At 32.1% G+C, this 144,179-nt stretch overlaps 2 protein-coding genes and 1 pseudogene across 6 annotated transcripts in view; all 3 read left to right on the top strand.

Moving 5' to 3' along the window:
* Nucleotides 1-651, top strand: part of LOC134685112 (glycoprotein 3-alpha-L-fucosyltransferase A-like) — a 13,739-nt gene extending 13,088 nt beyond the window's left edge. For 3 of the 4 annotated variants that reach the window (XM_063544558.1, XM_063544559.1, XM_063544560.1), the window contains exon 3: nt 1-651. This exon is cut by the window's left edge and continues 935 nt beyond it. The gene's annotated coding sequence lies outside the window, so the exon portion shown is untranslated. The other variant, XR_010101259.1, reaches the window with a different exon arrangement.
* Nucleotides 652-31,479: 30,828 nt separating this feature from the next.
* Nucleotides 31,480-141,939, top strand: LOC134684301 (putative ammonium transporter 1; annotated as a pseudogene).
* On the top strand, nt 60,213-111,711 carry LOC134685111 (uncharacterized). 2 transcript variants are annotated; one of them, XM_063544556.1, is made up of 24 exons: nt 60,213-60,348; nt 66,518-66,604; nt 67,334-67,864; nt 69,051-69,581; nt 70,768-71,298; nt 72,485-73,047; nt 73,766-73,853; nt 74,592-74,716; nt 74,950-75,088; nt 76,258-76,395; nt 79,086-79,190; nt 81,025-81,555; nt 83,086-83,490; nt 84,115-85,450; nt 93,416-93,560; nt 95,074-95,199; nt 97,520-97,715; nt 99,065-99,109; nt 99,633-99,704; nt 100,393-100,437; nt 102,950-103,021; nt 104,365-104,475; nt 106,669-106,755; nt 107,519-111,711. In XM_063544556.1, exons 2-24 carry the CDS (start codon nt 66,577-66,579, stop codon nt 107,743-107,745), a joined length of 6,177 nt encoding a protein of 2,058 aa, XP_063400626.1. In that variant the 5' UTR covers nt 60,213-60,348; nt 66,518-66,576; the 3' UTR covers nt 107,746-111,711. The 2 variants fall into 2 exon arrangements, with proteins under 2 accessions (XP_063400626.1, XP_063400627.1); XM_063544557.1 differs by lacking the exon at nt 100,393-100,437.
* Nucleotides 141,940-144,179: the final 2,240 nt, after the last annotated feature.

The raw sequence follows: 144,179 nt of genomic DNA, 5'->3' as shown, positions 1-144,179 counted from the left end.
GTTTCTGAACAAGAGAATTTGGTTTGTACAGGTTTCTGAACAAGAAAACAAGTTTGGAATGATTGTTTATAAGAATACTCATTTTATGTTGCAATGAGAAATCCCAGTTTCAAAAGTTCAATTTATTTTCATTATATTATTACTTTTTCCTTGTTTGTTTATTTGTTTGTTTGTTATGACTTTCTGATGAGAAGAAGTATGTTATTTTGTTTCTATATTTTAAGTGATTTAAGAATATTTACAAGAACTTGTTTATTTATTTTGTTTTTCTGTGTTATAATTTTCCATTTCAAGCAACTCAACTGAGATTTATTTTTGAAGTCAAGTAAAGTTGAGTAAAAATGAGATGACATCTTAACCCAATGTCATTGGTGTTGTAAAATACTTTAAAAGTAGTGACATACAGATTATCTGGGTGTTTTTCAAAGGTGAAAATGTATCTGAAGTACATATACCTTAACTTGTAGCCAACAACTTACCAAAAACTCTTGTTTTTCAGATCCATAGCCATAAAATAACCTTAAGGATATTCATTTAAGTGATTTATCAATGGCCACTTAATGCAAATTAATACTTTGCTAAGGTCTTTAAACCATGTTTTTTTAGGTGGGGAATTGTTTCACAATAATACATCTTTTGATCCTTTTCTTGTCTGTACATACCCAACTATATCAGTCATATTCAGGACCGGTAACTCTGTCGATAGATATTATCGGGAATCCAATATTGTTAAAACCAGATCAATCGTTCTGTTGGAATGTATACAATAACTCTTCTTTTTTTTTACACAATTTAAACTTATATCGATTCATTGCCTGGATTTGGCTTTAAATATTGAATTAAAAAATGAATAACAATAAAATCATGTTTAATAATCGAAATTCATTTAAATTAAAATTTGAATCAGAATATTTCTTTGAAATAATTATGATCAATTATAGAAACATATAAATATTTGAATGCCTTTTAAACAAAAAATATTTTTCGAAAGAAATTTTCATAATATTCATATTTTCCTTAAGTTCATTATGAAACATACGTCTTCTGATTTGACACGAGAAGGAGAAGATGTTTATTTGTACATTTATGAAAACTTTTGTATATCACAAAATTTAAACTCTGGTAATACATGTATACACACTGACAGGATGTTAGATGTCACCTGGTTGCTTTTGGTTTGCACGTCTACCTGACAATATATTATGATGTAACATTACAACCCAAGTTAGATTTCACCTGTTCGGTCAAGGAATGAAATTATAAAGGTAGAATATTTATCTATTATAATTGGACATTGTTTTTTTTCTCTTAGGATGAAAGCATTTATTTTTTGTTCTAAAAGGAATGTATAAATATATTTCTAAAGAAAGATAAAATATACAGGAAAATTGAAAAACACCTTTAAAAAAAGAAGAGATTTTTTTTATTATAGACAGAGACATATAATACAAATTGTATTATATGTCTCTGTTATAGATATTGTAAACTATTTTCTGGTAACAGTATCCCCTTGATGAATATCTGTCAAAATAAATGTTCCCGTGTCACACTTAAAATATTTTTTTTTATTAAGAAATTTTGAAATCTTGGATATCAAAATATCACTAAAGGAAAATAACAGAAACATAAGAGATTTTTTTTTATGAAAAATTAAATATAATGTAGGAACGTTCATTGATCAATGATTTGATGCAACATTTCCATATGATACATCAGCCGCCATTTTGAAAAATATCGGAAAATTCCCTTTTTTAAATCGATGTTTGACCGAATTTGTCCTGAAATTAAACTGTTTTAAGTAGTATTTTTCGACAGCTGTATGTTTGAATATACTTAATCGATTTGCAAAGTTTGTGTTTTATTTACGGAATTTCTTTATTTGTTTTAAAAGTAGACATGGGTATCGGTAATTTAGCATTGAGTCAACGGAGAAATGACGAGAAAAAGTGCATGTTTTACGATTCCGATTTGACCGAAATTAATCAAAAATTAAACTGTTAGGACCAACATTGTTTGATAGAAATATGTTTGAATATCAAGGATTGATTTGCAAAAGTAAGAAAACGCATCAGGTTTATGAGAAAATTAAACTTTATTGAGGCATATATGCATTTTATAGGGGGAAATATAATACAAAATGGCGGCTATTATACGTCACAAAAGTCACGTGATGTCTAACTTAATTGGATATGGAATATAATTCAATTTTAACAGAAATAATTCTCTACAAATGATAATAAATAAAATTATAATAATCCTAACTAAGGTTCAAAAGTTGAAATGAAAGCTCAATGTCTTGCATTTGTAATCAGCCCTCTAATCTGAATGCAAAAGAAATTGAATGAAAACTGTTGATTTTTTTTTAAAGAGATCTGAATAAAGACCAGTGATCTGAATTTCGAACCTAGAATTCTATATTAGTTGTTGATATTTTCTGATTTTAGAGAATACACTGAGTATTAAATGAGATAAATAGTCATTTTTTTCTGATTTTAGAGAATACACTGAGTATTAAATGGGATAAATAGTTATTTTTCTGACATAGAAGTCATATTTTTTTGTTGGACAATTTGTTTTTTCTGTAAATTGTCTTACAAACTGTATACGTCTTTGTACTTTGGTTATTAATGGATAGTAGAGATGTTTCATTGGCAATCATTATTTCACATCTCCTTATATTTAATTTAACAGTAAATGTTTAGTTTGGTTTTTCAGGTTTTTGTTGTATGCTTGCTTTGTGTTTTTTTCTTTCTATATTTAGAAATAATGATCATATGTCTTTGATTCATATGTGATTGTATGTTGTTTGTGTTGAATTCATACCTTCATATATTAAGTTTTCATTAGGTTCACATAAACTTCTTGAAAGTTTGGAGGTTGTGTTTTGTTAAATGCCTTTGATGGTATTTTTTTGCATTTACCTGTTCATATGACTTCTTTAATCAATAGTGCAATGTCCTAAGCATTACTTTTAATTGTGAATTTAGATTTTTTTGTTATAACCAAAATTGCACTTAGGTAGATTTGGCCAAAAATATAAACAGGCATTTTTTTATAGCATTATTTGTATACCATATTATTCAAACAATTGCAATAATAAACGCACACACAAATTTCTAAATTTATAGCACTGTTTTTTAATATGATCTTTGCATAGTTTTTGAATACCTTATATTACATGTTCCTGTACACATTCCATATTAATTTATTTCTATTATGAGTTTGATATTATACTTTATAAATTCCTTCTCAATGAATGATTAGAGAATATATTTGAAAATCTTATATATACAACCAAAGAAAAACCAATTTGAGAGTGCATTCCATTTTACACATTTATACATTATATACTTTGTTGTCTATATCTTTTATATTTATTCTTTGATATTTGTTTAACCACTTTTTCATTTTCTATTTCTGTCATTTTTTTAAAAGCATTTCAGTTGTTACATTTTTGTTGATTTTGCTTCACCTGTATATTTTTTCTTCATAACTGTACATTCCAGATTTATTGAAAAATAAGCAAACATTTTTTTTTTAAATTATATTAATGTAAGAATTAATATAAAAAATAATGTGAATATTTAAGTTTATGTTTGGTTTAAATTCAGTTTTCACTTTCATATTCATAAGTTTTCATTCAAATATTTAGTTACATTATTAGCATAACAAACATATCTGTTGTACATGGCATCATCCAATGTGTTTACTGGCAAAACATACTAACTGTTTATTCCAAGTTGTTTTGATGGATATAACTTATATAAAAAAAACTACAACAGACTGAATTTTTTGAAACACAAAAAGGTATATCATTGGGAGGTACAAACCCAAAGAGAAATGGAAGATGAAGGGCACTATAGTAGAGATTGTTGTATCAGATGGGACAGTTTTATCAGGTTTATAAATTAAAATTAGAATAATTAAATGGCTTTATGTGTTTGTGCTGGATTTATAATTTTTTAGGATTTTAAACAGATTTCCCACTAATTTGAAATGGTTTTCCTTGAATTGAAAAGTATTTTTTTCTTTCTGGAGGACAGAAGCTTATAAAGAGGTACTTTACCTTATTTTTTTTTTTACTAGCATTGCTTTAAACTTTGATTCTATAGTAACAAAGATATCCAAACAAACATCTGCAAAATAAAAACATAATTATGACTGTAATATTTTGTTTATGTCTATGAAGAAATAACATAAAAAATGTGGTGAACAGTGAATAACGATTATAGCGGGTTGTTTAACAGTGTGAACCACATTTTTAAAGTTTTTTAGAATAGACAGAAAAAAAATTACAGTCATTTCTTATAATTTAATTCTAAATTCCATTTAAACTGGCGTAAATCATGGAAAAACGTTCCTGACGTCATATGGTCACATGACAAAATAGTGTGTATGTGCTGATAACAAAACGACGTTTGCCAATCAGATCTGAATATCATATACGGCTGTCTGAGTATAGATTTACATACCATGTTAAAAAAACATTGAGTTTATTGCAGCACCCAATTTGTAATAAAAGCACCTTTTTCGTTTACTTTAAAAGTAACATGAAAATATATTTTTCAATTGATTGTTGTTATTGTGTGAATGTTTAAAACTGTTAACGGGTTAGTTGTCACTGTGTATATATGTAATTTGCAAAATTGAATCCTGTTGAAATCTTTAAGAGAATTTGTATTCTCATATTATCCATAACTTGTGCCTTTTTAATGAAAATAAACGTATTTTTGTTGACTTTGTGTTTCTTACTTATATGGTGTATTAAGTTCAGGCGATGGAAGGTCAGTAAATTACAAGTTAAAAACCAGGAATGGAATACAAGTAAAATGAAGGGAAATTAGACAAGTTTATATTTACCAAGAAGGTTATGTATTGTGTCAGGATTAGAAGAATATAACATTTAATTTTAAATCTGGGTTTCATGAACATTACAAACATAAGCTCTGTGGAGCTTTTTGTCGACACATCTTTGATTCCACCAATATATCTATAAAATAGCAGAACAAATGTGTATCAAAACTGTCCCCGAATGTCTGATGAAATAACAAATAATTGTAAGTTCACCGCTTATGGGAAAATAAAGAAATCTTCAATTTTTTAAAATATTTAATATGCTAGATTTTGAAGTTCACAAATAATCGATCATACATTACTTTCATGGCTCAGTTTTTGTGAACATTTCATTTTATAAAGTAGTTTCAGGTCAGGCACTTTGTAAAGTGCCTTTCAGTTGTTTAGGCATTTAACAAATGCCTGGAAAGATTAAAATGTGTCAATCTTAGTAGAGAGGCACTGAAGGAAAACAATTTTTCATATCAAACATTTTACGAAATGCCTAAATTTAGAAAATGAATGTAACATATTTAAGTTCATGGAGCAGATGCGTATAACCTACTTTTTCGTTTTAAGGTAAAGATGTCAAATTAACATACGGTCACCGACTTCGTTAATGGTGTATTAGACAATCTGTTGCCTTACTAGCAGTGCTTGAAGAATTTTATTAAAAGAACGTTTTATGGCTTTTATAACTCAATTGCATAACTATGTGCTTATTTCGACATTATATGGTATATTTTTCACCTTGAAAATAACTATCATGTGTTTCGTAAAAATAAAGGTGGTGACGCTGTTAACTTTTCTACACCAATGAAACTGAATATGATGTACCAACAGCATATCATAAGAAAAAGCTATGAATTTGAAATCTGAGACTTCATGTTTTTAAGCCAAATTTAAGAACTTTTTAAATTTTTTATTATCAGCCGAATCAGACGCAGTATGATTTAAGCCACAATTCGGTCATGAAATGACCAAACAAAATTTTTTACTTGTGTGCTTTTATGATTTATTTAATATTTGAAAGAAAATTTAATGATATATTGAAACCAATTGCATCGGTAGAGTGAACATCTCTTGTGACGCCTACATTACTCTTAACAACTCTTCGTGAAAGACTCAAATGTCTATTTAAAGTCTCCAAAAATACAAGGCTTTTTTATAATTTAGAACCCTAGATTCACATTTAATCACAACCAGACTGTGCGAGGCCTGAACAGCCAGTCAATGTTGTTAAAACTCCCTTCGTCAGGTGCCCTTTTCTTATGAAACAAATGTGCTTCATTTAATTGAATGATTCCTTCTTGTGTTTTTCTTTGTATTTTTTTTATAAGAAAAGAACCTTTCAAAATTTCATTCATCGGAAACGATTATTCACTATGGTCCTGATGTTTGATCGTGACCTTTTTCACTTCACAAATAAACAACGTAAAACATAAAGTTAAACCTCTTCCAGTATCCCCGAGCCCTATATTACACATATCTTGTATTATCAGGCCTATCACTATAAATACATTACAGTACACTCGTATATGTAAATTTCACTGAAACGTGTCTTTCCTTAAAATCTATATGTATCAGCAACAAACAAAAGAGTAAACTATTATGCTCTACGATAATTCTGTCCAGTTGTCGACATTTATGGTTTTCAGTAATTCTGAACTTCAATGATTTGATTTCCAACAACTTTATTTACTCATCCCATGCATAGATTGCTTTAGCCGTATTTGGCACAACTTTATTTACTCATCCCATGCATAGATTGCCTAAGCCATATTTGGCACAACTTTATTTACTCATCCCATGCATAGATTGCCTTAGCCATATTTGGCACAACTTTTTGGAACAGTGGGTCCTGAATGCTCTTCATCTTTCAACTTGTTTGGCTTTCTAACTGTTTTGATCTGAGCGTCACTGATGAGTCTTATATAGACGAAACGCGCGTCTGGCGTATCAAATTATAATCATGGTACCTTAGATAACTTTTATTTTGAATGCCACGAACGAGACGAATTCTAACGCGCATCTGATGTTTCAAACTATAAGACTGGTACCTTTGATCCGTTTATATTAACTGATACCTATCTAGCTAGGCACTTTCATCAGTAAACAGGAAAGCAACCCATTGGAATATATTATCAAACGTGTCCCATTGAATCTGGTAACTTATCAAAATCAGATTTTAAGAGGAAACAGTCAACTCATTGAGCTTTATTATCATACAGGTCGTACAAACTCGTAACGAAACGAAACCAATTGTTTCGATAAAGTAAAAATCTCTTGTGAAGCTTACATTACTGTTAACAAGTTAAATATCAAAGACACAAACTTAGAAAATTAGTTACTATCAGAATAACCATAGGTGGATTCGTGGAAGATTCAAATGTCTATTAAAAGGTTGTCAAAAAACTAGGCTTTTTTTATATAATTTAGAATCCTAGATTGCATTTCAATAAAACCAGGCTCATCAATGGCACTTGAACATGAGGGGCGAAATATGCTAAAGGGACATTCAAACTTACGAGATGAAAATAAACTGACAACGCCATGGCTAAAATTACCAACTGACAAGTACTAGAACACAAAACTCAACATAAAAACGTAACACTTAGCAACACGAACCCCAGCAAAATATAGGGATGCCATCGGATGCTCCGAAAGGGTAGGCAGATCCTGCTTTATATGTGTTGCGAAACTAAGAAGTTATAAAGGTATTTAATAACTAAAACAAGAAGCCTTCAATTTTTATAATTACATTTATGCTATAACATGGCACAAGTTAACTATGGTTTTCGTTTTCCCCTTATGTATTGCTGTTATCATTTAGTGCACATCCAGGCATGAGTGTTACAATTTATGATTGCCAATCAAAATTAACGATTCTATAGGAACATAAAGGTAATGTTATTGTAGTGCTGTACGATATTTTCTTTTTGTCTCAAGGAGGATTTACACAAATATATTATATTTTGCAATTAACTCTGAAAAAAATCATGTTATAGTCGTTGATAAATGTAAATTCTTTAGACCTGAAAAGATATTAAGAAATCTACTTGATCGACCTGCTATAAAAAAGCATCTGTTACAACTCTTATTACCGTTTATTAACTTTTATATAATCATGAATTAGTATCGGTGTAACAGGTTGCTGTAATAGAATAATACACGTATTTGGTAATCGTAAGAAAAGATCAAATATCCATTTTGAACATAAAAAAATGTTATCTTTACTTGATAAATAAGTTCATGTTTAATTTCATGTTTCAAGTCAAAAGGTCGTTTTCATGTCATAAACGTTACTTTTCATCTACATTGATAATAGGTATATTTTATATGTTATGTATGTTTATAAAGGTTTTTGATTTTCTGGTTTTATGACCGGTGTTTGAGTATCTTTTAGATGGATTCAGTTATTTTCGAACAATTTACTATTACATTAACTCTTTTGTTTTAATGTATTTAACTATAATATAAAAGTTTAAAAAGCTATAGGTGTACTACCACCATTGATTTTCCCCTATTAGTCTTTGTTAAATTTGCACTTTCCAAAAAAATGTGCAGAGTTTTTCTTTCTTTCAAATAAAGAAATACTTGGCATGAGTTAAGTTTTATCCTGTCCAGTTCTATAGAAAAAGTTTCACATAACATTTCATTGCATATAAGAAAATAACCATCATTGGAAGTTAACCAATCAAATTTCTCCCCTTATTCTATCTGTGTACAAGGTTTAATCACCATGTAACCTCAAGATTACAAAATTTTCTATAGAAATCACAAATAAAAAAATAATGGTGTTTTGAAATACCCAAGACATATGTTTATGACACAGAAATAGTTTTACTGCAATAAAATGTAGGATTAATTACCTACAACGGTCACATTCAAGGGAATATTTTTTTAGACCTACTTTCGTATGCAACCGGATGTGACGTACCATGATTTGGTGGTATTACACCTATATGGTTGCAATTTTTAAAGTTTTTTATATAGTATAAAATTGAGAATAGAAATGGGGAATGTGTCAAAGAGACTACAACCCGACCATAGAACATAGTGTTTTGGGGAATGTGTCAAAGAGACTACAACCCGTCCATAGAACCATAGTGTTTTGTAGACTATTTGTGTGTTCGTCGTTTTTACTTTGAACTATTACATTGTCTGACAATAGAAATTACATCACTTGACATTACAGTTAAGTTGAACTATATCAATTGCGCATGATAGTGTTTTTAATATCCAAATCAAGAGAAAATGCTATTACAATCAATAATACCAAGATCGTGGATTTAAAATATCTAGTATTTAATCAAAAGAAAGTTTATGTCTGATACTCATAACTTTTTGCATAACTACAAAATACTAAACGCCATAATTTTAAAAGTCCTTAATGTCCATTCGTTTGAAGTGTTTGTGCTTTTTTGTGACATTTGAATAGGGACTTTCCGCTTTGAATTTCATTCGGCGTTCAGTATTTTTGTTATTTTACTTTTTGCTACATCATATTGATACACGCTGTAGTATGATTTACCGTGCTGTTTGTTAGTGTTATATCATATATTATTTTCCTTTTATTTACATCTTTTTTACTTAACCTCCGCTTACACCATTGCCCTTTGGAGACATGTACATTTAAATCTTGTTTACCTTCGTTTTTTAATATTAATCGACGTTATTATATTAACTACACTAATACCATAGCTAGAAGACATTATGTGGTTATAGTAGTTCACACGTTTTGCTCGTAGGAGCACTGAACAAATTTAGTAGAAAAAAGAACACGTTATCAACAACTAATAAATATCTTTCATTAAGTGAGGCAAAACAAAACATTGATGTCTTTATAATCACAACTCGTGGCAATAAGCTAATGAAAAAACAAGCATATAAATTACAAAAGGGTGGAGGAAAAACTTGTTCAATTTAGATATAAATCTTAAATTAATTACTATCGCTGCTTTTTCATGTCATTTTCATCTAAAGAATGATGCAATATGCATCTCAAACGATGAATACACGATTCCATGATTTACTTATTATTATTTATACATAATAGAAAGTGCCATTTATATCTTTCTGTGTGATTCCCTGTTATAAACATAAACCTTCTTATAATTGCATTCTCTAAGCTGCATTTATAGTAAAGCCGTTTTAATCTATTCATCAACTGGACGACACTAATACATGTATCTCTATAGAAATCCTGATCATCCTGGTATCATTACATGGTCAAAGAGAGGATTTAGGGTCAGACTTACATAATAGAACATCAAAATCGGTTGGTGATTTGTACGCCAGACGCGTATTTCGTATAAAAAAGACCTGTGACTGAGTGACACCCGATCAAACAAGTTAAACGGCAAAATCGAAAACAAAGTTGAAAGATTGGAAAACACATATTTTTGAGAGGATTTGACAAAAATATTTAGAAGAATTCAAAGTTTTTTAAATTGCTTATAAATATGACCATCATAGTGAGGCAAAACAATATGCTGATGCTTTTATTACTGCAGCTCGTGGTAAATATGTTACTAAAAATCATGTATATGAATTTCAAAAGGGTGGAGAGAAAATATATATGTCTTCGATTTGATATCTCAGTATATGGTACTATCTTAAGAATATTTTGGAGTTCATTTAGTCTATAATTATATTCAAAATAAATAAATTTCATAATTTCTCCACATTTGTCGACAAAGGACTTGTATTTGTATTTATTAAAAAAGATATAAATATTCTATAGTTTCCAAACTTGTATGCTTCTAAGTTGCATTGAAGTTCGGTTTTCCGTTATATATTTTTTTGCCTTTTTACTGATACTGTTTCAACGGAAGATACGATGGTATTTAGATGTTAAACTTTAATCAGCAGAATTTCAAATTATTGCTTATTTAACAATTATTTCTTCCGCATGCTATCTGCATCCTCTTTAATTAATTGTATGTTTAAACATGCATAAAATTAGTTTTTCGAAACTATTATCAGTTAACATAATGTACTATACTCCATTAAAAATTCAGAGGGCAAATGTCAAAACAATTTTCAGCGATGATGAACAAATTCGAAAGATGTCCACTGAGACGATTTGTTAAAAACATGTCAACTCGACGAGTAGGCCTAAAACTACAAACAACAAATATCAACCCCAGGAGAAGCCCATGCTTATAAGAAATGAACAATAAAAAAGTCAAGCCCATGTTAAATTAACAATGCAAGAATGTCAACATCATGAGAAAATTAAACTAGAAAGTCCAGCAAAGAAGATATGCTGACTAGGGCTTATCCGATGGAAATTTGAAGGAATTGCCGGAAGCTTTCACATGTGTCAAATTCACACAACGCCACAATGATCAGCAGTTGTAATTAGTTGTGTGTATCAGGCAAGATGCAAACATGAAATGTTTCCACTTTTATTGTTATTTGTATTGTTCTTGTTTTTTAAAGGAGATTGAATTGCAATTCGTAAGTTGAATTGGATATTAAACATTGAAATAGATGACATAAATCTTTTTGGCACAACTGTTGAGTTTTAGGTTTTCAGCGCTCATCAGCTTTGTATTAGTTTTGGCAAGCTAGGGATGAATGATCTTAGGTATACGCATACTGGTATCTTGCTTGAGTTCACATTGAATTTACATAGGTGTTGGTTATTGAATGCATTTTATAATTATGTTGTTCACTGTTTAATCATTGACAGTGTCCTCCTGTGCCTACTTTAAAATACATATGGCTTTTGAAACACACAAAATGTGTGCTAATGTTTAGTGAAAAATGTCATAAAATGAAACTATTTTCAAAATTTGAAAAGTGAAATTTGTTAAATTTGACTTAGTTTTATGGTAATTATATGTGCATCTAATCGGTTCCTTACATACTGATATTGTGTCGTTAAGCTGATATTTTGCAGTTATATTTTGGTAAAAATCTGATAGTAATATATGTTTGCATTTCACATAGAACTATGTTAAATGATACAGACAAAGGATAAAAGGGAAGAACTATAATGCAAAAAAGAATGAGTGGAAATGTGGGATATGCGACTACATGTATGTCTCATGTAATGTTAAATACTACTTCACTGTGGTTGATACTTATGTACATATGGGATATACGACTACATATATGTCTCATGTAATGTTAAATACTACTTCATTGTGGTTGATACTTATGTACATGTTGGATATGTGACTACATATATGTCTCATGTTATGTTAAATACTACTTCACAGTGGTTGATACTTATGTACACATGAGATATACGACTACATATATGTCTCATGTAATGTTAAATACTACTTCACTGTGGTTGATACTTATGTACACATGGGATATACGACTACATATATGTCTCATGTAATGTTAAATACTACTTCATTGTGGTTGATACTTATGTACATGTGGGATATGCGACTACATATATGTCTCATGTAATGTTAAATACTACTTCACTGTGGTTGATACTTATGTACACATGGGATATACGACTACATATATGTCTCATGTAATGTTAAATACTACTTCATTGTGGTTGATACTTATGTACATGTGGGATATGCGACTACATATATGTCTCATGTAATGTTAAATACTACTTCACAGTGGTTGATACTTTTGTACTTATCAAATGATTTTATGTGTTATTGCTGATAAATGAAGGCAACAGTAGTATACCGGTGTTTCAAAGCCTCAAATAGATTGAGAGTAAACAAATCCGGGTTACTAACTAAAACCGAGGGAAACACATAAAATATAAAAGAAAAACAAAGGAACAACCGGAACATTGATTGCAAAACAAAACCGAACACCAGCATATCAACATACATAGAAACGAAATATTTGATAACAACTGCCATATTCCCGATTACAACACTACAGCACAAACACACGCAAGAACATTCATCACAGAAAAACGCAAAAACAAATATTATAATAGTCGACACGACATACAAACCGCAGAACAACAACGAAAATATTCCATCAACGACAGACACCACATGATATCATAAACAGTGACGCGCTTGCATAATCATCATGCAGTCTTGAACTTTTTATAAATATTTCCACAATACTCGTCCAAACAGTTTTATATAAACAATAATGTTATGGAAAAGTAATTTAATAATTTTTTGGACAACAAACGACCAGACAGATTATCAAACTAAAACTATAACTGAAACATCAAAAATAAATACATGGATGTTGGATACACGTCGTATAGCAATGATAGTTCACAATCGATATAACAGTAATATGGTACTGAAAGGCAATTTTATAATTATTTAGACAACAATCATAACACATTATTCAACAGCCTTTTATATACAGGCAATTTGTGTCTTAAGCAATGAAAGTTCACATTCGGTATAACAGTCATATTAGGTAGTATGACAATGATGGTACTGAAAGGCAATTTTATAATTATTCAGACAACAATCATAACACATTATTCAACAGCCTTTTATATACAGGCAATTTGTGTCTTAAGCAATGAAAGTTCACATTCGGTATAACAGTCATATTAGGTAGTATGACAATGATGGTACTGAAAGGCAATTTTATAATTATTTAGACAACAATCATAACACATTATTCAGTAGCCTATTATACACAGGCAATTTGTTTCTTAAAGGAATTTCAGATATACATTAATAATTGTATTATTAAGTGTACTGAGGCAAGTGAATGTACCCTACGCAAGAAATGTTCGGTAGCAGACCTCAGAGAAGTAGTGTTTTGTATAGAGTTATCCCGCTTTATACAAGTATCTTTTATTTGTCGGAATGACTGGACAATTTGTGAAAGATCTTCAATATCAACCTCAAGCATCACTGGCTAGACATTTATTGTCGAATGGTGCAGGTTGTGAAGAAAAATGTTACTTTAATTTTTTTACTAGATCTATTCGTCTTCATTATTACATCAAATAGTGATATATATTCTTTATCATTATCATGCGTTTTTTTTTAAGTCAGGCAAATATGAAAGATCGTGATTAATTTCCATAATAGTAATTATAAAGTCAAAAGTGTTTCTCTTATCTGTGAATGGTTTTGTAAAACTAAGATGTTTCCTATAAAACTTCCCCTGGTTCAAGTTAGAAAGTTGGAAGAGTTTTATTAAGTTTTGAAAGTTATTAACAATTATTTAAAGTTGTTCACATATTGTCTTTTATACTTAATCATTCTTTTAACTTTTGTAACTAAATTCTCTAGCTATTTCTACTTTCCATTGTAATTTGTGTGACGTATATAATTTTTCTGACTTCAGACACTCAAATCAATCCATGTGTTTGTAGATAGTAGATGTTTTTGTGTCCTGTTAAATTGTTCCTTTTAAAATTGTTATACGATGATGACTGATGTACCCATATTTTGACTATTTTATTAATTGTGACTGTTTATTTAACGCATCATGTAAATGTAGCGGAATTTGATGAGACTGTTATTAAAGTGAGAGGGTTAGCGCTATAGAACCAGGTTGAATCCACCATTTTCTACATTTGAAAATGCCTGTACCAAGTCAGGAATATGACAGTTCTTGTCCATTCGTTTTTGATGCGTTTTGTTATTTGATTTTGCCATGTGATTATGGACTTTCCAAATTGATTTTCCTCTGAGTTCAGTATTTTTGTGATTTTTTTTTTTTGGGTTCGTTCGCATAATAAAAAAAAGGTGAAAAAGGAAAATGAGTGCATGTAATCTAATTGAATTTGAAAATTTAAGAGTCTTTGTCTATAAGAAACAGTAACAATAAGAAACCAATATTGTATTTCAAGACAAAACAACGTCATATACTGGTCATGAACCTGTCTTCTGTCAAAGTTTGATCAAATTGTCCAAGGAAACTCCAAATGACTGTTCGTCCTAAAGAGTTGTTATGATATTCTACCGTACTGTTAAGCATCAGTTTACTCATAACTATTTTTATTGGAATGATGTGAATCCATATTGCGTAATTTCACGTCCGTATTGAGAAAACATTGCAATGACTGTTTGAATGTTTATCTAGGAGAGAAATGCATTAGGTTCCGAAAACAATTTCTCTGGTATTTTAAAATCTAACGCTATTAATTCTATTTTGGTAATTATAAGATAGTAAGGTAATATCAATCGGTTTTCAAATAACATTATTTTTTCACCATATATATATATGTGTGTGCACTTTTTCGACAAATGACGGCCATTTCTTTGTTTTGATTTTGATGGTTGGTTCTTGTTGTTGCGTCTTTCGTGGTAAAAACGTAATTGCACATCGATTAAATATAGTTTAAAATATATTGATGAATATATAAAAAAAACACATTTTTATTTGATTTCGATTCAATGGTCTATTACAAAAGTTCACCATTCAACAATGTTTTAATCCTAAGTATGCAACACGAAAGGGTAGAAATAGACCGATTACTGCACATAACAGCTTTCTGCATGCTTATACAATAGAAATGTCTCTGATTAAGATTATTTTAAATGTTGAAAAAGGCATACATTTTGCATATCGATAAATGATGAAGAGCAAATACCATGTTTTAATCTAAAATCGCTTAATATTGGATTTACTTACGAAAATATTCGAACAAATAAAAAGACGGTTACCCAATATAAACAGTTTGTTGTCGTCTGTCTTGGTCGCCATGCCTGTAGGGGTTAGTGTAACTGCTCCTTGATGATCTTTTAATAAGACTTTTATGTAAAATGTTTGATTTTTTTAAAGATAATATCTTTAAACTAAAGGTCATGCATTATATTGATGATTTGTATAGTTGATAGACAGTAATTTCAATCGAATAGCATATAGTTAATAAAGGAATGGCGAACTGACATGAGAGGTATCGAAATACGAATAGCATAATTGTTCTTCATATCCCGTTTTGTTAACTATGTCTTCAATGCAGGCAATTGCAAACCGAGTTTTGAAACTGGAGAAGCTACTGAATTCTTCTGGTGTCAGACTAGAACATACTTCAAACAAGTCTATACAATGGCAACAGAATACAGCAGAATATGCAGACATATTTTTCTTAATCATGATGGCAAATACTATTTTCTGTAACTATTGTTTTATTAGACATTTGATATATGTTAACAGTTCTGTATATGATAGTTGAATCTTTTCCTGTCGGATTGTTTGTATAAATAATTTGCATTACACGCGGAAAGATATTTTTAGAAAGTGATGAATAACGTTTCTTATACTTAAAAGGGACACTTTTTACTAAATAATAAAATATGATGTTATTTTCTTTAATCATTAGATAAAGGAATTATAAAGGGGATTTTTTTTTTTAGATTTTAGAAGCTAGTTTGGTTCAATTTTGTCAAAATAAGCTTAGAAACATCGCTGATGAGTTATTTACTTGCAAGTGTGATTCGACCTCATTGAATCCGTATTCGTTTAAACTTCAATTTAACACATTAGCTAGAAATTGATTACGCATGAATTAGGTGTGTCCAGTTATTACATGGAGAAAAATTGGTCAACTTGCAAGTACAAAAAGGGTAAATCATTTGATTGACTGAGTCGATTTAGAGTAAACTGTCCAAAAAGATGTTGGTTAAACAAATCAATCGACAAAAAATCAAACTTTAATCACAAAAGAAAACCAAGTTCCATCAATTATTTTAACTTCATATAATTTTCACATCTTTTAACGGGAAAATTTCGTTAATGAATACATTGAATAATTTTCATAGATGGTCAGTTGTCACATAAAAATATAAGCCACACAGAATGTAGAAAGAAAAGTCACAAAAATACTGAACTCCGAGGAAAATTCGAAACAGAAAGTCCCAAATCAAATGGCAAAATCAAATGATAAAACACATCAAAAGAATGGACAACAACTGTCATATTCCTGACTTGGTACAGGCATTTTCAAATGAAAAAAATGGTGGATTGAATATGGTTTTAAAGCGCTTAACCTCTCCTTTGTTCGACAGTCGGATTATCTTCCATTATAATGACATTGATCATCAATGCGTGAACAAAATGTCAAAAATAGGGGTACAAAAACAACACTAACCCTACCAAAACCACGGTGGGTATGGTTGTCCTGCGAGAGAACGTACTGTGCTGGTGATTTGGTCCTGACGGGTGCTGGTGGGTCCTGATTCTGTGCTGGTGGGTTTGTTTACATTGTATCAGAACGGCAATAAAACGACTGTTTTGTTGCTAAATTTTTCTCTGATGTGTCATAAGTACCATGCAAAGTATATTACAAAAATATTATATTGCAAAAGTCGTGCAAGTTCGTTAAACGGAATTGTCCTGACGCTGTGCTGGTGATAAGAAAAACGGTCCTGGTTCTGTGCTCCTATGTCCTGGTTCTGTACTTTTATATTTTAGTTAAAAGTGGCATATATTCAAGATCATTGATGCTGTACTTTTATTGACTTATTAGCTGTTGTCTGCTTTCTTGAAATTGACATTTTTGTGAATCTGTTTACTGTTATTATGAGAGAAAAAATACCCCTATTTTTTTTTATTTTTTTTAAACTAACTGTAATTTTATTTATTGGCTTGTTAATGGAACCCTTCTTCTTGCCCCCTTTGAAAATAAGAAAATATGTTTACGATTTTCGGGATTACGATCATTTTGCAAGATCATCAAAATACGTTGTAATTTATACAATACTTATATAAAGTAGATTATGTGGTATGTTTGTTGTCAATGGACAAATTTCCATAAGAAACCAAAGGAAGTATGTGTTAACAACCATACGTCATCGTACGACCTTCAACAATAACCCATGAAATAAAAATGTAAAAGGTTTTGCATAAAAATGGAGAACAAAAATATAGAACAAAGGACTTTCTGAGCGTTTGAATCATGTCTTTAGCAGCTTAAAACACATTTGTTTGTGAACAATTGAGTGCTGACTATAAGAATGACAATAGTATTGCGGGTTTGTTTGTTTGGTGTTTTTTTTTTTTGGGGGGGGGGGGGGGGGAGGGATGGGGATAAGTTAGAGCGAGGTTAAAGTGAAAGCTTGGAATAGTTTCCCGTAAGATTTAAAAGTTGTATTGTAAAAGAAAAATGTATCTTATAGCTTTTAAGAATCACTTGCTGTAAGATTTTTCCAACACATTTTTTTTGGTCTAAACGGTTATCAGGTTTTTTTTTTTTTTTCGAAAGTTCGATAGAACACTAAAAAAAAATCACTATTTTATGAAAAGGAAGGCTAGAATATGTCAGAGAATGAAGACCGTGGGCGAGATAACCTAGAGAACACTAATAAAATTAAGATTTCTTAGCCGCTTTTTCATTTCAAAATAAATATTTTTGATAACTGTTTGTTTATACTGTTTATTCAAAATACACTCAGACGCAGATTTCCTGCGTAACAGGAGCGACAAATACACATACATTTACAAATAACATAGAAGTGAAATGAGTAGAATACATACAATGAAACATTTTTACAAAGCTAAATGTATACTAAATCTATTGACCACATCACAAAAAGTCCGTGCAATATGTAAGCTTAAATAACCACGTGATCACATGAACACAATCAAATAATAATGGATAGTAACAGAAAGTGTAACATATATAAATATATTCACATGTGCTGATTTACAGAGAGAGCAGTAGTTTTTCAACCTTTTGTATGAAAATAGAAAGGTTAGTTAATACATGTACATTGCAATATTTCAGCATTCCATAAAGTTTATTGATATTTGGGTTGATTCTGTAGTATTTAGGAATATATGCATTTCTTATTTTAATAACATCAGCATTGTTACAAAGTGATATGTAATGATACTCATCTCCAAGACCAGTTTTACAAAGCTTACATTTCCTTTCAATTTCTGGAATTCTATTCCATCTCCCTGTTTCGATCGGAAATTTGATATTGCAAGTACGAAGTTTGCAAATATAAAGTCTAGGAACTTTTCTGAGTCTAATTAGATACGGTTCCATACAAAAGTCAGTCTTAAATTTTGAATAAAACTTCCCCCTTGATGAGTTATCGATATCCGAAAACCATTTTTGTATGAACTGGTCATGGAGTGTTTGTTTAACGTTAAATTTTAAAAAATTCAAATTAACGTTTCCTTGTACCTGCCATATTTCACTGTTACCAGTTTCATCAAATACAGATTTTACATAATTAATCCACTTAAAAGAATTATTTCCATTTTCACATAAATTAAACATAAGCTTGTAGAGTTTTCCAGACAGTTTATCAACATTTGTTACAAGCTTATACCAGAAACAAATCATTTTCATCTTGATACTAATTTCGATAGGAAATCGTCCAAGTTCACCATAGACCATGAAATTTGCGGTCGATGACCTCACCCCAAGAATTTTTTTACAGAACTGTAAATGTATCTTCTCAATATTCATCTTATTTTCATACCCCCAGATTTCGGAGGAATAAGTCAAAATTGGGGCTACCAAAGAATCAAATAGTTTTATCTGTAAATCTAAAGGGATACTAATATAATTAATTCTTTGGTACAGACTGTATAAAGCTTTTTGAGCTTGATCAACTAATTTGTTTCTGGCTTTACAAAAATTACCATTATAATTAAATAACAAGCCAAGATATGTATATGTATCTTGGATCTCAATTTCATCATTACATAGATTAAATTTGAATTTCTTGTTACAGTTACGTTTAGAAAAAAATACAATTTTTGTCTTTGAGACATTGACAGTAAGTTTCCAAGTATTACAATATTGTTCAAAGACATTTAAAGAATTTTGTAACTCTTCAGCAGTATCTGCAAAAATAACTGTATCATCTGCATATAGTAATATAAACATTTTCAAATAAATACCTATGCTATGTATACATTCTGAATCCAGATATTCTAAACCATGGCTCAAATTTTGTTCTAAAAAGTCTTCTAGATCATTCAAGTATAGTGCAAAAAGAAATGGAGATAATTTTTCTCCTTGTCTAACACCCGTTTCACATGAAAAAAATGCAGTTTTCAAATTGTCAAGTTTAACACAGGACTTAATATCAGTGTACATATTTTGAATCAATGTAAACATTTTCCCTCTGATGTTATTTTTTATAAGTTTTTGAAAAAGTCCAGCCCTCCAAACGGTATCAAACGCCCGTTTAAAATCCACAAATGCACAGAACAATTTCTTTCCGGCAGATAAATATAATGTAATAATAGAATGTAAAACAAACATGTTATCATGGACAGAGTATCCCTTGCGGAATCCACCCTGTGAGTCCGAAATAATCCCAATTTCATCAGATAATTTATTAAGTCTTGTGTTTAAAATTGATGTAAACACCTTGCCCAAATTTGAAGTCAAGCAAAGTGCTCGATAATTATCGAGATCATTTTTATTACCTTTATTTTTAAATACAGGTTTTATAATACCAATTAACCATGCATCAGGAATAATACCAGTATCTAATACAGTATTAAATATTTTGACATATATAGGCAATAACTTGTCAATAGTACTTTTCAAAAATTCATTTACAATTTCATCATCACCTGGTGCTTTATCATTTTTTAGACTTTTTATAGCTTTACATATTTCTTCACCAGTTATCTCACAATCTAATAACTCAATAATAACCTGATTATCTAAATTATTTACACTTTCATTAGGATCATCATAATCATCATCTTCACAATCATTTTTATTCAGACACTTGAAATATTCATACAGTTGTTCTATAGTTATATCAATATTTTTATTTGTTTCCCTTTTTTTAAAGCGATTCAAAATTTTCCAAAATTTTTTGCTGTCTCGTTTTGATGTGTTTCTGAGATCTTGTTCACAGCTATGTTGGAATTTATTGTAGCTAGCATTCATCTGGTTTTTGTATTGTTTGCTTGCTTTTCTCATAGAATCTCTATTTTCTCTGTTTTTTACAAAACTGTATCTATTACGTGCTTTGTGGAATATTTTCCTTGTTTCAAAACACTTGTTGTCAAACCAAATTTGAAACTTTTTATTTGTATTTGCTTTTCTTTTTCTGCCATTAGAGCCAAAAACTTTTTTTGCAGAATTTTTAAAGAGTTCGCCAACTTTGTTTACTACTAAGTTTATAGTGTTTTTTGTGTGTTGACCCTGACCTTGTTCATCTAGTTCATTCAATAGAAATTCTATTGTCGTGAACATTGTGACGTCATTATTAATAGACTCTATAAACTGGTTTTGTTTTGTGGGAATCCACCTAGGTGTGTGCGTGGGTGTGTTACTATCATCTATAGAGGAATTTATAGTAAAACTGTTTACTGTAGCGTGAAGTTTGAAACACAAACTGCTATGTACATCAGAAAACAATGGATTAAATTCACTCACATAAAAAGATTTAAATAACGAAAATACATGTGAAGAAAACAATACATAATCAATCAGTGACACATTTTTACATGTTTTTTCTCCAATCAAAAAATCTTTACCCGGTAATCGACCATTTCCTATATACAAATTATTTCTTTTACAAAAATCAATAAGTTTATGACCATAATTGTTTGGTACAGATATATCAGGTTCATTCAACCTATGCCAACATTTTGAAATTTAGGTATAAAATTGTATGAAAAAATGTTGGCATAGGTTGAATAATTTGTTACAGATTAAGTGTTATAAAAACAATAAATTAATCAGGGGATAATCAATTTACAACCAGTTTAAACCTACCGTTAAAGTATAAAGGTTTTACAAGTACAACACAAGTGAAAATGTAGTTATAATTGTGTGTGTTGAGGATCTCTTTTTCCATATAGGAACTAGTTAAAAATTAATATAATGAAATGATGAGGGAAAAAAAAAAGAATTTTATGGATTTTTATTAAAGAAGCAAGCATCTTGTCATATTAAATATATATCAGTGTCATTCTCATAACTACATGTAATATAAAATATATGATCAAATAAATATTAAATTTTATATAAAATATTTTTCTTCAAATACAATGGCATAATACACTATTGATACTCGTGTATTTAATAAGCACTGAATCATGTAAAATATCTATTAATGCTCACTATAAATTATAACATAATAGATAAAGGAAGATGTGGTGTGAGTGACAATGAGACATGATCTCTCCATCCAAATAACATTTATAAAAGTTCGCCGTGATATAGCCTTTTTGTGATAATGCGGCGTAAAGCAACAATCATTTATAAAAGTAAACCAGTATAGGTCAATGTACGGCCTTCAGTAGAGTATCTTTTCATTGGTACATCGTTTTGTAATAAATTTTCATAGTCATACACATAAGATAACACATCATCATCAACAATATCATCAAGTATTTCAAACAGTTTAATATCTGGTATTACAATATCACTTAATAATTTGGTTTTTGCGTTAAAGTCACCAACTAGAGAGACATAGCTATTTGTTTTTTTCAATCAATTCTGACATTTCAGTTTCAATGTCATTAAATGCATCATTCGAAGCATACTTAGTGTTTTCGGGAGGTATATAAATACAGCCGAGCAATACATTTTTGTCTATCATTAACATGTTTGAATTTATTACCAACCATTGTACATAATCTGATTTAGTTTTTGGAAAATTCAGGAACTTCTCGAAATTTTCCCTGTATATAATAACAATACCACCAGATTTTTTTTTGAATTTAGCACGATGCTTTGAAAAGTACAAATAACCCTTAGGTAATTCTAAAATGTCATGTTTATCTAATTTTGATTCCTGGAAGATTAATATGTCATTAGATTCTATAAGTTCAATAAATTCTGGGCATTGTAGTTTGTAGATAAAGAATTACGGGGCAGGAAGTTAACAATGTGTCCTTCTTTTCTATATATAAATATTTTTCATGAATAAAAATAAAATGTGCCTTGATTATAATTGAAAATGAGTAAATGGAAAAAATACCCAACTAAAATACACTTTTATTTTAATATTGATAATATCACTAAGCTTTTAAGTTTTGTGTGTCAAACACACCATCTCTGTAGTAATGACTCCTTACTAAGATATTTCACTTCATTCATTTTTTCTGCATTTTTTTATATTGTGAACTCATAGAATTATTATATTAAAATGGAGACAGGCCGATACGCACGACCGCAAATACCAGTTAATGAAAGAAGTTGTAAATTCTGTCCGAATGACGTCTTAGAAAACGAGAAACACTTTTTAATGAACTGCACTATGTATGATGACTTAAGATATAATTTATTTTCTCGAGCCAAAAACTTTATAGAAAACTTTGATACTCTTGATATTGACAGTCAATTTATCAGTCTTATGAAATGTAAAGAAATACAATCCTCATTATCATACGCACTTTTCAATTTTTATCAGAGAAGGAAGAAATTTATTTGAATATTAACATATATTTTTCATAGTTATATTTTTAAATTTTTTTTACTATCATTTTTATTATTGCTACTTTTAAGTACAGATATTTTTTAGCTAGATCACTTACTTATATCATCACATTTTAAATTATTTTTGTTTCCCTAGAAATATATATATATATTTTTTTTCTCTTTCTTTTTGTCAGTTTTTATTTAAATAAATGTATTCGGTATTTGGCAAAACCTTTTAAACATTGCTTATGTTTTTATCTGTAATCTTTTTATTAATATAGTCTATCTAATATTAATTGATACTTTTACTAGTAAAGATTTTTAAAAACAGCTTACTTATTGTGATAAATCAGTAATTATTTTTGAATTTTATAAAGAAATGCTCATTTTATTTTTTATATAAATGTACCGTTGTCTGTTGTGTTTTAAAGTGTCTCATAAGTCTATTCTAAGGCTGGATATTTGATCTTTGTTTGTATTATGAATTGTTGTATATATATATTGTCTGATCAAATATGTGACACTATAATAAACTAATTATTTATTTATTTATTACTTAATTTATATTTAAAAAAAATGAATCTAAAGCCAGATATATCAAACATTTTTGTTTCCATCTATCTGTTTCAGGACTTTAACAATCAACAATAACACGCCTGGAAAGTAAAATGCGTACTCGGCTGTCGGTAATCAACCATTTTTAGACACCCAAGGCTCCTAAAAAAATAAGCCGGGGTGGGGATTCAAAGATGCAAATTAAGTACTTATATCAATATTTTATCTTTTCGTGTACGGTTTATGACCCCTCCTGTGGCCTGTCAATTCCGAAATGTGCAAACTGCAAAAGTATCAAAACAGCACAGACAATGAATAATAGAGATATAATTGTGTACATATATCAAGGGGAAACTTCTTGCGAAGCATTATTATTTATAGTTCATTATTGTATTAAGTAGAAAAAGAGAATTTAGTGAAAATGAAATCACTATTTTTGTAGAAAATTCACAGACCTTTGTACAGAGATTTTTGTTATGTTAAGCATGCATGGGATCAACACAATGGTTCATTACCGAGTAAAAAAATCAAAATGTCTATCTACCTTGCACATTTCAGAAAATTCAGATCAGATAACGAAACTGGTTCCAGCAACATTTATTTAAGAATTGAGTGCTTCTTTTTGTAAATTTATTGAATTTGGGGTGTAAAAGCGTTGACCGAAGTACATTTTGTATGAAGCGTGGAAGCGCCTCATACTAAAAATGTGCGCACGGTCAACGCTTTTACAACCCTATAAAGTTACAAAAGAAGCATTCAATACTTATAATTACATTTTTTTGCTATGATCACGAAAATACGTATTTTATAATTTTTGTACTTTATTCACCAGTGCACTTTATTGTGGGACCACGTGTTATCATGAATGAAAAGTTTTATTGACTGATACAATTGCTTACCGAATAACAAATGATATGCAGTTAGCCAATCAAAATAAAGAAACGTCGCACGATACTGGTGTCACCTAACGTTACACACTCAAAGACGTAAGACAAAATAAAAACGTTGGAATGCATGTTGTTCAGGTGGCTTTTTAAAATAAATTTTAAAGGATGGAAAAAATTTCCTAAGAAAGGATTATTTATTTTTCTTAGATAAAAGATGTTAAGCTTTAGTTTTATTAACAAATTAAGAATAAAAAATAACTTGAATTGAAACCATTTAATTATATACATTTTTATTATAAACGCAATCGATTTCTTTTTTTTTATGGATAAACTATGCACTGCAAATGCATTCATTTTTGCACTCTAGAATGTCAAGGCGAAAGGACTATGGCAGTTCAGCACAAATATATGCAAGGGAATTAGCCGGAAAAATTATTATAGCTGGTTTTTTTTCAATTAATTTGTATTATAGTGGATCCGACTATTATAGTCCGGAAAACACTTCAGTTCCGCGAAAAAATCTCTCTCCCCACCCCTCCTTTATGAATCGGTAGAGCTTCAACATAAAACATTAATTTAAAAAGTTTTCTTAGCAAAACAATAAAATAGCCGTATTCCAAATCGTCTGTGAAACCCGCAAGCATGACAAATAGACGGAACGTTAGAAGCATATTTTATTAAATAACGTCAAAATCGTATGTGGGGACATTGTATCGGACATTTTAGTTTTATCTGATATCTCGTATATTAGATTTAATTTATGGGAATTTAATATCAAAATAGAGATAATTTTTTGTACTTTTATCCATTATAAAGTTTTTTTATGTAGCGAATGGCACTGTATTAAATAAACATCATGAAAAACAGAAAACGTAACCCTACGTTGAATTTAGTTCGAAGGGGACACAATGTCTGACATTGGTTATCAACTCCAATAAAAAGAATTTGTTAAAAAAAAATCCTGATTTTTGCACGAGGCGAAAGTGTGATCTTTGTACAAATTACTAGTATGAGAATTATATACTTTCGACATGGGGATTGCTATGGAATTCCCTTTTTGGGACAATTTAAAAAAAATTACGGCAACCTTTCGTGCATGGGACACATAATTTGTATCATCTTCATCCCTTTCTTTTTTAATATTTCCGTCTTTTCGAAAGAGAAAAATCGACATTACGTCATCGCCCACTTATAAATTGCTTGTTTTAGACAAACTTTTATATCGTTTGGTAAAAAAAATTATATAGTTTTTACGGTATTCAGAATTTCACAAAACTAAAAGTGTAACGCGGGACAAGGAAATCATATAGCAAACTAAAGGTTTTATTGAGTTTTAATTAATAAAAATGGTTTGTTACATATACAAAATTGCAATAATCTGAAAGAAGAGTTTTAAAGCTTTAAAATGATATACAACACTTTATAATATATTTTTTTATATTTAAAAATTAACAAGATGAATGTGTCTTGTCCGTGATTTCACCAAAGTAACACCAGTAGCGTGCGACGTTTCAATTTAGTATTATAATGAAACATACATCAAATGTAATTATAAGCAATTTAAGATTGTGACCCTCACAGTTTCCATTCACCACAAATATTCTCGTTACAACGAATCATTTTAAATACAAAATACGTGTTGCATGCAGCCTTTTGTTTATCTATTAATATATGTATACGGATAAAGTTATGAAAGGCTGCAGGGTCATCAGGGTGAGGAGTCCATGTCATCTGACATAAATGCTAAGCATAGATCTAGAAAGCGACATATTATCATGACATTGTAACATAAATTGGATTCTTTCCTTTGATGTTTTTATGAAATAATTTGCTTAAAAAGTGTGGTGAGGGAAACCATGGTATATTATATGCAAATTAATGTTGTACCATACTTTGCTTATTAAATATGCAACTCAACTAGAATTCAAAGGGAAAGAGGCGGAGCTTCAGCCATGGTATAACACATTCATGTTCATTTTATTCCATGGCTGAAGCTCCACCTTTTCAGTTTTAAATGTATCCGCCTCTTGAATATTTAGGAAACTGTTAAACATAAGGTCAAGATCTTCATTTGTTTTCATTTCATAACAAAAAGAAAAAAATTACGTGTACCCAAATCTTAAAGTCATAAGAAACCTCAAATCAAAAAAAATAATGCATATGTTTTTTATAACTCAATGGATAGTTTTCATTATAAAACTTATGTACATATACTTTTTTCTGAAGAAAATTCTTTAATTTATCCATATTTAGAAGAAGTTTACTTTATTTTAATTGCTTGCTTCCAGCAACCAATTCTCCCGACATATTTTCCGTATGCAAAGTGACCTCAGTGTGACCCATCTCGTAAAAATCCGGTGATCACAATAGGCATGGATGTCCTTAAAATAAACTATTATCTGAATTCACATGTGAAACACGTGCTCTCTTTCCATGCTTTTTTGTTTATTTTTTGTCGATTGTTGACAAACATGTGACCATCGTTAAACTTCGGCTTCAAAACACGAACTTTAATTACCTGCCATATTTACACAACAACACTGACCGATTGAAAAAAGAAATTGACGATTATACGAAATTTACACGAAAAAAATGAAATATTCGTGCACAGAAGACTAAGTTTATAATGTGTGTATGCATTGGTTCAAGAATTGGAAGAACATAATTTTTCACCGGTCACTCGTTTCTTATGACTTTAATTAATTAAGAAACCTTTTTCAAACTATATAGGATTGTTACGAATTCCCGTAATTTTGGAAACAATTACTATATGTTTCTTCTTTAAGTGGTGAAAAAAATGAAATGTGAAACTATCATTTCCTTTGCAAAGATCCAATTAAATTTCGATTTAAGAACCTATATAAAAGGGAATAAATATCGGCTACAAATATCTGAAAAAAACTTAAAACTGTGTTTTAATAAATAATCTAATAATCGAATTAATAAAATAACAGAAGAAAGCAGTTTGTACGAAAACTAGAAATGTATAAATATGCATTTTTCAATGAGATGAAAATTCTGTAAAATATGATTAATTTGTATGATACTTGAAAACAAACAAAAAACAATTCTTACCGCCATTAGAATAATTATTTAATCCTTGTCCGACACTGGAATCCGATATTTTTGTTACCTCAGTCTGATGACAGTATGAAGTTACTTGCGCAAACAACCATACATGGGGCGCAAAACGAAATAAAATCGGGAAAATCTGACATTTTCTTTCCTTTTTTGCAAATTCAAGGGTTCTATCACGTGAAATACACAAAAGATCATACACGAGGCGCAAAAGTAACTTGCGCGAGCTTCCATTTCATTGGATAAAACTGTAACGTGATCAATTTCCAATATTAGTTGAAGGTCTTGAAGCTGTCAATCATTTTATTTATATTACAAATTTTATATACCATGTGTCTTACTCATTCGCATATTTAAACAAACTCATCCTTCGGATTCGTTTGTTTAAATATGTTAACTCGTAAAAACCATGGTATATATAGTACTTAAAAAAAGTCTCTTCTTTTCGACTTTTTTCGAACAAATTGACACATAAAATGAATTATATAGTATTGTGGAATTTTTAACATATTTTAGATACTATATATTGTTATCTGATATTGGACGAAAGATGTTGCCCTTTTTTTGTTATTATGTAATACAAGTTCAGATCATTTAAAAACACATATTAAACAGCCAAATGGATGCACAAGAGCTAAAATAGGAGTCATAGATCCTGTTGGCAACAATTATCTGGCTAATTTTATTGATTTTGTAACATTTATTTCAAATATGACCAACTTCTTATCCAAAATCACCAGCACCGTATCAGGACCCACCAGCAAAATGACAGGACCCACCAGCACAGTATCAGGACATGAATAAATTGAGAAAATGCTAAATTTTAATAAATTGCAATGTTTTTTCACAAAAGTGTTTTTTCGTGTGGATTGCGGTATAGAAAGCGGACTCTATGAGCATTTTTGTTTTATTTTTTCAGTTTGAGATTTTCTGAAAATGAGCATTTTTGTGTTACGCTTACTGAAACAGTTTAGAGGGTCATTTTTTTAATGGTTTATATATGAACCCATAAGAAACGAAATTAAAAAATCTCAACTGTTTTCTTCCATTTTTTATGAGTGAAAACGTCAAAAAACATCATTTTCGTCTTTGTTTACATTTTTTCATTGATCACCAGCACCCGTCAGGACCGAATCACCAGCATAGTACCTTCTCTCGCAGGACAACCATACCCACCGTGAAAACCGAGGGTGATTGTAGGTGCTCTGGCAGGGGAAGCAGATCCTGCTCCACATGTGGCACTATTCGTTTTGCTCATGTTGTTACAAAGCCGGTAAATAGTCTAATTCGGTATAGTAGGTCACATTCGTGAAAAGGGAAGGGGATTGTAGTTACGACATAAGGAACACAGCCGATATCATCTGTATAACGTATATTCCATAACGGTCAACCAACTATTCCAGCAGAAACTAAATTGCTTTAAACAATAGTAATCTGAGTAGAATATTCAAAGTAGATTCAAAGTATGACAGAAAATAAACGAATATATGATATGATACCATTTGATTAAAAAGTAAATTTCGTCACTTTTGCCTTCAATTTCGAGTCATCGAAGAAAGCATTTCAATTGCTCGTGTGCTTTAAACATTTCCTTTAATTTTTTTCGTTCAAAATATTTTTCCCTTCGAAGTTCATGTGCCCGTCCGAGGCGTTTTGACGTAAATGAAGATAAGCGCCTGGAAATAGAATATACAAGGATATAGTTTTATTCTGATGCAGAGAATATTTCCTGTGAATATCAAAAGCGTAACGTCAGTAACTATATTTGACATTGTATTACTTTTCAGTGCATTACTCTTTATGACAATCAAAGTTGTTTCTATTTCAATCACATATTTGTCATTTTATCCCTTATTTGATATTTATTTATATATGATGTTTATATTTATTAAAATTATGTTTCGCCGGTTTACGGTTAAATCACATTTAGGTTTCTACGTTGCATCAATCTCAATATAAGGCCACTGAAATGTTATTCTATTTCTTGCTAGTTTTAAAGGGTCCTGAAACATTGCAGCAAATGAAGCCTACTGTCGAATCTGAATTATATCACTAAATCATTAACATTATCTTTTTTGTTTACCTTGGATATTCATTTTTTATTCCGGTTAAATAAGAAAGCTAAACAATCGGCCTTACAATTAAATTATTCTTTTTAAAGAAATAACTAAAAAAATAAATTAAACTATTTCTGTGTTAGTATTTCATTTCTATCGCCGACTCAGATATGGAAACAAAATTAGAAAAGTTAGAATCGGACCTGAATCTGACTAATTCGAAATTAGCAAGTGTGGAATTAATTCTAGAAAATGTTGGTAGTGCCGGGGCTGTTGATGAGTTCTTTTTTTTTTTTTTTTTTTTTTTTTTTTTTTAAAGGCTAAAGGAAATAATTCATCTGAAGGCTCCACAAGTGATAGTTCTTTGTTAACAAAAGGAAAGAAGAAAAAGTGTTCAGATGACATAAAGGGTAACGAAAACAAGGTATTATTAACAGATACACTAAGCGAGGCCTTCTCGTGTCTTTACAACAACTCACCTACTAATTACGATCAAAATACAAACATGAACAATTCGATTAATCAAGGATTTAGTCAATACACACCCATTCAATCAAGTACACCAAATTTCCAGTACCATGGCCAGCCCTACCAGTTTCAACAATACCCCAGTCCACCACCGCCACCCCCACCCCTACCGCCTCATCTAGCAACAAACGGAATTGAGAGGGTACTAAGTGAACTATGTAAAAAAGTTGATTCGATGGAAACAAAACTAAACAAGTTAGACTCTATTGAAGAGCGATTAAACAAATACGAATCGAAATTTAGTGCTGTTGATGTTGATATAAAAACCTGCAAAGACAGAATAAGCACGCTTGAACATAGTGCCCAATTCATGTCCGATATAAAGGATGAACACCAAGCTATTAAAAAGAAACTTGAAAAGGTGTCTGAAAGCATAGAAACCTCAAAAACAGTAAATTTAAATGTGAAAAATAGACTTGTCGACGTTGAAAAACAAAACTTTAGCAATAACCTTCTGTTCTTTGCTATCGATGAACAAATTGAAGTTACTGAAATGGATACCGGAATAAACGGGGCACAGGGTGATCACGAGGAGGCGAATGCGGCGGAAAAAAAAGTACCGGAAAATTGCATCAACATCATTACAGATTTTCTCGAGCAAAGGTTGAACATTAAAGACGCTAAAACGCACATAAAACTCGAAAAAGCCTATAGACTTGGTAGGAAAAAGACGAACGCCGAAAAACCGAGACCAATAGTGGTAAAGTTTGCTGAATTCGGTGATCGAGAAACGGTACGAAAAGCTTCGGGTCGCTTAAGACAGACACAATTTGGGATTAGTCCTCAGTATCCGACAGAAGTTTTATTAAAACGAAAAAAATTGATACCAGTGATGAAGGAAAAACGTAAAGAAAATAAAGAGGCATATCTAGTAGGAGATAAATTGTTCGTTGAAGGAAAGTTGTGGCAGGAATAGGAGTTTGCGGAGAATGGCTGTACTACTGTTGAAAGTGATAAATGTAATAAATGTTCATTAAATGTGTGCTCATGGAATATATCTAAAGGTCTGTTGCGGAAACTGAAAGATAAAGAATTTTTAATGGAAATAACAAATTGTGATATCGTATGCTTAAATGAGTGCTGGGTCAAATGCCCGACGGAATTCGAATTAAATGGCTATGATAAAAAGTTTGTTTATAGGGAAAAGTGCAACGGAGGAGGAGTTATTGTTTTCTATAGAAAGTGGTTAAATCCGTATATTGAAGTATTGAATTGTTGTGCTAATAGTATGATATGGTTAAAAATAAGCAATGTTATTATGGTTGATAGTAAAGATTTGTATATGTGTGCTATATATATGCCCCCTGATAATAATGTGTTTTACCGAAAGTATGACTTAGATGTCTTTGAAGTTTTGCAGGAACAAATAGAACATTATAGTGTATTGGGTAACATCGCAGTGATTGGTGATCTCAACGGAAGAATAGGTTTAGAAAATGACTTCATAATGCAAGACAATTTAAATGTATTTAATTGCAATGAAACTGATTTACTTAATTATGAACCTGATCTACCAAGTATAAGAACAACAGAGGACATAAAGCCGGCTAATTCATTTGGTCGTAAAATTTTGAACTTATGTAAATCTTCTGGTATAAGAGTATGTAATGGTCGTTTTGGGAAAAAAAGTGAAACTTTTACATTTCAAAATAAGAATGGATGTAGCGTAATTGATTATTTGCTTTTATCTTGTGATTCATTTTCTATTGTTAATGATTTTGTCATTGGTGATTTTACTACTTTTTCATGTCATGCACCGTTAAAAGTTGTTTTTAAACTTAAAGGATTAACTTTAAATGAAATATGTACTTGTAAAACTGTTAAATATGATTGTTATAAATGGAATGAAGGGTTAAAAGATGACGTTAAAAGGGACCTTGCGGCAAATTCCGATAAAGTTAATGAACTGATGAATAGTTTATCCGACGAGCCAAGGAATATCGACCAAATTGTGAACAATATTAATTCGTGTCTCTCAGATATTGTCAATAAATATACAAAAACAGAAGTGACTAAAGTTTTAAAATGTGATTATTGTAACAGCTTAAAGCGAACTTATAAACCTATAAATATACGACAAGATAAACCATGGATAAATGATGACTGCAAACAATTGTATATTGAATATAAACGCTCATTGAAACAATTTAACCAAAACAAGTGTGAAGAAAATAGACTAATTTTAAATCTTGCTAAACAAAGATTTAAACGAAGTGAGAATAGTTTAAAAAGACGATATAAAAAACAGAGAGGAAACATGTTGAGTTCTATGAGAAAAACGAATCCAAAGTACTTTTATCGAAAATTCAGGAAACGAAAAAAGGCCAAACAAAGCAACAAAAAATTAAACGATTTTGTGACTCATTTTAAAAACTTAGTTTCTAAAGAAGAAATTGACGACGGACCGGAAGAAGAAGTCAACAATGAAGTAATTTACGAAGAATTGGACCGACCTTTTATGGAGCAAGAAATTGATGTTTGCGTTAAAAAATTGAAAACTGAAAAAGCAACAGGCTATGACAATCTATTAAATGAATTTTTGAAGGAGTGTAAATTAGTCCTACTGCCATTGTTATGTAAACTTTTTAACGTAATACTTATTACCGGTTGGTTTCCAGAAATATGGGTCAAGAGTGTTTTAGTTCCGCTATTTAAAAAAGGTCAAGTTGATGATACAGGAAATTACAGAGGAATTTCGCTTGTGTCTCATGTTGGGAAATTGTTTACTTCTGTCATTAATACAAGACTATTGAAGTGGTGCAAAGAATACAGTATATTGACTGATGCGCAATTTGGATTTGTCCCTGGATATGGTACACACGACGCGATTTTTGCCCTTCATTCTATTGTATCAAAAAGTTTACGTAAAGGAAAGCGTCTCTATTGTTGTTTCATTGATTTTGTCAAAGCTTTCGACAGTGTGTCACATTATGTTTTATGGCAAAAAATGTTAAAATGCGGTATTAGTGGAAATTTACTGAATCTTATTAAATCAATGTATTCTAAGTTAAAAACTTGTGTTAAATTAGATGGTGAATTTTCAGATTTCTTTCATTGTAATGTTGGCCTAATGCAAGGCGAATCATTATCACCATTTTTATATGCAATTTATGTAAATGACATAGAAATTGAGTTAATTAAACAAGGAATAGAACCATATGAAGTAAAATTGTTAAATCTTTATCTTTTTATGTATGCTGATGATACAGTTCTCTTCAGCGAAAGTATTTCTGATTTACAAAAAATGATAGTCACTGTATATGATAGTTCATACAAGAATGGTCTTGATATTAATTTAAGAAAAACCAAAATAGTTGTTTTTCGTAACAAAGGTGTACTGAAAGAGAACGAAAAATGGTATTTGAATGGTAAAATGATAGAAATGTGTGATCAGTTTGTATATCTTGGTTTGTTATTAAACTATAACGGTACTTTTACTGTAACACAGAAAACACTATCTGAACAGGGTAGAAAGGCTACATTTTGTTTATTGAGTAAGATTTATGATGATTGTTATAACACTGAGACTTTGATGTCCCTTTTTGATACATATGTAACAAGTATTGTGAATTACGGTTGTGAAATATGGGGTTTCCATAAAGGAGCTGATATAGAAACGCTTCATTTGTATTACTTAAAAAGAATTTTGAAAGTGAGAAAAACGACTGTGAGCCATATGGTGTATTTTGAACTTGGTCGTTTACCATTGTATGTTAATAGATATGTAAGAATGGTACGTTATTGGTTGAAGCTATTAGCATCTAATAATTGTATATTGCATAGTATTTATGAAGATATGTACGAATCTAGTTTTGTCAAACCGAATGATAAACTCAATTGGAAGACATACTAAACAGGTATGGACAAAGTGTTGGAAATAGTCAATTATTTTTGCATGAATTTAAAAAAAGAATTGTTGATAATTATATAGCCGAAGCCTTGTCATTTTTTGAAAACACTTCAAAATGTTATTTATATCAATATATACATGATGGACATACTTTGCAATTTTATTTGAATCGATCATTGAACAGTTTATATCAGTCATATGTAACTAAATTATAGAATAAATTCACATTCACTTAATGTAGAAACTGGAAGATACTTTAATATTTCCAGAAATGAGCGTGTTTGTAATATGTGTAATAAGAAAGTCATCGAAGACGAATATCATTTTATATTAGAGTGTGATAAATATGTAAATGTCAGAAGTAAATATATTAAGATATATTATTACAGAAACCCATCTACCTTCAAATTAGTTCAATTACTATCTGTAAGAAATATTAAAGAATTAAATAATCTGGGTAAATATTTGTACGAGGCAGAGAAAATTCGTAACACTTGATTTTTGTTTTGTACCTTTATTACCAATGTAAATTATATGCCAAACTCCGCTATATAGTAATGCTGTATATGTTTATGTATATGTTTATGTAAACTGTATAATTTGTGTATGTATTTAAGCCTATGAGCTGTATATTTGCTTACGGAATAAAGAATTATTACTCATTATGGGAATGATTATATTTTGTTAAATATAAAATTAAGCCTTTGGTGGGGTTTGTATTGCTCAGTCTTTAGTTTTCTATGTTGTGTTGTGTGTACTTTTGCTTGTCTTTTTGGTGTTTTTTTTCCGACTTGTTTGGATGCCCCTTCGGTATCTTTTTCGCTTATTTTTTTAGGTCTTTTCTCATCGGTTGTTGCCGTTTCTTCCTGTTAGGTCTGGGAAAACTTTGAACTAGCTTTCAGTTATTGCGAGTAATCATAGTCAGGACGGTATTGTATGTCTCTTCGTTTGGGGTTTCTGTGAGTTAGATTTTCATATTGTTGTGCCTTGAAACTACTGTCCCAAGTTATAGAGAAAGTTTAAAGTTCATGAACATACACCTTTTTCATATAAAAAAAAACCTAGTGAATGATGTTCTATAATAATCCCTTATATTCAGTAATGCATTAAACGGAATGAATTTAGTTTCCTTGTAATTGTTTGAATAATTATTAGTTATTTTTATTTTTACAGTAATGCAGGGAGGTTTTGCCTTTTTGGAAGCTGATTCAGTGCGAAGTAAGAATACTACCAACATCCTCATAAAAAAAATAATTGGATGCCTGTGAGTATCTGTAATTTCAGTAATGTATTTATCACATGGTGATGTCAAAGCCAAATCAGATCATTGATTCACATGAAATTCTTGCAGATACAAATTTGAGGAAAACTGCCACAGTTAAAATCAAAGTTAAAATGGTAATTTCATATAGAAATTATCACATTCGGTCAGTTTTTTACTTACTCTTATCCAAACCAATGTTGCATATGAAATGTCAAATATTTCAGCTATTTATTTTTTTTATATATTTTAACAAGGTTTTGTAGTATTTCGGATCACGGTACAATTCTTTAGATGCTAAGGAGGTTAAAAGTAAAAAAAGAAAATATGGGGAATATTTTCGAAGTGGCAGATGTTTTGCGAATTTTGTTGTAAATATTGTCAAAAAAAGAATGAGAAGAACATTCTGAACATAAATTTCATCTACATAGATATCTTTGATAAGGGTTTTTTTCCAGTTATATCAGGAATATCTTACTGGATGGTCGGGTATGCGTTTGGATTTGGATATGGGAATGCTTTCATTGGTTACAGTGGATTTGCTTTGCCTGGAGTTGAAGGCAGTTCGTATGCTTATTGGTTTTTTCAAAACGTATTTGCCGCAACAGCAGCTATCATAGTTTCAGGAGCAGTCGCTGAGAGGTGTGACTTTGTAGCATACTTGATTTACAGTTCATGTATTACAGGTGCGAAGGTGATGAATGGATGTGTAAAAGTCCAATATAGTAAATATTACTTGCATATTGTAATTGAGAATACGTGTTAAAATGATTTGAAATTATCCTGCTTTGACTACTAGACATACCAATAGTGATGACTCTAAGAGGGCATCTTTACAAGATAACATTCCGCAGGAAAACATTTCACACTACTTCGAAAAATTATTCTGGTACTGCACCCGTGTACATTTTCCTGTCTTATTTTTCCGGTGTGTTTACTGATATTTTAATCTCAATCTGTTATTTCATAGTTTTTTATTTCATTGTTTACAATCCATGCGTAATTTCAATATATTATATAGGATTTATTTATCCTGTTTTAACACACTGGGGGGCATGGTCCTCTGGTGGCTGGTTAGCAGTTGGATTTACAGATGGGCCTTTTGAAATTACCTATAGTGTAAGTATGAATAATAACAAATGGTTGGTTATGCAATCCCATGGACTGTTCCAAAAAAAGACGCTAAAATGGCTGCATTTTTATTTGTATACAAAAATATATTTTTGAGTATGCATGCAACGAGCTAACAGTTATGTGAACAGTTTTTAAAAAGTTCAAGAAAAGAAACATGTAGGGCTAAATAGGAGAGTTAAATTGACAACAAACTTACTCTTTTGTAGTGATGTGTTTTTTGTTGCTTATTTTTGTTTTGTTTTGTAACGAAGAAAACAGGCAATTCCAATTTCTGGTCACGATCTACAGGTCTGTAATTGAATTTCAATTAACACTAATGAAGGCTGATTGAATAAAATGATTATTTGAAATTCTCTTAGTTTTTGTAAAAATAACTTCATTGCCATAACATAGAATTCGTTTTATTTATCATATTTAACCCTTGTGTATCGTTTCACGTTGATATTATTAGGGGTTAACCGAAAGCATTACCTACCATTTAAGTATGGAATCTTTTATGTCTTGTTTAATGTCGAAACTTTAAAATTAAGTCATACAAAAACCGAATAATAAACTGTTTTACATAGGATTTTGCTGGAAGTGGAATTGTTCACTGTGCAGGAGGTGTTGCAGCCTTCGTAGCTGCTGCTGTAATGGGGCCTCGTATTGGCAGATTTGATAAAGAGACCGGAAACCCGGTGGACATTAAAGGCCATTCAGTTCCTGTAAGGGTGCTATAAACAGTTTCGTATAAAAAACTAGGGGTTATTCCCTGACTAAAAATAACCATAGAGGGAAACCCCTGTTTATTAACTCAATTGGTGCAAAAGTATCATGTTTTTTGTGTTTGATTGTGAAAAATAGTTAATTAGCTTTCAATTAAAACAGGTTGAATGATTGAAATATTTTTAAAAATTAAATTAACTTTACATGTTTTGAGGGGAGACAACTTTGTAAACATCCTGTTTTTTTGGCAGTGAAAATTGAAAACTTATTTGCAGCCACTGTAGCTCTTTTCGGAGCAGGAAACCGTACCCTGAAACAAGATTTTTTCGAAAGGCCAGGTAAAAACCTACAAATTTCATACAGTTTTGATTATGAAAAATGTGCATGGATCATGTCTTCATGTCTGTGCACATGACCTGGTTTCAAGTTTTTTCTGTCAAAATTAGAGCTTTTTTCCCCCATGTTCATTGGATGGAATGTTTTTAATATATTAAAAGTACACATCATTTTTATTTCATTATAAACTAGAGAACATTCTGATTCCAGTGATATCAAGTTTTATACAAGTATCTTTATTAATCAGTCCACCACTAAGGGTCACTTATGCATGGTCCCTAAAAATGTGACGTCATAGAAAAAAACTGTTGATTGCACCCTAAGTAATTTGTTGGTGTCAATATATTTAAAGATTGAAAATAAAGTTTTAACATGAATGCCCATGAAGATATGCTCATTTGCTCACATTTTTTTTTAAAACACATTACTAATATCTTATTAGAGACGACTTTGAAATACTGATAAAAGATATTTAGTGGTTCAATTTTAATATTATTTTTTTTCTTTAAACTCTACTTTAAAACTCTTATCACAATAAACTATGACTTAAAACATGTATACTTTTGTCTGAAAAGCAGAGTAACTTTTTGTATCAAAACTAAAATAATTAAATTGAAATAGTTTGTTATTAACGCAGAGAAGAACAAATATCGTCTTTTAAAAAATAATTCATTATTTCTCGATATGTATATCAAGTATGTCATAAAACTCTTACCGAAGTGACCGTTCTCATTTTATGCGTTCGTCGAGACATGTTTGCTTGACTCTTATGCAATTTTCACTATCAAGAACAATAATATTTGTCACAATCAAACGTGTGTTAGATTTGTGAATGTATTCCACTAAAGTATTGCATTATACCGTAGTCAAACTGCTATTCTTTTGCTTCAGTTTGCAGCCTTGGGAGGATTTATTCTTTTATTTGGATTTCTTGCTTTCAACGGTTCTTCTCAAGGAGCGATCTCAAGTGCAGGCGATGGCGTGGCAGTAGCTACTGCTGTTAAGAGTACTGTATGGGCGGAACTGGTGGTGCCTTTCTCACACTTACACTCAATAGACTTAAGTGGATTGGAGACAGTACTTGGAGCTTCTTAACAACTCTTATTGGATGTAGCTGGAATAGTAGGTGCAAGATACGTTCATGGATCTATATTGAATGTTCATTCCAACGAACATGTGAAACGCTGTCTCATGTTATTATTTTTAATTTTGCAACAACTTGTTCCAGGCAAATTCTTAAGTTCTTATATAACGTATTTTAAAACGAATGAAAAAAAATTTATGAGGTTTAATGTTTCAAAAATGGGAATAACTACTGATACTAAAATAAACACTGTGCATCTGAACGATACGATTATCGAAAACCGGATTAGAACAATCGTTTAATAGCTTTGTACTGAATAAAAATGTACGATATGGCATATTCAGGTCAAAAGTCAGGTGTCCAAAAGCTGTGTCAAGCTATCAATCGTCCGAATCTAAACAAAAGTATGAACTAATTTAACAGATTAGTTTTTGTCAAAAGTCTGCCCTTAAAACCCAAATTCCGTCTTGATAACCAAAACCCCTATTAATACTTGTCACAAATCAGAAACCTGTTATTATTAAAAGTTGTCCATCATTTATATGTAGGTTGCTGTGTGCGCCTCGTGTAATCAGATAATAACATACGGGGCATGTATTATCGGTATAATAGGAGGTGTCATGTATATGATAACTACATGGACAGTCTTAAAGTTGAAGGTTGACGATCCACTTGATGCAACTGCAGGTAAATGATGATATTAAATACCTTTTAGAGAGAAAATCGCAATCACAGGCTAATTCTATTTTATGCAGGACACAAAAAATATTTTTGTCAACACAAAAAATTGACACTTGCAATAAAATTTGTGCCAAATAACATCTTTGAGTGCGGGAAATACAACCTTAGTGTTTAAACTAATTCTTACATCAACATTTAATAGAAGACTAAATACGAATGAAACATATCCAAAACGAAACAGGTTTATTGACACATATAAACGAACAATCTCATTAAAGCATAATGGTTTCGAGTTTATCTAAAACAAAAGTTAGTGTCACGGTTAAAAAAGTGATATGAAAGCGAGTGAATGAAAAGCATGGCAGTGCACTTTGAACATTTGGTCAACATTACAAATTGGTCTCCCAAAGTATTTGGGCTAATTGTACGTTTGTCATGTTTTATCTATATAAGAAGATGTGTAATGAGTACCAAGAGACAACTCACCATTCAAATGAAAAATTATAAAAAGTTAACAATTATATTCAAAGTACGGCCTTCAACACGAAACCTTAGTTCACATCAAACAGCAAGCAATAAAAATACCAAAATGACTAGTGTAAAACAATTAAACGGGAAGACGAACGGTCTAATATTTATATAAAAAATGAAAAAAGAGAAACACCCATTAAACGTTTATTACTCTGTAGAGTTAAATTCAATTTTCAAATTTCTTACTTCGCATTTATAAATTTGTAAATTCTTACAAAGTTAAGATTTAATTTTTCTTTAATGTGTTCCTTTGAGTCCTTTGTAGACATATTCGTTTGATTTTATAGTGATTTAACTTTCGAACTTTATTCAACAAATTCCGAAATTGACTGCTGTTCCCTTATTTGTGATATTTTTTACCTGTTATGTCTGTTTGTTTTATCAACACATCGTTGTCAATATTATAGAATGTGATGCAACTGTCTTACAAGTGAGTGGTTTAGCTAGCTACAAAACCAGGTTTTCTTCTCTATTTTCTACATAAGAAAATGCCAGTACCAGGCCAGAAATATGACAGTTGATATCCATTCGTTTCAATGATGCGTTTGGGCTTTTGATTTAGCCTTTTCCTAAAGGACTGTTCGTTTAGAATTTTCATCGATGTTCGGTATTTTTGTTATTTTACTTATTTCATATAACTCATTGATGATTTATGCATCCTTGGCTTTCAAACTTTCTGGTTTTAGTATTCTTGACAAAGGTTAGTCCAGGAAAGAACATCGACCTCACCAATTCTTTAAAGTGTTCGATTATAATCGTAGTTCATTTTGGTGGCGGAGTTTGGAGAGTTATAGCATGCTCCTTCTTTTCCACAGAATTTGGAGTTCTTTATCACTGTGGTAAAAGATTTGCATTGGTATGTAGAATAAGACAATTTCATGAAAAAAAATATCTGAATTTTTAGTATTGTAATTTAGTGATATCAGTGACATGAAATATGTTTCATTCTACAGTGCCCGCTTGTAAACAATAATAAAATAAACTGTTTTACATGGCAAATTTTTTGCACTTTGCATTATGTTTTCATTTACAGCGTTGGAATTATACGAGCCCTTATTACTAACAAATCACTAGCCTTTTGATATGTGCTTGTTTTAACCATACTTTATATCAAAACGTTTATTTTTCTTTTGAACAATGCATGTATTAAACATGTTATTTTCAATAATGCATGATTTCGTGTGCGATTCTCAAAGTAAAGTTAAGTAAATGTTTACGGATTGTTTGAGCATGATAACTACTGAAGTAATCGGAATGATATAGATTCTTAAAGTCAAAAGACAACTGTATCCTTTTACAAATATGATCTTTTTAACAGAACCTGGAAGTACCAGTTTAATAATTTTTCTTTTAATTTACCTTTCAGCAATTAGCTTGGCAGTTAGCAGGAATAGCTGCAATCATAGTATGGACAGCTACTTTAAGCTTCATAATGTTTTATACACTGAAAAAGGTTCACCTGCTTCGAGTTTCATTTGAATTTGAAATGAAAGGTGAGACAAAACAACAACAAAAATTCAATAGTTTAGTATACCTGTAATATCGTAAGATCGTTGTGGGTCTCATAGGTAAACTTCATAAGGAATCTCTGCCATTTTTGGCAGAAAATTTTAATTTGGTTTACAAATATAAAAAAAATGGTTTGTGATGAATTCTTTTTTTTAAGGAATGGATTGTTTTGAAGCAACAATACGCATATTTCCTTTTATTAAGAAGACATGATGTTATATTCAATACCACATTGATTACATTATAATGATATGATACACGTAATGTTTGTCTATGTGATTTAAACATTTATAAAACAGAGAGAGAGAGAGAGAGAGAGAGAGAGAGAGAGAGAGAGAGAGAGAGAGTACCATAACTCAAAAAGTCGAAGAAAGACAAAAAACACATGAAATATAAAGAAAAAAAACATCAGTCCATAAAACACAGTAAAAAGATTAGGAATATCATATCCAGCTCCACAGTTAGGTTCGTTGTGTTTCACTAAGAAATACTTTTTTTAAAGACATTTATGAATGTTTTTGGAGATGCATGAATAATTTATATTTAATAGGTCTCGATATACCGAAACATGTGCTAATTTTTACCATACAAATTTCAAGACGTTTATTTTTCTTTTGAACAATGCATGTATTAAAAATGTTCTTTTCAATCATGCATGATTTCGTGTGCGATTCTCTAAGTAGAGTTCAGTAAATGTATACGGATTGTTTGAGCATGATAACTACTGAAGTAATCGGGATGATATAGATTCGTAAAGTCAAAAGACAACCGTATCCTATTACAAGTATGATCTTTTCAACAGGACCTGGAGGTACCGGTTTATTAATTTTCTGTTAATTTACCTTTCAGCAATTAGCTTGGCAGTTAGCAGGAATAGCTGCAATCATAGCATGGACAGCTACTTTAAGCTTCATAATGTTTTATACACTGAAAAAGGTTCACCTGCTTCGAGTTTCATTTGAATTTGAAATGAAAGGTGAGACAAAACAACAACAAAAATTCAATAGTTTAGTATACCTGTAATATCGTAAGATCGTTGTGGGTCTCATAGGTAAACTTCATAAGGAATCTCTGCCATTTTTGGCAGAAAATTTTAATTTGGTTTACAAATATAAAAAAAATGGTTTGTGATGAATTCTTTTTTTTAAGGAATGGATTGTTTTGAAGCAACAATACGCATATTTCCTTTTATTAAGAAGACATGATGTTATATTCAATACCACATTGATTACATTATAATGATATGATACACGTAATGTTTGTCTATGTGATTTAAACATTTATAAAACAGAGAGAGAGAGAGAGAGAGAGAGAGAGATGATTTTCGCCGTAGCATGAGGACAATCGTTGACTCGTAGACCAACGTCGTGAGGACTGCCATGGAGATATGAGGACAAACATATGTCCTCACTTCAACATTCGTTTATTTTGATCTGCGCGTCTATCTCTACACATGCGCACGATTTTTTGGTTGTGAGGACAAGGGTCCTAACAAATGAACCTCTCACTCTCTTTGCCATGGAATGGATAAGTCTAATCGATAATTTCTTTTTCATAGACTGGTTTCCTCAGTAAATATTCAGTATGCCATCGGAATATTTATATGGGTACCAGATAGCTTTGCATTTGCATTGTAAAGTTCGAGGTGTTCCGAATGGATAGGGTTACTTTTTCTGTGCTTCAGATGGTCATTTAACGGGAAAACGGGGCTTTAATACATGCGGGAGGTGAGTATGCATTTTATGATATTGATATACATGGATCCACCTTCTTTCTCCAACACACAATATACTTCACATGGGTAGAGTAGGCGGATCTCCTGTAGTTGGTGATCGCAATACATGTATACCAGTATTGTCCACAATACTGGTATAAAATTGTTGTACCAGTATTGTATTCCAGTATTGTACCAGTATTGTGCTTTTTATTAAAAATAAACAGTATAGGTAATTAATCTTTTATTAAAAGTGTCACATATATGCATAATGAAATTAGCATATGACATGACAATTTTATTAGGAACGATTGTGTTTAACTGATTAATGCCATTGATGGTACACTGTGATTGTCATCAAATAAAGTTTCAAATCTTCTGATGTTTTTTTCTTAACCATTCTGACTCAGCATTTTAACAAACTCTTTACTTTCTTCTATGTTTTCTTCCATTTCTCTCTTTCCAAGACTCAATATTATATTTTAGTGAATTTTATATTGACACTAATTCTGTAATAGCTTCTGTATAAAAAAAAACTATTATCATCATTGGTATTGTCTATTTTTTCTTCTGATGTGATTTCTGCTATCCCTCCCCCTTCCTATATTGGCATTTAGGTATTCAGTCTCTGTGGACTTTCTCTAAAAGTATGTGACTTGACTTTAAATCAACACAGAAACATTATAAATATATGATAACAGATTTGTAATATAATTGTGTCTGGGTAGGATCTCACTGTGTAAATAGTCTCAGCACTGCAACATATTTGGTGGAGGCATCACTGTATATAAGAAAGATCACAAGTTATACATACTAGCGTATGGTTCCTCTACAAAGGGGGTTAAACTTACAGAGGTAAGGTAAGGTAAGGATTATAACCAGGTTCCCCGTATACAGCAACTAATTTTATAATTGATATCTTTTGTTGTGAGAGATTAATAAGAAAATAAAGACAACTGAAAGAAATGCACAATATGACCTTAGTACACAAAAAAATGTATACATGTATTAAATATCTGTCAAAATATTTGATGGCCAGGCATACATGTAAATGCTGAATTTACAGTGTTTAATATAAGAGTGTAATAATTTGCTTGAATTTATTAAATATTTACTCAGATAATTAATAAGCGTTTCTTCTATTTTATCTATATCATGTATATTGAATTAAATAAAGTAAAGAAATATGATAAATTATTAGCAATTGTTTAAATAATAATGATGATATTAATTGAGTTTATTTCAATAATCCTTTGTTTATTTGTGCCAGTATATTAATGACTTTTAACAGGTTGTTTATTGATTTCACAATTATCCTCTATAATCTTTTTGAGTTCATTTAATCTCCCTTTGATCTTCAATATAGTCTAGTCAACAATACAACTACAATACTGGTATATCAGTAATGTACCAGTATTGCTGTTTTTTTAATAAAAAGTTACAATACTGGTACAAAATTTTTATACCAGTATTGTGGACAATACTGGTATACCAGTATTGCGATCACCAACTACAGGAGATCCGAGTAGGCTTTATTAAAATGTTATTTAAAATGAAGAAACTACAAACGTATGCGCACGTATCCTAACTATTTTTAGTTCCTACTGTCGTGCTGACAGAAGTTTGTCGGGAAACTTTATTTATACAAACAATGCATATCATATGATATAATATCTATTCCTTTTGGAACAAATATTCTATACACTTTATTCCGTCTGAACAAAAACTAATATTTAGCATGTTTAGTCCAGTGGGAAACACAGGCACTTGTCTGAAAAAAAAATTACAATGTTAAAGTAAAGGCTATTTACCTTTAATACACCTTATCACTATTTGTCCGCCATTACTGGGTATCACACAGGTTCTGTAAAATTTTGACGTCATAATACAAAATATCTGACGCCACAATGGAAAAGTGATTGTTGTATGCATCAAAAGTTCAAGCGGCCGTGTCAGCCGGGATTAGCGATAAGGTGTATTTTGTTTAGAGACCATGCAGTGTTCCAGAATATTTGTTCCATTTTAAAAGTAATAATATGAGTAAGTATAACCTATGTGGAAAGGGAAGATAACTTAGCCATGAACAATTTTCTCATCATGTTAATACTTTTAGAAATACCCGAGTCATATATATTGGCATGACCATGATGACACGGGTTATGTTCTTCTCATTTATTTTATGATAGTATTATACTAAACCCCTAACGGGAGGGGTTAATTGTGCCTGATATTCATATGATGAAGACATAATCTTTCAATCAGTAATTGAGGTCTGGAGCTGGCATGCTGAGTATGTTGTTATAATATTGTTTCAGAAAAGGGAGAGGGTTTGGTACAATTAAAACATTTACTCCCGCTGCAAATGCTTGCACCTGTCCTAAGTCAGGAATCTGATGTACAGTAGTTTTCGTCTGTTTATGTAGTTCATACGTGTTTCTCGTTTTTACATAGATAAAACTGTTGGGTTTCCCGTTTGAATGGTTTTAAACTAGTAATTTATGGGGCCCTTTATAGCTTGCTGTTCGGTGTGAGCCAGGCTCAGTGTTGAAATCGTACCTTGACCTATAATGGTTTACTTTTATAAACTGTGACTTAAATAGAGAGTTGTCGCACAGGCACTCATACCACATCTTCCTATATCTACCAACAGGCCCGGTTGAATCTAGGGTATCTCCGGGATCTGTACTGGGTCATGTGTTAAGTTATATCAATGATATCTTGAATAATCAGGTGTTTGTCCAGTAGAAACATCAAATGAGCAGATGCGTAGTGTAAAATAAAGTATCATTTCAGTCATAAACAAGAATGTGTCCATAGTACACGGATGCCCCACTGGCACTATCCTTTTCTATGTTTAGTGGACCGTGGAATTGGGGTAAAAACTCTAATTTGTCATTAACATTAGAAAGATCATATCACAGGGCATATCTATAATACTAAAATTACGAGGTCCAATTTGTCAGCCGTCATCACGTGAAAACGACGAATCAAAGAATTCAACTTTATATACAACTTATATAGTACAAAGGTGTAGATTAAAAATTACACGACTCCAGGACAATTTGTTTTCCACGTAATTAATATTGCCAATAATTATTAAAGAAGTTCCGGGTCGAGTCCGACACCGATACCAATAGTATAATCACCTGTTACTTATTACCTTATCTGTACGTTCCGCATCTGACAGGGGCACCACCAAACAGTGTATGCAGGATTAATATGCTATATACACGGGTCATATTCACAGGGTTGACACTACTAAATTGTTACCTATTGTAGTATTTTAATCAGTTAGACTTTCCAAGATAACAATACGAATACTAAAAATATGGACTAACAATAAGGCGTATAGGTACAGTTTTCAATTTGTTACCGGGCATGAGTGACGTAAAACAGCGAATCTAAGAATTCAACTTAATTTATAACTAATATAGGACAATGCTGTTGATTAAAAAATACTCCATTCCAGGACATTTTGTTTTCCAAATAATTAGTATTTATCATGATCAATAATTGATAAGTTCCAGTTCGACGGGTTCAAACAGAAAGATTTGAAAGCAGAGAAAACTGTGTATCTTATAATCGGCATGATTTTATCAGATGACAATACTAAAACTAAAGTAAGGCTTGCGCATAGTTATATACTTTAATTCAGTCACGAGTGTGTTCTAGTGTGTACTAAGTTTCAAGTTGATTGGACTTCAACTTCATCAAAATCTACCTTGACCAAAAACTCTAACCTCAAGTAGGACATACTGACGAACGGACTAGGAAGTGTAATGTTTTTCCGACTTTATTACCAAACTGCGTACTTCAGTATTGTAATTAGGTGAGAAAGGCTTTGTAAAGTAAGTGATTTTTTCAATTTTTACATAAAAAATAAAGTGTATTCAAGTTTCTACTCTTAAAAGAGTTCTCTCGTTTTCTGATCAGTTGTTGTCCATACAGCATTGATGAGCATTGTCCTGGCATTAGGTCTCCTTTAGGCAGCAACTATTTGATTTTCTGGGGTGGCTATGGATTTTTTTTCAGGACAAACTTTTTTTTTCGCCTATGGTAATCAAATAATCATAAACTAAAAATACAGTCCTAGGTAATCAAATAATCATGAAATATTTGGCTTAATAATCAAATAATCATTAAAAAAACGGACAAGTAATCACATAATCAAAAACCCCATGAGGGCCCTCATTCTGCTGATTAATGTGCTTTAAGAAAATAATGCCCCAACTTGTTGAGAGACAGGACATCTTAAAAAATGAAAAGAGAGAATTCTTTTAAGGACAACAGTCACAATAAGCTCAAGGTCACAGGAAGTGCATAACAGAAGAAGTCTGCATACACAGATCTACAAGCATGCTTTGAAATTTTTTTTTGTAAAATTCTATATTTTGAGAATGACATCTTCAGAATTTACAAAATCTATTGGCTTTGTTTTAACCAAATATTATCTTATATATGATGAAGTAAATGCATTCTGTTACAAAAAACAATTTGATTATGGACCAAGTTATGACTGCCAAAATGAGGATTTTAGAGTGTACTTGTTTTCATACAAAGAAGCTACAAAAGTTTATAACTATATCAAGAGAAATGATTTAAAGGCTTTATATGTAAATTTGATTTTGTAAAAATACAAATCACAAAAGTAGATAAAAGGTGAGTTTGAGTTTTCTGACATTTAACCCTTTTAAAACTTTGCTTTAGGCAGCAACCATTTGATTTTCGGGGGGGGGGGGGGGCTATGTTTTTTTTTGGAAAAAAAAGTTTGTTCCCAGTTTTTGGAGAAAAAAATAATTTGTTTTTGATTTTGAGAATAAAAAATTGTTTGTTTCACCCTCAGCTGCCACTATATGTAATGCTAAAATTGAAAGAAAATTGTTTTCGAGTGTCGCGAAATTTTTTTATTGTTTTTCGCCACAGGCGAAAAAAAAAGTTTGCACAGAGAAAAAAAACCATAGCCCCCCCCAGAAAATCAAATGGTTGCTGCCTAACAAAGATATTTATTGGTGCAATTTTCTCTGAGTTTACATACATGTACTTAACTTCTAATACAGACTATTCAACAGAATGGTATCAGCATATCAAGTAAGCTATAGATACCTTCTGGCTGTGGCACTTGTCAGGCTGTATTTTTACAAACTGGAAACAGGATGAATGATACTTTTAATTTCTCATGTGGCTACATTATGATTTTTTCCTGTTTTATTGCTCATAGACAACATATTTTGAATGAATAGACTGTACATGCATCTATATGTTTTTATGTAATTTGATGAGAAAACATGAAAAACAGTCAAGTATTTATAAAGCATGTAAAGTGTTATACAAATTCTCTTTCTTTACACTGCATTATACAATGTAAAGAAAGAGAAAGTGAAAGTGATTAAAGAGAGAGGAAAATTTGTTAGGACATCATTTATGAGGACTTACAACAGGAAGTTGCTGTTGAGCATGTTCCAATATTCATTTAAATTTGGCAGCCATGAATATGATGGATGCTGCTGTAATTATATTATGTTTGTTAATCATTATTTGTCTCGTTTTGGTTCACCTATTAGTGGCAGTTATAGTGTTTGCTAGAAGATTTACAACATTACTTACAAGATTGAATGCTATTTTACAACAATAGGTATTTAGAAATATATCTTTTTATGTTCTACCTTGCTTTGCTTGTCCCAATTACATAAATTATTTCTGGTTCTAAATTAAGAAACAACAAAGACTAATATGGCAGGAGATACACACCAAACAGTTTTAATTTAACATATTAATATTCTTTCAAAATAATGTTTATATATCTCTTTGACATTAGGACATGTCCTCATAAGATTTTCCCCTCAATATTAAATATGAAACCATATTTATATATATGCTAGAAATCTTTTCCCCAATGGATTATCATCATTATGACAATGTATTATATATGTGTATGTCTTGGCTCTGACATATAAAGGTCTTCTGTCTTTAGAACTTCTAGATTCATTTATATCTCTTTGATATTAGGACATGTCCTCATAAGGTTTTCCCTCAACATTAGATATCCCATAATTCCACAGTCAAAATGGAGAATGGATTCTTAATCACATGAGAATGGCATGGCTTTGTTATTTTTTGTGAGATACTCTGGGCATGTGCAGCAGGAAGTATATTTTTGACAGGACCATGTGACTCGAACTGCACTTTTTTTAGATGGCATCAAGACTTTGTATTTATGATATTCCTGCTGGATTTTTGATTTTGATTTCTCATGATCATTTTTTGCAAGTGTATAATTTTTGTGTCTCTAGTGGCTATAACTTTCGTTATACATCTTTTGATGACATTTATATTTTGCTCCACTATTCTGAGCCTGAACTGACAGAAACCATCACATTTTGTGCTGATCATCATGTCTTTGTATATTTTTATCCATTGCAAATTATAAATCCAGGATCCTGAATTTAGGTAAGTCAATGGTTAATGCTAACATTTTCTGTAGTTGCTTAAACACAGAGCCAAGAGGCTACTTTAAGGTAGTTCTGATTACCCGATGGGCCATAATTTAAACCCAAGTTCCTAAGTTAATTTTTTTCTTATATGGAAATTTATTGCACTGACATATAACATGTATAAAGGTCTTCTGTCTTTAGAACTTCTAGATTCATTTATATCTCTTTGATATTAGGACATGTCCTCATAAGGTTTTCCCTCAACATTAGATATCCCATAATTCCACAGTCAAAATGGAGAAGGGATTCTTAATCACATGAGAATGGCACAGCTTTAGAACAAGTAATTGTAAATAGGAATCCATGATAATTGGTATGCAGATGTATTACCATTGCCACATCTCATTGCCATGGAGATTATTTGGCTCCGCCCCTCAGTCATGGTCTATTGACTTTGAATGGTTTGCTTACTTTACATGTATTAGTTTGTGATTAGATCAGTTTATGGGGAACCACTAGTGGTAGGTCAATGATATTTAGTATGCAGGTGTATAAGCATTGGCATATCTCATTTCCATGGAGAATATTTGGCCCTGCCCCCTCAGTCAGGGTTTATTGACTTGGAAACGTTTGCTTAGTTTACATGTATTAGTTTGTGGTTAGGTCAGTTCAAGATGAACAGCTAATGTTAAGTCAATGATATTTGGTATGCAAATTTATTGACATTTGCAAATCTCGTTTCCATGGAGATTATATAGCCCCACCCCCTCATCATGATTCATTGACTTTGACACTTTTACATAGTTTACAAGTTAATATTTGTGTTTAGGTTTGTTTAAAAGGAACGACTTATGATAAGTCAATGCATTATGGTATTTGGTATGCAGTTGTATTAGAATTGGCACACCTCATTTCCATGGAGATTGTTTAGCCATGTACCTTCAGTCATGGTTCATTGACTTTGAATATTTGCATAACTTACATGTTAAAGTATTACTATTTTAATTTCAAAATTTGCATTAATTATTAAAATTACAAAAAGGCAAGACATATCTCTGTGTTAACAGTTTATTATGAATGTATGTATGTACTATTTATTGGCTCAGTTTTTTTTATGCATTACCAAAAAAAAACTTGGCTATAATTGGTCCTGGCCCAGTAATAATTTTTTTTTTATTGGTTAAAAGAAATGATGGTCTGTCAGTTGACCTGGTGGTTTTGGGGTAAACCATTTTTTTTTTCCTTTGATGAACTACAAATCAGCCTATGACATGGTCCAAGTTTTTATGTGATGGCTAAATTTTTCAAAGATCTGCATGAACACAAAAATATAACATAAGCTATGTGACATGCATTGACTTCTAGTTCAAGATGGAGGATAACATGGATATGACTGTTCTTGTTCTGCTTATGCTGATTACAGGAATTGCTGTTCTTTTCACTATAATGTATTTCATACGTTGGAATAGACTGAAGGACTTTAATGAATCCTTGTTCATAGGAATAAACTGTCTGTTTTTAGATGTTTTTTTTTATTTTCTTATTTATTCATCATCCTTCTGTCTTTTCATTTTGCGTTTATCTTTTCTTTTTTTATAGGCAGCCAAGGAGACTAAAGACGTTGATGGCATCTTTATTTTTGAATAATTTTCCTTGTTCTTTCATAGCTTTTTATTCTGATTTTGAGTTTAGCCAAGCGGCAGCATTTTGTACAGACTTGCGTTTTGATATATTAGAATTTTCAGTTAATGGTTTTCCTTACATTGCATTTTTTTCTTTTCATCAGTTAAGAGTTTTTTTGATTTTATGCCAGATGAATAATTTCGAAATTTACAGGTTTATGTTGAGAGCTTAAGTAGTCTATTCTTCTTTTGATTATTTGAATTATTTGTAATGGAAAAACACATTTTTTTGACAGTTTTTTTTCATTTTCTTGCACAACTATTGCTTAAAGCTTTTATATATTTTTTCCCTGCTCATCTTTTTTTGTTTTTAGTTTGTTCTTTCTTTTTCAATGTTTTGTTAGTTATTTTATTTTTGATCTATGTCGGTTGTGATTTCAGTCGTGAATAAAGGGTAAGTTAACAATCATTTAGCATTTCAGTTCAATATTCTTATCTACATTTGTACATTGTTTCTGCCATCACTATAAAATGTATTGGTTATACACAAGAGTAAGGGTTTGGTTAGCGTTAAGGTTAGAGCTATGACCATAAGTCCAGCTATAGTTTGATTATATTAATTGTTGGACATGAATGAAAGTTTAAATGATTTTCCCTGCCTTTCCTCTCCTTTATTCCTGTAGCTTTTTTTATGTTGCTCAGAATTTGCATGAGCAAGTACTAGTACAGAATCTAATTTAAAACTTAAGATCAAGTTACAAAAATACTTTTTTTTATCAAGGTTTGTCACTGCAGATTTTGCACATGTTGTACTATTCATAACATTGCGATCGACGATATTATTGAGCCATTGACGATCTTTCCCAGGACTTTTGATATTTTTATTTTCTTTTGTCAATTGTCATATTATACTTTATTTCTATCCTCCTTTTCTTTGTCATTATATTTTAATTATTTTTTTTCGGCGGTTTAACCGCTTCCAATAAATTTCACATTTTTTGTTGTTATGAGGACGCTCACTCGAGATATTGATGAATTTAATCAATTGTAATACCCCCAGTACCAATACCGCGTAATTGATTTCTCAGGTAATTTGTTTTGTAAACAAACTGACATTGCGATGCAATCAGAGATTTTTATTGACAAATTTCAACTGGTCAGCCGGACCACCAGCTGACAAAATCTACTGGTCCGACGTAAATTCTACTGGTACCGGACCAGCGCTTATTTCAACCCCTGTTATGGTATGATGCTGTCGTCGGCATTGTAGTTGTTGAGCGCTCACAAACATGCACCCCACCACACACTTTATGTGCCTGTCCCAAGTCAGGAGCCTGAAGTCCAATGGTTGTTGTTGTCTTTTTGTTTTAATTGTTATTTGTTTTGCGTTTTTTTTTAAAATAGGCTGTTTATCGTCTCTTGTGAATAGTTTCACATTTTATTTTATTTTGGGGCCTTTTACAAAGCTTGGTTTACGGTATGGGGGTTTCCCATTGTAGATGATAAATCAATTGTAATTTTGACTTTGGTGGATGACTGTCTAATTGACAATCATACCACATCCTCTGTCTTTATATGTACATAAGGTAATTATGTAATACTCAGTACATGTACTTACAATGATGCAAAATAAACATACACCGATACATATTTATGTATTTACAAATTCTGTGTTGTAGACCATCATGGGAGATTTTGCAAAGGAACAGGAGAAGTTTGCTACAGAGAAGAAGGAACAAGGCAAGAGATCCAAAACAGCTGTACCACCCTGGGTTGGTTATAATGAAGAGGAGACTATGAAAAAACAAATCCTTGCATTGTCTACAGTATGTGTTACTTCTTATCTTTAATTGGACCAAGAAAAAAATACCCTCTGTTTCCGCTAACATGCTCTAAAAAACTAGGGTTGCAAGGTACATGTAGGCAAACTTTTTTATTTTTTCAAAAGTTTTTGACTGGTTTGTGTTGAAGACATATACAGACTTAAATAGTACTTGTAAAAAAATTGGCAAAAAAACTTTAAGGCAGGCACAAAAATTAAGGTCCGTAGGGTAGGCGGAAACAGGTAAAAAAAATTTAGGCCTTGTCATTAGTTTAGGCTTTTTTCTTCGATGTTAAAGTCATAATTATTTCAGTATGCTGATATGAAAAATCATTGTTGTTTGACATCATAAGTTGGATACATGTAAATGCCATCATCACTGATGTTGCATTGCAAAAATACAAACAGGTATAAAAATTATCAGCGGTCAACTCAATATATCTAATTTCAATCTTAACACAAGCATATCAATGTATGGTTATAAAGATCTCCAATGATAATCTATACTTTTCCTAATATAAATAAAGGATGCATGTGATATGATTAGATAGATTTTAAATAATCAGATAGATATTCACGGAAGTTCATTAAACATTGTTATTGCTTGTGTGTGTGTTTCTCTATGATCTTATTCTTTTACTGCCATAATAATTCCAGTGTCAAAAAGTTGTGCTGGTATAAACAATATTATTGATCCAATTACCTTAAATTCAGAAATTGCAAAAAAATGTTATGTCGCCACAGACGAAAGTCTTTTTTTCATCGTGCTTGAAGATATTGATTTGATATTTCGTATATAGTTTTATCATGACCAGAAACAGATCAAGTTCAAATTTTGTTCAGGTCAGATGATTTATTGGCAGAGTTATGGTCCTTGGACCTTAAAAATTCACGCAAATAATCGGTTTTCTGCACTTTTTTTTCGTGATACTTGAAGACATTGATTTGATATTCAGTATATAATTTCATCATGACCAGTTACCTATCAAGTTCCATTTTGGTTCTGGTCTGATATTTTGCAGAGTTATGGGTCCTTGGACTTGGAATATTCACGCACATAATCAGTTTTAAGAACTTTTTTTCATGTTGCTTATAGATATTGATTTGATATACAGATTTTTGATGATTCATGTGTTTTTAAATATTAGTCTGACAAAGAGTCCATACTTGCCCCTACTGTTTAGGATTCGACCTTTGCCGTCATATCAAGCTGCGCCCAAGCTTGTAGGGGACTATGTATTGTTTTTTATACGCTCAGAATGCTTGTTTAAATTAAATAGATAATGACTCTCATTTACAATATATCCACAATACATGCTGTACATAGTTTTTTGGAATTTCTTTAGCTGAAACATGCTATTTTTATAGAAATAAAGATTACAAGTCAATGCATGTCTGCATGTTCATTTTGTACATGTATGGTGTCTTCAACTGTCTTGACAGTTTTTCAAAGAAATATTTTTAATTATCTTTCTTAACATGTATTGATGTGTTGATTTGTTTGTCTCCGATGTTTTTAAACCTAAATCTGATTAAAATTCATAAAAAAAAATTGCAGGTATGGTGTACATGGTGTAGTAGAACTCGTGTACAGGTTATTGTTTGGCCCTCAACAATGATTTATAATAAATGTAAATGTACAAGGAGGCTCAACATAAACTTTTGATATTTCTTTTTCATATCAGTCTGTTTTTCTAATTTTTATTACGATTCTATTGAAGTTGTGGATTGTTGTCTTTTAGAATATATTCCATGTATTCTTAAAAAGCGAGCTGAATTTTTTTTTGATGAATCAGTCTTCTGTTCTTGTTTTATTGTAGGACAAAAGAAACTTTGTGAGAAATCCCCCTGCTGGTGTCCAGTTTCAGTTTGACTTTGATGCTTCCTTTCCAGTTGCTATGGCAACATCACAGGAAGATCCTAATTTACGAAAAATGAGATTTGAACTTGTTCCCAAACAGTAAGTTTATTTCATCGTACAGTACGGGTAGGGACTTATTTTTATGGATGCCTTAATCCGTCTAGTTGGATATGAATAATCGGACATTTTTTATGGTAGGTAGTATGGTCATTAATCAACAGATCCAGGTGTGAATGGTAATACATTTGTCCTTTCATCTTAATCGTGCTGCTAGAATTACGGTTCACTGATTTCAGAAACAGGTTACCTGTAATTTTAACCTTAGTCACTTTATTGATTATATTAGTTCTACATCCTATTTGACATAAATATTTTTACAGGTGAATTACTGGAGAGAACTTTGTTTTAATCAAAATAGCCTATTTTTTTTTAATTATATTTTTTTATATTTCAACTGCTATTTATTTTCTTTGTTCCTCAAAATTATTTTTTATTTTATGTTCCTTTTCGTTGTTTTTTTTGTGTATCTTTTTCTTATTTGTTGGCATAAAATTTTAAACATATTTATTTTTACATGTATTCCTATTTCTTGAAGCTGAAGGTTATTTTTGTTTTACTGATTTATTTTCCACGTAAATCCATTGTTTAGCAGAATGCTGTCTCAAGTGATGCTGCATACGTTTTAGTTTCACGAGGTCACATGCAAAATATTTCTATAATTTGTATTTAATATTCAGTCTGCGTTGGGTCAGTTACGAGATAAAAATAATTACAGTGAGCATTACTTAATTGTATATTAGGGAGCTACCATTTGATTTTTATGGGGGGGGGGGGGCTAGGATGAAATTTGAAAAAAATAGGCAGGACAGGAGTTTTGAGTAAAAAAAAAAGGCAGGATGAGACACTTGCAAAAAAAAAAAAGTCAGGACGACAATTGAGGTAAAAAAAAGTCAGGAAAAACTAATAATAAAAGGCAGGACCGAACAGAGTAAAAAAAAAAAAGGCAGGACAGAGATTACAGCTAAACAAAATTTTTCATCCTAGCCCCCCATAAAAATCAAATAGTAGCTCCCTTATTAGTGGCTTGATGATTCTTTGTAGTTTTTACTTTTTATTGCAAACAAATATTGTCCGAAAGTTGGAGATGTATAACTAAAATACGGAACGCAAATAATAAAACTAGAAGAAGATATTGATTCTTCCCGGGCATATACAGTTTATTTTAATATTTCCGTGTTTGTTCATTATGCTAAATCAATATAATGGAGCTGCATTTGGTGGGGGTAGGACGGGTCCAGTTCTCGAAATCCCTGCATTAAAAACACGGTCTGAAGGTCCCAAATTTAAATAAATTAAAATCCTGACTTCCCGACATCTTGAAAAAAGAATTCACAGATCCCGAATTCCTGAACTTAATTGCATAATATTCATTTACGGACAATCCATGTAAACTTGGAAACTTGTATTTTATATATTTTATTTACAGCAATCTAAAAAAATATTTGCCGTGTAAAGACAATTCCATGATACACATATTCGTGATCAACAGCGGGTGCACGTGGTTGAACTTTAATTTGACTTCACTCACAATAATATTGAATGCCAATATAAAAAGATATTAAAGATAGATTTTGTCCAATGCACAAGATTTTTATTTGGCCGGAAATATCGTATAAACAGTAAACACAGATGACCTTTCTGACCGACCGTGGGAAAATCCATTCATGATTAAATTTGATGTGGAATGATTGAAAGTATTGTCCACTATTTCTGATGCTCTTGATCGAAATCCATCATTTACCAGAATAGAAATTTAATCGATTTACATACATGTATAATCAAAACAAGATTAAGTCTTTTTGATCTATTTTTTGTTTTATTTTTTATGTCAGTCATTTCCCGGATTCAAATTTAAATAATCTAGTTCGGAAACATCGATATACAAAATCTTGCAGACTGTACAAGCTTTTAGAATGACTGGAAGTACGACGAAAAAGTAAAGACAGCTGATCATGACTGGTGTAAAACTTTACAATTCGTAAAACATATTTATAATAAAAACACCGGCTATTTTCATAAAAATTTCAGATATGAAAATAGAAAGGTAATATCTCGAGTGTCAACAAATTTAAAAAAATAAATAAAAAATACGAATTGAAATATGATCACAGCGTTATCAATATTGTATTAACAGAAACCAATTGTTTCAAAGAGATTAACGGGAAAACTGAATTTTGTCAGGAGGACCATGAATCTTGTCACCAACAAATAGAAATGAATTCACATTATTTAATTATATCTTTTTTACAGAGTTAAAGAAGATATTTTCTGGAGAAATTACTTTTACAGAGTCTCGCTGATAAAACAACCTAACCAACTGACAACATTAGCACAAGAGGGTATATATTTTTTGTGGTTACTTTTACAATATTAAGTCATTGGTCTTCCATATACAAGTTTAAAGTTAAGTCACCAAAACAAAGTTTTGCAACTTTTGTCTTTGCTTCGTTTCTTTTTATCAAGTCCCCTACCACGAAGTTGGGGGACTTATTGTTTTTGTTCGGTTTCTTATTATTAAGTGCCCGATCACGAAGTGGTCATGACTTACTGTTTTTGTTCGGTTTCTTATTATTCTTTTTGTTTATTAAGTGTCCCGAATGAAGTTCGTTGGGAGACTTATTGTTTTTGTTTCGTTTCTCATTATTTTTTTCCTCTGTTCTTTATGCATGAACTTGTCCCATCGAGATGTGCAGGCCATTCCAGACCCGGCCAATCAACCAAGATGGCTGCCACAGCTAAAAATAGAACATGGAGGTTAAATGCAGTTTTTGGTTATTACTCAAAAACCAAAGCATTTAGAGCAAATCTGACGAGGGGTAAAATTGTTTATCTGGTCAAGATCTATCTGCCCTGCAATTTTAAGATGAATCGGACAACCTGTTGTTGGGTTGCTGCCCCTGAATTGGTAATTTTAAGGAAATTTTGCTGTTTTTGGATATTATCTTGAATATTATTATGGATAGAGATAAACTGTACACAGCAAAAATGTTCAGCACAAAGTAAGATTTACAAATAAGTCAACAGGACCAAAATGGTCAGTTGACCCCTTTAGGAGTTATTGCCCTTTTTAGTCAATTTTTATCAATTTTTCGTAAATCTTAGTTAACTTTTACAAAAATCTTCTCTGAAACTACCGGGGCAAATTTTACCAAACATAGCCAGAATCATTATTAGGCTATCTAGTTTAAAAATTGTGTTTTGTGACTGGGCAACCCAACCAAGATGGCCGCTACGGCTAAAAATAGAACATAGGGGTAAAATGCAGTTTTTGGCTTATAACTCAAAAACCAAAGCATTTAGAGCAAATCTGACAAAGGGTAAAATTGTTTATCTGGTCAAAATCTATCTGCCCTGAAATTTGTAGATGAATCGGACAACTGGTTGTTAGGTTGCTGCCCCTAAATTGGTAATTTTAAGGAAATTTTGCTGTTTTGGGTTATTATCTTGAATATTATTATAGATAGAGATAAACTGTAAACAGCAATAATGTACAGCAATTTAAGACTCAAAAATAAGTCAACATGGCCAAAATGGTCAATTGACCCCCTAAGAAGTTATTGTCCTTTATAATCAATTTTTAACAATTTTCATAAAATTTGTAAATTTTTACTAACATTTCCCACTGAAACCACACGGACAAGTTCATTATAGATAATTGTGAGCAGCAAGAATGTTCAGTAAAGGAAGATGTACAAACACATCACAATCACCTAAACACAATTTTGTCATGAACTGTCTGCTTCCTTTGTTGTCGAGCTTTCGACTTTAGTCGAAAAAGCGAGACTAAGCGATCCTACTTTCCGTCGTCGTCGTCGTCGGCGGCGTCCACAAATATTCACTCTGTGGTTAAAGTTTTTGAAATTTTAATAACTTTCCTAAACTATACTGGATTTCTACCAAACTTGGACAGAAGCTTGTTTATGATCATAAGATAGTATCCAGAAGTAAATTTTGTAAAAATAAAATTCCATTTTTTCCGTATTTTACTTATAAATGGACTTAGTTTTTTCTGCGGGGAAACATTTCATTCACTCTGTGGTTAAAGTTTTTAGAATTTTTATAACTTTCTTAAACTATCCTTGGTTTGTACCAAACTTGGACAGAAGCTTGTTTATGATCATAAGATAGTATCCAAAGTAAATTTTGTAAAAATAAAATTCCATTTTTTCCGTATTTTACTTATAAATGGACTTAGTTTTTTTCTGCGGGGAAACATTACATTCACTCTGTAGTTAAAGTTTTTAGAATTTTAATAACTTTCTTAAACTATCCTTGGTTTGTACAAAACTTGGACAGAAGCTTGTTTATGATCATAAGATAGCATCCAGAAGTAAATTTTGTAAAAAAAAAAATCCATTTTTTCTTTATTTACTTTTAAATGGACTTAGGTTTTCTGTGGGGAAACATTACATTCACTCTGTGGTTAAAGTTTTTAGAATTTTAATAACTTTCTTAAACTATCCTTGGTTTGTACCAAACTTGGACAGAAGCTTATTTATGATCATAAGATAGTATCCAGAAGTAAATTTTGTAAAAAGATAACTCCATTTTTTCTGTATTTTACTTTTAAATGGACTTAGATTTTCTTCCAGTTAATACTTCATACAGTCTGCAGTTTTCAAAACATTTATTAGATTCATTAACTATCCTAGATTTTTACCAAACTTGGACAGAAGCTTCTTACAATCAGAAGATAGTATCAAGAGGAATATTTTTATTGATTTTTTTCCTAATTTTTGTTGAGCCTGTGATTTACAGCAAAAGTAGGCGAGACACTGGGTTCCGCGGAACCCTTACAAATTTTTTAATTCACATATGCCAAGGTGAGCGACACAGGCTCTTTATTAGAGCCTCTAGTTACAATTACACATATTATTTTCATGAAGTTTTTTTTGTTTGATACTTATCAGTTGAAATTACATAATTCCAATATTTAGACCTTAAATTTTAAGACCAGGTTTATATAAACGTGTAACCATAGGCAGAAATTCTTTGAATTATAAAACATTAAGAATATATACAATAGAAATATCAGTATGAAATTGTATCACATGACACCATTCTTGGATGCATGCAATATTTACATTTTATTGGAAAATCTTAACAGAGCAAACCCTTGTATTAGATATCCATTTGAAACCCAAGGTTGAGGAAGAAATTCCCAGTAGTCTGTCAGAAAATGAGTTTGTCAGCGATACATTCCAATCCAAAAGTTTGTGGGTTGGTTAGCAGGAAACTAGGGTATTATTTTTTTTGGCCTTGCTTTTGATATTAAAGAATAATAACTTTTCCATGAAGTTTTGCCTTACAAATGAATTGAGAAAACTTGCATCAAAGTCGTTTGATATTGAATGTAATTTGCATTTAAACTAATACTAAATCTTTTCCAGAATTCGAGACAGATAGAACCATTATGTGGTCAAGACTACCTGGAATTCCAAGTAAAATGAAATGGCCTGTCCTTGTATTCCATGATAGTGTGCACAAGAACATGATTGATGTATTTTGTAAAGCTGATGATGCAGTGTAAGCAAATAATTTTATTACAAATTATGTTAACTCGTAAGGTTTTTATATGACCCCTTAGTCAGGCAGTGGCTGCTCTCTATGTGTTGTATCTGTTACTGTTTTCAATATTAAAGAGGCCAACAGTGTTCTCCCCAGGGCCTTTTGCATCATGGTAATGTGATGCTATATTTCTTGAATGTGATGCTATCTGAATTGGTTTTCTTATAGATTATGTTATGGATGTGATGCTATATTTTTTAGAAACAAGATGGTACTATATTTCAAATGTTCCTGTTTACAATGATGCTAAATGAAATATCTGGGGAGAACACTGCCCGAAAAATGTCATATTGTGGGGCATTGCAAATTTTTATCGTTCTGATTTTGATTCAATTTTTATCATTTGATTCCTCTCAGTCTTGCGAAATTCCAGAAACCTGTATCTGACATTCGGTCAGACAAACTGACATCTTCTGTCTGACTTCAAGTTTGGATGATGCATGTTTAAGTTTGCTTCAGTCAGCATAAAGAGCAGGTATATTTTACCAAGCGTATTGTACCAAATTGATCATAAACTATAGCATAATCATATATACATGTAGGTTTACAGTGAAGATGGTTAATCTTGAGCCATTCTTGAGATCTTTGAGAAGTTCTTGGGAGCAGATTGGAATGAGTATTTATGCTTTTATAACATTTTGATCAAAGTTAACTTTTAGCATGTTTTACTTGAGAGAAACAGAGGAAACAGTTGTGAATACTTCAAATCATTTGATCAAAGAATGCAAACAATACATATATATGTTTACAGCATTTAAATTGTATTGAATGATTCTTTTTAATTCATATTGAATGGAAAGATTGATGAAAAAGAACTTTTCTTACTGAAAAAAAAAGATCAAGGAAAGTTAAATACTAAACATTTTTTATGTAACTATTCAACTATGGCTTTTGATTTGATCATTTGGTTAAGTACAAGTAACTGTTTCAATCTTTAAACTGAACATGGCTGAAGACTTAGTTTTACATAATACTAGACAACATTCAATTTTATCCATGTGTATGTACTCTTTCATGTCTTTGGACTCTACTAAGTTCATGAATGATTTGTGGCAAAGTTTACATGACGACTAACTCTTCAAAATAAATGAATTTACTAACAGGTCTTCAGCCATGGAAGTGATTAAGATGTTGGTCATTTTTACAATTGAATTAATTTGTAAGTTAATAATTGAAAATATTCTACGAGTGACCGAACAACAAAATAATTCAGCAGTGCTCATAAGAGTTATTATTGTTGTTCCGTCACAAGTGGTATATTTTCAAAAATCAAATTAAATTGTTAATTATGTTTTTATAAATAGATCACAAAAACATGATTAAAAAATGTCTTATTCCAGTAGTATTCATGATAAATAACATCAAACATGAGCGTATGATTATAAAAAAACCCAAATATGACTGCATCCAATTTAAGTACCTTATTGCGGCAAATTTTTGTGAGGTTCATAGTTTTGCCCTTTTTATGAGGTTTTACGTAAATGTGTAAAAATTAAATGCTTAATTCTCTTACATGCCAACTATTTCGATTTTTCCATAATATTTTATGAATTTTGGGTCAATTTACGGTTATAATGTTGTAAAAATTTGAAACTGCAAAAATTACCCAATGCACTATAAAGTATATTGCATTTCACATTCTTATAATCGATAATTCTGAAAAGTAAAAAGGGCAAAACTGAGAATAAATTTGGTACATTTTGCAAAAAATGTTGAGAAAAGACATAAAAAGTTTCATGAGTGAATAATCAACCGATAAGTGATGATATCAGATTCATCTGAGAAATTTCAGTATTTCTTTGTCATCTATATAATAATATATATTTGTTTCAATATGTTCATTGCATGACTGTTATCACTTATTTCAGTGTATTATCCAGAAAAGGTTTGTCTGTTTTTAGTCCCCTAACGGCGAAGCCAAAGGGGACTAGGTTTGCACTTTGTCAGTCTGTCTGTCGGTCCCCACAAATCAGTTTTCCCCACTTTTTTTATTGTGCTTGAAGATATTGATTTGATATTTTGTATAATGTTTTATTTTGACCAGTTACAGATCAAGTTCAAATTTTGTTCCGATCTGATGATTTTAGTGTCTCGCCTGCGACAAAATTTAAGTCGCATAGTGAGACATAAGTATTACTATCCGGCGGTGGCGTAAACTATTTGTATAAAGCTTTATATTTCAGAAGGTAGAAGACTTGGATGCTTCATACCTTGTATGCAGATACCTTATGTCATGAACTTTCCGTCTGTCGTATGACCATTGTCCTCGACTTATTTTCATGGTTCAGTGACTGCTTGAAAAAAAGTTCAGTTTTTTTGTTATGGGAATTTCTCACTTATAATAAGTAATGGGATAACTATATTTGGTATATGGGTTCATTTCAAGGTCTACATGTCCATCAGACAAGATTCACCTGACCTCGACCTCATTTCTTGGATAAGTGATCAAGGTTAAAGTTACGTGAATAGGTCCGTTTGTCAGATACTGAAAGCAGTATGTCAAATATATTTGGTGTATGGAATGATTGTAAGGTGAACATGTTTGTCTGGCAGGTGTCATTTGTCCTTGACCTCATTTTCATGGTTCATTGGTCAATGGTAAGTTTTTGTGTTTTGATCTGTTTTTCTAAAACTATAAGCAATAGGTCAACTATATTTGGTGTATGGAATGATTGCAAGGTGTAATGTCTGTCTGGCAGGTGTCATATGTCCTATCTCATTTTCGTCGTTCATTGGTCAATGTTAAGTTTTATGTTTTTGTCTGTTATTCTAATACTATAATCAATAGGTCCACTATATTTGGTGTATGGAATGATTGTAAGGTGTACATGTCTGTCTGGCAGGTGTCATTTGTCCATGACCTCATGTTCATGGTTCATGGTCAATGTAAAGTTTTTGTGTTTTGGTCTGTTTTTCTAAGTTACTATAAGCAATAGGTCCACTATATTTGGTGTATGGAATGATTGTAAGGTGTACATGTGTGTCTGGCATGGTTTATCTGACCAGGACCTCATTTTCATGGATCATTGATAATTTTAAGTTTATGTGATACTTGTAGTAAAACTTTTATCATTAGGACTATCAACATAAAATTAATCATGGTTAGGAAAGCAGGCGAGACATTTCAGCGTGTGGACTCTTGTGCAGAGTTGTGGTCCTTCGACTTAGAAAATTCACATAAATAACTAGTTATCTGCACTTTTTTTCGTCATGCTTGAAGATATTAATTTGATATTTGGTATATAGTTTTAATATGACCAGTTACAGATCTATTTTGAATTCTGTATAATACATAGTAGATATTCTGCTAAGTATCCTGAATATATGGGATCAAAGACCTAAAAAAGTACCATTTTCATCGTTATATTATTTCACTTTGGAAAAAAAAAACATTATATTCACGGTAGTTTATTCATAAACTGTGACACTTTAGCAGTCAAAAATATATATATAAAAAAGAAGATTTGGTGTAATTGCCAATGAGACAACTCTAAACAAGAGACCAAATTAAATGACACAGAAATTAACAACTATAGGTCACCGTACGGCCTTCAACAATGAGCAAAGCCCATACCGCATAGTCAGCTATAAAAGGCCCCGAAATAACAAATGTAAAACAATTCAAACGAGAAAAGTAACGGCCAAATAAATGTACAAATAAATGAACGAAAAACAAATATGTAACACAGCAACAAACGACAACCACTGAATTACAGGCTCCTGACTTGGGACAGGCACATATGTAAATAATGTGGCGGGGTTAAACCAGTTAGCGGGATCCCATTCCTCCCCCTAACCTTGGACAGTGGTGTAACAGTACAACATATAGGAACGAACTATAAAAATCAGTTGAAAAAGGCTTAACTCATCAGATGGATAGAAATACATCTAACAAAAACAGAGTGGCTCAGCACTTATACATCCCAACAACAAAAAGACTATTAGTACCGATTTGAGAGTACTCGCAGTTACTGACAGCTAATAAAAAAAATCATGCATCTAAAACTAATATGCAGATGTATGTTGTGATACTTGACAAGCAATCTGGTCTTTACAGCCTTCAATTTAAGCAAAAAATGACTATTTTATGATGAAAATAGAAAATGTCGTGTTTGTTATATGTTATAATGAGATTTGACTGTTTATAAAAGATGTCTGATTATTTGAATTCAATGACCTATACAGGCATGACTTTTTGTCGAGCCTTCGACTTTAGTCGAAAAAGCGAGACTAAGCGATCCTACATTCTGGCGGCGGCGTCAACAAATATTCACTCTGTGGTTAAAGTTTTTGAAATTTTAATAACTTTCTTAAACTATACTGGATTTCTACCAAACTTGGACAGAAGCTTCTTTATGATCATAAGATAGTATCCAGAAGTAAATTTGGTAAAAATAAAATTCCAGTTTTTCCGAATTTTACTTATAAATGGACTTAGTTTTTCTACTGGGAAACAACACATTCACTCTGTGGTTAAAGTTTTTAGAATTTTAATAACTTTCTTAAACTATCCTGGGTTTGTACCAAACTTGGACAAAAGCTTGTTTATGATCATAAGATAGTATCCAGAAGTAAATTTTGTAAAAAAATAAATCCATTCTATTTGTCTTTTAGTTTCCAAGCACAGCTCTTAATATAACAATACGGAGATGTGGTTAATTGCCAATAAGACAACTATCCATCAAAATTCAAAAGAAGTAGATGTACAAGCAATTATAGGCAACCAAAAACTCTTCATCCATGAGAAAACCATGTTTTGTTTAGGGCCTTTCCAGAATTGTGTTGGGGAAGGAAGGCACCTGTATTAAAATTTGATGGGTGGTGGGTATTTAAAAAAGATTACTTGAACATTTAAATGAAATATCCAATTTGAAATGCATGCATGGTGGGGTCAAATAGTCCAGTAGTCATGAATTATCATTTATATTATTATATTTATAAATTTACTGTTTACAAAATTTTGAATTTTTGAAATACTAAGGCTTTTCTACCTCAGGCATAGATTACCTTAGCTGTATTTGGCAAAACTTTTAGGAACTTTGTCCTCAATGCTTTTCAACTTCGTACTTTATTTGGCCTTTTAACTTTAGCCTTTTTTGGATTCAAGCATCACTGATGAGTCTTTTGTAGAAGCGCATCTGGCGTATACAAAATTTAGTCCTGGTATCTTTGATGTGTTTATCAAATATAAAGTGCCTTCCTTCCCTCCTCCCCCATACATTTTTTTTTTGGAACAGCCTTTGGTAGAATTTAATTAAACCTTAAACATTGTCAAAAAAGGCTGTTCACCAAAATGTTAAAAACTGAAAGTATCAATTTAATAATTGTCATTTGTTTTGCATGCTCTTTTCATTGTGAAGGTTATTTGTATTGCAATTTCTAAGTCACATTTAACATGTTTAAGAGTTTTTTTTCAAAAATTTGCTGCTGCAAGGTAATAGAGTCTACAGTTATTTGCTTAGAGTCAGAATAATGTATTCAAATGGGATAACAGGCCTTATGCGTCAAAACATCAGTGCTTTTCCTTCTTATTCTGTTTGAAAAACCGAGTATGTAAAACTTTTAAAAAAAATGATTTTGCTCGCTCCTGTTGCAGACCACTCACCTGTCAAAAACTCATTTTCAAGATTTTTTTTAAAACAAAAAAAATTAGCTTGCTCGCCCCAATTTTTTTTTTTAGAGCAAGTGTTCAAAGAACTATTTATCAAATTGGTGTGGCCTAATCATCACTTTTCATACTACATTTTAATTTTTATACACCCGTCTTGAAATTATGGTATATCTCTGTCCATCGTCAACATGTTGCACAATAACTCGAAAGTGCTTTCACTAGTTTCTGTGAAACTTGTTTATATCTATTGACGTGCTAATATAAACTTCTAATACAGACAATGTTGCAAAATAATGTCTGAACGTAATATTTGAATATTTGTATCAAAAGGGAAATTTGCAATTGACATATAATTGAGCCTTGCATTGATTCTACAAGTATATTTGGTGAGGAATATCTCCAAATTGGAAAAATAAAATAAAATAAAAATACCAAGCACTTGAAATGAGTTCATGTACAAAATCCATGTGTGATCCCATTTAGTTTCACTTTGCATATTTCTTTTTTTATTTACAGAATGCTTGTCAAAAAAAGAAAAAACCCTCAAATGTTTTAGGGAAGATTTGATATGGGCAATGACGGGGGAAGAAAAAAGACTGGATGGTTTGTATTCAAATTTTGGCTTGGCCATAATAGAAATACTCAAATTCTTTTTTTTTGGCTTAAAATCACATTTTGTTCTAGTAAAATAAAGTTCTGAGTGTTATCAATAAATTTCATGCTTATTTGAATTCAAGGACTTTTCATATTCATTAAAATGACACCCCTTTTGTCGAGCCTGCGACTTTTGTTGCAGAAAGCTCGACATAGGGATAGTGATCCAGCGGCGGCGTTAGCTAACTTCTTTAAAGCTTTATATTTTAGAAACTAGATGTTCTTGACCTCATTTTCATGGTTCAGTGACCACTTGAAAAAAAAGTTCAGAATTTTTGTAATGTTGAATTCTCTCTTATTATAAGTAATAGGATAACTATACTTGTGTGTACCTTGCAAGGTCCTCATGTCCGTCAGACAGTTTTAACTTGCCCTTGACCTCATTTCATGGATCAGTGAACAAGGTTAAATTTTTGTGTTTTGTTCTGTTTTTCTTTTACTGTATGCAATAGGTCCGTGCCTAAATATCAAAAGTACCACTTGAACTTGCTGTCATATGCAGTGTGTAGTTTTAAACTTTCATCAGATGATGTTGCTTTAAATATTCTGGTACTCACAGTCAATATTATGCATAGATGAAAGGTGGACATAACAGGCGCTTTGAGGCACTAGTATTAAAGCTTATGATATCTCAACATAAAATGTATTGAAACATACTTTTTTTTTATAATAATCCAGAAACTGAAAAAGAGATTGACATGGATACAAAAGATGAGTCAAGTCAGCATGGAGATGAAGATAAAGTCATGAAAGTCTGCAAAGATGACCTTGAAGATAATTTGTTGTATACGGACATTGATGGTGTTAATTTGACAACTACCAATGATCAGGAAGATAGTCTAAATACTGAAATGGAGGCAGAACCAGAAGATACATCTGTCATGGAAACAGGAAATTATACAAGGGAGATAAATCTAGACATTTGTGAAATGATTCAAAGTAAAGGGTGTATAGAAAATATTGAAATGGAGAAAAACAATGAAACAGCTGAAGGAGTGATGGAAAATGAGGAAACAGAAACAAATGTGAAAATGGTTGAAAGTGAAGAGAACAAAAGAGTAGAGGACCAAAACAAAAATAAAAATACCGGTGACATTGGACTAAAAACTACTGAGGTGGAAAGTATCACTGAGGAAAACATAGCTGTTACTGTCACTGATGAGAAAAATGATACAGAAAAAAAGATGAAAGAGAATACAAAAAAAAGAGGTAGGCATATTTTTAAAATAACTGTTTTGTTTCAATAATAATAATTTTCAACAGGCCTTAAATTTCCTTATATTCCTACTTGGAAATTACAAGGCTGTTGGGAATTATTGTCCTATAATGGGGCCCTTTCAGAATTATGTCTGATGACCCACCTGTCAACAAAGATGGCTGCCATTCCAAAAAATAGAAAATTTTCTGATTTTTTTTTTACACTGAGGCTATTTGGACCAAATGTTTGTGAAATGGTGCCTATTAGAATTATCCATAGTGACTGCCATTTGAGCAACACGAGCTATATATATAGTTATTTAGATACTTGCAAATGTAATTATACTTCCATAATAATTGTTTCTATTGATGAAAAATATTTATGATTTGTTCACCAATTTGTGTTATGGGAATCCTTAATGTAACAGTTTGATATTAATGAAAAGCTTATTTAAGTCTGATACACAAAACAGAGCAAAAGGAAATGTATAAAAATGATGATTGTGATATCATGTGATAATTAGCAAAAAGAAAAGTATAAAAATGATGAATGTGATACTCTTGCAATAAATTTTTGGTTGGAACTGATTCATATGCATTATGGTACCCCTGGTAGCAAGATAAGCGATGCAGGTGCTGGTGAGCCTCTACATTACCAAAAAAAGACTTTACTGTCACTAAGGCACAAACCATTTAATTTTCATTTTAGGGAAGGGGGGCTGTTTTTTTTTGGAAAAAAAATAATGTGGCCTCCATTTTGAAAAAAAAAAAGTAATCTGGCTTATTCAGTTGCTAAAAAAAATATTCTAGCTTCATCTTCAGCAAGTATGACATGAATATATTTGATATTGAAAAAAAAAAATTGATGCTTTGGATCGAATGAAAAACATATCTTGCTTTGTTAGCATGGTTAAAAAAAATCTGGCTTGATATAAAATTCCAGGCCCCCCCCCTCCCCTAGAAAATCAAATGGTCCGTGCCTAAATATCAAAAGTACCACTTGAACTTGCTGTCATATGCAGTGTGTAGTTTTAAACTTTCATCAGATGATGTTGCTTTCAATATTCTGGTACTCACAGTCAATATTATGCATAGATGAAAGGTGGACATAACAGGCGCTTTGAGGCACTAGTATTAAAGCTTATGATATCTCAACATAAAATGTATTGAAACATACTTTTTTTTTATAATAATCCAGAAACTGAAAAAGAGATTGACATGGATACAAAAGATGAGTCAAGTCAGCATGGAGATGAAGATAAAGTCATGAAAGTCTGCAAAGATGACCTTGAAGATAATTTGTTGTATACGGACATTGATGGTGTTAATTTGACAACTACCAATGATCAGGAAGATAGTCTAAATACTGAAATGGAGGCAGAACCAGAAGATACATCTGTCATGGAAACAGGAAATTATACAAGGGAGATAAATCTAGACATATGTGAAATGATTCAAAGTAAAGGGTGTATAGAAAATATTGAAATGGAGAAAAACAATGAAACAGCTGAAGGAGTGATGGAAAATGAGGAAACAGAAACAAATGTGAAAATGGTTGAAAGTGAAGAGAACAAAAGAGTAGAGGACCAAAACAAAAATAAAAATACCGGTGACATTGGACTAAAAACTACTGAGGTGGAAAGTATCACTGAGGAAAACATAGCTGTTACTGTCACTGATGAGAAAAATGATACAGAAAAAAAGATGAAAGAGAATACAAAAAAAAGAGGTAGGCATATTTTTAAAATAACTGTTTTGTTTCAATAATAATAATTTTCAACAGGCCTTAAATTTCCTTATATTCCTACTTGGAAATTACAAGGCTGTTGGGAATTATTGTCCTATAATGGGGCCCTTTCAGAATTATGTCTGATGACCCACCTGTCAACAAAGATGGCTGCCATTCCAAAAAATAGAAAATTTTCTGATTTTTTTTTTACACTGAGGCTATTTGGACCAAATGTTTGTGAAATGGTGCCTATCAGAATTATCCATAGTGACTGCCATTTGAGCAATACGAGCTATATATATAGTTATTTAGATACTTGCAAATGTAATTATACTTCCATAATAATTGTTTCTATTGATGAAAAATATTTATGATTTGTTCACCAATTTGTGTTATGGGAATCCTTAATGTAACAGTTTGATATTAATGAAAAGCTTATTTAAGTCTGATACACAAAACAGAGCAAAAGGAAATGTATAAAAATGATGATTGTGATATCATGTGATAATTAGCAAAAAGAAAAGTATAAAAATGATGAATGTGATACTCTTGCAATAAATTTTTGGTTGGAACTGATTCATATGCATTATGGTACCCCTGGTAGCAAGATAAGCGATGCAGGTGCTGGTGAGCCTCTACATTACCAAAAAAAGACTTTACTGTCACTAAGGCACAGACCATTTAATTTTCATTTTAGGGAAGGGGGGCTGTTTTTTTTTGGAAAAAAAATAATGTGGCCTCCATTTTGAAAAAAAAAAAGTAATCTGGCTTATTCAGTTGCTAAAAAAAATATTCTAGCTTCATCTTCAGCAAGTATGACATGAATATATTTGATATTGAAAAAAAAAACTTGATGCTTTGGATCGAATGAAAAACATATCTTGCTTTGTTAGCATGGTTAAAAAAAATCTGGCTTGATATAAAATTCCAGGCCCCCCCCCTCCCCTAGAAAATCAAATGGTCCGTGCCTAAATATCAAAAGTACCACTTGAACTTGCTGTCATATGCAGTGTGTAGTTTTAAACTTTCATCAGATGATGTTGCTTTCAATATTCTGGTACTCACAGTCAATATTATGCATAGATGAAAGGTGAACATAACAGGCGCTTTGAGGCACTAGTATTAAAGCTTATGATATCTCAACATAAAATGTATTGAAACATACTTTTTTTTTATAATAATCCAGAAACTGAAAAAGAGATTGACATGGATACAAAAGATGAGTCAAGTCAGCATGGAGATGAAGATAAAGTCATGAAAGTCTGCAAAGATGACCTTGAAGATAATTTGTTGTATACGGACATTGATGGTGTTAATTTGACAACTACCAATGATCAGGAAGATAGTCTAAATACTGAAATGGAGGCAGAACCAGAAGATACATCTGTCATGGAAACAGGAAATTATACAAGGGAGATAAATCTAGACATATGTGAAATGATTCAAAGTAAAGGGTGTATAGAAAATATTGAAATGGAGAAAAACAATGAAACAGCTGAAGGAGTTATGGAAAATGAGGAAACAGAAACAAATGTGAAAATGGTTGAAAGTGAAGAGAACAAAAGAGTAGAGGACCAAAACAAAAATAAAAATACCGGTGACATTGGACTCAAAACTACTGAGGTGGAAAGTATCACTGAGGAAAACATAGCTGTTACTGTCACTGATGAGAAAAATGATACAGAAAAAAAGATGAAAGAGAATACAAAAAAAAGAGGTAGGCATATTTTTAAAATAACTTGTTTTGTTTCAATAATAATAATTTTCAACAGGCCTTAAATTTCCTTATATTCCTACTTGGAAATTACAAGGCTGTTGGGAATTATTGTCCTATAATGGGGCCCTTTCAGAATTATGTCTGATGACCCACCTGTCAACAAAGATGGCTGCCATTCCAAAAAATAGAAAATTTTCTGATTTTTTTTTTACACTGAGGCTATTTGGACCAAATGTTTGTGAAATGGTGCCTATCAGAATTATCCACAGTGACTGCCATTTGAGCAATACGAGCTATATATATAGTTATTTAGATACTTGCAAATGTAATTATACTTCCATAATAATTGTTTCTATTGATGAAAAATATTTATGATTTTTTCACCAATTTGTGTTATGGGAATCCTTAATGTAACAGTTTGATATTAATGAAAAGCTTATTTAAGTCTGATACACAAAACAGAGCAAAAGGAAATGTATAAAGTGATGATTGTGATATCATGTGATAATTAGCAAAAAGAAAAGTATAAAAATGATGAATGTGATACTCTTGCAATAAATTTTTGGTTGGAACTGATTCATATGCATTATGGTACCCCTGGTAGCAAGATAAGCGATGCAGGTGCTGGTGAGCCTCTACATTACCATAAAAAGACTTTACTGTCACTAAGGCACAAACCATTTAATTTTCATTTTAGGGAAGGGGGGCTGTTTTTTTTTGGAAAAAAAATAATGTGGCCTCCATTTTGAAAAAAAAAAAGTAATCTGGCTTATTCAGTTGCTAAAAAAAATATTCTAGCTTCATCTTCAGCAAGTATGACATGAATATATTTGATATTGAAAAAAAAAGCTTGATGCTTTGGATCGAATGAAAAACATATCTTGCTTTGTTAGCATGGTTAAAAAAAATCTGGCTTGATATAAAATTCCAGGCCCCCCCCTCCCCTAGAAAATCAAATGGTCCGTGCCTAAATATCAAAAGTACCACTTGAACTTGCTGTCATATGCAGTGTGTAGTTTTAAACTTTCATCAGATGATGTTGCTTTCAATATTCTGGTACTCACAGTCAATATTATGCATAGATGAAAGGTGGACATAACAGGCGCTTTGAGGCACTAGTATTAAAGCTTATGATATCTCAACATAAAATGTATTGAAACATACTTTTTTTTTTATAATAATCCAGAAACTGAAAAAGAGATTGACATGGATACAAAAGATGAGTCAAGTCAGCATGGAGATGAAGATAAAGTCATGAAAGTCTGCAAAGATGACCTTGAAGATAATTTGTTGTATACGGACATTGATGGTGTTAATTTGACAACTACCAATGATCAGGAAGATAGTCTAAATACTGAAATGGAGGCAGAACCAGAAGATACATCTGTCATGGAAACAGGAAATTATACAAGGGAGATAAATCTAGACATATGTGAAATGATTCAAAGTAAAGGGTGTATAGAAAATATTGAAATGGAGAAAAACAATGAAACAGCTGAAGGAGTGATGGAAAATGAGGAAACAGAAACAAATGTGAAAATGGTTGAAAGTGAAGAGAACAAAAGAGTAGAGGACCAAAACAAAAATAAAAATACCGGTGACATTGGACTCAAAACTACTGAGGTGGAAAGTATCACTGAGGAAAACATAGCTGTTACTGTCACTGATGAGAAAAATGATACAGAAAAAAAGATGAAAGAGAATACAAAAAAATGTTTTCTATCAACTGGTTTAAATGTCCCTCAATTGGTAGGTACAATTCATTTAAAATTTCACTTGTGATTGTGAACAAGTATTGTAACTTATTTTACTCCCACTACTGAATCAGTGATATCCTGATGTGTATAGAGTATGTGATTAATAAGGTTTTTATGTCTTTTTCAAAGTCAGGTAAAAAACAGTAACTTTTCATTGTGCAGTAATTCCTTATTTTTCTTGGCATACTAATTTTCATAGATTTGATGTATACTCTTGATACCAGTTTCATAATATAGGGTTATTGCATGAATATTGGGAAATATTGTCCCGAGTAGAATTTTATATTGCACAAGCTTGCGAGTCCAATATATGTTCTACAAGGGGCAATATTCCCCAATATTCATGCAATAACCCTTTTATTGTATAGCAATATAATATTTTAAAGTAAAAATTGGTTTAAACTAAGATTTTGTCGTTAATGACGTCATGAATTTTTGAAGATTTATTGCACTAGTGCAATATTAGAATTTATTGCACCCTAACTTTTGGTTACTTTCTGTGGGCAATATTATATTGCTATACAATAATGATATTAATTGAATTTTAATCAATTGACTTCATAAATTTCAACATACATCATGTACATGTATAAAAGACTTGTTAAAAATATAAGTTCTATAATTGGGCGTAGCTAGGTAAATGTTTAAGGCAAGATGTTATCTCTTATCTTTAGTGATTAACAACTTTAGTTGTTATTATTGTATTGCAGAAAGAACTTCAAAAATTGGCAGTTTTGAATCAGTGTCAGTTTTGTACAAAGTTTGATAAAGATGTAACACACGTTATAGTAAAGACAGGTAATTTCTATATCTAAACTTTTCTAAAGAAAATACATGGGCACCAAGTTATTGTAATGGACCCTAATCACATGCTAATGTCAATTCCATAAAATTTATCAGTAGAACTTTTTAATTTATTTTAAGCTGTTTTATTATATCCCACACATAATTAAGTTGCAGAGGGTATAATGTTTGTGTCCCTTCCTTCAGTCAGTCCTTCATTACTTTCTTGTCACCATTCTATCACCTTTTTCAGATCCTTTACAAATTTGAATAAAGGTTAATGGTTTCCACTCATCAAATCAAGAGATGAGTTTGATAATCAGCAAAATCTGAAAAGGGGGCCTTTTTTTTAGGATGGGGACCTAAAAAAAAATATCACAGCATCCTAAACATAGATATTGTCAATCCTGAGAAACTACTCCTCTAGTATAGCCAACAGAGCAAATGACTGTATAGAAATCAAATGGGGGGAAATGCTTAAATCATTTTCATACATTTGAAAATAGATTTGACGGCTTAATTAGTCTAATGTTGAAAACTGAAAAGTCAGCTTGAAAGAAAGCAAAAAAATCTGTACTTCTGGATTAAATACACAGGGGATGCATTTATAAATTACTCTGGCTTTGATCTGGAGTGCTTATATTGGTGCTAATTGGGTCTAAAGTAAACAGAAGAGAAATTAAAAAAAATCCTAAAAATAATTATTCACATTACAGAACTAATTAGAATTTACACACTTGGTGTTTATTGCAGATCCCATTGGAAGTGGTATTTGTGACAGGACATTGAAGTTTTTCCTGGGGCTGTCTCAAAAATGTTGGATTTTAGATTACCAATGGGTAATAGCTTCAAGAGGTGCCGGTCATTTATTACCTGAGGTAAAATTGAATTCCTAATTAATTACTTATTTCACAACTTGTAATATAAAATATAAAACTTTGTGCTACCGTCTTAGGAGCAGCATAAATCTGAAAAATGTTTTTCATTTTCATACAAATGATAGTACTTTCACAACATAACACTGTTTTCCCCAGAATTGTCACCTTTAAAGTTATACCAGGAATAGAATCAAACAAAACACCAATGTGATTCAGGTCATTGTATATTTCAGGATCCATTTGAAATCAAAGGAGATACTGTGACAGAACAATTACATAGTGGTCCAAAGAGAGCCAGACTTAATACCTCTGGTCCTTTGTTTGATAACATGCAGTTTTTAGTTATTGGAAAAAGTAAAGACTTACAGAAAGGTAGTATTGTCCTTTGACTAGTGTGTTCTTAGCTCACCTTGCCAAAGACTAGTGTGAGCCCTTGCCATCATTTTATATCCATCCATCAGTCCGTAAACTTTTCATATTTTAATCATCTTCTTCCAAACCACTTGGCCAATTGGACCCAAACTGGGCAGGAATGTTGATTGGATGGTACTTAGTTTTGGTGCTGATAAGAAATTCAACATTGCTACCAGGGCCAATAATGCATTCTGATTGGCTGAAATTTCAAAAATCTTCTTCTGAGAAGCCGGTTGACAGATTGAATAATGATATTTTGGGAATGTTTCTTAGATCAGGCATCTGATTTTGTCCATATACTCTGGACTTGTCCGGTAAAAATATGAAATGTCCTTTCTGCGGACATAATCTGCAAATCTTATCAAAATAATCCAGTTAGTTATTGCTCCATAATTAAATTACTAAATAATTTTAATTATTTACACAACCAGATTATAGTCCCTAATTGACAGTTTAAATGGCCAATTAACTATTTGACAAGTGATTAAAGGGTCATACCTGTGGACAGGTAAATCCTGATCAGCTTGATAAGGTAAATAATGGTAGAAATGAAACAAATAGAAAGTAATTTGTGCTTTTAACTGTCAGTGGTTTCCTCCAGAATTCATTTATTAATCTTTTGTATAATTCTCTTAAATTACAGGAATTTGTGAAGTGTGCTTAATAAATGAGATATAAACAGGTGTTTCTGTTTATAACCAAAAAATGTAAATCATCATTGTGCATGTGTCGAATTTTTCCAGAAATACTTTTATTAAAATCAGGACATTTCCTAGAAAAAAAAAGATTCCACAACTGTTTATCATAACAATTTTGATTTGTTAATTTACAGTCTAATCTGTTATTAGAAACTTAGAAACCCCTGTATTTTCTCAGTTTGTTTTTCGATTTACACCCTCCTTTTAAACTTTCAAGGGGGAGAAGGTTTAATAATGATGTTTCCATTTCAAAGCGACAAATAAGTAAGAACCACATTAAATATATGATTGTTAAGACATATGTATATAAACATGATAAAATGAGATAGATTTGCATATATTTGCTGCAATTTACTTAATATATTGTAATTATATTGGTTATACTGGAACAATGTATAAGTGAAAAAATATAATTTATATGTGTTTTAGATGATTTGAAAAGTTTATTGGTATCCTGTGGAGGCCATGTGAAGTATGAATCAAAAGATATAATAGACAAACAGGGTTCTTTACTTATCACATGTTCAGATGAAGAACCATCTCCAGATGAACTCAAACTTTTCAAAGGTAAGTATGAATTTAAAAAAAAAAGAAGAGGAATGGGTCATTTTGAATAATCTGTCCATCTGTTGATAATTATTCAATCCTTCCATGCATCCATCTAAAAAAGTGGCAGAAGCATACATTCTTGTCCATCATTGCACAACTAAGGTTTTCTGGACTTTTTTGCCACCACATGGAATCCCTTGTCATCTGTCTGCCGTAAAAATGTTCTATCTTCTCCTCTGAAACCACTGGATCAATATAAACCAAAATCGGCCTGAATCATCCTTAGGGTGTCTACTTTCAAAAATTGTGTCCAATGATACTGGCAACCATCCAACATGGCGGTCATGTCTATAAATAGAACATATGGGTAAAATCATCTAAAAAATCAAAGGGCCAATTTCTACCAAACTTTAGAAAAAGATTCATATGAGAGACTGAGTTTCTTTCAGAATGATGGTTGATGACCCGCAATGGCTATCAAACATGCCACTGTTAATAAAAGTAGAAAATCCTGTTAACAACCAATTGCTACCAAACTTTATTGAAATGATATATAGATGATCCTTTTATTTATGGTTGATGTAGCAATCAAACATGTCAGCCACCATTGCTACAAATAGAAAATTATGCCAAAAACTCAATAAAAAATCATGTAAACAAATAATTGTTATGGAACTTCATGGAAATAATAAATACATGATCCACTTTAAGAATTATGTTTGATGAACCCAAACACCATCAAATATGGCAGTCACTATTACTAAAAATAGAAAATCATAGAAAAAAATCATTAAAAATTTTGTAAGCAAACAGCTTCTACCTAACTTATGGAAGTGCTACATATATGTATGATTCTCTTTCAGAATTATGACCACCCCAAAGGTCATCAAACATGGCCACCACTGATACTAAAAATAGAAAATTTAAATAAAATTGGCAATTCATGGCTTCAGGTGAGCAATTACAGGCTCCTGGGAGCCTATGGTTTCTCTATGGTTTTGGTTAAAGCTGATCTGACTGACCAATTTTTGACAGAATTACAGCACTGGGACAAACAAACTTTTGTGAAAACTACAATTTCTGGAGCTTGTTTGCTCACCTGGACTCGATGTGCGTTTGAGCTAATGTCAAAACTTGGCTCCCCTTATCTGTCAGTGTCAATGGTTGTCATCTTTCTTCCTTCCTTGTCTGTTAACTTGTTATACTAATTCAAAAATAGTGATACCGTCCTTTGCGTTTGGTCATTTGAGCTTTCATTTGTCAGTTTGTCTGTCGATCTTTCAAAGGAGAAGGTATCTTTCCTACATTGGTCATCTTTTTGGCCCCTTGAATTATATCAAAAGATATTTTAAATCTATCAAAAAACATCCTTCAGATGTTCATAAGACATTAGTCTGTCAGGCATCAGTATTTATATTTTTGAATTTTGTCTCACATATTAGTATTAGAGTTCCTCAATCCTCAATCTTAAGGCCTGTTGGCACGAATTGTCCCAATGTACGGTTTTCCTCTCTGGTGCGTTTTCTTCGATGTATTTTCTTCTCTGTGCTTAAATTTGGTATGCTCTGGTTAAGATTGGGATTGAGGAACAGCAGTATTAAATCTGCTCGTTCTTCGTAAAACTTCTTGCATTTAGTGCAAAACGTCAAAAAACTGTCATAATAGCCTCATTTTTAGCTAGTGTCATAAATATTAAGATATGAGTCAAGGTTTACCCAAAAAGATATTTTGCTACAAGATGTATTTTACAAAAATGTTTATGTGTGTAAAATATCTTTTTGGGTAAGGCCTGAGATCATTTCTATTTTCTCTAAAAACTATGTATGAAATTAATGGCAATTTTAGGTCAAATATGTCAATTTCAACATGTTTATGACGTCATAGTGACATTACAAGTGACCTTTCTGCACTGAAGTTGCCAGATTAGATAAATAAGATCTCACAAAACATGTTTAACCCACAGCATGTTTGCACCTCTCCCAAGTCAGGAGCCTCTGGCCTTTGTTAGTCTTGTATGTTTTTTTAATATTAGTTCGTTTATATGTTTTGGAGTTTAGTGTGACGTCCATTTTCACTGAACTAGTACACAATTTTATTTAGGGGCCAGCTAAGGACCACCGGGTGGGGAAATTTCTCACTGCGTTGAAGACCCTTTGGTGGCTTTCGACTGTTGTCTGCTCTTTGAATGGGTTGTTGTTTCTTTGACATATTCCCCATTTCCATTCTCATTTTTATTTTATTGAATTAGTTTACTTCTTTTGCTTTTTCAGGGGCCGAATAATTGCTCTTATTATGCATCCTCCTTATGAGTTTGAATTTGGGTTCCAGGCTATTTTCCATTCAGAGTTAAAGCCCTAATGGCAATATGAAATTTTGCAAGTCAAAAAATGGTGGTTTCCATGTAATAACTATTGAACTACTCAGAATAACTTATGTAAATTTGGTTTGAAGATTTTTGTGGAGAAAACTTGGGTGAGATGAAGGTTTTACATCTAGATGCCAAATTCAATGTGAAATAGGGGCAACATTGTATTCATATCTACCGGAACACACTTGTTACTGGTTTCTAATGAATTATTCAAATTGATGCTGTCTACTTTATTTGGATTCACATGAAATGTTTCTTTACCAGTGTAAAGGATTTATAATCTGTTTTTGTTTGCATTGAATATAATTTGTGTATTTTGTAGTTTAATTGTTTATTTCAGAGTATTACGATCATCATGGTATGATATCAGTATCTAGAGAATGGGCATTGGATTGTTTGACTGTCTATAAGCTGCTGCCAGTGTCGGATTATGTACTTACTCCTAGTAAGATTAGAATTGTTATATTATTAGATTCCTGTGTGTTAGTTGGTGTGTAAAATGGAAGGGCTAATTTTATATACAGATTCATTATACTACTGCACCGAAGATTCTGTTTTACCCCTGTCTGTCCATCCATGTGTCCTTCCATCCCTTTGACCACCCCATTTCTCCCATTCTTCGCATTTTTCCCAGGAACTACAAACCAGTGCTTCCAGGCCTATGCCTTATGTGAGCATGCTAAACAGTGTGATGGGTCTATCTATACATTCATTGCTAATCAACTTTCTTTTAACTGAATACTGTTATATTTTTTTCACATAATAGCTATTTATATATGAACTTTGAGTTATTGTCTCTTAGGTATGCTGTTTCTGATGGCGGCAGTGATGTTAACAATATACTAGTTTGTGATTATTTCAGTTTATGAGGAACCACTTGTGGTAGGTCAATGATATTTGGTATGCAGTTGTATTAGCATTGCATATCTCATTTCCATGGAGATTACATGTCCGTCAGACAGGTTTCACCTGACCTTGACCTTATTTCATGGATCAGTGATCAAAGTTAAATTTACGTGATAAGGTTTGTTTCTCAGATACTGTAAGCAGTATGTCAAATATATTTGGTGTTTGGAATGATTTTAAGGTGTACATGTCAGTCCTGCAGATTTCATCTGACCTTGACCTCATTTTCACGGTTCATTGGTCAATGTTAAGTTTTTGTGTTTTGGTCTGGTTTTCTAATACTATAAGCAATAGGTCAACTATATTTGGTGTATGGGATGATTGTAAGGTGAACATGTCTGTCTGACAGGTGTCATTTGTCCATGACCTCATTTTCATGGTTCATTGGTCAATGTTATGTTTTTTGTGTTTTGGTCTGTTTTTCTAGTACTATAAGCAATAGGTCAACTAATTTTGGTATATGGAATGATTGTAAGGTGTACATGTCTGTCTGTCTGTCAGGTGTCTTTGTCTTTGACCTCATGTTCATGGTTCATAGGTCAATGTTTTTTGTGTTTTGGTATTTTTTTCTCAGATACTATAAGCAATAGGTCAACTATATTTGGTGTATGGAACAATTGTAAGGTGTACATGTCCGTCTGACTATGATTATCTGACCAGGACCTTATTTTCATGGATCATTGATAATTTTAAGTTTATGTGAGACATTTCAGCGTGTGCACTCTTGTTACATTTATATCTTATTACCATCGCCTGGCATCCAGTTAGGCTACCACCAGGGAATGTTATTTTTACTTAGAACCTTATGGGACACTATACTATAATATCTTCTCCTTGGAAGCTAATTGGTCATACATGTGTAAACAAATAAGACCTGAATTATAAGGGTAAAACATCAACAAGGGTGTGTAGTTTTAAACTTTCATCAGATGATGGTGCTTTCAATATTCTGGTACTCACAGTCAATATTATGTTGCTAAAAAAAATATTCTAGCTTCATCTTCAGCAAGTATGACATGAATATTTGATATGGAGAAAAAAACTTGATGCTTTGGATCGAATGAAAAACATATCTTGCTTTGTTAGCATGGTTAAAAAAAATCTGGCTTGATATAAAACTCCAGGACCCCCCCTAGAAAATCAAATGGTCCGTGCCTAAATATCAAAAGTACCACTTGAACTTGCTGTCATATGCAGTGTGTAGTTTTAAACTTTCATCAGATGATGTTGCTTTCAATATTCTGGTACTCACAGTCAATATTATGCATAGATGAAAGGTGGACATAACAGGCGCTTTGAGGCACTAGTATTAAAGCTTATGATATCTCAACATAAAATGTATTGAAACATACTTTTTTTTTATAATAATCCAGAAACTGAAAAAGAGATTGACATGGATACAAAAGATGAGTCAAGTCAGCATGGAGATGAAGATAAAGTCATGAAAGTCTGCAAAGATGACCTTGAAGATAATTTGTTGTATACGGACATTGATGGTGTTAATTTGACAACTACCAATGATCAGGAAGATAGTCTAAATACTGAAATGGAGGCAGAACCAGAAGATACATCTGTCATGGAAACAGGAAATTATACAAGGGAGATAAATCTAGACATATGTGAAATGATTCAAAGTAAAGGGTGTATAGAAAATATTGAAATGGAGAAAAACAATGAAACAGCTGAAGGAGTGATGGAAAATGAGGAAACAGAAACAAATGTGAAAATGGTTGAAAGTGAAGAGAACAAAAGAGTAGAGGACCAAAACAAAAATAAAAATACCGGTGACATTGGACTCAAAACTACTGAGGTGAAAAGCATCACTGAGGAAAACATAGCTGTTACTGTCACTGATGAGAAAAATGATACAGAAAAAAAGATGAAAGAGAATACAAAAAAAAGAGGTAAGCATATTTTTAAAATAACTGTTTTGTTTCAATAATAATAATTTTCAACAGGCCTTAAGTAAATTTCCTTATATTCCTACTAGGAAATTACAAGCCTCTTGGGAATTATTGTGATATTATTTATTTCTTTTCACAAGAGATTAACATTTCTTACCTTGACACTATCCAAATCTGAGTTCCCATCTATAAGCTGCAATATCAAATGATCTGGTGTTGTTTCCAGGTGCCTTCTACATTTTCTGATGATTGTTTACCCTTTCCAGTCACTACATAGAGAACCAGTGAAAGGAAGGAAACCAAACATGGCATGAAATTTCCTTATGAGGTGCTGACCAAGTATTGTTACTTTGCAGCTGATCCATTATCCAAGATGGCTGCCAGCGGTGGACTTAGTTTAATATAGGACCCTATGGGAAATACATAATCATGTCTTCTTTTAGAGAACCACTGAATGGAATGGAACCAAACATGGCATGAATGTTTCTCTTGAGGTGCTGTCCAAGTGTTGCTACTTTGCAGCCGATCCATCATCCAAGATGGCCGCTAGGGGTGGGGACTTAGTTTAACATACATGACATAGGACCCTATAGGAAATTAATACAAATGTCTTCTTTTAGAGTATCACTGAATGGATGAAACCAAACATGGCATGAATGTTCCTTATGAGGTGCTGACCAAGTGTTGCTACTTTCATGACTTTGTTGCCAATTAACTGCTCAAGATGGCTACCAGGATATTTTAATAAATAACCGGACAAATATTAAACCAAATTTGACCTCAATTATTATTTGGGTATCTGTTATGATTTTTATCTATCTTTACATGATTTCTAAAACCAAAGTAGAGTTAGGTGAGCGACACAAGCTCTTGAGAGCTTCTAGTTACATTAAGCAAGTAACAATCAGTCAATCAATTTAATAGTCTTTACATCTTACTTACAGCTCATTTCCATATGCTTGAGTAAAGCATTGGTTGGATTGCTTGCTTTCTTTGTATAAGCTTTGTAATTACAATTAACATCTCCAAACAATAAATATATAAAAAAGAAGATGTGGTATGATTGCCAATGAGACAACTATCCACAAAAGACCAAAACGACACAAACATCAACAACTATAGGTCACTGTACGGCCTTCAACAATGAGCAAAGCCCACACCACATAGTCAGCTATAAAAGGCTCCGATAAGACAATGTAAAACAATTCAAACAAGAAAACTAACGGCCATATTTATGCAAAAAAAAAAAAAAAATGAACAAAAAACATGTAACACATAAACAAACGACAACCACTGAATTACAATATATATATATGACATAGTTAAACCTGTATAAATGTATAAATCCTATTTAAATTCAATTGGACATTTTCCCAATATAATTGTACAATATATACATGATATACAAACAAAGCAAGCAAAGGAAACAAAGTCTTCATCTGCATGCATTAGGAAATTAGCTGTAATGTGTGATATTTTTTTAACAAATCCATTAATAACAAAGTGATGAAATAAAAATATTTGTTTTAGCTGTTCAAGATTCAGCAAGGGAGTTCAACATCACTCCAGAGGTATGTGACCGAACATGTATGTCAACATACAAAGATGGTGGATCACCAGTTGTTGAATTTGTAATTGAATGTTCTAAAAATGGTGAGGACTGGATCCCAGTTGAAAAAGTTGATAAATATAGCAATGCATTTAAAGTCAAAGAGTTAGAAGATGGGAAACAGTACAGTTTCAGAGTTTCTGCTCTGAACAATGCTGGACAAAATAAAACACTAACATCAGAATTTGTTGAAATAGAGAAAGCACCATCAACTCAAATTTTTAGGGCTGAAGAAAAAGTTATGCAGAACCAAAAAACAGTTGAACCAAACTTGAACATGTGTATAGCTGAACCACAGGCTACTCCGGAGACAGATCTTAAAATGGGTAATATATTAACAGCAAATTATGTATAGTATATGGATGTATTTGAGACACAGTTTTTAGAGAAAATAAGATTGTCAATTAAGTTTATGCCTAATACCATTGGCAGAAGTTTCTAATTTGGAACTTACAAAGGTGTTACTGTAACCTTTTTGTGCTTAATAACTTCTTCTTCAATAAGTAAGTTCCTTGGAGCACCCATGTCACACACTACATTGCAACTCAAGTATGTCTTTCAAACTTTAATAAATTGTTATAAATATGGTCTCAGTGAGTGTTCTCCCCAGGCCCTTAAGGAACCACAGGCCTGCAATGTATAATTTCTGAGCATGATGCTATCGGTCTTACCACGATGTATAATTTTTCTCTTTTTTAAAAATAGATCTAAAGTGTTGTGCTGTATTTATTTGATTTAATGTCTTTTTCCAATGTCTTGATTCTTTATTGAAGAGAAAAAATGAATGGACATGTATAATTTTTTGAACCATAATATTTTTCAGCAAACTTGTGCAAAGTCTTTGTTGACTTGCTGTGGTAATATGCTGTGCTCTCTTACTGGTAGCACTTTATTTATGTGATATATGAAATGCACAGTATAATGCTTATAATGCTATAATTTTTTTTCAGATTCCCAGATACAATTAGTTAATAGTGCCAATGAGCGTAATGGAAAGCATGATTACACTAAAACCCATTCTTGCATATTTTGTGGCAAATTGGACTTAAAGATAAGCAGGCATTTGGAAAAAAAACATAGTGATGAAAAAGTTATAGCTCAGCTGCCCAAAGCTTCAAAAAATAGACAATCGAAGGATCAAAATAAAAGAAAATGCACACTTGATACATTACGTAATGAGGGGGATTTTATATTCAATATTGAAGTTTTACAAAATGTGAGACAACAAAGGCCAGCACAGCAACTAATAGTTGCCAGGAGGCCTAGTGAAGGACAACACCAGATCAATGATTATCTCCCATGTAAATATTGTCTTCGATTTTACATAAAAACAGAATTATGGAGACATGGCAGCTCTTGTACTAGCAGACGTGGAAACGAAAACTTAGAAGATCAGGTCCAAGAAAAGTCATTTATAAAAGCGGGAAAGAGGCTTCTACAAGGTGCAGGAATATCTATTGATCATCACGATCCATTAGAAAAAAGGCAAGATTACTTTACTTACATATTGGAAAGTTTATCAAATGATGTAATAGGACAAAAAGTCAAGAACGATCAGAGTATTTTAGTCTTGGGCAAGAGTTTATTTGACAAACTAGGGAGGGAAAGATCGGCAGGAATACGTTATAGTTTAAGGCTTTTAGCCAGAATTAAAACTGAAGTTTTATTACTAAAACCAGTTGGTGATACAGCTGGAGATGATCTGGTCAACTTCCTCAGGCCAGAAAATTTCAACTTATTTGTAGCTGCAGTAAAAACCATCGTTAAAGTTAGTGAAGAAAAAACACTAAATGGAGTGGACATGTTTATGAAGCCTGAATTGGCCAAAAAGGCTGGACAAATTATCAGAAAACTTAGTGAACACCACTTAGGTGCAATGGTGACTCAAAGAAATAGAGAGGGAAGGGAAGACATTGCAGACTTCTTATTTTTGATTGAAACTCAGTGGACTGACAAAATTGGGAGTCAGGCCCACCAGTCTTCAAAAGAACGAACATTTAACAAGAAAGAAGTACTTCCATTAACTCAAGATATCATGAAGTTGGCAACACATCAAAATGCTAAAATACCTGAAAAAATGAAGGAACTGTCAGAAGAAAAAACAATAGTTAATTGGAAGGAGCTTGCTTATCTAGTTTTGAGTAAAATTCAAGCATTTAATTTCAGAAGAGGAAATGAAACGAGTAAAATGCAGCTGATAAAATACAGCAATAGGGCAGACTGGAGGGGGGGGAATGAAGAACTATATAAAAGCCTGAGTGCGGTTGAAAGGGAGTTGGCCAAAAAGTAAGATTAAATTTAACTATAAAGACTTTTGATTTTTAAAATTCTCTGTTTTCAACACCTATTTCCTGCAGTAAGTGGACAGAAAGTCACAAAATTAATCAGACAAAAAGTCACAAATAATTTATTTATAATTGTTTGAACATATTATAAGAGAAAGTTCTTGAAATGATTTCTTTTTTATTTTACATAAATTCATTTTCCAGTGTAGGAAATTGTTCATAAGCCTTGATAAATGAAGATTTTTCAAACTTTAATCAGAAAAAGGATATATTTCTTGGCACCATGAAGCCAATTAAGTACCAAGCCCTGAGTTTCATGCTATACTATGTGTTGCTTTTTAACATTCATAGCTTGTTAACTTATTGTTTATAAAAAAGAAGATATGGTATGCATGGTATGATTGCCAATGAAACAACTCTTAACAAAAGACAAATTAAAACAAAAATTAACCACTATAGGTCACAGTAAAGTATAAAATAGAAATATTGTATCTTGTATCCACTAAATTATGTAGGAATATCATAATTAGGGCCCCGCCAACCCCATGTCCAATGATGAAGATGCAAATGTTTTACCACACATTATTCACAGCTGGGCCCACAGATATGGCTCCCATTTCAATGATATCTAGTTTACACTACGTTAATGTGTCACATGGTAGACATGACCAATAAAGCAGGAAAACTGCTTAAAGAGGCTTCATGTTAGTTAAATTGAAGTTTGCACTAAAGGAGTAGGTCCGGTAAGGGCCGATTTTGGCCTCAAATTTCAGGTTCATCTAACGAAAGTTTTTGGACACTTTTAAAACACTTAAGTGTCTATTTCAATTGATTGGATTAGTTTATGTGAAAGATTTTAACTGATTGAGTCATTAAAAACGCTCTGATTCAAGCTTAAATGTGAAAAATCGATCAAATATGCCAAAAAACGTCACTTTTCAGATGGTTTTTGTCAAAAATGAAAGTGGCCGCATCCGTGTTCATCCTCAACCTTTATATATGTTTTGTATTATCATCAAATACAACTTACATTTCAGTATTATGAATGAACACGAATGCGGCCACTTTCATTTTAGACGGAAACTGTCTAAAAATTAACCAAAATGCTAAAATTTTGAAGATTTCAGTAATTTAGCATGACTTAATGATGCTAGAACGCGATATTTTTGCATTGTATGTGGCAAAAACAGCTCATATTTATGTAGCAGAAGCATTTTACTTTCCAAAATATAGCTTGAAGATTACATTTTCACAATTTGCTAAAACTGCTATTTTTTGGGGCCAAAAAGGGGTCTTACTGAACCTACTCCTTTTATGGTTGCCATATTGATTCAGCAGATGACCATTTTATTGCAATAATCTCTCTCTATCCTCATTGCTATAATCTCTCTGTGTCCTTATAATTGAAATCCATCTCTTTCCTTATTACCTTAATCTCTCTGTCCTTATTGTGGTAATCTCTCTCTGTCCTTATTACCGTAATCTCTCTCTGTCCTTATTGTCGTAATCTCTCTCTGTCCTTATTACCGTAATCTGTCTCTGTCCTTATCTCTGTCCTTATCACCGTAACCTCTCTCTGTCCTTATTGTCGTAATCTCTCTCTGTCCTTATTACTGTAATCTTTCTTTGTCCTCATTGCCATAATCTCTCTCTGTCCTTATTGTCATAATCTCTCTCTGTCCTTATTGTCTTAATCTCTCTCTGTCCTTATTACAGTAATCTCTCTCTGTCCTTATTGTCGTAATCTCTCTCTGTCCTTATTGTCGTAATCTCTCTCTGTCCTTATTGTCGTAATCTCTCTCTGTCCTTATTAGCCTAATCTCTCTCTGTCCTTATTACTGTAATCTCTCTCTGTCCTTATTAGCTTAATCTCTCTCTGTCCTTATTACGAAATCTCTCTCTGTCCTTATTGTCGTAATCTCTCTCAGTCCTTATTACCGTTATCTCTCTCTGTCCTTATTACCATAATCTTTCTTTGTCCTCATTACCCTAATCTCTCTCTGTCCTTATAACCATAATCTCTGTCTGTCCTTATTACCATAATCTCTCTCTGTCCTCATTGCCATAATTTCTTTCTTCCATTAGTCTACTTACCTAATTTTTGACTTTGCACTGAAATTTATGCACAAGTAATATGGTGCAACTGGTGAAGCAAAAAAACAGCTAACCCTTCTGGAGCAGCTGAGTTCACCTTAATTTTTTTTGGTGAGTGTTCATGTTTACTGTGTTATTTTCGTCTCGTTTGACAGAGACAAAAAGCAAGACATAGGTATGCTGTTTCTGGCGTTGGTGGCGGAGGTATCAACAATGTATTAGTTTGTGATTAGGTCTAGTTTGTGGGAACCACAAGTGGTGGGTAAATCATATTTGGTATGTAGTTGCATAAGAATTGGCACTTCTCATTTCCATGGAGATTATTTGGTCCTGCTTCCATGGTCATGGTCTATTGACACTGAAAATTTTGCTTAGTTAACATGTATTAATTTTTGATTAGGTCAGTTTCAGGGGAACCATTAGTGGTAGGCCAAAGTTAATTGGTATTCAGTTTTATAAGCTTTAACACATCTCACTCAGTCATGGTCTGTTGATTTTGAAACTTTTGCTTAGTTTACATGTATTAGTTTGTGATTATATCAGTTTAAGATGAACTGATAATGTTAGGTCACTGATATTTGGTATGCAAATTTATTGACATTTGCATGTATTGTTTCCATGGAGATTGTACAGCTCCACCTCCTCTTCATGGTTCATTGACTATGAAACTTTTACATATAAAAAAGAAGATGTGGTATGATTGCCAATGACATGAATGAGACAACTATCCACAAAAGACCAAAATGACACAGACATTAACAACTATAGGTCACCGTACGGCCTCCAACAATGAGCAAAGCCCATACCACATAGTCAGCTATAAAAGGCCCCGATAAGACAATGTAAAACAATTCAAACGAGAAAACTAACAGCCTTATTTATGAAAAAAACCAAAACAGTTTAAGTAAATGTTTATGTTTAGGTTTGTTTAAAAAAATAAGACTTAAAATAAGTCAATGATATTAGGTATCTATGTATTAGTATTGACACATCTCATTTTCATGGAGATTGATTAGCCATGTACCTCAGTCATAGTTCATTGACCATGTTGACTTTGAGTACTTGCCTGACTTTTGTAACATGTTTAAGTATTGCTATTTTAATTCCAACATTTTCATAATCAAAATTACAAAAAAACGAGACATAAGTGATTTGTCTGTGATTCTTTTTATACCCCCGCTTTAAAAAAGTGGAGGTATACTGTTTACTTCAGTCCATCGGTCTGTATGCCATCCGTCTAATGAATATTTTTTGTCGCATCTTTCTCAGGAACCACATCATAAGGATTTCTGAAATTTGGTTTCAGGATTTATATGAGTCAGCTATACCATGTGGTGTAAACTTCATGTTTACCATGCTTACCAACACTTACATCATTTTACACATGACATCTCTCTCTGTCCTTATTACCGTAATCTCTCTGTCCTTATTGTCGTAATCTCTCTCTGTCCTTATTAGTGTAATCTCTCTCTGTCCTTATTACCGTAATCTCTCTCTGTCCTTATTGTCGTAATCTCTCTCTGTCCTTATTGTCGTAATCTCTCTCTGTCCTTATTGTCGTAATCTCTCTCTTTCCTTATTTTCGTAATCTCTCTCTGTCCTTATTAGCATAATCACTCTCTGTCCTTATTACCGTAATCTCTCTCTGTCCTTATAAGCTTAATCTCCCTCTGTCCTTATTACGAAATCTCTCTCTGTCCTTATTGTCATAATCTCTCTCAGTCCTTATTACCGTAATCTCTCTCTGTCCTTATTACCGTAATCTCTCTCTGTCCTTATAAGCTTAATCTCCCTCTGTCCTTATTACGAAATCTCTCTCTGTCCTTATTGTCATAATCTCTCTCAGTCCTTATTACCGTAATCTCTCTCTGTCCTTATTACCGTAATCTTTCTTTGTCCTCATTACCCTAATCTCTTTCTGTCCTTATTACCTTAATCTCTCTCTATCCTCATTAGCTTAATCTCTCTCTGTCCTTATTACGAAATCTCTCTCTGTCCTTATTGTCGTAATCTCTCTCAGTCCTTATTACCGTTATCTCTCTCAGTCCTTATTACCGTTATCTCTCTCTGTCCTTATTACCTTAATCTTTCTTTGTCCTCATTACCCTAATCTCTCTCTGTCCTTATAACCATAATCTCTGTCTGTCCTTATTACCATAATCTCTCTCTGTCCTCATTGCCATAATTTCTTTCTTCCATTAGTCTACTTACCTAATTTTTGACTTTGCACTGAAATTTATGCACAAGTAATATGGTGCAACTGGTGAAGCAAAAAAACAGCTAACCCTTCTGGAGCAGCTGAGTTCACCTTAATTATTTTTGGTGAGTGTTCATGTTTACTGTGTTATTTTCGTCTCGTTTGACAGAGACAAAAAGCAAGACATAGGTATGCTGTTTCTGGCGTTGGTGGCGGAGGTATCAACAATGTATTAGTTTGTGATTAGGTCTAGTTTGTGGGAACCACAAGTGGTGGGTAAATCATATTTGGTATGTAGTTGCATAAGAATTGGCACTTCTCATTTCCATGGAGATTATTTGGTCCTGCTTCCATGGTCATGGTCTATTGACACTGAAAATTTTGCTTAGTTAACATGTATTAATTTTTGATTAGGTCAGTTTCAGGGGAACCATTAGTGGTAGGCCAAAGTTAATTGGTATTCAGTTTTATAAGCTTTAACACATCTCACTCAGTCATGGTGTGTTGATTTTGAAACTTTTGCTTAGTTTACATGTATTAGTTTGTGATTAGATCAGTTTAAGATGAACTGATAATGTTAGGTCACTGATATTTGGTATGCAAATTTATTGACATTTGCATGTATTGTTTCCATGGAGATTGTACAGCTCCACCTCCTCTTCATGGTTCATTGACTTTGAAACTTTTACATATAAAAAAGAAGATTGTCGTATTCTCTCTCTGTCCTTATTATCGTAATCACTCTCTGTCCTTATTACTGTAATCTCTCTCTGTCCTTATTACGTAATCTCTCTCTGTCCTTATTAGCGTTATCTCTCTCTGTCCTTATAAGCTTAATCTCCCTCTGTCCTTATTACGAAATCTCTCTCTGTCCTTATTACGTAATCTCTCTCTGTCCTTATAAGCTTAATCTCCCTCTGTCCTTATTACGAAATCTCTCTCTGTCCTTATTGTCATAATCTCTCTCAGTCCTTATTACGTAATCTCTCTCTGTCCTTATTACCGTAATCTCTCTCTGTCCTTATAAGCTTAATCTCCCTCTGTCCTTATTACGAAATCTCTCTCTGTCCTTATTGTCATAATCTCTCTCAGTCCTTATTACCGTAATCTCTCTCTGTCCTTATTACCTTAATCTTTCTTTGTCCTCATTACCCTAATCTCTTTCTGTCCTTATTACCTTAATCTCTCTCTATCCTCATTAGCTTAATCTCTCTCTGTCCTTATTACGAAATCTCTCTCTGTCCTTATTGTCGTAATCTCTCTCAGTCCTTATTACCGTTATCTCTCTCAGTCCTTATAACCATAATCTCTGTCTGTCCTTATTACCATAATCTCTCTCTGTCCTCATTGCCATAATTTCTTTCTTCCATTAGTCTACTTACCTAATTTTTGACTTTGCACTGAAATTTATGCACAAGTAATATGGTGCAACTGGTGAAGCCAAAAAACAGCTAACCCTTCTGGAGCAGCTGAGTTCACCTTAATTTTTTTTGGTGAGTGTTCATGTTTACTGTGTTATTTTCGTCTCGTTTGACAGAGACAAAAAGCAAGACATAGGTATGCTGTTTCTGGCGTTGGTGGCGGAGGTATCAACAATGTATTAGTTTGTGATTAGGTCTAGTTTGTGGGAACCACAAGTGGTGGGTAAATCATATTTGGTATGTAGTTGCATAAGAATTGGCACTTCTCATTTCCATAGAGATTATTTGGTCCTGCTTCCATGGTCATGGTCTATTGACACTGAAAATTTTGCTTAGTTAACATGTATTAATTTTTGATTAGGTCAGTTTCAGGGGAACCATTAGTGGTAGGCCAAAGTTAATTGGTATTCAGTTTTATAAGCTTTAACACATCTCACTCAGTCATGGTGTGTTGATTTTGAAACTTTTGCTTAGTTTACATGTATTAGTTTGTGATTAGATCAGTTTAAGATGAACTGATAATGTTAGGTCACTGATATTTGGTATGCAAATTTATTGACATTTGCATGTATTGTTTCCATGGAGATTGTACAGCTCCACCTCCTCTTCATGGTTCATTGACTTTGAAACTTTTACATATAAAAAAGAAGATTGTCGTATTCTCTCTCTGTCCTTATTATCGTAATCACTCTCTGTCCTTATTACTGTAATCTCTCTCTGTCCTTATTACGTAATCTCTCTCTGTCCTTATTAGCGTAATCTCTCTCTGTCCTTATTACCATAATCTCTCTCTGTCCTTATTACGTAATCTCTCTCTGTCCTTATTACCGTAATCTCTCTCTGTCCTTATTACCATAATCTCTCTCTTTCCTTATTGTCGTAATCTCTCTCTGTCCTTATCACCGTACTCTCTATCTATCTGTCCTTATTGTCGTAATCTCTCTCTTTCCTTATTGTCGTAATCTCTCTCTGTCCTTATTACCGTACTCTCTATCTATCTGTCCTTATTGTCGTAATCTCTCTCTTTCCTTATTGTAGTAATCTCTATATGTCCTTATTACCGTAATATCGCTCTGTCCTTATTGTTGTAATCTCCCTTTGTCCTTATTACTGTACTCTCTATCTGTCCTAATTACCGTAATCTCTCTCTGTCCTTATTGTCGTAATCTCTCTCTGTCCTTATTGTCATAATCTCTCTCTGTCCTTATTACTGTAATCCCTCTCTGTCTTTATTGTCGTAATCTTTCTCTTGTCCTTATCACCGTAATCTCTCTCTGTTCTTATTGCCATAATCTCTCTCTGTCCTTATAACCTTATGTGCATGACATACGACCCTTTGGTCCCCGATTTGGATTCCAAAACTCCAAATTAAAAATTCCAAGATGTATCTGTACATGTAATGCTTCAGTACAAATTTCTCCTTTCTTCTTGTATCATTGGAGAAATCTTGTTGAATATGTCTTATAATTTATGAAGTTATTGATTGCAGCAGGGTACATGTCTCAGCATAATTGAAGTAAAGAAGATTACAAATCAAAATATAAAGTCTATTAATGAAATATGCACTTGTTTTGATGTAATGAAATACTTACAAATTGTACAAATTATGTTATACGATCAGTATACGAACAGATATAAGTGATTGAGCATCTCCAAAAAGGCAAACACCGATTCGTCTATTTCTCATTTCGTTTTTCATTACATGTCATTTGTTATAATTTGGTGTTACAGACTGCTGCTAGTGGTTTTTTTTAAGCAATCAGTCCTTCAAATATTAGAATGTTGAAAAAATTTAATAGTACTTTTCATAATTTATATCTTCAATCATCTGTATGATTTGGAGTTTTCTTTAGCATGTTTAGGATATGAACAATGAACTTTATTATATCTGCACACTATAATACACATTTGTATCTGCTCCTCCTAAAACCCTTATCTTAATTTAATGAAACTTTATCAAGAAACTTTACCATATAATGCCAGTGTGCACCTATTTTGTTATTTGGTCTGAATTCTTTTTTTGGGTTTCCCTTAGGAAATCATTGACTCTGCAAGGGGTGGTTGTATCAATTTGAGTGCTTTGCTTGCAGTACCTTTAGTTACATAATGCCATTGGTTCCCTTCTAATTTACTTTTAGGTTCAATACTAACACATCTATAGACTAAGTGCAGTAAGTATGGGACTGTGTGTTCAATTTGTGAACTCTGCTGACAGTACTTCTAGAACTCATAGTTATTATTGTTTCTTTTTCAGAATGGACTTGGTTGAAGTAATTGGGAAAAAAAACAGGAAAGTGCCAGTACTTTTAACACCATTAATGAAAAGAGGCATTGATCTTCTTATATCAACTAGAGATTCTTCAGGAGTAGAGAAGAGCAATATCTTTGTTTTTGCAAAAGTAAGATTTTTTTTTAACTAGCAGTTTGAAGTACTTTGCTGTAGGCCAAAAATAGGTGTTATAAATATTACTTTAAAGTGTAAGTGATAAATTGTTCTTGGTAAAATGTGTCTGGGCAAACATAAATTGTTAGTATAAAAAGTCCATGGTTACATGATAAGTCCCCTACCGACAAAGTGGAAGGGGACTTTAGGTTTGCACTCCGTCTGTCTGTCCATTGGTCAGTCCAGCAAATCAGTTTTCCACACTTTTTTCTTCGTGCTTGAAGGTATTGATTTGAATTTGGTATATGGTTTTATCATGACAAGTTATAGATCAAGTTTAAATTATGTTCCGGTCTGATGATTTTGTGCAGAGTTATGGTCCTTGAAATTCACTAAAATAATCAGTTTTCCACACTTTTTCTGTCATGCTTGAAGATATTGACTTGATATTTGTTATATAGTTTAAACCTTGACAAGTTATAGATCAAGTTAGCATTTTGTTCAAGTACAAGGAATTTTTAGCCGGTAGGTAACTATAAGAATGCTTGTCTACTAGCATTTCTTAGTCTGATGTCAGTTATAAAAGTCCACAGATTTATTTTCCCAAGTAAAAATGTCCATGTTCTCAATTTTACTAGGAAAATTTTCCAATAGTGTGAGATTTTCACATGGTTGTTAACACCAAATTTTCATCACAAATTTCTCTACAACTGCATAGTAGAACAATGTAGAATGATTTGATATAAATTTGGTATTGAACTTCCTTATGGTGAGTTGTACTGGGTAAGAGAATTTCAGATCTGTCGTACATCTCATCCCTGTTTTCCTATAGTTAAAGATTTTCACATATGGTTCTATAAACATGTCCTGTTTTCCAATAGTGTGAGATTTTCACATATATATGGTTATTAACACCAAATTTTTGGTCGCATACTTCTTTACAATTGCTTTGTAGGATGATTTAGCTTCTATAAAGTGAGTTAGAGATTTTTTTATCTGTTTGTTTACTGTTAGTTTGAGATTTGCACATATATGGTTCTACTGACCACTTCATCATTTCAAAAATTCTTGAAAACCGCTATAGATAGAGAAAATCTTTAATTATTGAGATCTACCTACGTTCTATTTAGACCATAACTATCAGATGACTTCTTATATGAGTAGTTGCCCTCAAATAATGAATTTTACCATTTTTCGGTTTACGCCAATTATCTTAAAACTATAATAAAACATGGAGAGAACTTTAAAAAGCAAAAATGATCAGCTAGCCAAGATGTACAAATAAGTCAATATGGCCATGATCATCAGTCCACTCCACATAGGAGTTATTGCCATTTGAAGATGATTTTATGAATCTTGTGTGTATTTGCCCATTATCTTGAAAACTATAATAGATAGGTAGAAACTATAAACAGCAATATTTTGAAAGGTGAGTGAATAAGGCTATTAGAGATTTCTTGGTGGTTTTTTGTTACAGGCTTCTTTGTCTTGAAGCGTTTTATTTGATGTAAAATAATTATATTTTGCAGGGAGAGAGAAGCTACATTGAAGGGGCAGAAGCTCTAAACCATGTCCTGAAAGAAGTTGAAGGGTTAAAACATCCTGAAAATATAAGATTTCCTAAGATGCGGAAATATTTTGCAACCACTGTTCAGGTATGCAAAGCTTTATGATAAGGGCCCAGGCGATTGATCGGCAGGTCTATAGTAATCAAATTATTTGTATGTGCATCTGTCCATCATATATCGTTGCTGCTCTCTTCCTTACAAATCCCTTGAAGTTTGATAATGAAACTTTGAATGTTTATTCACCACTACTAGACATTCTGGAGTGTTGTGTTCAAGGGAAACAAAACATACTATGAAAGTAGTGGTCAACTTAGCCATCCCTGTGCATATGCACAAGAATCGTTTCAGCTCTTTAACTTGAACTCCCTTGTCGTTTTGGCCTGAATTAGTAGTGCTTCAGAAAAAGAAAATGTCTGCCTTCCATGGTTATAAGCTATGTTTGATTAGAATAACCAATCACAATTCACTTTTTACTAGAGTAGAGGCCTCTTTGATGGCTGCCATCATAATCCTCGAGTTAAGGGCATATGATACAGTTTCGATCCCATAATAATTTATTGCTTACAAAAATTTGCATAGAAGCTATTTTTCACCCAAGCTATTCAAATATGTAATAAAAAATATACCTTCATGTGCTACTTCAAGAGATTAAAGGGATCACATTTTAGACATTTACTCAAAATTTCATTTTTGCACACATTTCTTTCCTTTGGATAAACACACATTACTTTTTTGTTTCAACAGAGAAACACAAGCTGATTTTTGTAGAAACATTATGAAAATCTTCTTTACATAAATATGCTCCTGAGGTGGTACCAAACACCTTGACTAAAATTAATTTGGCTCGTTTAATTTTCATCATGTTCATAAAATTTTGACACAATATTTACTTTGACCCTTTGACAAAAATATGAAATTTAAAAAAAAACTTGAACCAGACACATTATCAGAAAAAAATGGTTGGATATTTAGCAGTTTGGCAAACACTAATTTTGCCATTTTAAAAAGGAGGGGTCCATGTACTTAATTTAAGTTAAATCAGTTTAAATCATAAAAAAACAGGTGAAAAATGCAGCTTTTCCCGACATGTCACAGTTTTAACGTTGCGAAAATAGCATTTTACATTAGTAACGTCATTACCTCCCCTGTAAATGTATCGTATGCCCTTAAATATACATGTATATTGTTTTAAATTTCTTTCATTAGGAAATCAGATATTTATGTAATATTATGGTATTGAGAGGTGTTTGTGTTGGTTGTTTCTCAAGAGAAAATGCTAAATCTAATGAAATACTTGTGAAAAATCATGTGACCATTCTTAATTTTATTTTCATGATTTTCAATATATATATATATGTAGGACTCTAAAGTGCAATGGTACTCTAAAGTGCGATGGTCACGCTAAAGTGTGATGGTCTACGCTAGAGTACAATGGTGTATCACGCTAAAGTGCGATGGCTGTTTGTTAGCTAATGTACTGTGGTTTTTCACGCTAAAGTGCAATGGACTAAAAGGGTAATGTTTAAGGGCTTAAAGTATTAAAGAACATGGATTTAAAAAAATTGTCTTCTTGTGAAAGCTTGTACAAGGTTTTATGACATATTTGATAGGCTTTAAAATTACCGGTAGTCTTTGATCATTGTTTAAAATTAAGAAGAACGACCACGTAATAATTGATAAAATGGTGTAAAAATCTATATATCCTGTATTTTTTTTTTTTTAATTCAGGCCAGTATCACACATTTGGATAATTGGTGTAGCTTGCCGTTTACACTGTCTATCACTAATGTGAACATCTCCTCTCAAAGTTGTCATTGTTAATTACAAATACAAAATTCGATCTAATTTTTAGCAGACAATTTATGATTTACGCAAGGAAACATGATGTACCTTTATTTTACCGACTTTACTTTTCATTAAAATCGACAATATTTGAACGGGGACGGCAACATAAACAATGATGTCAATGTATCAATTAGCTTCAAATAGAAACAGGATAAAGGATTCTTATGTGTATACTTTTGTATCTATATAGTAAGATGGTCGACTGCAGAACAAAAGTCCTTCTCCTAGCACCGAAAAAACCCACATTTGCTGCAGCCCACAAAACACGGTTATCATGTTTAAATTGAGTAAGTCATGGACATTTGCTTTAAAGTTGTTAATCAAATATTCTACATTTATCTTCCGGCATGTTAATTTTTTGTTTGTATAAAAGACTGTTCACGTCATAATCCATAGTATGTTTATTACGTCTATACTTTCGTGGACCATCGCACTTTAGCGTGTGTAGGCATCCCACTTTAGCGTAGACCATCGCACTTTAGCGTGACTATCATACTTTAGCGTCATAGGTTATATTTTTTATATCAGCCAAAAAATACATTTTTTTCCCCTTTTTTTCCAGCTGTTTGGAATTAAGGAACATGAATTAGCCGAAGTAGCTAGACATATGGGACATGAATTGGCTGTTCATAGACAGTACTATCGGCTACAAGATGATGTAATTGAATTAGCGAAGGTCTCAAAGCTTCTTTTAGCAGTAGAAAGCGGGAAAGCCAACGCATTTAGAGGAATGTCTATAGATGACATAGATATTGATGGTATATGATTTAACATAATGTTTTTGTAATGCCTTCACAACTAATATTAGTTGTTTTCAGGTAGAAATAAAGTAGTTCATTTTAAAAGAAATATTAATAATTCAAAAGTTCACTGATTTTCAGTACTAGTATAAAAGGCTCATCCTTAAGTAGGATTTCCCATTGGACATAATGACTAGTTTGAACTTTGAATTGCTGGTCCTTCATGAAACCAGCTGGTCGGTTTAAATAGATTTAACAGCTTGAATTAAAAAAAAATTTAGGCACAAAGAGCATGCTATTTCTGAATTTTACTGACCATTTTGTAGATTTTCCTGCTTTGGTCTGACAGATAGATGGGGGCCTCATTATGGCCAAGTGGTCTAAGTTGTTCATCAGCAGTTATCACTAGCCTGCCAACACTGAGGTTATGAGTTAAAACCCTGCTTGTGGCAGGTACTTTTGACTCATATCTTAATCAACCAGGATTGCTAGTTTTCCTGCTGAAATGTGGCTTTAAACACCAACTATATATCAATCAATCTGACAGGCACGTGATTCTTTCACACTCTGCAAGTCAACATTTGATACAGTATTCTGATAACTAGTCGACAACATAACAAAAGGTGTACCAAACATTTAAAATAAAATTGATAATGGAAATGGGGAATATGTCAAAGAGACAACAACCTGACCAAAGAGCAGACAACAGCCAAAGGCCACCAATGGGTTTTCAACGCAGCGAGAGAATCTCGTACCCGTAGGTGGTCCTCAGCTGGCCCCTAAATAAAATTGTGTACTAAGTCAGTGAAAATGGATGTCACACTAAACTCCAAAACATATAAATGAACTGAAATTAAAAACCATACAAGACTAACAAAGGCCAGAGGCTCCTGACTTGGGACAGGCACACAAATGCGGTTAGGTTAAAGTTTGTTTATTTCACTAGTGCCAAAAGGCTGGACATACAAATTGATTTTCCAGTGGCAGCAATGTCAGTATTAACTTTTATTTAAACACAAATATTTCAGCTACCATTTCACCAAGGACTACCTTATTTGGTACCAAAATAACTTGTGATCTGACAATTACAAATTTTTTTTATAACAGATTGCGAGCTCTTATTATTGTGATACTCACACAGTCACATTATTCGCAATAATAAAAACCTCAAAATAATTTCTAAATTTACAGTATGCATATATGACTTCAGTATTGAAACACTTTTAACTATATTTGTAATTACAATAAAGCGGTTCATTTGAGTAAGAAAAAATGTAAAATATCATTAAATCTTGTATCACTTGTAGGAGGAAAATATGGGATGGGAGGCATATTATCTTTGTTTACCTTATATGTTTTTGTTTCAGGTCTGCCCAATGTTGGTGATGACGAAGAATTAGAGAGGACATTTGGTATGATAAATTTTATAGGGTATTCACATTTTAAGTTCCAATATTTTATTGAGGGAAAATTGCCATTCAGGTTTAGTTGAAAAAAGTAATATAAACACTGTTCCTTTGATGTAATGGTTATTTCCAAATATTTCAAGGGATTGTATACTCTGCATTTTTCCTTTTCCAAATAAAAAAAAATGAATATTTAATTTGATAGTTACAAAGTTACATGCACTAGTCTGTACTGGGAGACAAGTTTAAAAATTATAATTTTAGTCCAAAATATCAAATTCTTAGCTTATGCTTCAAATATGTCAAGCATCTAAAAAAATATTTTGATTTCCATTGTTTGAGATATCACATTTGAAAATATTTGATTATTGTCCTCCATGACAATCTGTTGAAAATAAAGAATCCCCTTTCATTTTCATTTGACTGTGTGGTTATCTTCAAGTGGCAGTACAGAATGCCGCTATTCATGTGAATAATTAATAGATCAGTACACTGTAGTTCATATAATTAATACAATCTTGTTCTTCAGCTCAAAATGATGATGCTGATTTAACCCATACAAAGAGTACCGATATTATTCTGCCGTCAAAAGCTGCATCTGGTAAATATTTGATGTACATTTTTATATTGGCACAGCTTATTCATAAATATTTCATGCATTTAGGTCACTATAATTCTTTTTAATAACTTATACAATGACAAACAGTAAAGAAGAACATATTTGCTAGATAGTCTGACTTGGTAAAGGAATAAAATTTACTTGATAGGTTTAAATTACTTTTTTGGTTACCAAAACTTTCTGTTACCTATGTGGACCAAATGTCATAAAAACTTAAGTAATTTTCATGTATTGCACTTAATCTAATGACTAGTAATCTTCATTCATGACTCCTGGTCAGCCTTTAACAAAAGTACTGTAAATGCAGAAATTATTGCAATTTTTGAAGAATGGAAAAAAATACAAGATTAATTATAACGATTTTCAGAAAATCTGCATTTAGATATCTGTATTAGATATCTGATATCAGAATGCGAGCTCTTATTATTGTGATACTCACACAGTCACATTATTCGCAATAATAAAAACCTCAAAATAATTTCTAAATTTACAGTATGCATATATGACTTCAGTATTGAAACACTTTTAACTATATTTGTAATTACAATAAAGTGGTTCATTTTCAGTAAGAAAAAAAGTAAAATATCATTAAATCTTGTATCACTTGTAGGAGGAAAATATGGGATGGGAGGCATATTATCTTTGTTTACCTTATATGTTTTTGTTTCAGGTCTGCCCAATGTTGGTGATGACGAAGAATTAGAGAGGACATTTGGTATGATAAATTTTATAGGGTATTCACATTTTAAGTTCCAATATTTTATTGAGGGAAAATTGCCATTCAGGTTAAGATGAAAAAAGTAATATAAACACTGTTCCTTTGATTTAATGGTTATTTCCAAATATTTCAAGGGATTGTTTTCTCTGCATTTTTCCTTTTCCAAATAAAAAAAAATGAATATTTAATTTGATAGTTACAAAGTTACATGCACTAGTCTGTACCGGGAGACAAGTTTAAACATTATCATTTTAGTCCAAAACATCAAATTCTTAGATTATGCTTCAAATATGTCAAGCATCTAAAAAAATATTTTGATTTTCATGGTTTAAGATATCACATTTGAAAATATTTGATTATCCTCCTCCATGACAATCTGTTGAAAAGACAGAATCCCCTATGCACCATCTTGGGAAATTATGTGGGTTGATCTCATCTGAAGTTACAAGACTAATCTTAATGAAACATTTTAATTGGTATGACGTTGGAGTTGTTGTCGTCTGGGGTCGTCGTCCGAAGACACATTAGTTTTCGCACTCTAACTTTAGTTTAGGTGAATGGATCTCTAGGAAATTTTACCACAAAGTGCAATACCACAAAAGGAAGGTTGGATTGATTTTGGAGGTTATGGTACCAACAGTTAAGGAAAAAATGGCCAATATTAGCTTTTTTATATAACCACAAACAAATTTTGCAATTGTATATTGGTATGACGTTGGCTTCGTTGTTGTCGTTGTCCTTTTAAGACACATGATTTTCACACTCTAACTTTAGTTAAAGTGAATTGATCTCCTTTGAAATTTTAGGAATTAGGAGCCAAAAAGGGGTAAAAAAATAATCATTCTTGTAAATTCCAGACAAAACTTGTGTATTAGTGAATGGATCTCTTTGACATTGTACCACAAAGTTCAATATCGCAAAGGGAATGCTGGGATTGATTTTGGGGGTTATTGCCTCAAAATTTTAGGAATAAGGGGCCAAAAGAAGGGCCAAAAAATAAGCATTTTTCTAGTTTCAGGACAATAACTTGTGTGTAAGTCTATTGATCTTTCTGAAATTGTACTACAAAGTTCTATATCACAAAGGGAAAGCTGCTATTGAGTTTGGGGGTTATTGCCTGAAACGTTAAGGAAAAAGGGGCCAAAAATAAGCATTTTTCTAGTTTCCTGACAATAACTTGTGGTCAAGTGTATGGATCTCTCTGAAATTGTACTGCAAGGTACCATACCACAAAGGGAAGGCTGGGATATATTTTGGGGGTAATAGCCTCAAAATTTTAGGAATTAGGGACAAAAAAAAAGGAACAAAAAACAAGCATTTTTTTAGTTTCATGACAATAACTTGTGTGTAAGTCTATGGATCTTTCAGAAATTGTACTACAAGGTTCCATATCCCAAAGAGAAAGCTGGAATTTAGTTTGGGGGTAATTGCCCAAAAAGTTTAGGAATAAGGGGGCCAAAAATAGGCATTTTTCTCATTTCCAGACAATTTGTGTTTAAGTGTATGGATCTCTGAAGTTTTACTGCAAGGTACCATACCACAAATGGAAAGCTGGGATTGATTTTTGGGTATTTGCCTCAAATTTTAGGAATTAGGGACCAAAAAGGGGCAAAAAAACAAGCATTGTTCTAGTTTCATGACATTTACTTGTGTGTAAGTGTATAGATCTTTCTGAAATTGTACTACAAGGTTCCATATCACAAAGAGAAAGCTGGGTTTGAATTTGGGGGTAATTGCCTTAAACGTTTAGGAATTTGGGGGCAAAAAAACAATCATTTTTTCTAGTTTCCAGTCAATAACTTGTGTTCAAGTGTACAGATCTCTCTGAAATTGTACTGCAAGGCACCATACATTGTAACTTAAAGGGAAGGGTGGGATTGAATTTGTGGGTGGTGATGAATCATGAAGGGATTCAAAAAATTTGAATGGGGATTTTTTTCCTTGTTTTTTCTTCAAAATTTTCAATTTTAAATTGGTTATTTCTGATTTATATATAAAAGCAAATAATAATGATATGATTTGAAAAGGTAAATTAAAAAAAAATTGAGTTCATAGACCACATTCATTCTATGTCAGAAACCTATGCTGTGTCAAATATTTAATCACAATTTGAATTCAGTGCTGTACCAACTGTTCAGTGTTTGACCTCTGTGGTCGTATCAAATTGCACCCAGCAGAGCACTTTATTTTTATATGTTATTTACAGGGAAGGTCATGAAGGTGCACATGGTCGTCTTGATATATGTCATCAGACCTTGACCTCATTTGCACCCCAAAGTCTTATAACTTGATGATTTTTACCATTGCCTGTTTTTAGTAAGGTAATTGGGAAAGTGTCACGATTTGTCCATGAATACATAAAATGTCATTGTATATCTACATCACAGTTTCATTTTCATTTGACTGTGTAGTTATCGTCAAGTGGCAGTACAGAATGCCGCTATTCATGTGAATAATTAATAGATCAGTACACTGTAGTTCATATCATTAATACAATCTTTTTCTTCAGCTCAAAATGATGATGCTGATTTAACCCATACAAAGAGTACCGATATTATTCTGCCGTCAAAAGCTGCATCTGGTAAATATTTGATGTACATTTTTATATTGGCACAGCTTATTCATAAATATTTCATGCATTTAGGTCACTATAATTCTTTTTCAAGGGGCACTAGCTGTCAAATTCATGGTCACCGATTTGACTCAAATTCTCATATTTGATTTATAACAATGTCAAACATTTATCCAAACTATCAAAAGTCTAAAATAAACAATTTACAGAGCATGGGGTAGATAATATATCGGTTCGGTTCGTGTGTATTTTAGTCTAGACGCCATCAAATTAACTATCGATTTGACCTCAGATGACCATATAAGCGATGTAAACATAAATATAGATATAAATAGATTAAACCAACACATGCAATTGGATTTTTATAGGTCTGTTTGATTATATTTTATAGATTAAAAATAGATGTTTCTCATTGTTTTTAACCGTATAAGAATGATTTTATGTGCATCGAATTAGTAATCAAATGATTTACTGTAGTTTCACTTTCATTGTTGACATTCTTTTTCTTTAAATAACCAGTACACGTTCAATGCATGCGTTGTCAATCTTTAGCTATGGGTTAAATTGAAGTTCACATGAATATTGATTTAAAGAGGTGGACTCATTCACTTGCAAGTGAATAACTAATTATCAATGTTTCTTAGCGTAATTTGACAAAATTGTACCTTTTTGGCTGCAAATAGCGAATTGTTATTTCACTATTTCACTTTCATTATTGATTGAACAGAAAAAAATCAAACTTAAGATTTTTTTCATATCTTACGCTTGTGTCCCTTTAACAAACAGTCACAAAAAAATTATTATTTTTCACGAAACTTTCATCAGAGTATATCAATTTTGTGTAATCATATATCTTTTTCAATCATGATCTTTCATCCTTGAATTAATATTTGCACACATATAGCTGTTATACAGCTCACATTATTGAAATGTTGTGGAAATATTTCTGCTTTAATTCCTGACTAGGGAACTTAATCATTTTAAGAAAAAAATGTATGCAGGTGATACTTATTTAATGTTATAAACTGACCTGTTAAGTTTTCAACCCAGACATTTGAACTTTAAAAAAATGTTTACTTTGGAAAATTTATCAAGTTTTTACCTATTCCTTCCTACTCTGGAAATTAGTTTGTTAGTGATATTTTCAAGAGGTATTTATTTGAAACAAATATATTGCAAAAGTAACTTTTTAAAATTTTTGTATTTGTATATATTCAAATCTTAATAATATTCCATCCTCCATTGTTTGAGAAACATTTTGTGCAACCCATTGATTTGAGGTTTGACCAATTTTCATACCCCACATGTAGAGTGGAGGCTTTATACAATGTTATATACTGCATTTTTTTCAGTTACAGTGAAACCTATTGTTACAGTAAGACCTAAAAGAAGGCTTGATTCTAAAAATTACAAGGAGGCCTTTAATTTTGCTGACTCTGATGAGGATCCAGATTTTGATATAGGTATGTTCATTTTTAGCTCACCAGGCCAAGTGAGCTATTGTCATCACTTTGCATCTATCAACATCATTGACATCACATGTAAACAACTTCTTCTAAAAACCGTTGGGTCGAATGAAACCAAAACTGGCAGGACCTCATCTGAACAAATGTCCCCATTGTGAGACAGAGGTTTTTGTCTCGACTGCGAGGATGAGACATAGATATTACTACCTAGCGGTGGCAGGGTAAACTATTTGTATAAAGGTTTATATTTCAGACGGTAAGAGACCTGAATGCTTCATATCTTGTATGCAGATACCTTATTTTTCAAAGTTTCTGTTTGTCATAAGTCCATTGTCCTTGACCTCATTCTCATGGTTCAGTGACTGCTTGAAAAAAAGTTTAGATTTTTGTTAAGTAAATTTCTCACTTATAGTGAGATGGTGATTAATAAGATAACTTTATTTGGTAAATAATTCCTTGCAAGGTCTACATGACCGTCAGATATGATTCGTCTGACCTCGACCTCAACTCATGGGTCAGTGATCAAGGTTGAAGTTATGTAATTAGGTTGGTTTCTCAAATACTGTAAGCAGTTTGTCACATTTTTGTTGTAAGGAATGATTGTAAGGTGTACATGTCAGTCTGGCAGGTTTCATCTGACCTTGACCTCATTTTCACTGTTCCTTGGTTAATGTTAAGTTTTTGTGTTTTGGTCTATTTTTCAGAAATTCTATTAGCAATCGGTCAACCATATTTGGTGCAAGGAACGATTGTAAGGTGTACATGTTTGTCTGGCAGGTGTCACCTGTCCTTGACCTCATTTTCATAGTTCAGTGGTGAATGTTAAGTTTTTGTGTTTTTGTTGTCTATTTTTCTAATACTATAAGCAATTGGTCAACTATATTTGGTTGTGGAATGATTGTAAGGTGTACATGTCTGTCTGGCAGGTGTCATTTGTTCTTTACCTCATTTTCCTTGTTCATCTGTCACTGTCAAATTTCTGTGTTTTGGTCTGTTTATAAGAAACTATAAGCAATAGGTCAACTATATTTCGTGTATGGAACAATTGTAAGGTGTACATGTCTGTCTGGCTTAATTTATCTGACCAGGACCTCATTTTCATGGATCTTTATAATTTTTAGTTTTAAAATGTGAAACTTGTAGTAAAACTTTATTTTTAGGACTATAAACATAGAATCAATCCTGGTTAATAAAAGCCGGTTACATTTCAGCGTGTGCACTCTTGTTTTTTTCAAAACCGTCTTGGAAATCTTTAAGGGAATGTATTGAACTCATAAAAAATCAAAGGTTAATTTCAGTTTTCAATGATTTCACATTTACCATTTCCAAGTCATATATTCATTAAATTTTTTGGATAAAAAGAGGGTGGGGATTATCTGCTATCCCAATAACTGAATTCTAGTTTATTTTCAAAAAATTTCAAAGTAAATATGTGGGAAATTAAAATTGTCCATCTGTACGTATGTCCCAAGTTGGTTTCCGTTCTCTAACTTTGGTTTGCCTCAACCAAATGTTATGAAATTTATTCACATTGCTTATTACCACAAAACACAGATCGAGCTTGAAAAAAAAATGAACAAATTGCTGATCTTTTCATTTCTGTTCTCTTACTTAAGTTTGCCTCAACCAAATGTAATGAAACTTATTCATAATGCTTATTACTACAAAACACAGATTTAATTTGAATTTTGTGGCATCACATATACTGTTCTTAAGTTATGCCCCTTTACAAATGGAAAAAATTGCTGAATTTATCCTTTCCATTCTCTAAAGTTTGCCTCAACAAAATATTATGAAACTTATAAACAATGCTTATTACTCGAAAACTCATATCAAGTACAAATATAGGTAGCGTTGCTTTTACCGTTCTTGTGTTGTGTCCCATTATAACATTGTTTGCTAGCGGGGGCATCATCTGTGTCCACACGGGGATACATTCCCCATGTATTTGTCTCATTAAACCTTGTTTCTTATATGTAATATATTTCTGGTAAATCAGACTAATTTTGATTAAAAAAGTAACAAAATGATGACTCAGTTTTTGACCTGGCATGTAATTTAAATATTAGTGTAGCAAGTGAACAGTTATAAATAATGTGTTATCTGGTAAAAGCTGGTGACTTATACAAAGCATTTCCATCTTTCAGTTCAGCAATGTTACATTACAAGTTATATTTTTTTGTCATTTAGGTAGGACAATGAAGAAAAACAAACTTTCACTAGAGAGTGACAGTGATTCAGACAGTGAGCCTAATGTAGCTAGGAAAAAATCTGAAAGTAAGTGAATAGATTCATTAGATATTTAGTTAACTTCAACAAGTTAGGAGTTCTTTTGAGATCCACTTGCATATCCACAGGCAGTTCTCTGAAAACTAATTGACCTACAACCCTCTTAGTCTGAAGATGCATCTGCCTGAAAATTGATGTCACATGAACCATATTTCATAGAACATTAAAGGAGTAAGTTTGGTATGATAACAATGGTTTAAAGTGGATGAAAACACATGTAAGAAAGTGAAATAGAACTTTTTTTGTGTAGCTTCTCTTTTTTAAAAAACCTTAATCTTTACAACTGAACCCAAATAGACAAAAAAATAGAGATTTTGTTGAAAAATAACAAAATTGTCTGAATTCCAACCAAATTTAGGCCTAGGAAACATGGAGCTCAGGATTTGACAAACTAAATATTCAAATCAGATATTTAAAATGTAACAATAAACAATTTGTCAATAAAGGAGGTGCTTGTATTGGATGTAACCTCTATGTTATATGCTCATACATGTATTTACGGGTTTAGTCCTACATATGGGATATTCCATGTCTTGATTTCCACACTACTTTTATATTTCGCTGGATACTTAAGTTCATGGATAAACCACCTACGAAAACCGCAAAAATTGGTATCCAAGGAATAAAAGTATTTTAACAGTAGTAATTATCAAATTTGGGCTTCATAAAGGATATATTCTGGATAAAAAAAATTAATGCACAGTTTTTACAGTAACAAGATACCTAAATATATGATTTTGATTTATTACAGAACAAACATCTAAGAGGAAATGGACAAACGAGGAAAAGGAGGCTTTGGTGATTTTAGTTAATAAAGCCATATGTGAAAAAAAACCTCCAAAAAAAAGTGAAGTTCAAAAGCTGCAAAAAAGATATAAATGCATTGCCTGTTTAAAATGGTTGAATGTAAAGCACCAAATCTGGGCAGTAGCTCAACAGAAGATGAGGAGTGCTAAACGACTACTGGGGGGGGAATGATTTAGTTACAGTATTAACAATTGTAATAGTAAAACATTAATATTTTAAATTCACATTTGATCATTTCCTCTGAAACAACTGAGATAATTTGAATAAAACTTTGCAGGAATAGAATATGGAAGGTACTTTATAAAAAAAAATCTTATTGGATTAAAAGCATAGCCACTAAATGTTGCTAAAGTCAAACCTTGATGCTGATTGGTCAGTTTTCAAATTAAATCTCATCTGAAACTCTAAGGCCAAATCACTTTATATGTATCATCATTTGAAGACCCTCTACAAAGATGTTTCATTTTATAATGATCAGATTCATCTTAACCAACCTCTGCATAAATAATGTATGGCAGGTTCTTTATATAAAAATTATTATTTTGTTCCAATCAGATGAAGAATATGGCTGTCAGATGTAATTATTCATTAAATATACAAAAGTATAATCATTTCATTATTGCCATGCAGCATACATGGTAGCTATATCAGCACATAGGTTCCCTTTGAGCCCATAGGAAATCTAACTTAAATAAAAAGGACCAACTGGTCAGTTTTTTTTTTTTAATTCTTCACTGAGAATACAAAACTGGTAGTTTGTAGCCAGGTGAGCAAAATAGGCTCAATTGAGTTTCTAATTTTCAGAGTTTAGACTTTGATTAAGGGCATATGATACAGTTACAGGGGAGGTAATGATGTTGCTAAGGTAAAATGTTATTTTTGGCGATGTCAAACTTTGACATATCGGGAAAGATGCATTTTTTTTTATTTTTTTTTATTTTAGACTGAATTCACTTTAAAATGAGTTCATGGACCCCTCTTTTTTTAAATGACATTAGGTTTGATTCAGTATGAAGATTATTTGTACCAATTTTTATGAAAAGTCACTGATGAAATTTTTTTAAATTAGATAAATATACAGCAAAAAAAAGCAGTTTATATTTATTCGCATCACTTGGTGTCCGGCGTCTGTAAAATTTAACAAAAATCTTCTCCTCTGAAACAACTGGGCCAAATTTAACCAAACTTGGCCACAATAATCATTGGGGTATTTAGTTTTAAAAATGTGTGGCGTGACCCTGCCAACTAACCAAGATGGCCACCATGGCTAAAAATAGAACATAGGGGTAAAATGTAGATTTTGGCTTATAACCTGACAAATCTGACAAAGGTAAATTGTCTATTAGGTCAAGATCTATCTGCCCTGAAATTTTTAGACAAATTGGACAACCCCTTGTTGGGTTGCTGCCCCCAAATTAGTAATTTTAAGAAAATTTTGCAGTTTTTGGTTATTATCTTGAATATTATCATAGATAGAGATAAACTGTAAACAGCAATAAGGAGTAATTGCCCTTTATAGTCATTTTTGAACAATTTTCATAAATTTTTGTAAATATTTAGAAAATATTTTACACTTTAATTACTTGGCCAAGTTCATTATAGATAGAGATAATTGTAGCAACAAGAATGTTCATTAAAATAAGATCTACAAACACATGATCACCAAAACACAATTTTGTCATGAATTTATCTGTGTCCATTGGTTATTATGCACAAAGACTAAGGTGAGCGACACAGGCTCTTGAGAGCCTCTAATTTAAAATCATTAAACTTTGATAACAATTAATTATTTCCAAAGAATTGTTATACAAATTTATAGTATACTTATGTAAAGAAGATTTCCCCCAAATGATTTTACAAAAATCCGCTTGTGTTTATCTTTTGAAACAAAAAAGTTAGGTATGTCTATCCAATGGATAGAAATGTCCAAAAAAACGAAATTTTGAGTAAATGTCTAAAATTTCGATCCTATCTCTTAAAGTAGCACATGAAGGTATATTTTTTATTACATATTTGAATTGAAAATGTGAAAAAAAGTTTGTATGCCAATTTTCGTAAACAAATCACCGTGGGATCAAAACTGTATCGTATGCCCTTAAGTTTGGGTTAAGATTCATACATGAGGTATTTATGAATGCTAATAAATGTCAACACTGTTATTGGATTATTCAGAAATGATTTAAGGCAACAAACAAATATTGTGTTTCTGTTTTATATACAACAGACCCTGATTTTTACCCCAGACACCAAAGGTTTTACTTAAGATTATAAAATAAACTGGTGCTCTTTATTATATACACTTTTGTATAATCTTTCAGTTAAATCATACACTACCAAACCAGTCTTCAATATTAAAAAAAACCACTGAGGACTTATTTCAATGGATTCTTTGAATTGACATGCATATGTATTACATCATTTAGCAATCACAATGTTTCAGTTAAAATTTAAAAAAAATATTGACCTTTATTTTGTTTTGTAATCAGAACACACAATATTTTATTTCAGCCTAAAAGGGATTTGCTGTTGTTTCAGAGAGCTCTAGTTTTTATCGTCTGTTTTTTCAATTATTTTCTTCTGAGGCAACATGGGATGTTTTGTGTGTGTTAATAATTATAGACTATCAATGAATAATGTTGATGAACTATAGATTTCTTTATTTTACCTGTAGTTCAGCTTCTTAAATATATTTAAGATAACTTTACACTACAAATTATTTTTGATTAATTTTCTATTATGTTATAAACATTAATACCATGCATACAAAATATATGTGTATACACTGTATTTAGCTCAGCTGGCTTTTGCCATCACTTAGCGTCTGTCATCTGTCCATTAACTTTTAATATTTGAATCTTCTCCTTTGAAACCACTGTCCCAATTGGAATCAAAGTTTGTCTGGATCATCCTTAGGGTGTCTACTTTCAAAACTATATAGGATGACACTGTACGCAAACCAACATGGCTGCCATGTCATAAATTGAACATAGAGGTAAAATTAACAAAAGTTCAATTAAAAAAACCTTAAAAGGGTGGGGTGTCAGATGGACAAATATTCTTGTTACTTTCTTTTCTGAAACCACTAGACCATTTGGAAACAAACTTTAAATATGTTGATATCTATAAAGGTTTTGAATGTATATAATGTGTGATATACAATATTCCACAGTTAGTGCTGAATAGGCAACAGGCATGGAATAGTGTTTCAAAAGTTTGCAATGGTTAATTAGATGTTCCTTCTTTTATCTGAAGCTACTTGGCCACAGTGAATCAAACTTGACAGGATTGATTTATGAAAGTTTTGATACATGGATTCTCGAATTTGTGCTGATCAGTAGCAATTATCGATTCTCATTGGCTTAATTCAAAAATTGTTTACCTCTGAAAATACAAATCCAAATGTTTTCCTGACAAGCAGCAGCAATGATGACACAAAAATTTTGATAAGCAATGCAGCACTATAAGTAAGCCTCTTGTAAACTCAGTAAATAAAATTTGCTACAATAAATGGTTATTTTAGACTTTTACAGCAAAAAGCTTTGATATAGGGTGAGTGATACAGAAATATTTTAGCCTTACTATGGTTTCTGGAATGTTAGGACTAATCAGACTGCTTTTGATGTGTTCTTAGTTAAAGCAAGTTGAAATAAAAATTTCAAAAAAGTATGTTTATCTACACTTTTTGTTCATTACACTACTGTCAAAGAAGAAGGTACAGTTTGGGGTGTACTTAGCTCTGTAAATTTGTAAAAAAATTGAAATATTTTAAGTGATAAGTTGGCTGAATCAATATAGTGTACAGCTTTGACTCAAATTTAAATTAAGATAGACTGTGACTAGATCAACTTTCTGTAAAAATATCTCTTTGGGTGATGCATGCACTATGTCATATTTGGTTGTTTTCAAATATTTTGCTACTTCAAAGCTCTCAACATAGTGTAGAGGCAAATAAAAATAATTTACAAATTGTTGACAAAATATAAATTTTATAGATTTATTTTACTTTTTAAATTACAAAGTTTCAGGTAATAAGGCCATAGTTTCAAAACAGGGCCATTTTGACCCCCCAAAAGGTACCTTCTTTACAATTAATAAACTACCATGTACACATCATTGGTTAATAAATATCAAAATTACTCTTATGTTTCTTCTTTTAAATTTGTTATTACAGTAATTATTTACTTCTGATTATTGTGTATTCAAGAGGAATAGCTTAATAGGGGTTATATCCTATAGGAAACTACCACATTTGCAAATACTGTATTTCATGAGTATCTGTTGAAATTAGTGTATGATGGTGAACGATTGTCATGCCTGGCTGTTAAAAGACACAGTTGTTTCTTTGTATAGTAACTTTTATTCTAGTTAAATGATCCTTCTGGATTTTTTAAAGAAAGAACAAATTGGATCTACACTTCAGTTTCTAAGTTAGTAATGGTTGAGGGTTTTATAAAGAAGAATATTACATTTTCATTTTGCTAGGTGAAGTTAGTCATTTTGAGCTCACCAGGCCCAAAGGGCCAAGTGAGCTTTTCTTAACACTTGGTGTCTGTCCTCTGTTATTGTTGTCTTCTGTTAAATTTTACCGAAATTTTCTATCTGAAACTGCTATACCAAATTTGATCAAATATGGCCACTTGGATCATTGGGATATACAGTTTAAAAAATGTGTTGGATGACCCTGCCTGCCAACCAACATGGCTGACATGACTAAAAATAGAACATAGAGATCAAATGTAAGTTTTGCCTTTTATTTTGAAAACCACTATGCATAGAGGAAATATGACGGGTCAGAAATGTTAAAAAAAGTTGAGATATACCTATTGTCCACTTACATTGAAACTGTCAGACGAATTCCTTAGGAGTTATTGCCCTTAAATTAAGAATTTTAACTTTTTTTTTCATTTTTGCCTAATATCTTGAAAACTATAATAGATAGACTCTTTAACTGCAAAAATGATCAGCAAGTCAAGATCTACAAATAGGTCATCATGGTCATTATTTTCTGATGACTCTTTATTGGAGTTGTTGCCCTTTGATGATTTATCAATTTATTGCTTTTTTATCTTATTCATGTATCTCAAAAACTATAATATATAGTTATCAAAAGTACCAGGATTATAGAACTTAAATAAGCAAAAATGATCAACAAGACAAGATCTACAAATAAGTCAAATGGTTGAAATTGTCGGTTTATTCCTTATTGGAGTTATTGCTCTTTAATGACGATTTTTTTATTTACCTTTTTTTTTATCTAATATCTTAAAAACTATAACAGATAGATAGAAACTTTAATAAACAAAATGATCAGCAAAAAAGGTCTACAAATAAGTCAGCTTTGCTGAAATAGTCAGTCGACTCCTTATTGGAATAACTTGCTCTTTAATGGCAATTTTTACCAATTTTCGCATTTTTGCCGATTATATCTTGAAAATTATAAAAGCTAGATAGACACTTTTTGATGCAAAAATTTTCAGCAAGACAAGATATACAAATAAATCAAATTTTGCCGAAATCATTGGTCGATTCTTTAGATTGCCCTCACATATTTTTTTTACCATTTTTTGTGTTTTGGGCAAAAACGAAAGAAGAGAGAAACTGTAAACAGACTAAATGATCAGCAATACAAGATAAAAAAAAAAAAGATATTTTTGTCATGAATTCTTATTTAGTCCACAATGTTGGAGAGTGTCCATTGTTGACGATGCACTCAGATCTATCTTTAGACATGTTAGAGTTTCTAGGACAGAAAATTATCCTCTGTACCAAGTTGGTTCCCGATAAATGGAAGGCAATTTTCCCTGGTGAATGAGAAGTAACTGTGCTATTGTTGTGGAGAAAACCTCATCATTGCTCATGGCTTCTGCATATTTTGTTTGTTTGAAATCTATATCGTTGCTTTATATCAATAGAAGCGAAGCAGATCCTGCAACAATTGACTTTATTATTTTATGTTAATTTGGATTTCCATGATTTTTATTGGATAAGAGAAATTAGACATTTTAGTCGATCACCCTTTGAAACCGTGTGACATTTTCTTGCACTGTCACTCGGCTTGTAGCGTATTTTTTTCAATGTCGGGAACCAACGTGGTTAGTATCTTGATGCATATAGACACTATTTTAAAAAATAATCCTTATTAACAGCGATGGCACATTTTAAGTACGCTGATTATTTGTTGTCTGTCATCTGCTTCTGCCCAGAAAATATTTGTAGACTTGAATGATAAGGACATTCTACTGGAATTAAAAGATTCGAAGTCTGCACAACGAACAGTTTAAAGAAGCATTTTTGAAGGGTGACGTATATTATGAATTTTTTCTTTGGAAAAATTAAACATTGAAATTGTTCTTGTCAAGACAAAATTCACACCTTCTAACATGTTGATAAAGAATGTTTAAAAATTCATACATTTAAAACCAGATATCTGGAGAATTTTACCGGGAAAAATATTCCCGTAGTAAAACAAATATTTGTCATGGTCGCTTTCTAGACGTTTCGGCCACAGTACCAGTTCACCATAGTAATTTCGGCCGAAGTCGATTCGGCCACACTATTTCATAATTTTGTTAACATATATTTCCTATCGTTAATTATCCATTTTTAAATGGTGACGTTCCCTTGTCACCATCTTACGGTGTTTACACGGTGGGTATGGCTGTCCTGCGAGAGAACGTTCTGTGCTGGTGATTTGGTCCTGTCAGGTGCTGGTGGGTTTGTTTACATTGTACCAGAACGGCAATAAAACGACTGTTTTGTTGCTTAATTTTTCTCTGATGCGTCATAAGTACCATGCAAAGTATATTACAACAATATTATCTTGCAAAAGTCGTGCAAGTTCGTTAAACGGAATTGTCCTGACGCTGTGCTGGTGATAAGAAAAACGGTCCTGGTTCTGTGCTCCTATGTCCTGGTTCTGTGCTCTTATATTTCAGGTAAAAGTGGCATATATTCAAGATCATTGATGCTGTACTGTTATTGACTAATTAACTGTTGTCTGCTTTCTTGAAATTGACATTGTTGTGAATCTGTGTACTGTTATTATGAGAGAAAAAATACCCCTATTTTTTTATATTTTCTTTAAATTACCGGTAATCTTATTTATTGGCCTGTTAATGGAACCCTTCTTGTCCCCTTTTACGATCAGAAAATATGTTTACCATTTTCGGGATTACGATCATTTTGCAAGATCACCAAAATACGTTGTAATTTATACAATACTTATATAAAGTAGATGAGGTGGTATGTTTGTTGTCAATGGACAAATTTCCATAAGAAACCAAAGGAAGAATGTGTTAACAACTATACGTCATCGTACGACCTTCAAAAATAACCAATAAAATAAAAATGTAAAAGGTTTTGCATAAAAATGGAGAGCAAAAATATAGAACAAAGGACTTTCTCAGCGTTTGAATCATATGTCTTTAGCAGCTTAAAACACGTTTGTTTGTGAACAAGTTAGTGCTGACTATAAGACTGACAATAGTATTGCGGCTTTGTTTGTTTGGGGTTTTTTTTGGGGGGGGGGGGGATAAGTTAGAGCGAGGTTACAGTGAAAGTTTTAAGCTTGGAATAGTTTACCGTAAGATTGAAAAGTTGTATTTCAAAAGAAAAATGTATCTTATAACTATAACTAATAAGAATCACTTGCTGTATCTGTAAGATTTTTTCAGCATAATTTTTTTTGTCTGAACGGTTATCAGGTATTTGTTTTAGAAAGTTCGATAGAACACTAAAAAAAATCACTATTTTATGAAAGGGCAGACTAGAATATGTCAGAGAATGAAGACGAGATAACCTTTGTACAGAGATTTTTGTTATGTTCAGCATGGGATCAACACAAGGGTACATTATCCTTAAAGATCTATTTAAAAGTATTTCAAACTACCGTTTGCTTTGTTAATTGTGCCTTTAATTTCAAAAATTAAAATATCTCGTAGCTTCATACTACCAATTGAGTATAAAACAAGTATATAAGTTTAAAAAAGAAATTCTTAGATTAAACGCATACATTTAACTTTAAAAGGTCATAACAGTTTAAAACAATACAAATCTACACACACACAAAACTGGCTTAATTTCAACTGGTTATTAACCCGAATCGCTATAAGATCATATATAAACTCACCTGTGTCGAGGAGTCGTGTGAGGTTCATGTATTGTCTTGGCGTCCGCAATTACAAAAAGATCTTTTCTGAAATTACTTGACCAAATGTTACCAAATGATTTTTCAAGAGTGAATCTAGGAAAAACAATATTCATCAACAAACATGACCACTGTCTGTTAAAATGTATTCGAGTTTTTAGTTACAGCCGATTCCATTGAGTATGTAGGCAAAGGTAATATCTTTGGTTTGCTTGCTTGTTAGCTAAATCGTGAAGTCATTGTTAGGTAAGATATACTACCCTCCTTTCGAAGTTGCCTGGTCCTACAGACAAAAAGATGTGTCATTTGTCGGACAAGTATACTCTTAAAGTAGGGTAGTTTACATAACCTAACAATGACTTTTCTATTCAGCAAGCAAGATAACTAAAGATATTCCGTTTGTCTACACACTCATTGAAATCGGCTTTAATATTGCAAAAGTTCAAGCAATTAGGGCAAAACTTACCGAGTAAAAAAAATCAAAAGGCCAATGTCCAATTACCTTGCACATTTCAGAAAATTCAGATCAGATAACGAAACTGGGTCCAGCAACATTTATAAGCAATTTAAGATTTTGAACCTCACAGTTTCCATTCACCACAAATATTCTCGTTACAACGAATCATTTTAAATACAAAAATACCAGTTGCAGCCTTTTGTTTATTTATTAATATATGTATACGGATAAAGTTATGAAAGGCAGCAGGGTCACCAGGGTGAGGAATCCATTTCATCTGAAATAAATGCTAAGCATAGATCTAGAAAGCGACATGACATTAAAAAAACTCTCTTCTTTTCGACTTTTTTCGAACAAATTGACACATAAAATGAATTATATATAGTACTGTGGAATTTTTAACTTGTGTTCAATTCATTGGTTACACCTTTTACTAGGATAACAATCCTGTCAAGTATGAGCTGGGTAAAATATTGCAGAAAAGAAGATGGAAATGTGAAAGTGTCCGTGCGTCAGGTGCAACAGCATACGAACAGCTAACATGCCTCGTCAGGGTGGAAGCTAGAAAGTCCTCGAAAATTTGATTTAAAACCTTTATTCGTTCCAACAAAGTTATTGAGATTTTGTTGAGGATTTAACCATCTACGACAACAAGATTTTTTTTTAGAATTTACAGCTCTTCTATTAATATATGCAAAGCAAACCATTGATCAAATTGCTTGCTAAGATTGTTTGGATGTTTGTACACGACAGGTAAGTAGTCTGTTTACTATATAGTCCATCAGCTGGTAGGGCAAAATTTCAATTCTGTGTTACACCCCAGGGTACCGCAATTTTTTGGTATAAATTTAAAGAGTAATATATGAAGAATATTTTATGAGGTGTTAGACTTTTGAAAAAGTGTCCAAAAGGGGTTAAAAGGGGACTTATTTAAGGGTATATCAAAAATTTTGTTTTGCACATATTTACAGAAAAATGTAAAAATAACCAATAATTCAGTACTATTCTTTTTAATTAAATGGAACAGATCATATCTTATTAAAACGCAGGCTAATTTTCAATTAATTTTTAAATCGTAGAGGACCAAGAAAAAAGGGGGAGGGTAATTTCCAAAATTCATGATTTTCAATGAAAAGAAGCAAAAGTACTAATTTCCTTGATAAAATGGTATATTTTTTTATATTGAAACATAGAGCATAATGTAACTACAATGTAAAGGCTGTTGAAAAAACCCATTTAAAGATAAGAAACAAAAACATAGAATCAACGACAGACACATACATAGGCAACCAGAAATGCACGATTCTGTCACAAATTTGTACATCATATTCATGAAATAACTTACATATTAAAACACACAAAACTGTCAGGGTTTCTAGATCTCTATCTTTTTAATTTTTTTAACAACCGAATCACTACATTTTAAGGTCACGCAAAAGGCCAATCCATAGAATCATCATCAGTTTGATCACCTGCATCTACCGAATTATCATTATCATCATTTCCATCATATTCGTCGTCATCGTTAGCAATATCAACGTTTTGATAATCCTTATATCTACAACCTTTCGAGCATTTACATACAGGTATTTGTTCATGATAAACCTTGTTGAACACATGAACATCTGTTGTTGGCACAACCAGCTTAAAATGAACAGCACTTCAGAATTATTAAAGCATCTAACGCTGGTGGTTGGTCTAGCCAATTGATACTGATCAAATCGTTTTAAACAATACAACTATAGTTGTTTAGCAACAGACCAGTGTTGTGTTTAAGAGCAGATTTCCAAATCTTCGTCTGAAAGTTGGCTTGTTTAATGTGCTCGAATAACATTGCATCTTTTGTTGGTGGCAGTAGATGACAATAAATCTTTTTTTGGTTGCATTTCAAAACGTTCTGATCTTTATTCATCGATATTTTTAATTTCGTAGCCATATATAGACACGAAAACCTCTCGAGTGATTTGCCAACTCTTCGTCAACCTCTTTAAAGATTTCACCACGATGGAATAGACCTTCCGAAAACACATAACGTGTCAAAAAGCCGAATACTTTGCTTTTTTTCCTTTACCAGACAAAACACTTACTGAATCACAACCTGTACTGCCGTAAAATCCTGGCAGTTTTCTACAAACATTCTCATCAGTCTAACAGTGTTAGAATTGATATGCAACTGTGAAAATAGTAAGCCAATACTTCCACATCAATGTCAGAAGGTTTTAGACCAATGGAGTCTTAACTTTTGTCAGATGCATATTTTTGCGTTACGAAACATTTTGTAATCGGCTTCTTCATGTTCGATTATATTAAGATAAAACCATTCTACGCTATTTCATTTCCAACATTTATTTTGTGGCACATACTTCCATTGGATACAAATAAATCAATACATTCAAGTGTAAGTCTATAGGATTATTAACTCTTTTCCGAACCAAAGAATTCAACAAGAGCAACTTTGTTTTCCCCAACTAACAAACATTTCTTCCATTCCTAAGAACACGATTGTGATGGTCAAGAACTTATCGTAATGATTTGCCCTCCCAAGGACCTGCTGTTTTAATTTTTTAATGGATATTGGGGAATACTAATCAGTGACACAATCAATGCGGGACCTCTTTTCGATACTAAAAGGATGGTTTTTAAAATAACAATTGCCAAATAAAAAAAAGTGATTGGTATCCTAGTAATGGGTTGAATAACTGCTATGTTATCAAATATCCACATGCTTTCCTAAGGAATGACCATTTTCTAAAAGACCACTCAGGACAGATTTTAATTTTTCATTACATGTGTACCATCAAAGTTTGCAAGATACATTGGAAGAGGACCTAATTCAAACTGGAGAGCCCTTTGCGCAACCAACTATCTTGTCTGGGCTATGACAAGCAGGCGACATTTTTTTTCCATCTGCCTCAATGTTTTGTTGTTCTAATCAGCCATTAACTGCTTGTCTTTTATTTCCTTTTTTTTAAATGTAAGCAATGATAATCTTTTAATTGTTTTGAAGATATCGGTTGACTTTTGTATAAGCCGTTCATTAATGAAAATTTTTGAAGCAAACTTTCCCTATTCATACGCGTTTAGAAGGTTGCACATAAATTCCGAAGAAGCAACAGAACCCGAGAACAAGCCATATAACTGCTCATATGTTTCAAATGGATTTGGCCAGCTTTGCAGTGTCTGAAACAATTTCATAACATCAGTTTTGTCTCGCTTCATTCGAGTTTTTTAAAGTTCTTTTTGTGCGGATGTTTCAGGGGTACCCATTCCTACCAAATCTCGAATTTTAAGGATATTTAAGCTCTTTCCACTGCTGGTGGGCGTTTCGTCCCCGAGGGTATCACCAACAATCTGTGATGAAATGAATATCAATAATGTGGTCATTTATATAAATTTCCTGTTTATAAAACTTTGATTTGTTCGAAAAACTAAGGATGTTCTTATCCCAGACATATACTACCTTAGCCGTATTTGGCACAACTTTTTGGAATTTTGGATTCTCAATGCTCTTCAAATTTGTACTTGTTTGGCTTTACTAATATTTTGATATGAGAGTCACTGATGAGTCTTATGTAGACGAAACGCGCGTCTGGCATACTAAATTATAACTTTGTTACCTCTGATAACAATTTCATGTACATTTAACAACCAACGCTTAACAGAATCTTTATTTAAACTGGAAACAAAAAAGCCATTTTTTTTTTTGTATCTCTTAGAAACCTAAGAACGTAAAAAGTATGGCCAATTCTCATAACTGACTATTTGACCTTTATTCAAAGCGATGTTTGTCGATTGAATGACTTAATAATCTTAAGTCAATCACTACATAGCTAAAACACAAAATGTAATCAGGCACACTTTTATTGAGTTCGATAGAGTGCACCTTTTCTGAACGCAAAAAAACCCACCTTAATTTGTACTTTTTCAGTAATATTTTGTTACAAATTCACTTTATAAAATAATTTGTCTCACCAAAACATCATAAATCGACATTTAAATGTGTGTTTTCAGTTACAAATTGATAATGCGTATGTGGGAATGCATTGTACATGTTGTATACTGAATCAAAGACGGTAATTTGATGATTTCCGTAATTTAACGAGTATTTGCACGTACATATATTTTATGAAATATTTCATATTTTAGACGATATATAAATACTGCAAATGATTGAAACATTGTATAATGATTAATTCTAAAGTTTAATTAACTAAAACGGGTAAATGTATAACGAACTTCTTTATGAAAGGAAAAAATATGCCTTAATTTTAACCCAAAAAATCGGATTGTTTGTAATGTAAAAAAAACTTTTTTTTAAAACAAAAAATCTTCAAAGTAACATCAAATATGATAGTTTTGTATCTGTTTTAGTTGTTTACATCTATACTTTATTTTTTTTAAGTCGCTTTATATAAAAAAAAAATAATTAAAAATTACTTAGTCGTGATTGCTAAATGAGGGGACCATTGAAAGGGACGTTTTTAAACCTCTTTTGGACACTTTTTTTTTAGTCTAACACCTTGTATTTTATCAATAAGATAATGAAGTTGAATTCTATCCAAAAAAATCGCGGTACCCTGGGGTGTAACACAAACTCCTTAACTAGAGCGCTTTTGAGAACTAGCTGATGGACTAATATACTAGAATTTGTTTGGACAATAAACATTAACTTCAATTCCTGTCAGTTTGTATTTGTCCAATCAAATCCCAGTATGTATTGAAACTCCGCCTACCTATTGCCTGAAAACATCCAAGCAAACATAGCAAGCAAGTCAATCAAAGTTTTTTTTTTGCAAGCTTTTATAGAAGAGCTGTACTATATAATGCAAAGAAGCGTTCAAGTCTTTCGCCAAAAAATACTATCAATTTCTTTTTGACCTATGTAAACTTCCGTACCATTTCCTTCCATTCAATCATGATCATTAAATTGAACTGTAAAATATTTATTGGTACCTTCTTAATTCCTTTATAAGTCTTATGTAAACATAATTATGACAATAACTGTTGTGAGCACAAGATTCACTGCGCACTTTTAAAGTTCTGCTTCATCAAACATTAAAATGTGAACTTAAGTTTTGAGACTTTTTTAATCGACACGATTGGAATTTTTGTATATGAGAACATGGTTTATCTATTAGTTGAAAATGCGGCTTTGAACTAGCTTTCAGTACCTGCGAGCATTCGTTGTTCAATAATGTGTGTCTTTGTGTTAATATTTTATGTGATAAATTGTTGTGTTGGTACACCACTGTAACAATGAAGGAGATATGAGGAGGATTGGTTGGGTGGAAGTGGGGAGGGGTGTGCGGAGCGCTAACAAACATGTCTATGCGGCATGGGCTTTGATCATTGTTGAAGCATCAATGTAAGGGGAATTTAATATCTTAATAAAACTATTCTTATTTTAGATACTATATATTGTTATCTGATATTGGACGAAAGATGTTGCCCTTTTATGTAATTATGTAATACAAGTTACGATCATTTGAAAACACATATTAAACAGCCAAATGGATGCACAAGAGCTAAAATAGGAGTCATAGATCCTATTGACAACAATTATCTGCCCAATTTTATTGATTTTGTAACATTTTTTTCAAATATGACCAACTTCTTATCCAAAATCACCAGCACCGTATCAGGACCCACCAGCACAGTATGAGGACATAAATAAATTGAGAAAATGCTACATTTTAATAAATTGCAATGTTTTTTCACAAAATAGTTTTGTCGTGTGGATTGCGGTATAGAAAGCGGACTCTATGAGCATTTTTGTTTTATTTTTTCAGTTCTAGATTTTCTGAAAATGAGCATTTTTGTGTTACGCTTACTGAAACAGTTTAGAGGGTCAACTTTTTAATGGTTTACATATGAACTCATAAGAAACAAAATTGAAAAATCTCAACTGTTTTCTTCTATTTTTTATGATTGAAAACGTAAAAAATCATCATTTTCGTCTTTGTTTACATTTTTTCATTGATCACCAGCACCCGTCAGGACCGAATCACCAGCACAGAACGTTCTCTCGCAGGACAACCATACACACCATGGTTTATATATACAGCCCGTAACAGAGAAGTGATCGAATTGAAGTTTCTTTACCGTCAAAATTAGCCACGTTATCGACAAACTTAATTGAGTAAGTGACCGAACTATTGGTACTTCAACGTTAAACAGATTGACAATGCTGACAAACTTTCATGTGTCGATAATCAAGTTTAATACCGATGATATTGAAAATATTTCTAATAATATGAAACAAAATATGTCCATGCAGCATTTCGATTGCACGAAAAGTAGTCATTTCTTCAAATTCAGAACAGAAAAAAAAGATTTATGGAAGGACGTCTTGATAGTATTATTTCCTTTACAATTTTACCCAAAACTAAAAGAAATATACTGGTAAACAATTAAAAAGGTGTTTGATAGGAATGAAGTCCTTTATTTTTCGGACTGCAATGTGTACCGTATGTGCGATGGATTTGAATTAAATCAATAACTTTAAATGTTTTATCATATGGATACACAAGAGGGATGACCGGTACTTGTAATTCTGTCAGAATACGTCTTCATCTGTTTCACATGCAACTTTTTTCTAGTACAGTTCAAACGGGAACATTTTGTTGAGATTTTTTTCATATGACGAGCAAAACTATTTCTTGCAATGGCACTCACAGAGAATTTTTTTTTAGTAAAAATCAGTAAAAGAATATTGTTCAAAATATACCATGGCCAGGACCTGACAGTTTTTAGCAGTGTACAAATGAAAATCGTCCGGAAAACTGCGCTTGCTGTCATTTTGAGGGATCATGCAACATTTCACATATTACCCTTAAGGCAGCAACCATTTGATTTTCCGGAAGGGGGGGGGGGGGCTATTGTTTTTTTTCCTTCGTCGAAGAACAATCTATTTTTTAGCGACAAACCGAAAAAAAAAATCAATTTTAGCATTACATATAGTGGTGAAACAAACATTTTTTTTATTCTCAGGCTCCAAAACAAATTATATTTTTCATCAAATTCTGGTAACAAACTTTTTTTCCAAAAAAAAACCATACCCCCCCCCCCCCCCCCCCCCCCCGAAAATCAATTGGTTGCTGTCTAAACAAGGTAGGTTCTCAATTACTAAAAAAAGTTTTAAAATATGATTTCAAATCAGAATAAACATATTAACTTTCTTATATACAGTCGAATTTGTCTATAGGTTACACAAAGCTGGTTCTTAAAACTTTTGTATAAGGGAAAACATTTTTCTTTGACTTTTAAAACATGTAGGGGAAACGGATTTCCTAACCATTCACATATAATACTCCGTATTTCTGATTTTTGTTCGATAACGTAAATTATACGACTTTTATATGACTACGTGAACTTGTGCCATTTATTTTTGCTTGTCTTTAGGAAGATAATTTACAATTGTGCAGTGAACGGAGGCACTTATACATAACCTTATAATTCTGTTTGGAAACAAAAATAAATTCCCAATATATAAATATACATGTATGAATATGCATGTATTATATATATGTCGTGTACATGATTGGATTATGTAGATATAACTACCGCACAGAAAAAGTATCATGGATTTCGAGGCTTTCATATTCAAGGTTTTGAATTCTACCCTTGTTGAAAACCTGTGGGGATCTCTACATTTCCTTAAAACATCAATTATTTTTTTGTAAATTGATGGCCGTCTCCCTGAACATGCTAACACTTAAGTCATATCTATTCATTTTCATATTTTTTCTCTGTTTGTCTCTGTTGTCTTGATTGTTGGCACGATTTATATTGGTATCTAACAATATTTACGAAAACTTTCTGAGAATTATGAATATTTCTTCTCTGTCAGATATGGTTCATTACCAATGATAAAATGAAATGCCGTACATCACATCTTAAAGGGGTTTAAATTTCAAATGTTCGCCAGATATAGAGCAATTTTGTCTTCAACATTTCAAATGTTAAAGGGTACATTTGTATTTTTTACTTCGATTAGAAGGAAATTAATTTCAGTTTTTTCTGTGACAAAGTACAAGCATTTCGGTATTGCAACAATGTATGATTGACATAATCCCGGGAACATAATAAACAGATAGGTATGAAAAAGAAAAGATATGGGGTATTCTGTATCAGACGAAAGAAAAACTATTACAGTATATATACATAAATATTCACAGTGCAAGCAGTATATACTATCTACATTGAGCAAATCGATGAGGTCATATAAAACAGAAGATATGGTATGATTGCCAATTAACCGACCGTGCAAGGGCTGTATAGCCAGTCAAGGTCGTTAAAAACTTTTGTTGTATTGCCAATGAGACAACTATCCACCAAAGACCAAAATGACACAGACATTAACAACTATAACTGTAACCGTACAGCCTTCAACAATGAGCAAAGCCCATACTGCATAGTCAGGAAGGATGTCTACCATGACTTCTTCGTTTGCGCAAAATACACATTATGTAGAAATACCTTATTCCATAACCTTAACTGGCTATCTTAAAACTTTGTTTTAGAAACAAAACTATTAATTTGCGGTCACTTGGAACTTTCGAACGAACAAAATATTCAAATTTTCAAACATGTTCAAAATTACATAAAAAGGTCAAAAAGATTTCTTATGCCTTGATAGAGCGTTATTATTGCTGACAAAGAACGTCATCGTTGTCATCGATCCACAAGTCATCGTCACAGAAGTATAAGATTTTTCAAACTTTATTTTTCTCTTTTTACTTTCTCTCCTCTTTGTTCACCTATGAAAGCTAGAATAATATTGTTGTATATGCATGTCCATTATATCATACTATTATTGTAACTTTATATTGTATTATGGAGAAGACTTCATAAGTATGATTTACTTGTGTCTATAAATTCATTTTTCTTTAATTCAGCAAATAAAATATGTTTAATCTAAACCGCATAGTAAGCTATAAAAGGACTTCATTCCTATCAAACACCTTTTTAATTGGTTACCAGTATATTTCTTTTAGTTTTGGGAAAAAATTGTAATGGAAATAATACTATCAAGACATCCTTCCATAATTCTTTTTTTTTCTGTTCTGACTTAGACGAAACTACTTTTCGCCCAACCGAAATGGTGCATGGACATATTTTGTTTCATATTATTAGAATTATTTTCAATATTATCGGTATTAAACTTGATTATCGACACATGAAAGTTTGTCAGCAATGACAATCTTTTTAACGTTAAAGTACCAATAGTTCGGTCACTACTCAATTAAGTTGGTCGATAACGTGGCTAATTTTGACGGTAAAGAAACTTCAATTCGATCACTTCTCTGTTACGGGCTGTATCTCAACTTGTACGATTCGCTCGTGTATGTAACAATGTTTTAGATTTCAACGAGAGAAATTTATGTATTACTGAAAAATTATTACACCAGGGTTTTCGATATCACAAACTAGTCAAAACGTTTACTAAATTTTATCATCGGTATAAGGACATCATTCGTAAATATAGCTCAACATGCAGACTTCTTATACGTTCAGGTATTTCACATCCAATATATTATGGAAATATTCATTATAAAGCACAAAAGGTCAGTATTCACCTCAGAAGATTGAAAATCTTTAAATAGACTTATTAAGTAGGGATATAGTTACGATACTGTTGTCAGGTCATTAAGGATTGCATATTTTGGCGTTGATATTGATTCACTTATCATGCTTATAGGGTCTTTGCATCGGAACGAAACACATTTATTTAAAAACCAGTTGTTGGCATGACACGGGTTATGTTCTTCTCATATATGTTATGATGGTATGATACTAAACGGTTCCCCTCACGGGGAGGATTGTGCCTAATATTCATATGACGAAGACATAATTCTTCAATCAGTTTAATTGAAGTCTGAAGCTGGCATGTCAGTTAACTGCTAGTAGTCTGATGTTATTTATGTATTGTTGTCATTTTGTTTATTTTCTTTGGTTGCATCTTCTTACATCAGACTAAGACTTCTCTTGAACTGAATTTTAATGTGCGTATTGTTATGCGTTTACTTTTCTGCATTGGCTAAAGGTGTAGGGGGAGGGTTGAGATCTCACAAACATGTTTAACCCCGCCGCATTTTTGCGCCTGTCCCAAGTCAGGAGCCTCTGGCCTTTGTTAGTATTGAATTATTTTAACTTTTAGTTTCTTATGTACAGTATGGCGTTCATTATCACTGAACTAGTATATATTTGTTTAGGGGTGTTGTCTCTTTGGCACATTCCCCATTTGTATTCTCAATTTTATTTTATACATATATGCATTCAACATTTTGACAGACCGTTTGTTTTAAAAAGGAATATTACTTAACACAAAGTTATCTTGTCATAAAGTGTGTATATGCTGTGAAATACACAAAAACTATATGAGGACACAAGAATATTTTTTATAACAGAGAATAGAAAGGGAAAAAAAACAGTATAAGAGTATACAGCTGGTATGATATACGCAAACGCACTATTTGTTTTCAATGATAAATGAACAGTTACCAGGAAAAACTTCTCAACTACTGGATCTTGTTCTGCACTGAGACTGTTACATCAATGGGGTTTATTTCTTACTCGTTCTCATGTAGGAATTCCGCTTAATTACGTTCTCATTTTGAAACTGATAGAATAAAAAATATAAAAAGTCTTATGTGACAACATAGGATCCAAGCTGTACAGGAAAGCTGGGAAGAATTGTTGGGCTAGTAGTATTGATGCTATCTTAAAATTACTTGATTTAAAAGAGTATCAGGTGCTCTCATCTAAAAATAAACATTAGAAATATGGTGAAAAAGAAATTATATTTAAAGTATTGCAGCATATGGAAGAAAGAATTATTTAATGATAAAAGACAAAATAAGACCTCTGGAAATAAACTTAGAACATATCGATTATTTAAACCAAATTTTAATTTTGAGCCTTACTTATTGAAATTACCATATATTCAAAGATGTGTTTTAACAAAATTTAGAATTGGAGCTCACAAACTTGAAAAAGAAAAAGGTCGTTATTTTAATATACTAGAAAATAGAATATGCAAACTCTGTAATGAGGAAATAGAAGATGAGATGCATTTTCTTCTAACATGTAAAACTCTGGATAATGTTAGAAATCCCATTCTAAGCAAAATATATAGTAAAAATAAAAATATTTCAAAACTTGATAACAAATCTCTTTTTATTTGGCTAATGGGAAATGAAGATAAAAACATTTTGATAATAATTTTGTCAGTTATTAGAGGTTTTAAATATAAACAGTAATACAATATTAAATTAGATTTCTCTATATAAAATTATGTATGATCAAATATGCATTTACATAAGTTATTTCTTTTACATTTGATAAATTATTAGTATTTACTACGAGGTGTGCTGTCCAATAAAGGGACCAGAATAACAGACTATTGGTCATATTGTATTAATATATATGTTTATTATTTACAAATTGCCGACTTCATTTTCTTTAATATTATATCAATCAACCAAATCAAAATCATTCATATTATGTACTTTGTTTAACCTATTTTGAATTTACTCTACATTATGTTTGAAAATTATATTATAATTATTCTGCTCATTCTGGGCGCCGTGATTGGCAAATAAAATATTTGTTTGTTCAAAAAAAATATTTGTTTGTTTGGTTTCGAAATGGTTAAACCAGGCATGAGGGTTCGTGTTGTTTATTCTTTAGTTTTCTATGTTGTGTCATGTTTACTATTGTTTTTCTGTTTGTCTTTTTCATTTTTAGCCATGGCGTTGTCAGTTTGTTTTAGATTTATGAGTTTGACTGTCCCTTTGGTATCTCTTTTGTGATACAAGGCGTCGCGCAAGTATGTAGTATTTATACTTATACGCATACGTATATCATTTTTTTTTAATAAGAGGCAGGGGCGGATCCAGCCATTTTAAAAAAGGGGGGTCCTAACCTAGGACAAAGGGGTCCAACTATATGTCCCCATTCAAATGCATTGATCGGCCAGAAAAAGGGGGGTTCCAACCCCCGGAACCCCCCCTCCCCGCCCCTGCTGGATCCGCCAATAAAAGGCGAAACACACAATTTTAAATATCATTTAAAGGACACAAAATAGTACTTAGGTTCTAAAAGATATATTGACATAAGTAAATATTTCATAATTGTAATATAACATGAATAATACCACGTTTTAGTGAAAATTATGGAAATAAAGTCTGTGAATGGGTTGGAAAATAAAAATTGTGTCAGTTAAGAGTTATTTAGCCACGACAACAGTTTTCTACCTTTATATTTTCCCATTGAAAATAATAAGAATTAGATTTTCTTAAGTAAAAAAAATGAAAATACAGTGCAACAGTATCCTTTTAGTAAGAGCATTTTCATTTTGACTTTCTTTGTATTTTATTGAAGGGTGTGTCACTTCAGTATAGCGTGATATGGATTGGCCGCTGGAATATGCATAAATGTATTATTAACGTTTTCAATCAGCCTTTATTTATGTGTCTGTTCAAAGTGTCTTTCTAATACAACACAGGATACTTATAACGTGTTGTCGTTCTCATATTCACATGATATTTGTCACTGGACGTTAAATCATAATTCGTCAGCATCATCCAATTGGTTCTTTTCTTCTATTACTTAATCATATGTTGTTTACAAATCATTCAAAAGAAGTAAATGAAATAGATCGAATGCAGCTACATTTGGTTAATAAAGTTTAAATTCATTTTATTCCGTTTGGTTCCTTTCTACATAAGTGCAGAGAAGAACAGTAGTTGTCCGCATGTAAACTTCTAGCATTTGTCATCAATTTGAGTTCATCGCAATCCGTTGCTGTCTCAACACCCAGGGGTGTTTCATGTCTGTATTCTTAAACACGTATTATTTTTTTCTCTCTTTTTATGCCCCACCTACGATAGTAGAGGGGCATTATGTTTTCTGGTCTGTGCGTCCGTTCGTCCGTCCGTCCGTTTGTCCGTCCGTCCGTTCGTCCGTCTGTCCCGCTTCAGGTTAAAGTTTTTGGTCAAGGTAGTTTTTGATGAAGTTGAAGTCCAATCGACATCAAACTAAGTACACATGTTCCCTATGATATGATCTTTCTAATTTTATTGCCAAATTAGAGTTTTTACCCCAATTTCACGGTCCACTGAACATGGAAAATGATAGTGCGAGTGGGGCATTCGTGTACTGAGGACACAATCTTGTTTAGTAATACATCACTCCCTACTGTCATATATATTATTCTTTATTATGCGTCTCCCTCCAGATTCGCGTGTATACCATGAGGGTGCGGATTGGGGGTGTTGTTTACTTCGGTATTCTTTAAATTGTTATGTCACTTTTCTCTACATTTTATTTATCTTACTCATTATTCTTTTTCTATTCTTTATATTTTAGCATCCCAATATATTTTATTTACCGATGTTTAGTTACATTACGATGTTTATCTCTGATTTATATACTTGTTATTAATGTAGATGACAAATTGGCGTCATTCATGCCAATTAAACAGAATCCACATGATATATGCGACCATTCTTGGATGACAAGATTAATATATTACTTTTATATTACACTTTTTGAAACCATGTTTGTCAATTTCAATTTCCATTGTATAAATTGTTCATTGTTCATGTGTTGTTTCCGTCTATTTCATGTTTCATTGTTCATGTGTTGTTGCCGTATATTTTAGCCGCTCGTCTTGAGCCTACCCATTTGATCGGATATAACACCCCATGTAGCAATTAAATTATACTTTTATTGCCATTCATAACTCTTAACAGACCAATTCACAGACTGGGTTTTATACATCCGACCCATTAACAGACCAGGTTTTAGATAAAAATTGATAAATGTCACCAAAATACAAATTTTCGTATAGATTTTTCACACAATGATATTAATATAGATAACAAACATAATGCCTGTCTTTTTTCAATGTTCAAAATATTGCATGCAAGGAAATCGATCCAACGTGTCATTTTGTGTACATTTTGTATGTGTTAAATGTGTTTAAATTTATTGATAAGAAACCCTCCTTTTCGTTTTATAGATCGTTTATCGAAGCTAGAAAAAAAAAAAAATTACACCACTGGATTCAGTGCATTGAATTGTTTTGTCAGACATGAATAATTTTTATGATAAAAATATATTTAAAAAGTTATACAATGAAACATACCAAACTTGCAATGATTTTTTCGATAACACCTGATTAACATACTTTAGCCAACCCGATTAACAAACCAACCGCCGATATAGCTGCATACTCAATATAGATTAACCGACCAATCTCCCGGTTAGTCGAGTGTCGGCCGTGAACTCACAAATGACCAGAGAGATCATTATGATAAGGACTTTAAATTTACAAATTTCCTTCGCTTTAAAAAAAAACTCATATTATTATCTTGTTCGGTAAATCAAAAACTTCATTGTATATTAACAATAATCATTTTACGAATATTCTTAAAAACCATGGCCGAAACGACTTTACAAAAGAATGTCCGAACTGGCTGTGTGACCGAAACGTCTTTATGATCACCGTGGTCTAAACCTATTTTCCAATTTGCTGTTTACCATGCAGTTTAATAAAACAAAAACATATCTAAGTTTTGAGGTCGGTGTTGTCAACATGTACGCCATGCTGATTTGACGGAAAATAGTAGTCAACGAAAATAAATTGTTAACTAAGAATTGTAAATCTTTTGAAAGATAATTATGAGAAATTTTAAGAGAGTGATTTTTCTCGGGGTTGCAGTACGCGTTTTTTTCTGCTTTGTTCACTTGTCTAGTACATTTACCGACTTTTTCTTAATACGAATAAAAGATAGACATTCCCCCTTTTCCTGCCAAAGTAGGTAAACAAAAAAGCGACGTCCATTTCGTCAATTCGGCTCCCCAACCCTTGTACCGATTTTTCATCATATTGCAACAACCCGTAAATTATTTCTGCTCCATAGCATCCAAGCTACTAGAAATCCAGAAGAAAACATAGGATCCAAGCTATACAATACGTAAATAATGGCATACAAAATTAACCCCAGGTTAACATCAAATAACATTGATAACTTATTATTTAACAACCAGAATATATGATATTAGCGAGCTCCGTTAAAACAAGGGAGTTATATCATATATTCTGAATGTTTGATGAAAGCCGCAGGTTCCTGGAGTCGGTTTCACAAAAAAAAAACTTGCAATTAAGATTGATCAATTCAGTATACTTACGATAAGCCTTAGTCGTAAGTTGTTTTGTGTAACCGACTCCTGGTCCGTTATGGGCGCCCGTCGTATTGTTCTGTTGTCAAAGTACAGTGGAGATCAGTTCTAACCTCTCATTAAATCTGTCAGAATCTGTCAGGAGAACTGTTCTAGAACAGTACGTAGAACTGTCAGCCTGACACCTTTTAGTCAGTTCTAGGTTAGAACTGTTCTAGCTAGAACTGATTTGGACAGTTCTACCTAGAACTGATCCTGACAGTTCTACACTAGAACTGATCCTGACAGTTCTACCTAGAACTGACCAAATCTTTGGTCAGTTCTACTTCTAGAACAGTTCTGCGGTTAGAATTGATTACAAATTCTACGGCTAGAATTGATTTATTATAAATTCTACGGCTAGAATTGATTTATAAATTCTACGGCTAGAATTGATTTATAAATCCTACTGCTAGAATTGATTTATAATTTTTAAGAAATCTTTGACTTAATATAAAGGCTTCGCAAAATAGCGATTAATATTATAAAGAGTTTTGCTATTTTGCCGGTTTTATTTCAAATTTTTCGTCGGCAAGAGAACATGTTTAACCCCGCCATATTATGCATGTATATGTGACTGTTCCAAGTCAGGAGCCTGTTATTCAGTGATTTTCTTTTGTTGATGTATTACATAAATTATTTCTTTTTCTTTCATTTTTTTAACATAAATTAGGCCGTTAATATGGTGGGGGGGGGGGGGGCATTATTATTTCAATTGTTTTACATTTGTCATTCCGGGAGTCAGGATGGCTCGTTTTAAATAACAAAATTATCTGACCATCTATAATGTAATGCGTTGTTCCGGCGGATCCAGCAGTTTTAAAGGGGGCGGGGGTTCGGGGGTCCCAACCCAGGAAAAAAGGGGGTCCAACTATATGTCCTCATTCAAATGCATTGATCGTCCAAAAAAGGGGTCGCCCCCTCTGGATCTGCCACCGATCCACTATAAACTTAAACTGACCATATTTGATTTCTTCATATAAATCTATATACATTTAGCTGCACACTGCAGGAATCCAGTTTATTTTTAGGCAAGAGGGTACCAATTATATTGGCAAACATTAATGATTTCAAAATTTTATTTGCAATCAATTTATAATACTAGCATGTCCTCTTTTAATTTAAAATATTGAATCTTAAAAAAATGTGATATCTGTTTACGAGTAGTTTTCATACCTCGGACGGACCTGTTTACAGTTATACAAAAATCTTTTGATCGCATCGATCTAAACTGACCTTATTTGCTCTTTCTATCTGCAAATCTATATAGCTGCACAGTAATTCAGTGATAATTTTAGGTCAAGATGGACTGAAATATACAAGTTACAGCAATATTGGAAAAGAAATGACCTCAAATTTTTGTTCGCATGAATTTAAAGTACCAGCATGTCCTCTTTTTATTCAAAGTATTGAATCGTAAACAAATATCAGTAGTTTTCATACTTCAGACTGAGTCGTGTAATAAAATCTTTTGACCGCATCAATCTAAACTGACCTTATTTCTTTTTCTTCCTGCAAATCTATATAGCTGCACAGTAATTATAAATAATTCAGTTATAATTTTAGGTCAAGAGGGACTGTAATATCAAGTACAAGTTACAGCAATATTGGAAAACAATGACCTCAAAATTTTGTTTCGCATGAATTTAAAGTGCCAGCATGTCCACTTTTTATTCAAAGTATTGAATCGTAAACAAATATCAGTAGTTTTCATACTTCAGACTGAGTTGGGTTATAAAATCTTTTGACCGCATCAATCTAAGCTGACTATGCGGTATGGGCTCTGCTCATTGTTGAAGGCCGTACAGTGACCTATAGTTGTAAATGTTTGTGTCATTTTGGGCTTTTGTGGATAGTTGTCTCATTGGCAATCATACAACATCTTTTTTATATATAAACTGACCTTATTTGCTCTTTCTTTCTGCAAATCTATATAGCTGCAGAGTAATTCTGTTTTAAATTTAGGTCAAGAGGGACTGTAATATACAAGTTACAGCAATATTGGAAAACAATGACCTCAAAATTTTGTTCACATGAATTTAAAGTGCTAGCATGACCTCTTTTTATTCAAAGTATTGAATCGTAAACAAATATCAGTAGTTTTCATACTTCAGACTGAGTCGTGTAATAAAATATTTCGACTGCACCAATCTAAACTGACCTTATTTGCTCTTTCTTTCTACAAATCTGCTTAGTATATAGCTGCACAGTAATTCAGTTATAATTTTTGGTCAAGAGGGACTATAATATACAAGTTACAGCAATATTGGAAAACAATGACTTCAAAATTTTGTTTGCATGAATTTATAGTGCCAGCATATCCTCTTTTTATTCAAAGTATTGAATCGTAAACAAATATCAGTAGTTTTCATACTTCAGACTGAGTTGTGTAATAAATTCGTTTGACCGCATCAACCAAAAATGACCATATTTTCTTTTTGTTTATGCAAGTCTATATAGTTGGACAGTACATCAGTTGGAATTTTAGGTCAAGAGGGACTGTAGTTCATAAATAGCTGCAATATTGGAAATCAACAAATACAAAAAAAAATTCGCATTGATTGAGAGTGCCATCATTTCCTACTTTTATTCAAAATATCGCATCAGAAACAAACATCAGCTAGTTTTCATACCTCAGACTGACTCATGGAACAAAAATATGTGTCTGGGCAACAACAACCCAACCATAGAGCAGACAACAACCGATCACGATGGATTGTATAATTCAAATGACAGCGTGTCCTCTTTTTATTCAAAATATTGAATTGTTAACAAATTTCAGAAGTTTCAATATATCAGACTGAGTCGTTTTAAAATAAATAACAAAATTATTTAACCGCATCAACCAAAACTGAACATATGGGACCTTTTATAGCTTGTTGTTCAGTGTGAGTCAAGGCTCAGTGTTGAAGGGCGTACATTGACCTATAATGGTTTACTTATTTTTAAATTGTTATTTGGATGGAGAGTTGTCTCATTGGCACTAACACCACATCTTCATGATCTTCCTATATCTATATATTCTTTATCATGTAAATATATATGGCTTCATTGTAAACCAATAATATTTCTAAGTCAGGACAGATATTGTATGATAAAGAGGACACCAAATTTTATCCACATCAGAGCGCCATTATTTCCTCTCTGTATCGATAATATTACTATTTAAGGAATGACTGTAATATTTTTTCTGTCTATGAAGAAAAAACATAAAAAATTTGGTGCACACTGATAAATGCGCGTAGAGTTTTTTTTAACAGTGTGCACCACATTTTTTATGTTATATATATACATGTATAATATAATAGACAGAAAAAATATTACAGTCATTTCTTATAATTTAATTCTAAATTTCATTTTAACAAAATGTTTAAACCTTGGCAAAACATAAAAAAACGTTGATGATGTTACGTTCACATGACTAACTTATGTCTATGGGTGTTGATAACAAAATAACGTCAGAAGACGGCGTTACATCCAAACTTAAATTATTAATATTGAACCGTCACAAAAGTGACTTTTAAGTCGGTAGTTCATGATGGTTTTTTTTAAACAAAACTATTTAACGGCATAATCCAACACTCACATGACTGATTCATATACTTTATTTTAAAATGAAAAGTACATGTATGAGAAGTTCTCTTCTTAGACTTGGAATAGTATATTGACTATACTGTTAATATATAATTTGAAGAAGGACAAATGATTGGGTTTGTTTGTAGCCTAACGTACAGTGGCAAATATTTCATTTATGTTCAATCGAGTATATTTTTCAGACTTTCAGGACTCCCAGATATTATTCATAATCGTTATGGATAAGTTTGGCAACGAGCTAATGCAAATGTACATAGTTTTTTTTACGTTTAACAACACTGATTTCTTTAATCCCATAATCCATCCACTGTACAATTTTCGTTTGAACATTTGTCAAAACAGAATCCTAAGTCATGAATGTAAATCCAAGGCAAATTAACAAGCTAAATTAAGATTAAATTTCCATGAATTAAATGCAGAGTTATATTTATGAAGAGACTGTTAAACACGGGGAACGAAGAAACGTAAACAATGATGTTTCATTTGCAATCTTATAAAAATATTTCTCCGATGAGTTGGATAACCTCCTATCCAATTCGATATTTGTACATTTAAATTTTGATCAGTAAAAATATAGAAAAATCCGCTATTATATATAGTAAAGTAATTGGAACTGATTTTTTCTTCTAAATTCTAAAGTGCCCTTTCTGCAGTGACGTCATTTAGAACTGTTCTTCAGTCCTGACTGATTTGGTCAGTTCTGCTGACAGTTCTACAGTTAGAACTGATTTGGTCAGTTCTACCTAGAACAGTTTTAGATAGTTCTACCCTAGAACTGATCCTGACAGTTCTACCTAGAACTGATTTAGTCAGTTCTACCTAGAACTGATCCTGACAGTTCTACCTAGAACAGTTCTAGGGTAGAACTGTTCTAGCTAGAACTGTTCTAGGACAGGTTAGAACAGTTCTATGACAGATTATTCTGACAGTTCTAATGAGAGGTTAGAACTGATCTCCACTGTAAGTAGAATTAAATTCCAATATAAGAATTGGAACTATCTGGAAAAATATGTCTTTGCTTAATATATAGGTGCAACCTTTGTATGAATCTTCAAATTCGAGATGACTCCATAAAACTTCTGTCGTGTTTTAAAATAACAAGCTTTTTATTACACTAGTACATTTTCATAGGGGATTAATAAAGGAACCAAAAAGGGCGAAAACAAAATATAAGTCCGTGTGCTTGTTTCTGAGATATTAGCCATTGAAATTTTGGCGGGAAAATGTTCTCTCTTGATTTTTCATAGCTTTATTTTTGACAAGTTTAAGGATGAAGTTTTTATGCTTTTGTTCAGCGTCTGACTTAATGTTGAAAGACCAGGGTTACGTTCAATATCGTAGCGGCTTCACAGGGCTACGTAGATTTTTGACTACCGAACGTGTAGCTAGCCTAGCTGGATTGAGTGTAATATCGTAGCAGCTACGTAGCCGCTACGTTGCTGCTATCAATATCTATGTAACAACTAGTATATAGCTACACGTTCATAGTGAAAATCTACGTAGCACGACGTAGCCGCTACGATATTGAACGCAGCCCAGCTGCTACCTGGATCTATTTGGCAGAAAATCTGCGTAGCCCTATTGAGATCTGACTATGTAGCTGCTACGATATTGAACGCAACCCTGGCAGATATTTTAATTCAGTTCGTTTTACGAAAATTATCCTTCATTTAGAACATAATTTAACAGTTTCTTATCGATAATTTAGGAAAATGGACATCATTAATATAGTCAGTTGTACTAACTTGTTTCCCAATCCACTATACATAAATATGTTTACACTAATGTAATTACCAAATTGAAGTTTTGATAGATGCATGTTTGTCTGCATATCCATTAAATTATGTAATGTGTAGAGCATCATGAAAAAAACTACCCTCAACTTTTAATTACTTGCACACCAATTACCCAAATGTCTATACTGGTTCAAATATTTGATTTTTTATAATGTGTAGGTCTGTCATCGTCGGTTAACAGTAACTGTTCGAGTAATAAGAAACAATGAATATGGTGTATAAATTCATGACTACATACACTTGACAAAACCCAAAGCAACGGGACAGCAATTTTATTGCTGTAAAATTGCTGTTCTTCATATGAAAGTCACAGTGATGCTTTTAACGATATCACTTCAATGTAAGTTCAGGTCGGAATTCTTTGCTGTATGTATATAAAGATTCCGGATTATGTTTTGGTTTTTAATTGCAGGATTACCAAGACATTTTGAGGCTGAATATTTGATCAAAAGGGGTTATTTTTCATGATTAATTGGTTGTGTTATTTATTTGGTGTGATCATTTTATTACTAAAGGAAATTGTTTAATGACTACCGAAGATTCCATTTCATTTTTATGGTATTTGCAATGCTCAACAATGAGTGAATACTTGATTACTGACACCCCCCTTACAGCTCTTCTATAAAAGCATGCAATGATCAATTTGCTTGGATGTTTGCAAACAATAGGTAGGCAGAGTTTCAGTTTGTTTTATATATACTGGAATTTGCTTGGACAATAAAAATTGACATGAAATGGAGTTATGTTTATTGTCCAATCAAATTCCATTATATAGTAAACAGACTGAAATATAATACCTACATTTTGTTTACAAACATCCAAACAAACATAGCAAGCAAGTTGATCAAAGGTTTGCTTTGAATGTTTTTATAGAAAAGCTGTAACAGACTCGATAAATCTACATCTTTGTAAAGTTGTAGGAGCGATCAGGATTAATTGTGGTCCAAACATTTATACATACCATCAAGGTATAAAGCACAAACACACAACAACTAAATATTTTAACATGTTAGTTATAATTCCCCAATAAACATTTCTTTTAGATATAAACATGTATTTGTTGTGCGCCCGATCTTTACTGGATCAAAATATGCCAAACAATGAAGTAAAAGCAGGCAAAAATTTACTTTTAATCTGATTCCTCCATTTAAATGTTAAGCTGTAGTCGTGATTCTTCGAGACATCTACAACAACATGTCAATTTCATGAAAATTGATGGATACTAGTAAGCCCTGTCAATATATCTCGAGCACCTTGGTAAGATTGAACGGTGTGATATGGACCTTCTAAACCAAAATAACAACCTCAGACTATGTTCTTTGTCGCTATAGCTTCAACAGGTCCATATAACAACGAATTTACTTCGTCAAAAGTCCATTATTATCAGGTTGAGGTCGAAGGTAGGCTTTTGTTCATTATAAATTATTTGGATTAAATCAGTTTCAATAAATTAACATTTTACAACATTAAAAGAAAAAAGTAAAAGAAATGGCACTGACTGTGATGCTAAATGCAAAATATACTGAACTGCCTTGTCATTGTTGGTTCTGGAGAAGATTTTAATAACGTTTTCCAATTACAACTTATTTTAATATTCGGACTTCCAGTGCTTGGATCTAAGACCTTCATATCCTACTTGTGCTTCATTGAAGATACATCTGCAATGACATTGTTGGTTCTAAAGAATGTGTTTAAAGCTTTTGTACATTGGTGAATATACTAAGCCTTGTACTCATAAACAAGGTTGTGCACACAAGATTAAAAGTTGTGCGCATAAATATTCTAAATTTCATCTTTGGCACTTAAGGGGCTCCGTGTGTCAGTACAGTTTGTAATAGTAAACATTGTCTAGCACGATATATCTTTGTTGTGAGCACAAGTGCCTGTTATTCGGAAAGACTTCATCTCTTCTTAGTGAGGACGTTCAAAAACATTTTTTCCTTTGAATGGTCAACTAATGGTCACAAGAATGATATGGTTTGTTAATCAAAACAAATAACCCATGAGAGTCTGTTCAGGCGAGCCCGGAAATAGTTGTCCTCATTATAACGCTGTTATGTCCAATGTCCCTAGATTGCAGGGGTAAATTGTCGAGAGAGAGAGAGAGAGAGAGAGAGAGAGAGAGAGTACCATAACTCAAAAAGTCGAAGAAAGACAAAAAACACATGAAATATAAAGAAAAAAAACATCAGTCCATAAAACACAGTAAAAAGATTAGGAATATCATATCCAGCTCCACAGTTAGGTTCGTTGTGTTTCACTAAGAAATACTTTTTTTAAAGACATTTATGAATGTTTTTGGAGATGCATGAATAATTTATATTTAATAGGTCTCGATATACCGAAACATGTGCTAATTTTTACCATACAAATTTCAAGACGTTTATTTTTCTTTTGAACAATGCATGTATTAAAAATGTTCTTTTCAATCATGCATGATTTCGTGTGCGATTCTCTAAGTAGAGTTCAGTAAATGTATACGGATTGTTTGAGCATGATAACTACTGAAGTAATCGGGATGATATAGATTCGTAAAGTCAAAAGACAACCGTATCCTATTACAAGTATGATCTTTTCAACAGGACCTGGAGGTACCGGTTTATTAATTTTCTGTTAATTTACCTTTCAGCAATTAGCTTGGCAGTTAGCAGGAATAGCTGCAATCATAGCATGGACAGCTACTTTAAGCTTCATAATGTTTTATACACTGAAAAAGGTTCACCTGCTTCGAGTTTCATTTGAATTTGAAATGAAAGGTGAGACAAAACAACAACAAAAATTCAATAGTTTAGTATACCTGTAATATCGTAAGATCGTTGTGGGTCTCATATGGAAGGATCATATCCTTTTTAGCTCACCTTATTTTGGTACACTTTTAAGACTGATATATAAACATCAGTCATACATGGTTTGGTGCAATACATCTCACAATTATAAGTTGTAGAAAAACCATTAGTGTCCTCATCAATACTAAAAGTACCTGAACTGATACATTACAGACTCTCAATAACAGTCTATAAGGCAACAGTAGTATACCGCTGTCCGAAGTTCATAAATCGATAGATAAAAAAACAAATCCGGGCCACAAACTTCAACCGAAGGAAACGCATCAAATGCAAGATAACTACGACACAACAGAAACACAACATTAAAATGTAACACACAAAGAAACAAACTATAGCATAACAATGGCCATTTTCCTGACTTGGTACAGGGCATTTAAGAAAGAAATATTGTTACTGAAAACAAAATGAAGGTCAAGTTCAATAATGACGATTTTGACTTTTACGGTTCTGGAGTTATGGTTCTTGAAAGATTGAAAAATGGCGTTTCCAGTCCTGTCCGTGCATTAACTCATGAACCGTTTAACCAAAGCTTTTTTAAAATTTTAACATGTTGTTACTTACAACAAAACAGAGGTCAAGTTTAGTAATGACGATTTTGACTTTTATGGTTCTGGAGTTGAAAGATTAAAAATTGTGTGTCCAGTCCTGTCCGTGCATTTACTCATGAACTGTTCCACCAAAGCTTTTAAAATTTTAATATGCTGTTACTGATGAACAAATGGAGATCAAGTTCAATAATGACGATTTTGACTTTTATGGTTCTGGAGTTGAAAGATTAAAAATTGTGTGTCCAGTCCTGTCCGTGCATTTACTCATGAACTGTTCCACCAAAGCTTTTAAAATTTTAATATGCTGTTACTGATGAACAAATGGAGATCAAGTTCAATAATGACGATTTTGACTTTTATCGTTCAGGAGTTACGGTTCTTAAAAGATTGAAAAATATTTTCTCATGAACTGTTCAACCAAAGATGTTCAAATTCAAATACGTTGTTACTGATGACAAAATTGAGTTCAAGTTTAATAATGGCGATTTTCACTTTTTCTGTTTACGAATTATGGTTTTTGAAAGATTGAAAAATTGTGTTACCAGTCATGTGGTTGCATTTACTCATGAACCATTTCACCAAAGCTTTTCAAATTTGAATAAGATGTTACTGATGACAAAATGGAGGTGAAGTATGTTATTGATGATTTTAACCGTTCATCAGTTATGGTTATTGTGATATTGACAAATGCCAGGACACGAATAAATATAAATAAATCCGATTTATGAATTTCGAACAGCGGTATACTACTGTTGCCTTTATTTATTTCTACTGCATTAATATCTTTCTCACAATCAGATACTGTATTGTGATTCCATATTCAACGTGCGGTCGTACAAATTCAATGTATTGTTTTAAAAATGTAGATTGATCTGTATAGGTAAACTTCATAAGGTTTACAAATATAAAAAAAATGGTTTGTGATGAATTCTTTTTTTTAAGGAATGGATTGTTTTGAAGCAACAATACGCATATTTCCTTTTATTAAGAAGACATGATGTTATATTCAATACCACATTGATTACATTATAATGATATGATACACGTAATGTTTGTCTATGTGATTTAAACATTTATAAAACAGAGAGAGAGAGAGAGAGAGAGAGAGAGAGAGAGAGAGAGAGTACCATAACTCAAAAAGTCGAAGAAAGACAAAAAAACACATGAAATATAAAGAAAAAAAACATCAGTCCATAAAACACAGTAAAAAGATTAGGAATATCATATCCAGCTCCACAGTTAGGTTCGTTGTGTTTCACTAAGAAATACTTTTTTTAAAGACATTTATGAATGTTTTTGGAGATGCATGAATAATTTATATTTAATAGGTCTCGATATACCGAAACATGGTGAACCAGCGTATCCAGCCGAGTCATACGGTCATGGTTGGGGCGAGACTGGCGATGCTTTGGGTTCCATGGTAGAAAAGTTGCGAAATAAACCACCTTCTGTCAACACTAGGACGTCAGGTAGGTTTTCTATTAATTACTATTTCAGTGAATATTTCTAATCAAAGTAATATCAAATTTTCAAATAAATAGAGCTCTGCTTTTGCTTTGTTAGTAAAAAATGTATTTGTGTCTATGTCTGGTCTTTAGCTTATTGGAATATAATTTGGAAACTCATTGTAGGATCGCCTGAGGTTGATTCCCTCAACAAGATTAATGCCAGTGTGAGTACTGTTAATTCAATGGTTCAAAATGGATCAACGGAAACACTTCTAGAAAAACAGGAACAGACTAAAATCTAACGGAAATGCAGTTTTACATTACTATAGTTTTTGCAGATCTGTATCGGGAAAACAAGCCTTTCCAAATTTCGAATGCAGAGTTATTGGCCATTCACTACAGGAAGGAGCCCCAAACTTATCATATGTAGACAGAGTTATATGACCGTAATCATTCTCATTACAATTATTACATTATTATGTATAGTTCAAACATATATCTTGTTTTTTTTATATATTCTATTACATTCTTATTTTTGTTTTTATAAATAATATATATGTTTCGTAATTTGCTTGTTATTGAAGATATAAGGACTTAATTTTACTGTTTCCGTGGATGTTTTTTTTTACCGCTACAGGTTCAATACTAATGCTGATAGCACAAGTCTGGTAGTCATCACTTTAAAGTGTATAAAATTGAGAATGGAAATGGGGAATGTGTCAAAGAGACAACAACCCTACAAAAGAAAGAAACAACAGCAGAAGGTCACCAACAGGTCTTCAATTTAGCGAGAAAATTCCCGCACCCGGAGGTGTCCTTCAGCTGGCCCCTAAACAAATATATACTAGTCGAGTGACAATGAACGCCATACTAATTTCAAAATTGTACACAAGAAACCAAAATTAAAATAATACAAGACTAACAAATGCCAGAGGCTCCTGACTTGGGACAGGCGCAAAAATTATGTCAACATGAAATTCATTGACAAGTTCATTTTCAGAAAAAATGCACTATTTGTAAAATGTTGAAATCTTCAACACAATAACAATACCCAATGCAGGCATCTAAAGTGTTATCCGTATTTTTTATTCTCTCTAACTTCGTTTTTTGACTTGGCCAAGAATACAAAAATGGTAACCCCCATTTTTTATTACATATTCCGATGTAACTCGATTCAAAGAACACGTGTGCCAAAAAGTTTGGAAATCGGGAGATATGCCATTCGGTATCCAAGGGGTACAATCAAAATCACGTGATGGATATACACACGACGGAAGTAACAGTCGAGCAGACCGCTTGAAGGAACTTAAGTTGTCGTATTTACTTGTTTATATCAATTAAATTTAATAAATAAGGTAGTGCACCTAATGTCGGATACTATTTAGTTTTGAAATACACAATTATCCTTGCTTTTAAAACTACATACTATCCGACATTCGGTGTGCCAACTTATTAATCAAAATTTAATTGATATAAACAAGAAAATGCAACTACTAACCTTTCAAGCGGCGAGTTCGACTGTAACTTCCGGTGTGTGTATATCCATCACGTGATTTTGATTGTACCCCTTGGTATCGTGTTACCTTATAACCAGAATAGTAGTCGACACATTTTTTTCTACATAAAATACCTTTGAAACGTTCATTTATCAAATACAAATCTTGTCTAATATATGTTGAAATATTCGAAACACTAAGGCTAAGGCATGGATAGCCTTGGTCGTATTTTGCATTCCTTTTAGGAATTTTGTTTTTCGGTACCCTTCAATTTCGTATTTTCTTTGAACGCCACTTGTGAGTTTTGTGTAAGTGAAACGCGTGTAAGGGAATATTTAGTGAGATTTTACAACCAAAGAATCAATAATGAAATTGAGAATGAAATGGGGAATGTCTCAAAGAGACAACAACCCGAACAAAGAGCAGAAAACACTGATTGTGGGCGTTAAGTTATCCGACAATAAGTCAGCACTTTTCTAAATATGAATAAAGGCAACAGTAGTATACCGGTATTAAAAAGTCATAAATCGATTGATATAAAACAAATCTGGGTTACAAAGTAAAACCGAGAGAAACACATCAACTTTTAGAGAAAAACAAAGAAACACTGAATGGCAACAAAAACAAACGCCAACATACATAGAAACGAACTATTTTGATAACATATCCATGACTTGGTACAGGACATTTTAAGAATAAATGGTGGGTTGAACCTGGTTATATGGATAGCCTAACCTCCCGCTTATACAGTAAAAATTATAAATAATATCGCTGAAATTACAACACTGCATGGCACAATTATTTTCACAATACAAGTCCAAACAATTTTCATGACAATGATGGTATTGAAAGGTGATTATATAATTATTTGGACTTCAACCTTTCAGACATACACGTTGTCCAACGGAAACTATTACATCGTATAGATCAAACAATTAGTGCTGGTGTTTCTGTGTAAAAAGCACACTCCTGTATATGAAGTCAGTAAAGTGTTAGCATGCACGAGCATAACGTATCAATTGGTATATATATACACCATACGACGG

This window comes from Mytilus trossulus, chromosome 9, assembly GCF_036588685.1.
Source record: "Mytilus trossulus isolate FHL-02 chromosome 9, PNRI_Mtr1.1.1.hap1, whole genome shotgun sequence".
NCBI classification, from domain to species: Eukaryota; Metazoa; Mollusca; class Bivalvia; order Mytilida; family Mytilidae; genus Mytilus; species Mytilus trossulus.
This window is presented reverse-complemented; position numbering and strand designations above follow the sequence as displayed.

Bases quoted from the DNA above. Each gene is read 5' to 3' on its own strand.
- LOC134685111 (XM_063544556.1), top strand. From the start codon at position 66,577: ATGACGGGGGAAGAAAAAAGACTGGATG. The intron at 66,605-67,333 runs GTTTGTATTCAA...ATAATAATCCAG, and splicing joins GGAAGAAAAAAGACTGGATG to AAACTGAAAAAGAGATTGAC. The intron at 73,048-73,765 runs GTAGGTACAATT...ATTGTATTGCAG, and splicing joins GTTTAAATGTCCCTCAATTG to AAAGAACTTCAAAAATTGGC.